General features: G+C 43.3%; 1 protein-coding gene across 1 annotated transcript; it reads right to left on the bottom strand.

The window, feature by feature from the left end:
- Nucleotides 1-1,637: 1,637 nt before the first annotated feature.
- Nucleotides 1,638-85,407, bottom strand: RASSF3 (Ras association domain family member 3). The gene is made up of 5 exons (XM_050748430.1): nt 85,120-85,407; nt 13,882-13,989; nt 10,329-10,566; nt 7,520-7,629; nt 1,638-4,419 (listed from the first exon to the last, which is right to left on the bottom strand). The coding sequence occupies exons 1-5, from the start codon at nt 85,228-85,230 to the stop codon at nt 4,270-4,272; spliced, it is 717 nt and encodes a 238-aa protein (XP_050604387.1). The 5' UTR covers nt 85,231-85,407; the 3' UTR covers nt 1,638-4,269.
- Nucleotides 85,408-113,094: the final 27,687 nt, after the last annotated feature.

The raw sequence follows: 113,094 nt of genomic DNA, 5'->3' as shown, positions 1-113,094 counted from the left end.
TACAGGCACACGCCACCACGCCCGGCTAATTTTTGTATTTTTAGTAGAAACAGGGTTTCACCATGTTTGGTCAGGCTGGTCTCAAATTCCTGACCTCATGATCTGCCCACCTCAGCCTCCCAAAGTGCTGGGATTACAGGCATGAGCCACCGCGCCCGGCCCCCTTCTTTCAATAAAACAAAACACCTAATTAGGGTTATCTGACAGTGTCTCTGAATTTGTCACCAATTGATAACTGTTGCTTCAATAAATATTCATGTGAGCCGGGCATGGTGGCTCATGCCTGTAATCCCAGTTACTCAGGGGGGCTGAGGCAGGACAATCGCTTGAACCTAGGAGGTGGAGGTTGTAGTGAGCCCAGATCATGCCACTGCACTCCAGCCTGGGAGACAAGAGTGAAACTCTATCTTAAAGAAAAAAAAAAAAAAAAAAAAAAAAAGGTTTTTTAGTAATAAAAATTGACTTAAGAAAAAAAAAAAAAAAAAGTCCTACCTGTAATCCCAGCACTTTGGGAAGCCAAGGTGGGTGGGTCACTTGAGGTCAGGAGTTTGAGACCAGCCTAGCCAACATGGAGAAACACCATCACTACTAAAAAATACAAAAAAAACAGTTAGTCGGGTGTGGTGGCAGGCACCTGTAATCCCAGCTACTAGGGAGGCTGAGGCAGGAGAATTGCTTGAACCTGGGAAGTGGAGGTTACAGCAAGCCAAGATCATGCCACTGCACTGCAGCCTGGGCGACAGAGTGAGACTCCATCTCCAAAAATAAAAGGGGAGGATAAAAATATAAAAATTCCCAAACATTCCCCACACACCTTGGGTAGTAACCCAAGTAGAACCCCCCAAACCTGATTCCTCTGAATGTTTCAGTAGTAAGCAGAATTATACAAAGCCATAATTTTCTATCACAGTATTTTTATTTAGAGAGCAGCTATGGCACGTGAAAGGCCTCTACCACCCGGTGCCAGCCTTGCTCCTATTTCATCAGCCCCTCCAGGGGGCAGTGTAGTAGTAAAAACACTCCCAACAGCAGGCATGGAAGCTGAACACCATGGGACAAAGACGAGGTGCAGGTGCGCACAGGGCGGAACCCCATCATCCCTGCGGGTTCCCTAAACACTCTCCATCCCATCTGTGTAAGGCAGTCACGGTGACCAAAAAATTACAAATACTCACTTTATGTTGAAATGGTGTGTTTCAGGGGTAGGAGACCTCAGGGCAACAACAGGGGTGGAGGGAGATTTCTAAAGAACTGACAAGGTTCTATTTTGGTAATGGCCATGGGGTGTCCATTTTATATAATAATCCTGTAAACTGTTTGCAGGCTTTTTTATTTTTATTTTTTCACTCTCGGCCTCCCTCTTATGCATACTTTATATACTTTTAAATGTGTATATTTCAAAAATTAAAACAATTGTTTTAAATAAAATAGGAATATGCGGTGTGAGCTTAAGGTTATTTTTCCTCAGAGGATAAGGCAAAGAGAAAATGACATCTGGGAGAACAAATATGACCCACCCAAACTTAGTAAAGTTGTTGCATTCCAGCATGTGTCCCTGTGTATCTGCAAAAGCAGCTCAGCCCACTCCTGTGACCTTTTTAAATCTAGCATATCATAAATAAACACACACAAACATCAACTAATAACTTCAATTTTTAATAATGGAAACAATTTTGCCATTCTATAAACAATTCTAGGGAGGAAAAATCTTCCCTACAAAAATAAGCTTAAACCCATCAAAATTATAAATATTATAACTTTTTACTTCTGCCATTTAAAATGCTCTCCTGCAATACTACCCCCCTTCATTTAACATCTTTCCTGTACCATCACATATTGAAGAGAAAACAGTATTACAGCAAAGCTTAGATAGTTTAACATAATGATTTGCACAATGGTTCTTAAAAAATCTTTGGCCTTAGTGGCCTTTTTTCTTCACTTACACATTAAAAATGCTGCTGCAGTAACCAGTGTTTGGGAAAGGACATCAGTCTTCAAGAACCATGAACTGACAGAATTTCAATACAGTAAGTTTCCAAATTGCAACCTGTAGTGCACATGACAGTGAGCGAGGTTCTGGATAAATACAGATGAGGATGCCTATTCAGACAATCTACTTCAAGTAAAAAAAAAAAAAAAAATTCACAGATACCCATAAGCTACTACTTTAGGTTCTAACAGTGTCTTAATCTGAGAAACAAATGCTTCACAAAATATAAGTTAACTGGGATGAATAATTAAAAAATCAGGTGGTGATAACAATATACTCAAACCCAGGCCATAGTCTGAATAGTAAAACCAGTAAAAAAAAAAATCACGAAGGCATTCCCTGAACAATAAAGGTAAAGTGTTGGATGATAATGTCACTAAAACCTCATCAATGTACTAAAGAGAAGTTACATGCAAAATTAAACAAGATGTGCCATACATATTTGATAGCTGCTAATTCTATTTTTTTCAACTTTCCTTAAATGCTTAGGAAGATCTGATTGTCTCAGTAGATTGTGTGGCACAGCGTAACAACTTAGGTCTGCCTCCAACAAGATGGGTGTTCTCCAAAAAGTCAGAAGAGCCACCAAGAGAGGAACAGAAATGCAATAAAAGGCACAGTTCACTTAGGCAAAGAACTGAAGCACCTTGGAATTTCAAAAAGAATCCATTAGGTGTCACCAAAGTGTTAACAATTCCTTGGGAATTTATAAACAAAAAATATCTAGACTAAAAATAGAATATAAGGCCCCTCTGGAACCACTGCACACCTTTCCCTCTGTTCTCAGATTAAACTGCTGCATAAAATGAGGTTACTTAGCCTGTTTTAAGGAAGGCTTCTATTGCACATGCATTTCTTTGGTTGGTAATAACATGTACTTTTGTTAAAATATTTCCATAATGAAGCCCTGTTGTGTGGTTAGCTGGGTGTGGACTTTCCTCCCTTTCTTGGGGGCCTCCTACTCACAGTCAAGTTGCCCTTTAGAACTAAAGATCTGGTAGGATTGGGTCCTCATTCAATTGCCCTGTTCTATATTATGTAAGAACAGATTTCAATGTAGAAAAGAAAGCGGGGGGGGGGGGGGGGGGTAGAGAAGGAGGGAAGGAACAAGGTAGGGTGGGAAAGAGAAGGGAAGGAAAGAAAAAAGGGAAGAAAGGAAAAGGGAAGGAGGAATAAAAGGGAAGGCGGTGATTGTCACAAAAGTTTACTTGATAAATATCCTAGCTACCAATCAAGGGAAAAACAGCTGCCCCTACCCGAATTCCATCTCAACTTCGAAAACCACCTGGGGGAGGAAAATTATATACTGTATGTAACTTAACAAGAGTTAGTGAATGGTCACTGTCCTGCCAATGCACAGCAGCTACACCAATTAGACCTTCCACTCCAAACGGGCAGAATGAAGAGGGTCAGGTCCAGTGTGAGGCCTACCTCTGCCCAGGTCAGCAGGCTCCACCGGCCTGATTTTCTGGTCGGTTGGCTGCAGAGTTCATGGGGCCCTCCTTTTGGTTTAGCTCCTGCCTCTGGCTCTGTTCCCACATTTTACCCACCAGGAAACCAAGCGATCCTAAAATGAGCTTAACATCTCCACACTGAATGCTTTTAACTCATTTACAAGCAACTACCCCTTTCTCCACTACCCCTAACTGAAAAGCCAAGTCACCTTCCACAGCCCGCTGGCCACCACCCCGCATGCCTTCTTCCAAACTTACACTTTCCTTTCTGTGTCAACCCCTAACAAAATCCTTCACAATAAATTCCTCAGAGTTCCTAGATTCCTGTGCCTTTCGATTCACATGGATAGATTCCTCTGACATTAAAAAAAGAAAAGAAAACAAAAAACCAGACAGGTAGTTTCAAAATAGGACAAGTATTCAGAAAGATTCCTAGTTAAGCTTTTTAAAACATCAACAGCATATCCGTAAGCTTAACAGCATCATCACATAATTAAAACAACCAAAAAAAAAAAAAAAAAAAAAAAAAACACACCCCCAGAGTTCATGCTTCCAAGCACCCTCGAATGCTCCTGACGACGCTACAGGTTCACAGCTTGCCAAGAGGTAACACTGCGGTGCTGAACAACAAGCTTGCAGCGCCCCTTACATGGGACGCTAAGGTGCAGGATGCTGTGTGACCAGGTTTGGGGAACAAAATCTACAGATAGAAAGGGGAAGACCCTAGCATAGAGGGGCAAGACAGCAGCCCTCTGAGAAGAGAGGCACTTGCTGTTGTTTTCTACATCGGTCCCCGCACCGGGCCTGGCAGGCAGAGAGCCCCCTTTAATCAGGCTTCCAGACCTCGCGGAGGGCTTCTTCCAGCTTGTGTCTGTAGGCTGCGTAGCGCCCCCGCAGGTTCTGCAGCTGCTCATCTTCTTCCTTGTCCAAGATACGCAAGAAATTCTGTAGTTCTGGAAGGCTGAAGGCTTCCCACTGTCAGGAAACAAAGAAAGAAGAACGCCAGGTGTTTCATGCTCAGTCAGACTTAGGAATGCCGACGGGGAGCTCCCGGAGGCGCGGCTGCCCTCCCCTCCCAGCCCCAGGCCGCAGAAGGTGTGGTCTGCAAGAGCTGGGGTGTTGCCAGCCTAAGGACTCCCTCTACTCCCACTCCCACCTCAGCTCACACCAATCACCTTCCTACCCTCTCCTCCCACTGTTGTTCAAGACTATCTCCCTAAAAGCCAGGGACCTCCGTATCCCTAAGTCTATTAGACACTTTCTGTCCTTACCTGATTTGACCCCCAGCAGCATTAAAAACTCGACACTCCTTCCATCTTAACCTCGAGTCCTCATTGTAACTGACTGCTTTCTTACCTCGCATAATCAATCTTATCACTCCCAAACAGTTCTCCACTCAGCCTTTTCTCCCTCGGTACGGCCCCTTGGTGCTAGCTACCATCATCTATCCCTCCATCGCTGGGACAGCTTCCTACCTGGCCTCCTCACTTGGCTCTTATGCTCCCCAATCTGTTCCCCAAACAGAACATCCTTTGTAAAATGCACGCTGGCCAAGACTCTCTCCTGCGTAGAACCATCCGATGACTTCCCGTAGTTGCTGAGGCTAAGTCTGAAAGACTCTAAACTCTCCTGCCCCATCTCTCTCTCACTGAGCTTCACTTTCTACCCAAGTGGCACGCATTCTCCCCTCCTCCACTTTACCTGGCTATGAACTACTCATCCTCCCCATCTCAGCTTAAATGCTACTTTCTCTAAGCAGCTTTCCACATCTTCCTCCCCTCTCTTCCCACCCGGGACTAAGTGTATCAAAAGCCTTCACAGAGCCCTCATCACAACCAAGATTTTAAAATTACAATTATTTGCTTAGTATCTATCTCACCTGTACCTTACCTACACCACAGCTGCCGTACTTCTCCTATTTGGAGTTTATCTCTTGCCTTGAGGCTCTGAGCCTTGTTTCCTTAACAGCTCCTAGAACTTATTTAGCAGGCACAAAATAAGTTTTTAGGCTGGGCATGGTGGCTCATGCCTATAATCCCAGCACTTTGGAATGCTGAGGCAGGAGATCACTTGAGCCCAGAAGTTCAAGACCAGAAGTTTGAGACCAGCCTGGGCAATATAGTGACACCCTGTCTCTACAAAAAATTTAAAAATTATCTGGTTGTGATGGTACCTTCCTGTAGTCTCAGCTACTCGGGAGGCTGAGGTGGGAGGACTGCTTGAGCCCAGGAGTTTGAGGCTGCAGTGAGCCATGATTGCACCACTGCACTCCAGCCTGGGTGACAGTGCAAGACCCAGTCTCTTTAAGAAGAAAAAAAAAACAATTAAAACAAATTTTAAAAAATAGAAGCAGTGAATGTCAAGGAGGGTATCTAGCATCATCTAGGAGGTTTTTTCCAAACACATCCCCCTCTCCCAAAGGGAGGCCTGGATCCTGGTGGAGAATTGCTATCTGATGGTGTAGAGAAAAGGTTCAAAATAATCAAATACAAACAAATAGAGAAAAATAAGTAAATCCACCAAGTGGGCTCAGTGGTAGAAGAATTCCTGGAGATAAGTTTAGGCTGGTTATTAAAAAAAAAAATGAGCAACATGGAGGAGGAGAGCAAAATTCCACGTTAGAATATTCTGTTAATTTTTAAAATTTCAACAGATTATCTTTCACCTATGTTGAAGTCTCCAAAATAAAGACATCATATAAATATCCCTCCCACCCCCTAACAGCTATGGAAATTTCTTCCTTCAGTTCAGTTTTCCTCAGATAACTGAGAAACAAGAACACCATACAGAAGTCCAGTACAGCAGTCCGGAACAATAAAACCCAATGTCAAGTCAATTTCACACCTGTAATCTCAGCACTTTGGGAGGCTGAGGTGGGAGGATCGTTTGAGCCCAGGAGTTTGAGACCAGCTTGGGCAATGTAGCGAGACCCCATCTCTAATTAGAATTAAAATAAAATAAAATAACTGAGTTAATAAAATTCTTGCCCAGTGTAGTTCTAGTTGCTACTTAAAACACTAAGTACAAGAAAAATAAAACACTGACTAGACTATGCTCATGTGTCTGGCTTAAGCTGGCAGAAGGAATGCTGTCTAACTGCAAAGCCAAGTCAGACTCTGCACCCTGCCTTCTCCCCAAAATGAGTCTGAATGTCTTGAAAAGCTTCAAAACACCAGAATCAAAACAAACTTCAAAAACATCTAAAACCACTGTCTTCCTAAAACTCCCTTCACTTCCATGTATACATTTCTAATTGTGACCCAAAGCCACCTTGTAAAGTGTTTAGTCCCACTTAACAGATTTTAAAACTGAAGGCTAAAAGATGAGATTTACCTGAGGTCATGCTACTAATCTAACCAACAGTCGGAAACAGAGTGTTTCCCAACTTTTAACCTAGAAACCCTATTCTCAACTGCACCATGTAGGACATTTCATACCATTTCCTGTTTCCAGACAGAAGACTAGGACAGGAGCTTGGGATTTGCTCAAGTGTCATTTAAAGCTGACACTTGATCTAGAGGGCAGGCTCAAGTACTTTTTTTCTTCTACTGAACTGGCTAAATACAATCCTCCCTGGAGACAACATGGCAAATGATGCACATGGAAACATAATTTCTTAATCAGTTGACTGGGCAAAGGGGAAAAAAAAGATTCTAGAAAGCTAAATGTCTTCCATGGTAAAGAGATCAAATTTCCTTTTATTTCCCTTTAGAAGGGAATTAGCCTGGAGACTTTTGTTAGCAGCAAACACATGGTGAGTGTCAACTTTCAAAGTTCAGCTGGACTGGAGTATTTTGGAGGTGGGAAGGGGGGAAAATGACTCTCTGGATGGAGATCAAGTAAAAAATTTTATTTTCTCCCATCTCTGACAGACTAATAACATAAGGTTATAAGAGAACAACACTGTAGGCTAACTTTGGGTTCATTTCTGACAATTCAAAATCTCTCTCCCTCTCCCTGCCCTCCAACTCTCCTCTCTTCCCATCCCCCATCAATAGCCAAGTCGCTAGGCTACTGCAATTAAATAGGGCCAGCTGTTCTGTACAGTGTAAAGCAATAGTGAACAATAACTTACCTCTCCAATTTCATGTTCACGAAGAACAAAACTAAGCGTGTCTGTTCTGGGCCCTGCTACCAAACGCAGGTAGAGTGGATGTTCCCGGTCTGAGAGCTTGCAGGCGTAGACTGGGTAAGGAAACAAGCAGCATGTTACAGAGTATTCAGCCATTCCTGAGACCACTTCCCCATTGTGATCCCCTCCTCCAGATCAAGGTAACCATTCAAGTTACCCCAGTCTCCAAGTCGCCAATTGGCTCATCTTATTATTTAATACCAGTAGCCCACAGTGGAATAAAATCTATTCTGTTTCTGTTCAAATATAAACTGTGCCTTGATTAAGGAGGAAATTATTTTCAAGAATAAATTTTAATAGGTATTAGTCCCAAAATATGCTTATAGTTAACTCTGCTCTTCCTTTTAGAAAACAAAGATAAGAGCCGGGCATGGTGGCTCACGCCTGTAATCCCAATACTTTGGGAGGCCGAGGTGGGCAGATCACCTGAGGCCAGGAGTTTGAGACCAGCCTGGCCAACATGGCGAAACCCTGTCTCTACCAAAAATGCAAAAAATTAGCTGGGCGTGGTGGCGGGCACCTGTAATTCCAGCTACTTGGGAGGCTGAGGCAGGAGAATCGCTCAAACCTGGGAGGTGGAGGTTGCAGCAAGCTGAGATAGTGCCATTGCACTCCTGCCTGGGCAACAAGAGTGAAACTGTGTCTCAAAAAATAAATAATTTTTTTTTTAAATGGAAAAAAAAAGAAAAAAGAAAACAATCAACCTAAAAACGGGTCTACAACTCCTTTAAAAACAATAAAAATAGGCCAGTCATGCTGGCTTACACCTGTAATCCCAACACTTTGAAAGGCTGAGGCAGGAGGATCACTTGAGGCCAGGAGTTCAAGACCAGCCAGGGCAACATAGCAAAGCCCTGGTCTCCAAAAATATATATATATATTTTTTTCTAATTAGCCAGGCATAATGGTGCCCACCTACAGTCCTAGCTACTCAGGAGACTGAGGATCACTTGAGCCCAGGAGTTCAAGGTTACAATGAGCTATGATCGTGCCATGGTACTCCAGCCTAGCCGACAGAGTAAGACGCTGTCTCAAAAACCAAGGCCAGGGGCTTGCGCCTGTAATCCCAGTACTTTGGGAGGCCGAGACAGGCGGATTGCCTGAAGTCAGGAGTTTGAGACCAGTCTGGCCACCAACATGGTGAAACCCCGTCTCTACTAAAAATACAAAAGTTAGCTGGGCATGGTGGTGGGCACTTGTAATTGCAGCTACTTGGGAGGCTGAGGCAGGAGAATCACTGGAACCCGGGAGGCGGAGATTGCAGTGAGCCGAGATTGTGCCACTGCACTCTAGCCTGGGCAACAGAGCAAGACTGTCTCAAACAAACAAAAGACAAATTTTAAAAAATGTATATACCATCCAAAGAACATAAAAACAAAGAGTTCTAGAAGCAAATCTCTCTACAGATTAATTAAGAATTAGCAGCTACAAACCAAGCAATCAGAATATAAGCTCTGGTAGCTTCAAGCACAGCTATGTCTCATGCTAGACACACCCATACAGTGACATTGCCAATCATGTTAAAGGATTTGCCAGCCATGGGGGTAATATTTCAACAAGTCACTATTACTTTCAGATTGTACAGCTGAAGTCCAGGTGAGCAGGCAAAGAAACTGGCAGATAAAAATGCCATCGAGCTTCTCTACATTATTGTGGCACTTCCAGATGCACTGCCTTGCCAATTTCCCTGTAGATATAAACTTCCCCCACAATACTAAGCTTGTGACCTCTGGAGGTAGGAACCCTGGTCTGCTCATCTTTGTATTCCACAGGGTCTAGCCCCATGGTATGTTTTTAAAAAGATGTATGCATACTCAGCAATGGGCTGGGTTTCATCCTATGTAACTGAAGAACATTACTATCATGTCAAGGTTAATATATTTTCTTCTATAGCTACATGAGGCTTTACCCAGAAAAACTAAAGAAAGCTTCAGTAGTTTATTGTACACACACACACACACACACACACACACACACACACACACCCCAATTTCAAATCACATGTAGTTAATCACTGAATCACTACTGTCCACCACTGGTATCAATTTCTGGTCACTGCCTGACCTGGAATATCTCATTCCGTTTCATATAGTAATTTAATATTTAATATTCTCTTTCTATCCCCTGAATGTGGATATGAAGTTTAGTCAGACCCTAGATCAAAATGTTATTCACTCATCTTATAAGCCTCTGGGGGGCAGAGTACCAAAATGTCCCGGTGTAACACCAAGTGAGACAAGCTAAGGAATCAGGAGAGCCCAGGGCTGGGCCATTTCCATCAGTACGCTGAAATGTGCTGTGATGCACATGTGCCTCCCCAGTCGCAAGGTCTCAGCACAGGTCCACCAAACCACTCCATGTACCGATGCACAACAAATGTGGAATGTGCTATTGAAAACTTTAAACACAGAGGCACTCTTTTGTGTCCTAAAGAAAATTAAAATCAAAGCCACTCCTAACAATAACAAAAAACAGCCCCCGCCCCATCCCCCCAACAACAACACAAAATAGTCCATAACTGCCCATTGCATATGGATGCTTCCAAGCTCCTCAGACCCACAACTGTCCAACTCAAAAATGTGGACAGCCAGGAAGCACTAAGTGCATGCTAAGATCACCAAGGCTTCCAGCATCGGACTCCAGGCTCTGACACAATTGACATGGATGAGACCCACCAGTCTTCCCTCTGCTAATGAGAACAGCAGATGTAAGTAGAAGCACAGACCATTTTCCTTTTAAGCTGGCAGCGTACCTTGGTCTTCCCTGTGACAACGCTTATAAAGTGCAAACTTGGCAGGGCTCTCAGTCACGAGAAACTTTTTGAGCAGGGCCTCGATCACTTCCCCGACAGTGTTTGTGCTGCTGATATGAAGTGTATTCATACAGCCATTGCTACTGGGAGAGAGTTTTCCAGAATTTGGAGAAGTCTGTGGAGGTCTGCAGAGTTCCATCTGTACTTTAATGAAGCCAGTGTAAATCCCATTTGAATTCTGAAGCAGGGAGAGAAGCACACACTTAGCTGGGTGGATGGTGGCACTTTAGGGAAGGAGCATATCAAAACAAAATGGGAAGGTGAAACACTCCTTTGTTCTCTTCTCTTGGAGGTTTGTGGCAAAACTTCACTAAAGATTGCCCCCAAGGGAATGACCTCAGAGGGCGGTTAACACACCAGGCAAAGTGCTTCCAGAGGCAAGGTCTGCAGGGCAGATGTGGCAACTGAAGAAGCCTCCTGATGCTGTGGCTGACTGCTGGCCCCAGACTCATGCCTCTGAAGCTACTGGCAAAAGGTCAGGGCCCATTTGCAAGGTTACAATCCAATGAAGCAGATGCTAGCCAAACCACAAAACTTATTAAAGCTTGGGGGATATGTCTAGGCTACAGGCTCAAAGGAAACAACATCCTCAACTGGTGACTATTATATGCAAAAGGAAGGTCACAATTAGGGCTCTGAAATACCAAAGTCAATAATGAGGAGACAGTAAGAAAATAGGCTATTTTCATTCCTAGTGGCTATATTCATATGCACTGAATTACCAACTTTGCTTAAACTTTTTAACACAGCATATATGCCATACAGCATAGGATGCATTTCAGGTCTCTTAAGCAGCATTTTAAAAACAAATTCAATCGCTTGAGGTTGCAGCAAGCCAAGATCACGCCATTGCTCTCCAGCCTGGGCAACAGAGCAAGACTCTGTCTCAAAAAAAAAAACAAAAAAAAAAAAACAAATTCAAGCCACTATACTTCACAGTACAGATCTTAAAAACAACTATCTTCGCTGATGGCAGAATTACTATTTCTTAGTTGACAAAAACAGTAATAACAGTTTGGTCTTCGCTTTTTATTTTTATTTTTCTATTCAGTATATTTGGGGCCAGGCGCAGTGGCTCATGTCTATAATCCCAGCACTTTGGGAGGCCGAGGCAAGCAGATCACTGGAAGTCAGGAGTTTGAGACCAGCCTGGCCAACAGGGTGAAATCCTATCTCTACTGAAAACACACACAAAAAATTAGCTGAGTGTGGTGGCGGGCGCCTGTAATCCCAGCTACTCAAAAGGCTGAGGCAGGAGAATCTCTTGAACCCAGAGGCGAGGTTGCAGTGAGCCGAGATTATACCATTACACTTCAGCCTGGGCGAAAGAGTGAGACTCCATCTCAAAAACAAACAAACAAAAACAGTATATTTAGAAAAGATTTACTGTAATGTTTTATTAAAACAAACTGTCAAGTGTTACATATAAATGCCACAGTTAAAGTAGAACATTTAAAACTACCTTTATGGTGTGTTATTTTTCTTCCTTCCTGCAAGATCAATTTCCAATCCCAACTGATTGAAATCCCAATTGAAAACTGTTTTGTTTTGTTTTGTTTTTTTCTGTTTTTGAGACAGGGTCTCACTCTCTCACCCAGGCTAGAGTGCAGTGGCACGAACACAGCTCACTGCAGCCTCAACTTCCTGAGTTCAAGTGATCCTCCTGAGTAGTGGGGGCTGCAGGCACCCGCCACTATGCCTGGTTAATTTTTCTATTTTTAGTAGAGATCGGGTTTTGCCATGTTGACTAGGCTGGTCTCGAACTTTTTTTTTTTTTTTTTGAGACGGAGTCTTGCTCTGTCGCTCAGGCTGGAGTGCAGTGGTGCAATCGCGGCTCACCGCAAGCTCCGCCTCCCAGGTTCATGCCATTCTCCTGCCTCAGCCTCCTGAGTAGCTAGGACTACAGGCGCCTGCCACCACGCCCGGCTAATTTTTGTATTTTTAGTAGAGACCGGGTTTCACTGTATTAGCCAGGATGGTCTCCATCTCCTGACCTCGTGATCTGCCGGCCTCGGCCTCCCAAAAGTGCTGGGATTACAGGTGTGAGCCACCATCGAACTCTTGACTTCAAGTGATCCACCTGCCTCGGCCTCTCAAAATGCTGGGATTACAGATGTGAGCCACTGTGCCCAGCCTAAAATTTTTATCTTTAAAATGATATGGATAATTTGTATCTGTTTTAGTCTCTATGGGGAAAGAAAAAAAAAAAAAAAAGTAAGTAGAATTCTCCTTTGATGAAAAAATGTGTTTGAAAAAGAAATCTTGCTGCTGGAACGATGAAGAGGTTACCTTGGGATTTTTCCTCTCCCCTCTTTTTGGAGGAGTTCTACCAGGGAGGGGTTCTTTACCACAAGGGTTTCTATTGAAAGCTCCTCCCCAAGAATCACCGGATTCGGTAGGGCCTGTTTTAAACCAATCACCCTGTCCTTTACCAAACTCTGTCAGTTCACAGTAAACAGACTGAAAGACAGGGGTCCAAGTGCCCTGGAAACTGGTATCAAGGGCTGACAAGTGCCGTGAGGAAGGCAGGCCACTCAATGGGTAGGCGAGACCTAGATGCCAGCTAAGTTTAGAGGAACATGAATACTCTAGTTCTGCTGTCAGCTCTTGTTTCCCTGTCACCAGGCCCTGAGCTTTCTCCCTCCTGTACACCGACTCTGCATGCTTCAAACAGTGTGGTGCAATGCTGTGGAAGCCTGTGACGGCGACGTGGAAGACACTGAGTATTAAGTACCTTGTCTTACACTAATGACCGGCAAAGAAAACTATCCTATTATATACCTCTATATTCCAATCCATGGGCTCAAAATCCTCTCCCTGACACTTCCATACTTATTTTGTACAAGACAAAAACTTAGGGGCTTCTGATACCTGTAATCCCAGCACTTTGGGAGGCCAAGGTGGGCAGATCCCTTGAGCTAAGGAATTTGAAATACGCCTGGGTGACATGGCAAAACCCCGTCTCTACAAAAAACTACAAAAATTAGCTGGGCATCGTGGCAAGCGCCTGTGGTCCCAGCTACTCTGGAGGCTGAGGTGGGAGGATTACTTGAGCCCAGAGGTCGAGGCTGCAGTGAGCAGTGATCGTGCCACTGCACTCCAGCCCGGGTGACAGAGCAAAACCTTGTTTCAACAAAAAAAAACCCTTACCTGAGGTCTTCTTAGAATCTGAGTCACTATTTCTGTATGTTAGGCAATGATGCTAAAAATCCTTTGAGGAAGGAGGGGTGGGTCACAAAATCCTTTAAAATAAAATTATAAGTGTTTCCCTTTTTTAAGGTTAACCCAGCAACCGATTTTTGAGACAAAGCCACTTCACAATACAGATTTAAATTGAAAGCCACAGAAATATTGCATTTTCCTGTTCTGTATACCGTGACTACTACCCTTCTACAAATGTTATTCAGATATTTAGAACTATAGATTGTAGTACCAACAATTTATATTTGTTTTTTTCACAGGTGTCAACCCAAATAGTATTGTGGGTACTTACCAAGGTCATCTTCAACTTGTCTGTGACTGCCAAGTTGTATTTATGAACTTTCTCTTTGATCTCCTCTTTGCTGAGGTAACTGTGGGTTTCCTTCTCTTTCTCAACATCCTAGAAGAAAAACAAGCCATGTCACATGTGAGCAATCATAGAAAAAACTGCGGATAGGCCGGGTGCGGTGGCTCACGCCTGTAATCTCAGCACTTTGGGACGCTGAGGTGGGTGGATCACCTGAGGTTGGGAGTCTGAGACCACCCTGACCAAAATGGAGAAACCCTGTCTCTACTAAAAATATGAAATTAGCTGGGCATGGTGGTGCATGCCTGTAAACCCAGCTACTCAGGAGGCTGAGGCAGGAGAATCACTTTGAGAGGCAGAGGTTGCGGTGAGCTGAGATCACGCCATTGCACCTCAGCCTGGGCAACAAGAGAAAACCTCTGTCTCAAAAATAAAAGGGGATAAGTCAGGATTTTAAAAAAATTCCACACAAGGGCTGGGCACGGTGGCACAAGCCTACAATCCCAGGACTTTGAGAGGCCAAGGAGGGCAGAGCTTGAGCCCTGGAGATTGTGACCAGGCTGGGCAACATGAGGAAACTCTATCTCTACAAAAAATATAAAAATGAGCTGGGCGCAGTGGTGCGCACCTGTAGTCCCACCTACTTGGAAGGCTGAGGTTGGAGGATCACCTCAGCCCAGAAGTCGAGGCTGTAGTGAGCCATAATTGTGCCACTGTGCTCTAGCCTGGGTGACAGAGTGCGACTCTGTCTCAAAAAAAAAAAAAAAAAAAAAAAATTACAACCCATACAAGAACCGTGTTGTTTTTGCACATCACCTTGAAACACACACACACACACACTCTCTCCCTCTGTCTCTCCCCCTCCCCGCCCCAGCTCCCTCAATGCTTCCCTTTCTCTCTTACTTTCAAACTCTCCAGGCTTATCCACCAATTACGGTTCTCATTCTTTCAGACTACAGTCTTCCTAGGGGATATATTTTTTTAAAAACTAATTTGTCAGCAGCTAGAAATATCCCTGATCTGTAAACTGTACACAACTACCAGAGGGTAATTCATCTTCCAAACAAATCCCCAGGCCAAGATACAAGTAGCCAGACTTCTCCTTCCTACCCTTCCAGTCTCACCCACTTCTCTACCTCCCCACACTCTAGAGGGAGAAACATCGGTTAAATCCTCTTCTCACTGTGAAGAATTTATCAATAATTAGCTGTCTAACTAGTTCCACCAGTGCATGACATTATGCAGCAGTAGACGTGATCACAAATGACCAAATTACAGCGTTTTGTCACCCTGACGAAGTATACCAGGCACCTAACTTGTACTGCCTTTACTTCTCCCAACGACCTAATCAAGGAGGCATTATCACTCCAGTTTCAGCAAATTAAACTGCTGGAAAAAAATGTAACTGTTCAGTGGAAGCAAATGAAAGCCTGCTAACCCTCCCTAACTCCAAACTTTACTGGGAGCTCTAAGAGCTTCCACAGGGGTGTTCTCATTTAATCCTCCCAACAATGAGCTAATGCTAATTAGCACCCCTATGCTACAGATAAGGACAAGATTTACAGAGGCCAAGCAGTTTGTCCAAGGACAACCCAACTAGTTGAGAGACCAAAGTTCTACTTTAATCCAGGTCTTCTAGGGTGTTCCCACTAAATCCAATCGGTCCCCAAGGGTCTGGTGTGGGTAAACATTTAAAAACTTACAGAAAGGCTGCATAATCAGACTCAACACAAGGAGAGGAAGAACAGTTAAAATCTAATGATTTACGCCTGCAAAATAAAGCCTTTGTAAACACGTCTCTTTCTGCCAGACACATCACACCATTCTCACAGCTGGATAGTCTCCAGGCAGGCACTGGTTTCCATCTGCCCACTGGAAGCTAGTGTCGTAAATACACCAGGAGGGGCTACTACAGAACTTGCATCAATATCACGTTGAGTAAGAAAAGGCTCTCGATCCATTCAAACCTCAAGATCTTTGACTTGAGACCCTAAGAGGAGTGTGCTGACTACAAATTATCACGGTGACTTTTCAATGTCAGCACCAACCTGGTGAAGTCTAATGGGTCAGTATACTGGGTAATACTGGATAAATACCAGCCCAAGATAATGTGTTCACTCCCTAGCTTTAGGGGTAGGCTTCAAAGTCCCTTGGGAGCATCCTATTTGCCAATGTAAAACCCCAAAGTAATCTTATTTTTGGTATTAGTGTTTGGTGGGGGAAAAGCTGTGGATTAAAATAAGCTTTCAAAAGCTCCAGTGACTACTTCCAAGAAAGTGTTTTGTTTTGTTTAAGACAGGTCTCACTTTATCACCCAGGCTGGTGTGCAGGGGCATAATCACAGCTCACTGCAGCCTTGACCTCCTGAGTTCAAGCGATCCTCCCACCTCAGTCTCCTGAATAGCTGGGACTACAGGCAAGCACTACTGCACCTAGCTAATTTTTTGTATAGATGAGGTCTGGCTATGTTGCCCAGGCTGCTCTTGAACTCCTGGGTCCAAGCAATCCTCCCACCTTAGTCTCCTAAAGTGCTGGGATTACAGGTATGAGCCACTGCACTGAGCCCCAAGGAAGTTTTAAACATGTATCGCATCTCTGTCTTGCTCTTACCAATCCACAATTAGCTGGGCACCAGTCATAGCTGAAGAAGAAAATGAAGTAGTCTTGGATTGTGCATTGTTTTAACTGTCCAAAGACTCTTCAAAGCATATACTAAAAAGTGTACAATAAAGGACTTAAAATCTCATGGATGTGGGATGGGAAGCTGGCAGGGCAAAGGGGTGTTGCAGCAAGTGCACCACACCTGCAAGACTTGGGCTCCAGTCCTGAGTCTGTCACCAGCTAACTCTGTGCCTTGGGCTTCACTTCTCTGAGCCTGTTCCCTCATTTTCTACCAAACAAGGAACTAGAGTCAATCACCTCCTCTAAGGTGCTTTCTGGCCTAGGCTGATCTGATTGCAAAGATGTGGGGGCGCTTTCACAGGTGTGAGCAGGCCTAGAATAATCTGATTGAAAAGATCTGGTGCTGCTTTCACAGGTATGACCAAGGGCAAAAGAGTTCCATGTGAGGAATCACCAAAGGCTCACCATTAAAAACACAGGAAATGGCAAAGCACATACACAGCAGCATACATACATCCTAGGAGCTTACCACCACTCACATGAGAATTCTAAGAACGAGGAGAAGGAAAAGGGGTAATGGGAGTGATTAAGAGCAAAGAACAGGGTTAAGTAAAGCTGGTTAACCCTAAATTACAGGTTTTGCTGATGCTACGGGACTTAACACCCAGCCTTAGGCCCCTTCGCACAGGCAGACCCAGAAGCTTGAGGAAAATCCAAAGAGTAAGCCAGTCTGGAAAGAGGTATTTTCCCTGGATCATCCACACACAGATAACTGAGACATCCTTATGTAACAATTATCTTTCCTTCTCAGAGATTAAAAACTAAGGAAACTGGCTGGGCGTGGTGGCTCACACCTGTAATCCCAGCACTTTGGGAGGCTGAGGTGGACGGATAACCTGAGGTCAGGGGTTGGAGACCAGCCTGGCCAATGTGGCAAAACCCTGTCTCTACTAAAAATACAAAAATTCAGGCATGGTGGCAAGCACCTGTAGTCCCAGCTACTTGGGAGGCTGAGGTAAGAGAATCGCTTGAACCCGGGAGGCAGAGGTTGCAGTAAGCAGAGATCATGCCATTGCACTCCAGCCTGGGAGACAGAGCTAAACTCCATCTAAAAAAAAAAAAAAAATGGATCAACTGGAAAGAAAAGTATATCCCAGAAAAGTAGGTAAAACCCAAAGGGCCCTGATGCTGTACTTTTAAAGCCAAAAATGTAGCAATCATACACGCAAGCCTCATCATTCGGCAAGTATTTGCTGAGCTTCTGCCATGTGCCAGGCACCTGCCTAAGTGTGGGGCAGTCAGGCTCAGCAGCAGACACCACGCCCGTCCTCACAGGGCTTGGTGTCTGCGCAAGTGGAGTGGGGAAGGTCAAAGGACAAACTGCTTCCAAAGTGGCCACCAAACACTGTTTCTCTGGGTCTGGTAGCAAAGAAGTCATAAGCTCAGGCCTTGGAACAGAGGACGGTGGTTTCATTTAGCATCAGAGGAAAACCCTTAACTCTACAAACTTCCCAATTGTTTACCCCTTTAAAACAGACGCTCCTGTCCGCTCACAGAGCAGAATCGTCCCCCTTCCTCCGCATACACTGATTATGAATCAGAACCACAATCTCTAGGAATGCAGCTGTATGCCCAGGAAAAACGAAGAGAAGAAAATGAAACCCAGGAGGGGCACAGTAGGTCTCACAGGTAAAGGGGTGGGAGCAAGAAGGGTTAAAAGAAAACAGTGCAGCAGACGTGGGATAGATACAACACCACGTGTCAACCCTGGCCTTTCATTGTGATGGCAGGAGAGGAAACGGCATGGGGCGCAGTTGTCTGTGGATAATGTGTCAGTTATTGTTCTTGGCAGGCAGTGAGGGCATCATGCCACGCCTGAGAGTGTCTGCTTGGTGAGTTACAAGTCATCTTTTCATAAGTCAGTTTTGTTTTGTATTCCCCAAACCCTCCAGCAGTTTCTCAGAGGAAGAGTTCTTCCACAAAAAAATATTTCGTAAATCCTAGACTCTTCTTCCCTCATTGTTTCCAGCCAGCAAGCCCTGGAGAGCTGATCTTAGGCTCGCTTCAGTTCCTGGGTGGGGTTACGTCACTGTTTTTCAGCAGCGAACTTTCTCAGATGGGACACACCCAACCTCACAGGCACCCAGGAGTTCTTGCGTAGCATGGCCCAGGCTCTACTCAAGAAATGCAGCCCAATCCCGCAGGCTCACAACTCAGACTTTCGAAGAATATGCCCCAACAAATCTGGGTAAAGGGTCTGAAAATTGTTTATACTCTTTTGGTTAATTTTTCTATAACTATGAAATTATATCAAAATTAAAAACATAACAAAATGCCCAATAAACATAGTGCAATTCAGAGTGACTATTCGGGCCGGGCACGGTGACTCACGCCTGTAATCCCAACACTTTGGGAGGCCAAGGTGGGTGGATCATGAGGTCAGGAGTTCGAGACCAGCCTAGCAAACATGGTGAAACCCCATCTACAAAAATACAAAAATTAGCTGGGTGTGGTGGCGCACCTGTAATCCTAGCTACTCAGCAGGCTGCGGCAGGAGAATCACTTGAACCTGGGAGGCAGATGTTGCAGTGAGCTGAGACTGTGCCACTGCACTCCAGCCTGGACAACATAGCAAGACTCTGTCCCCACCACCCCTCAAAAAAATAGTGACTGTCCAAAAGAGAGTGAAAAGGTGAATGTGGCCCTATCATTTCCTCTATTTTAGCTTAGTGACAGCCTGTGGACTATGATTTAGACATACTTAGGTCTAAAATCACACAGCTCTGCCACATTCTAGCTGTGTGACCAGAGGCAAGTTACTTAACCTCTCTGGGCCTCAGTTTTCTCATCACTGTAAAATGTGCGAAAGAATACCTACTTTATATAACTGTTATGAAGATATATAATACAAGCCATTATTCAACAACTATTTATTGATTGCCCATTGGTGCCAAGCTCCATGCCAAGCACTCAAAGCTGTGGACCCTGCCTTTCTGCCTTTGCTTGCCTGACAGCCTAGGAAAGTTTACCTCACTCCCCACCCCAGCCCCACAAGAGGTTTTTGGGTGTTTTTTTTTATTTTTTACTTTTTTTTAGTATTACAGATCTCTTTAAAAAAATAAAGACCTTTTACCAAAAACAAACAAAAAAGAGCAAACATTAATAGCACAGATGCTCTGATTGAGTGGGGGACAATATATGCACAGTGCCTGATGCCAGTGGCATGACACTCAGTAACTGGTACTACCCTGCCACTGGGAGGTCCCACAGCTCTCACAGGTGCTCTGACACCTGGTCAGGTTTGGGGTCCAGCCTGGGTCTGCAGAGAAGGGTGAACTTCCCAGGCCAACAGGTACTTTCTCCAAGTAAGGCTAGATTCCAAAATCATGAATTCCTACTTTTCATCTCATCATCTGTTTTGGCAATAGGCAGTCACCTGCTGATGACCAACAGACTGGGATACCCAGTGTAATAACAGACAGAACAAGTTCTAGCCTAGGAATTGCACACAGAAAAACATCAAGCACCTTTCACACAGAAAATGGCACATTTATTGGAGCAGTGGGCCCATCCCATGTTGCAAATGGAATTCAAGGCTAGCTCAAACTGAACTGAACCTAGGTCTTGACTCCTCTAGATGTCTTCTAGTAAGGACATCAAATAAAGTACCATGGACCAGACCGAAAGAGAAAAACATTCTCTGGGAGAGACATTTCCACTGAATTCATGGAGGGACTTATAAGCAAACCAAAGCAGGTTCGCACTGAAGCATGGTATGAAGTAAACAAGTGATTTCCAGAGAGCACTGTGGGGGTTTCAAAGGAAATTTCAAAAGAAAATTTCAGCATGTGAAGTTAGGTGCTCCTAAACTAGATTTTAAAGTATGATTAATAGGGAAAAATACTGTTCTCAGAAGTCTTTTAGGTATACAAAGTGGAGGCCATGTGATGAATACAAAGAGAACTGTCACACAGAGCTACAAAGCCCCAGGAGGGTCTTCCAGGTGGGGAGCACGTCTTGCTCAACCCTAGTGAAACGTATGAGAAGAGCCACCTGGGACAGTTTTGCATTTACATTTGATGTCTGTCCAATGTTCTTTACTTTCGGCAGCAAAACCTCTAAGATATTAAAGTAGGCAGAGTTATCAAGCATGGTGTCTCACGCCTATAATCCCAGCACTTTGGGAAACTGAGGCGGGAGGGTCACCTGAGCCCAGGAGTTCAAGGCCAGCCTGGACAACATAGCACACCCTGTCTCTAAAAAAAACAAACAAAGAAATAGCTGGGCATGGTGGTATGCACCTACAAAAACTTGTTTAAAATAATAAAGTAAGCAGAGGTGTTGAGGGAGCCCAGAAAGTTTTCTCAAATAATGATCAGCATTGTTGATATAATGAGGGCTCTCCAGCAGTGTTTTCTGCAGTGGAGGAAATGTCCTGTAACTGTGCTGTCCATCAGAGCAGCCATGAGCAACATGTGGCTTCTGAGCCCTGGAAATGAAAACTGAATTTTAAGCTTCATCTAATTACTGTAGTAAACATTGCAAATACAGACTATAATAGACAGAGATGTAAATGAAGAACGACGAAGGAAAAGATCCACAATAAAACAGTGTAAAACAGGATGTTCTAGAGCAATACTGCAGACCAGGCACAGTGGCTCATTCCTGTAATCACAGCACTTTGGGAGGTCAAGGCAGGTGGATCCTTGGAGCCCAGGAGTTCAATACCAGCCTGGGCAACACGGGGAGACCTCGTCTCTACTAAAATTAGAAAAATTAGCTGGGTGTGGTAGTGTGCGCCTGTAGTCCCGGCTACTCTGGAGGCTGAGGCAGGAGGATCACTTGACCCCAGGAGGCGGAGGTTGCAATGAGCCAAAATCGTGCCACTGCACTCAAGCCTGGGCGAGAGCAAGACTCCGTCTTTAAAAAAAAAAAAAAAAAAAAAAAAAAAGCCAGGCACAGTGGCTCACACCTGTAATCCCAGCACTTTGGGAGGCCGAGGCAGGTGGATCACCTGAGGTCAAGAGTTCAAGACCAGCCTGACCAACATGGAGAAACCCTGTCTCTACTAAAAATACAAAAAATTAGCTGGGTGTGGTGGCGCATGCCTGTAATCCCAGCTACTCGGGAGGCTGAGGCAGGAGAATCACCTGAACCCTGGAGGCGGAGGTTAAGCCACTGCACTCCAGCCTGGGCAACAAGAGTGAAACTCTGCCTCAAAAAAAAAAAAAAAATTCTACCCCTGAAGGAAAGAATCAGAACAGCTGTTTCTGGGGTGTCTGGCGCTGCTGTTCTTGTCCTTAAAAGTACAGTGTGCTGCTTGCTGCAGTGTTCTCACGGCACCAGTGTTGATAATCTGCCATGGTGCCACATCGAGAGACTCAATGCTTATCTTGGTGTATGGCCCTGGCATGCTGATTCATCCTGGCCACTCCAGGGCTGGGATTTTTCCCCCCTGCCAGATGACAGGATTTTTTTTTTTTTTTTAATGGCAGGATACAGGGTGGGGCTCTATTTCCACTTATGTGAGGATTCAGGAGTTCATCTTGCCTGAATTCAGCTTGTAAGCAGGCAACTTTTTTAGTGCAGCTACATAAGATGGTCACTTTTTTCATGTTTCCAACAGCAAGGAAAAGGTTAGAGAGGGACTTAACAGCCTCTCCCCATCCCCCAATCCTCCTTGTAGCACTAGATGCATCACTGTCATCTCAGGGCAGGAAAAATAAGTGAAAAAACAGAGGGCAACTGGAATGAACAAGGGCAATGCACACAACATTGCAGAACAGCAGGGGGCCATGCTCCCCAAAGAGTGTTCCATGGAACACCAATCCTCCAAAATGTGCTGTGGACAGAAAAGGCCCTCCTGTTCTTCCTCCTCCTTCACTCCTCTTAGAGATTCCCAGTGTTCCTTAGAATGTTCAAGGCTCTAAGAAATCCTGCAGTTAAGAAACCAGGCCGGGCACCGTGGCTCATGCCTGTAATCCTAGCACTTTGGGAGGCCGAGATGGGAGGATCGCTTGAGCCCAGGAGTTCGACACCAACTTGGGCAACATTGCAAAACCCCCATCTCTATTTAAAATTTAAAAAATTAAAAAATAAACCAGTTAAAAGACATAACAAGAAAACCTTAAGAAACTTTTAATGTTATGAATGTGACATTCCTTAACTATAAGCAAATGAGTACATTATAAAGGAACAAATATTTCTTTTTTCTTATTATTCACTGAAGTGAGCAGATTCTATTCATTAGAGGATTATCAGCACACACAATCCCCATCTGTTGAACTTGAAATTTTAAACAACCTCTTTCTTGGTCCTTAAGGTTACTTGTTAAGCAAGAAGCCAGGGGGTGGGGAGTCTAGGTGGGTATTTTAGACAACTTCTAACACATGGTCTACAAAAATAAAACGAAGCAGCAACCTTATAAGGCTGGAGTACTATACTAGCCTTCCTTAATTACACTTGTATGGAAGAAAAACAAGAGAGCAAGAGTGCACACAGAAAACCAAAGCATACCATCCGCTGCTGCTATACTCCAACTTTACCTCTCACTACGTCCTGCCCTACCAGTCAGTGCAAGCTAAGAGCGCCACTTGCACCGCACCCTGCTCCTCACCTGGTGATCCTCTGCGTTCAAGGCCCACCCCACCCAGGAAGCCATCCTAACCACAACAGCCCTCAGTTACCTCCCTGTCCTCAGAACCCCCATGCTACCCTCATCAGTTCAGGTTTAGGATCCACAACACCTTCTACGCCTTGTTGCTTCCTGTGCATACTTTTGTTTCCCAAATACACAACAATGCTTTTACACTTTCGTTTGCTTGAGACAGGGTCTCACTCTGTCGCCCAGGCTGAAGTGCGGTGGGGCCACATCAGCTCACTGCAACCTCCGCCTCCCAGGCTCAAGCAATCCTCCTACCTTGGCCTCCCAAAGTTTTGGGATTACAGGCATAAGCCACTGTGCCTGGCTGTTTTTTTTTTTTTTTTTTTTTTTCATCTTTCACTCCCAGAATACTATACTAGAACTACCTCAGTGCTGGATATAGAAGAGGACTCCATTCCTGTTCAGCTGATTCTGATCTGGTCATAGAGCTCACTGTTGCAAGACTGCATTTGCAAGCCACTCTCTTTCATACATCTTATCAATTGGCATGAAGCTTTTTGCTCTTCTCAAAACTGAATGAATCTATAGAGGCATACAAAAGGCCTTTATAATGCCAGATACAAAGTTTGATGTACTTCTGTTATCCATGTGCATCATCAAAGAACAAGAATCCTTCAAAGCATGCCCCCTAAATACTCTCGCACACCCGGGGCAGCAAAAGCAGGAACAGGCCCAGCATGTTAATAAGATTAATTGCAGTTGTGATACACATTAAAAGAGCTTCATCTGGGCCTTCCATGACCTCACTTTTTAAACCCCCTGGTTACCAGCCCTCCATACCCTATATGGTTGTACTTTTAAAACCGGGTAGTGTGCCAACAGTCAAACAGCTACTCATTTGTTTGGAGCCAGAAAACAAACTTGGAGGTGGACCAGTCTCCTCTGAGTGCCCCAGCATGAGGTCCCAACCTCAAGGCATACCAGATTACACTCAGAAATCCCAATTTGACGTGTTTTCAAAGAGAATCAATTAAGATGCTGTTCATTTCTGAAAGGTGATATATTTCACAACTGGCTTAATTTTCTTCAAATTCTAGGTGAGCTATGTAAGAAAGGAAAGATTATTAGAGGCCTCTGAGCCACGCACATCCAAATCCACTAATCAGCTTTGACAATTAGAAAAGGAATGTGGCTGCACGGGAGTCAGCACTCCTGCTGCAGCCGTCCTCTCGGAGATCTCTGTGGGCTCCGTCTCAATGGAAAAAGCAGTGGATTCTTAGGTTTTCAAAGGCAGGCGTGCCCTCATGGACTCAGTTTTCCCTGGTTATTAAAAGAAGCCACTGGACTACAGTCCTTTTCAACAGTAAGCTTTCAAATATTAATACCATCTACAACACTATCCCAAACAATAAATACAAAGTAAGTTCACTGGATAGTAAGAAAATTAACTGAAAACATTAATAGAAGAGGATCGCCAAGAAGCCAGGAGGGAAGTGAGACTGACAAGGTAATTCCGAGTGGTAACACAAGCACCACCCAAATTCAAGATTACATATAACACCTCACTGTTCAAGGTGTCACCCAGCAGCCATACATCTCCTTCAGCTAACAGCAATTAAAAGCCATAGTCCACTCATTCAGGTTAACTGGGTTTAAAAAACCAGCTTTTATTAAGGTCAAAGTTTGGAGGTCAAGTCTCAAAACTGCCATATCCTTTATGGAACTTTCGAACCTCCGTGATAAGGACAGTTTCCGGAGAAAGGAAATGAACAGACTCATTTGGAGGCGAGCCAGACAGGAAGCACGAAGCAATGAATGCTGCAGCAACCGAAGAGGAGGCAGGCGGAGCCCATCTGGGAAACTCAGCCGGCTCCACCAGCAGCAGGAATCTGAACATCAAGGGCAGAGGCTTGCAAACAAATGGAGTAGCCACTCTGCCAGATGAAACCTAATTTGAAGGGAGAAGAAAGTCTGAAGAAAATTAGACATTTCTGTAGACCAGGCTAGCCACAGTGGCTCATACCTGTAATCCCAGCACTTTGGAAGGCGGAGGCAGGAGGATTGCTTGAGCCCAGGAGTTTGAGATCAGCCTGGGCAACATAGCAAGAGCCTCCCCACCGTCTGAACAAAACATAAAAATATTAGCCAGGAGTGGTGGTTGTGCACCTGTGGTTCCAGCTACTTGGGAAGCTGAGGTGGGAGGACTGCCTGAGCCCTGAAGGTAGAGGATACAGTGAGCATGACTCAGCCTGGGCAACAGAACAAGATCCTCTCTCTCAAAAATAAATAATAGGCCAGGTGCGATAGCTCACGCCTGTAATCCCAGCACTTTGGGAGGCCGAGGTGGGTGGATCATCTGAGATCAGGAGTTCAAAGACCAGCCTGGCCAACACGGTGAAACCCCATCTCTACTAAAAATACAATAAATAGCTGGGCAAGTAGCACGGGCCTGTAATCCCAGCTACACAGAAGGCTGAGGCAGCAGGATCACCCCAGGAGGTGGGGCTTGCAGTGAGCTGAGATCCGGCCACTGCACTTCAGCCCGGGCGACAGAGCGAGACTCCGTCTCAAAATAAATAAATAAATAAAATAATACAATAAAGTAACTAAAAGAATATATATGGATTGTTTGTAATACAAATGATGAATGCTTGAGGTGATGAATACCGCATTTACTCTGATATGATTATTACACATTATATGCCTGTATCAAAAAATCTTATGTACCCCATAAATATATACACCTATGTACCCACAAAAGTTAAAAATTTTTAAATAAATAAAAATAGACAAATGTAAAAGTCTGAAGAGGGCCACAGGGGGTTAAACTGTTTTATATCACTCTTGTTCCCATTAATTCCATCCACTTTCTTGTCCTGTATTCTCCTTCCGCCCTACAGGCCTCTCAAGATGGCTCTTTGATAAATCTGTTCACAGTCCTTAAAAGGCATAGCTGAGATCCCAAGTATACAAGTATTTGTTTTGCCTCAGGCAATACATGATGAAGAACGAAGAAAGATTACCCCCTGCTGCCATCAATTCAGGACATTGGTAGAGGCACAGCATGGGCCCATGGAGAACACCTACACATCCAGTTCTACCTGAGCAGCAATTTCCTTCAGAAGCGCAGCTCTAAGTTTTAGTTTTATCTGAGGCATCACCTTCCTCCTCTTGCCAAGGAAGTAAAAAGTCCTCTGGAGTTATTAAATGATGAGTCAGAGCAATTCAAATAAAAGGTGATTAGCACCTCAAAGAACCTCACAAAAGCAATTTCCAGAGGTACTCTTTGCTGTAGAAATCCTCTCCGTCCTCCTGCTTGGTTGCAGATAGGGTATGAAACACTTACATCATCAAAAGAATGCCAGGAACACAGGTTGGTCAGAGTCAGAAGGCTCAGAGTGAGTAAGGAATGAACATGCACAGAAGACCACAAGAGGTGAGGCCAGGGAGGCAGATCCCCCTGCAGGGAGAAAGCCGAGGGTCTGGTGTCCCTGGCCCACTTCACTGAATCCTGCTGGGGTGACCCAGGACCAGCCCCCATCAGTCTTTGAGGGTTCAGGTGCTGCCTGAAACAAATACTTGAAGAGGGAAAAAGGTTTTTCTCAGCGACACCTCCCCTATCCTGCCTCCCTTTCTTTCCTGGTCCCTCATCCAAAACCAGACAGGGCAGGATTAGCCAACCCTAATTCTTGGGATGGTGCAGAGTCAGAATCCCCAGCGCAGAGGTGGCAGCAGCTCCCCTTAGGGAATTGTATCATCACCCATTCCAGACACCATGCCACACCCTTCATAACTTGCCTCTGAATTCTTACAATAACCCTGGAATTGGGTAATACTATCATCCCTATTTTGCAAATAAGAAATAGAGGCTTAGGGAGATTTATTTTGCCGGAGGACACAGAGTTAATGGAGGGGCTAGGTGAGGTTCCTACCCAGGTATGTCTGATTCAAAGCCAATGAAGGCATGCAAGTGAAAGAAAGGAGGAAAGCCCTGCGGAGAAGACACCCAAAGCATGCTGAGACCCTAATGCTGGCCCACTGCTGGTTTCTGACGACTTAGCCATTTTGATACAGAAGGTCAATATGGATTTTGGAGGGCAGGGTACTAGCACAACTGGCAACTTAGCAGGGAATCGGTAATCTGGCCAGGGCCACTGACAATTTTAAAAAAAAACTAGATGTGCAGCACTCCAGAAATGACAAAACACCTTCATCTCCTAAGGATCATACGAGTGCTGTTAACGTGAAGCCTACAGAAGAGTTTTTTAATGAAAAGACCCCCCTCTCTTTAATGAAAAGAGAGAGAGAGAGAAACCGCATCCAGTATGAGAAATAGTTTCTGCCTGATTGGTGAGATTTAGGATGGGCCCCCCCACTTTGTTTCTCTTTCCATACAAAAATTTCAACATCTTTACAAAATTTTCAAAAACTTCTCAGACTGTACATCTTTGTTAATCAGAAAAAAAAGAGTAAAATCTAGGAGAGGAAAAGGCTTTCATGTGTAAAAAATAAAATAACCTCGGAAATAAAAATAAAAACAATGCAATTCAGCCCTTGGCCAGCATAACCGAACACCACTTTGATGTGCCGCTCATGGGGCTGTCACCCCCAAATAAATAGCTTTAGACACAGAACAGAGGCACCAACACCACAAGGCTGTCCGGCCTCCTTAATGCAGACACCAACTGCACATACAGAGATGACATGTGGAAGCTGCTAGATAGTGCGAACCTGAGCTCCCTCAGGTAAAGATATGCAGTTGTAATCTGTGAAATAAAAAAGCTTCTCTATCCATTAAAAACAAAAACAAGCTGACCAATGTATAAATAAAAGCTACCCTCCATCTGCTCTGGAAAGCAGATTGCCAGCAATTTTTTTTTTTTTTTTTTTTTGTAATTTACAGCAATTTACATTTTCTTTGTTGCACAAAAGTATTGCTTATATAACCTGAGGGTTCACACGTGCTCCAGCTCCTTTTCCTCCTTGGTGGCGTGCACAGGAAGCCGGAGGCCAGGAGGAAGGGGCCTCCAGCTCCACCTTTCCTCAGCACTGGGGTCAGTGGCCCAGCCGCCTCCCAACCCTGGCCGTGGTCTGCTGCTTGCAAAGGGACGGGTCAAGGAGAGCGGCAGTCCAGCTACCAAAGCTGGACTGGAAACCTGCTAAAGGCTGATGTGAAGCAGAGAAAAGAAAAAGAGAAACTGAATTTAACATAATGAACACATTAGCATTACAAGTCTAGGAGTTCACAGTTGTCCTTCACTCAAAACTAAAGATCTAGGCAGGAAACCAGTGGCAGACACCGTAAGAGAAGAGTCAACACAGTCTTAAACACAGGATATGCCCTGCCTAGAGCCACATCCTTATCTCCACGTGTGGCAGGGGGAACTGTTTCATCCAGAACATCTAAGGAAAAAACGAAGACAAGGACTACATCAAATTTCACACATTCTGGGCCAATCCCTTACACAATAATGTGAAGGTTTCACCTTTTTCACCCTTTCATCTAAGTCACCCATTTCTTCCTCTAGGAACTTGTTCATATAGAGTCCTCTAACATGCATAACAAAACAGAACACTTAAGCACCTAAAGAATGTCCCAGAGAAGAAATGAGAATGTTTAGAATGGAAAGCCATTTGCTCGTCGAGGTTAAACAGGACACATAGTTCAATGCTCTACTTCAAAATAAATCCCAAGTGTAACCCAACTTTTTCTAGGGTGTGTGTAACATATAAAAGTCTTTCAATTTAGAACTTGACTTCCTTAGGAACAATTTTTTTCCTCCTAAAAAATCAAAGTTAAACAGTCAACATCCAAGTCCCACCCTGCTGAGAGCTAAACTCCAATCACCGTGTTTTCTGAGGTGCCAACGCAGGGTGATTAAAAAGAAAGAACAACAAGGCTGGACATGGTGGCTCACACCTGTAATCCCAGCATTTTCGAAGCCCAAGGCAGGCAGATGGCTTTGAGCTCAGGAGGTTTGCGACCAGCCTAGGCAACATGGTGAAAACCTGTCTCTACGAAAAATACAAAAACTAGCCGGGTGTGATGGCACGTGCCTATAGTCCCAGCTACTTGGAGGCTGAGGCGGGAGAATCGATTGAGCCTGTGAAGTGGAGGCTACAGTGAATGGAGATTGTGCCACACTCCACCCCAGCCTGGGCAAGACAGTGAGACCCTGCCTCAGTTTAAAAAAAAAAAAAAAAAGGGTTGGTAAGGTTTGATAGAGGAAAGTGCCCCAGGCTGGCTGAGTGATATTTACATTGCTGATTCTGAGTGTCAAGCACTGGTTCCGGCCATTCAACAGTTATACCTTATGTAACCCTCCCAGGAATCCCGAGGGTAGAAATTTTAACCCCATGGTATAGATGCACAAACCAAAGCTAAGAGCACAGAAGCAGAATGTGGTGAACACAAGGCCTGGCCAAGCCCATAACCATGCCCTTTGTACTCAGACCAAAGGCCTCTAGAGCCCAGGAGAAAAAACTGTTGTCAGCTATCTGTGTGACCTTGGGAAAGTACATCTTTCCAGGTGTCACTTTCTTACCTCTTAATACGGAAGGAAAACAGGCTCAGTGAATCTGGAAGGAGGGAGTGAGCATGCATGCATAGCCAGTCCCACCCTCTCTCCTCGCTTGAGGGCAACATTATGCTGCACAGCCCTGGAGATGAGCCTCAGGAAGGCCACTTGCCCACAGAGATAAGCCATGTTCTGCACAGCAGATCTAACCCTGATCAGCATAAAGGTAAATTTTGGTCTCCAACAATTGAAGACTGGCTGAATTGAAGACCATCTTACTCCTGTCTTTCTTCTTAACTGATTCCAGGACACAGGCAGGGAACGAAGATGAAATTTTGTCCTCTTTGAATACCTGTAAAATGGGAAAATTTCTAAGACAGAACTTCTATTCATTTAGAATAGGAGTGACGACCCTCCTTCCCACAAGGGACTTGTAATAGAAAGGAAATAGACCAGGCGCAGTGGCTCACACCTGTAATCCTAGTACTTTGGGAGGCTGAGGCGGGAGAATCGCTTGAACCTGGGAGGGGGGAGACTGCAGTGAGCCAAGATGGCACCACTACACTCCAGCCTGGACGACAGAGCGAGACTCTGTCTCCAAAAAAAAAAAAAAAAAGACAGAAAAGAAAATACACACACACATTCCAAGTAACCAAAACACAATTCCAGAAAATTAATAAATGGAAACTGTTAACTAGGTACACCTACTTTCACAAAATAAATGTGTTTCCCTTGCAGCAGATAAACCATATTTTTGAAAGTACAGATATTGTTTTAAAAACAAAAACACACCTTAGAAATTCCCAATGCAGAGAAAAACTCTGGTAACGGCTGGTAACCTTCTCCACACACCCCCATTTCCCAAAGACCTGCCCCCAGCCCAGCTGAGCCTCCGTATCTGACTCCCCTACCCAGTAACCAGCTTCTACCACACCCTGCACCGGTCAACACTCCTGAGCCACTATGGATCTCAATTACTTTTGCTCCTACTTTCTTGCTTTTCTGTCCCCACTTTTCAATTTTCATGTGAAATGACAAATCTCCTTGCAGACACCACCAACAAAAAATATTTTCCTTTCTTTCTGCTTAGTAAATGAACCAATTTTGGCATTCAATAAATATTTGTTCAGCACCTAAATACTGTGCAAATAGTTGTGTGAGGCACTGGAATACAACAGTGAACAGAGCACAGGTTCTGCCCTTCAGAGCCCAGGTGGGACACGGACAGTGGCGGGATAAAGAAGGGAGCACTGCAAGGAACACCTTGGGAAGGTTCCCTGCAGGAGGAAGTATCTAAGCTGGAAACTGCTTTGTAAAGTATTCTGTTAGAAAGTAAAGCCATTCTTAGCTTTACCTTTTAACACCCATCAAAGGTGTTATCCAGAAAGATAACAAAGTTACACCAGAATAAGAAGTCACCTAATGGAAGTCTTTGGAAAACCAGAGTATACAGTTGAAATCTGCTAATTTTAGACAAACAGAAAATACTTCAGTGAGCATGGTACTAAAGGGTATTTTTAGAGTCTGTTTCAGTTAACCACTCTGAACTCCTCAGTTCAAAAAAAAAAAGCAAGCAAAAGAAAGAAAACTATTTCAAATCTATAGCAAGTAAAAAATTATCTTCCTTCTTCATGCCTAATTTCTTTCATCCTACAACAGAAAATAAACAATCAGCATTCCATAGCTAATTCCATTCTATGCCTAACCACCTTATTTACTTAGTACTTGGGGAAGAAAGCTGACTACAGCTGTTACTTCTCATTGCTTATCTTGAGAAAACACTGAACAATGTAAAGCACATATGAGCAATAGGCAATAAATTAAGCACAAAAAAGCATGGCTCCACAAAAAAGTGATCATTTAACATAACTTTTTCTTTTCGTTACTTTCTAAATCTCAGTCTCACTAAGCCTCAGTTTCTTGTCAGCAAAATGAACATAAAAATACCTGCCCTTTGAGGGCCCTTGTTCAGAGTAACTGAGATAACACACATAGAACACTTCACTGTATCTGGCTGGCTACCATCATCATTACTATTACTACTACTATTGATGAAGGGCAGGCAAACTCCCAAATTGGGGCTTCGCCCACGAAGATTCTTGACTGCACTGCGGAAAGAGTTGAAGAGTGAGCCTGCGGTAGAAGGAAACTGCTTTACTGATGCGGCAGTGTCACAGCTCCGTGACTGCTCCAGAACAGCAGCTCAAGGGCAGTTCTGCAGTCATATTTATGCCCACTTTTAATTACATGCAAATTAAGGGGCAGGTTAATAAGAAACTTCTAGAAAAAAGGTGGTAACTTCCAGGTTGTTGCCATGGAAAGGCGTGGTAATTTCCCGGTGTTGCCATGGCAATAGTAAACTGACACGGCACTGGTGGGCATGACATGGAGAGGTGCTTTCACCTCTTCCCTGTTTCAGCCAGTCTTTAATCTGGTCTGGAGTCAAGTTCCACCTCCTACCTCACTAATAGTATTTATTATCAAACTTGGTGTTTAATAATAAGTTAAAAATCTAACAGTAAAAATTAATGTGTATCAATTAAGCAATCTGACCGGAGACTTTCAAAATCAATATTAAAAGTGAACAAACCTAACTGGTGCCAAATGAATCATTTAAGTTTAGCATCTACATTATGCTAGACACACATACTAATCCATTTTGTCACACAAACCTTGCAAAATAATAACAATTATTTCACAAAAGAGAAAATGGAAATGGAGAGACTAATCTGCCCACATTTGAAACAACTGGTTGCGAGAGGCATTGAGATTCTAACCCAGATCCACGCAACTCCTAGAACCTTCCACTACCTTGTCTTTCTGATTTTGGACAATGATTTAGCCCACAAAATACTATGACCAACAGAGAACGTCATACCTTTTCATCCTGGACCTCTGACTTTTTAGAGGTGGAGGGGTACAATTCTAATATTTTTCAACAGAGACCTATTATTTAAATGACTTACTAAGCACTGTTAAACTGAAGTACAAATACTATATAGAGAACTGAAATAATTAGTAATAGCCTTCAATAGTTTTAGAAGTATAATTTTTAATACCAATAATAGGATCCACATTCCTTAAACTAAAGAGCAAGGCTAACAGCCAAAGACCAATAATGCTTGTGCTGAGGCAACCAGAGATGACCCCCCAAAATCAGAGCTGTCTTCTGTAACTACGGAGTAATTTGTGATTTGGCTTCATTTTTGTTTTTTGGAAAGTGCCTGTGCTTGGACTTACACATTTAAATTTAATTTAATTTTTTAAACAACAAAAGCCAGGCAGTGGGGGAAGGGTTGAGACTGGGAAAGAATTTCCCTTTTTACTTTCTGAGCCCTGAAACTGATTTTATTTTTCGTAACTGAGAGATTGCTTCTGTAAGTACACAATAACATGATGTTGAAACAGAAACTATGAGACTTAAGGAGAACTGGTTGACTTAAAACATATACCAGGGCCAGGCATAGTGGCTCATGCCTGTAATCCTAGCACTTTGGGAGGTCGAGATGGGCGGATCACCTGAGGTCGGGAGTTTGAGACCAGCCTGACCAACATGGAGAAACCCCATCTCTACTAAAAATACAAAATTAGCTGGGCATGGTGGCGCATGCCTGTAATCCCAGCTACTTGGGAGGCTGAGGCAGGAGAATCACTTGAACCCAGGAAGCAGAGGTTGCACTGAGATAAGATCGTGCCACTGCACTCCAGCCTGGGCAACAAGAGTCTCAAAAAAAAAAAAAAAAAAAACCATATACCAGTTTCTTCTTCCATTGTTAAAAGCAGGCTAACAACAGATCATTAGAGAGGAAATCGGATGATTACTGACCTTCTTGAGATGAAAGAGTACACGAGAAACTAATTACTGAACAGTTTGACAAATGGCCTGAGTAGATACTGCTGTACACAGGACATTGTATAATATTTTGTAAAGCCTATTGTTTTTGGAAGTATTTATGGTAAGCTTTCTTCAAAATTATTAGGGTAACTACTTCTGAAATGCAGCATTTTTTTTAAAGCTTTGTTATTTCTATTACGATTCTTCATGGTGAAATTTTGGTACTGAGATGGGCATTCTCTGTACCTTGATAGTACCACTCCAAAGGCAGAGAACCATGATTGACAACAGTCAAGTTGTGGATGAAATGACCAAGAACAAAGAATTAAGTATGTAAATCCCAGCTTCACAGGAACTCTTCTCATATTGCTTTTCTGACTAAAATTGCTGCTTATCAGGTCTCTGAATGTTAATGTCTGACTAATTAAGTCATTGCCCAAATCAGGTTTCCCTTTGCCCCATCAATATGATCTCTCGCATATACTGGCATGCTGCCATATAAAGTAAAAATCTGGAGATAGTTTATATTTTATATATAGGTTTATGTATTGTTGAGGATGCTTTTGTTGTGTTCTTTTGGACATAATAAAGAATTCTCTGTTGAAGAAAAAAAAAAAAAAGCAAGGCTAAAACGTAGTAAGAAATTGCAGGATGGCCAGGGGCGGTGGCTCACACCTGTAATCCCAGCACTTTGAGAGGCCAAGGTGGGTAGATCACCTGAGGTCAGGAGTTCGAGGCCAGCTGGGCTAACATGGTGAAAACCCATCTCTAGTAAAAATACAAAAATTAGCTGGGCATGGTGGCATGTGCCTGTAGTCCCAGCTACTCAGAAGGCTGAGGTGGGAGGATCACTGGAACCCAGGAAGCAGAGATTATACCACTGCACTCCAGCCTAGGCGACAGAGCGAGACTCCATCTCAAAAATAATAATAATAACAATTGCAGGTGTAAACCACATAGAACAAGCTTGCATCCCTGATATGTATATTTTCCCAAACTCAAATTTAGTCACTAACCTAGATATGGTCAGTGTTTGGGAAATCATTAAATTCTTCTTTTTTTGTTTTCCCCATCAATCAGCATATACCACACCTTTACTAGATTTCTTACCCTTTTCCCCCTTATCCAAGTACATTTTAAGGAATCTGACCATGCTTTGAGAATGAGAATTATCCCTTTTGCCTATTGATCCACTAGATAGTAACACAAGAAGGCCTTTGTTAGGTACGCATCCGAGGTTCCTGCCTTAAAAATCTATTCCTCCAAAATGGCCTAAGGGAATGAAAGGGTGAGGGGGAGAGAGAAATCGACATTATGTGTGTGCTCTAAATTTGGCACTTACATAATTATTAATACATAATTACTGCTTCTAACACTGAGCACTTTTTCCAAGAACGTGGCCCTTCTAGTTTCTATTTAAAGCTCTGAGTTTCATAACAAAAGGCACAATACATTATATGTGTTAATAGCTAAAATTTATTGAATGCTTAGCATTATTCTAAGCACTCTTCATGTATATCCGAAGACATCTCCCCCCAACCCCCCTTACACACACACACTCTTTCCCCATCAAACCTGAAGCCTTGTTGCTAGAGCCCTCACTCCCAGCCAGGTAAGATCAAGAATCTACCTTCTTCCACAGACACCGTACCCCAGAAACAACCAGGGAGTCCCATTTCAGCACGGGATGGGGTCTGGCCCCCAGCAGCAGCTTAAAGACACATTTCACACAGAAACAAGATGCAGCTGCAATCACTCATTATTCCCAATATTCCTTCTCAACAAACACACACACACAGACCATGGAAGCTTTATTTGCTTCTTGACACTGACCACTAATCTAACATATATCTAGGTATCTATCTTGTTTTTGTTTCTTTATTTGAGACAGGGTCTCACTCTGTCAGCCAGGCTGGAGTGCAATGGTGCAATCACAGCTCACAGCAGCCTCAACTTCCCAGGCTCAAATGATCCTCCCACCTCAGCCTCATGAGTAGCTGGGACTACAGGCAAGCGCCACCATGCCTGGCTAATTTTTGTATTATTATTATTTTTTTGTTGGTAGACATGGGGTTTCACTATGTTGCCCAGGCTGATCTCAAATTCCTAGACTCAAGAAATCTACCTGCCTCCGCCTCCCAAAGTGCCAGGATTACAAGTGTGAGGCACCACACCCAGCATTTATCTTATTACCTACTTTCCCCACAAGAATCTGAGCACCACAAAGGCAGGGATTTTTTTTTTCTCTCTCTCCATTTTTGTCTCCAGCATCTAGAGCAAAGCTTGGCACACAGCTGGTGCTTAATACACTTTTTTTAAAAAGAAGAAGAAGAAGAAGGAGACTGGGCACAGTGGCTCATGCCTGTAATTTCAGCACTTTGGGAGGCCGAGGTGGGCGGATCACTTGAGGTCAAGAGTGCGAGACCAGCCTGGCCAACAGGGTGAAGCCCCATCTCTACTAAAAACATAAAAATTAGCCAGGCATGGTGTGGGCACCTGTAATCCCAGCTACTCAGCAGGGCTGAGGCAGGAAAATTGCTTGAACCAGGAGGTGGAGGTTGCAGTAGGCCGAGATCAAGCCACTGCACTCCAGCCTGAGCAACACGTAAGACCCTGTCTCAAAAAAAAAAACAAGAAAAAGAAAAAGAGAGATGGGGTCTTGTTATATTACCCAGGTTGCACTCAAACACCTGGGTTCAAATGATCCTTCCATCCCAGCCTCCCGGGCAGCTAGCTAGGACTTCAATACACATTTTTGAATGAAAGGAACAAACAGGGTTGTGTGGGCATCACATCCATAGAAAGAATCCCCTGCACCCCTTTTTTTTAGAGACAGGGCCTCACTTTGTTGCCCAAGCTGGAGTGCAGTGGCAATCAAAGCTTACAGCCACCTCAAATTCCTAGGCCCAAGCGATCCTCCCATCTCGGCCTCCTAAACAGCTAGGACTACAGGCCACACTGTGCCCAGCTAGTTTTTTAATTTTTTGTAGAGACAGCCTGGTCTCAAACTTTTGGGCTCGAGTGATCCTCCTGCCTTAGCCTCCCAAAGTGCTGGGATTACAGGCATCAGCCACCATGCCTAGGCCAAGAACCTGCTATGTACCAGGTACATCAGATCATTGTATCTAAGCATTGTTATTACCACTTACATACGAGCAAGCCGAGTTTAACTTACTCATGGCTACGGCTACCATTCGACTGAGGCCAGGATCTGAACCCAATGCCTCCGGCACTAGGGCTCTTTCCTTCCACAAAACACCTTCTGACGTGTCAAGCCTCAGCTTGGAAACACACCCTGAGAGCACACATTCACAAGAAAGGGGTGTTCTATTATACTAATGGGAACCACTGAGCTCAAGTCTCACGGACTCAGAGGAAAGCTCGTGTGGTCCAGTGGGAAGACGGGAAGTTGATGGGGAGAGAGGGCCATGTGACTCCCGCCAAATCCTCCAAATTCAAGGGATCACAAGAGGAGGCAGGAAAGGACTACTAAGCGTGAGACAAAAGTCAGCAGAACAAAGCTTGCTTCTGACTCAAAGCAAAACCAATAGTCATCCTGAAAGAAATGTTTTTTCAAAAGCTCCTCCATTTTTTCCAATTTCCAAGTCTTCTGCATTGAGTATACATTATTTTAGCCATTGGGAAAAAATATGTTAAAAAGAAATCTCCCTGCTTTTACAGGGAAAAAGCAAATGATAGTCACTACCTTTAAAAAAAAAAAAAAAAAAGATTTTGTGGCCTTCTCCTTAAAGGCCAAGAAATTAGAATTATGTCAAAGTATTAATCTTCCTTACGAAACACAAAGTTGTATTTGTCCCTCATAGCACCAAGCCAGGTGCAAGCAGCAGCTTTCTCATAATACTGGGCAATACAGACTTCTGAGTGTACACACCCTTACATACAATGAGACAGCTCTTTCAAGATGCCTTTAGACTCACCTAGTATAGTGGCTCCAGAATATAAATGGTTAATGATGATGGAATTGTAAGAAAGTAAAAAGAAATACCACTTTCAGTACCATTATTGTCTACTTTTTCTCTTCTTGAAAAAACAAATAATTTGTTTCCAGCACATTAGGTTAATAATTACTAGCATTTCAGGATGGGCACAGTGGTTCACACTTATAATCCTAACACTTTTTGAGGCAGAGGCAGGCGGGTCACTTGAGCCCATGAGTTTGAGACCAGCCTGGGCAACATGGTGCGTGCCATATATACATATATATGCATTTTTTTTCTTTTTTTTTTTTTTAGATGAAGTCTTGCTCTGTCACCCAGGCTAGAGTGCAGTGGCACAATCTCAGCTCACTGCAACCTCCGCTTCCCAGGTTCAAGTGATTCTCCTGCCTCAGCCTCCTAAGCAGCTAGGATTATAGGCATGCACCACCACATCCAGCTAATTTTTGTATTATTAGGAGAGATGGGGTTTCGCCATGTTGGCCAGGATGGTCTCAAACTCCTGATCTCAAGAGATCTGCCCGCCTTGGCCTCCCAAAGTGCTGGGATTACAGGCATGAGCTACCATGCCCAGCAATATCATTATTATTATTGGCATTTGATTTTTCTACATTTCCTTTCAAATTATGCTATATTCTATTAATAGACTGTTGCAAACCTCTCCCTCCCCTCCCTCAGCAACAGGAAAACAAAGACTCTGATTTATTGTAAAATTCACAGACAACCCTTGAACCAAAATAAAGCAGTCCACAAAAATGGACCCCTCTGTATCCTAAAGCCAACTTTTTGGAGTATGCTCCAAAATTCCGCCTTGGAATTCACCACCGGGCTAAGATCCCTGTTCTTCCATGTTTGTCGGTTTGCTCTGACCTTGTCATTAGTAAGAGAATGAGGGCAGTACAGGTTCCATTTAGGAGAATAATCTTATCAGGAAATTACTTTATATCTCACACTGTGCTAAAAATATCACATCCTTATCCCCACACTTCACCTCTGACTCCACCTCTCTCTCACCTCCTCCCACCAAGTAAAGAATTTATTTAACAGATGAAGGCTGCCTCTGAGAATGATCCGTCTAAAAACACAGGCAGGACCATGGAATGTGTTTGAAACTAGAGTCTCTGGGCTCTTGGTCACTGACCCACAGGACTTAATGTCTCTTCCACAGTTTGTTCTTTTTTCTGTTGCTCAGGCTGGAGTGCAGTGGCGCAATCATGGTTCACTGCAGCCTTAAACTCTTGGGCCCAACATATCCTCCTGCTTCTGCTTCCTGAGCAGCTGGGACTACAGGTGTGCATCACCATGCCTGGCTAATTTTTTATTTTCTGTAGAGACAGGGGTCTCGCTATATTGCCCAGCCTGGTCTTAAACTCCTTGAGCTCAAGTGATCCTCCTGCCTCAGCCTCTCAAAGTGTTGGGATTACAGGCGTGAGCCATCATGCCCAGCATAATTCATTCTTTTTTTTGAGACAGAGTTTCCCTCTCAGCTCACTGCAACCTCCACCTCCCAGGTTCAAGCAAATTCTCATGCTTCAGCTTCACAAGTGGCTAGGGCTACAGGTGTACGCCACCACACCTGGATAATTTTTTATGTTTAGTAGAGACAGGGTTTCACTATGTTGTCCAGGCTGGTCTCGAACTCAGCCTCAAGCAATCCGCCCGCCTCAGCCTTCCAAAGTGCTGGGGTTACAGGCATGAGCCACTGTGCCTGCCGAAATTCCTTCTTATTAAATTTACTTTCACTAGTTTAGACAGTGCTCTGTAAGCATGCTTCGTTTTGTGTTTGTATTTGAGTCTCCTCCATGGCTGGCCCATCAATTCCTTAAGGCCCTGGCTATGTCTTTTATGTTGCCTTGGGAAACTTTAGTCAGCGGAAAACCTCATGCTGATGGGTTCCTCACTAAAAGCACACAGTTCCTTTGGCACCACGAGGATCTTTGTTCCATGAAGAATTTTTAGGCTATAAACAAGTCTTGTTCTTTTAGAGACATTCTGGCTTAAAAAAAAAAAAAAAAAAAAAAAGTATGTCTGCGGGTATCAAGTCTCACCCACATGTTGATTTTACTACTTTAAATTAGGTTTCCAGACATCTGACAGGCACTCTCCAAGTACTACCTAAATAACACCACCCACACTTCTACCACAGGGGAGCACAATGCAACCTGACTATTTATCTTTTGGAGACAGAGTCTCGCTCTGTCACCCAGGCTGGTGTGCAGTGGCACAATCAACGCTCACTGCAGCCTTGACTTCCCAGGCTAAAGTGATCCTCCCACCTCAGCCTGCACCACCATGTCTGGCTAACTTTTTTTGAAGTTTTGTAGAAATGAGGTCTCGCCCAGGCTGGTCTTGAACTCCTTGAGCACAAGTGATCCTCCTGTCTCAGCCTCCCAAAGCACTGGGAAGTGCTGGAATTACACGTGTGAACCACCACACCCGGCCCTGACAATATTTTTCAAGCAAATGTATCTTTGCCAACCTCCCTCTGGATTAAAAGTGCCTTGGGGGCACAGTTTTATCTTGCTTCTGTGCCAAGGCACTGGCATTTCTGAAACACAGGAGATGCTCCATGGGTGACTGGTGGAAGGACCGGAATGAAGGGAGCAGGCAGAGACCTGCCCTGGGCATCCTCAGAAGGCAGGCACAGAGGCAAGAAGACCACTGAAAAGGGTGCCTGGCCTGGTAGACAATCCAAATACCCTGGTCCCACCCTCTCTTTTCATCAAAGTGATTTTACTACTCTTACTTTTAAAAAATTTACTTTGTTGTGGTTAAACACAACATAAAATTTACCATTTGAATCATTTTTAATTATATAGTTCTTTGACACTGAGTTCATTCACAATATTGTGGAACCATCACTACCATCCATCTCCAGAACTTTTTCACCTTCCCCAGCTGAAACTCTGTATCACCCAGCGCAGTGGCTCACACCTGTAATCCCAGCACTTTGGGGGCGGGCAGATCACCTGAGGTCAGGAATTCAAGACCATCCTGGCCCACATGGCGAAACCCCATCTCTACTAAAAATACAAAAATTAGCCAGATGTGGTGGTGTGCACCTGTAGTCCCAGCTACAAGGGAGGTTGAGGCAGGAGAAAAGTGCTTAAACCTGGGAGACGGAGGCTGTAGTGAGGCGAGATAGCACCACTGCACTCCAGCCTGGGCAACAGACCAAGACTCCATCCGAAAAAAAAAAAAAAGAATAAACTATACTATTAAACACTGACTCCCTATTTCCCTGTGACTAGAATTCTACTTTGTCTCTATGAATGTGGCTACTCTAGGCACTTCACATAATTGTAATCATATAGTATTTGTCCTTTTAGTGACTGGCTTATTTCATGTAATGTCCTCAAGATTCATCCACATTGTTACATGTCAGAATTTTTCTCTTAGGCTACTACTTTACTGACAGCCTAAAATGGTCCACAAATTAAGGGACCAACATCAGGAAATCCCAGATATTCCATCAGTCAGGCAGGCCCATTTCTCTGGTAGGTTTTTGCCTGAGTGGGCCTTCGGCCTGGTGTGATTTTTTTAATCTCTGAGTTTATAGACTCAGGCTTGTGTAAACAACTTTCACTGCACAAAGTCAGGGCCACTCAGCATTTCCCCACCACCAGAAGAGAAGAGTGTTTGATGTTCTTTATCTTTCACTGCAACTGCATTGGGGGACTGGGATAATGGAAAAAGGTAGAGAATCACAACTTTGGAATCTTTTCAGCACTGCAAATTCATTAACAGCATTTTTTAAGCATCACGGAGATGTAACTCACATAAAATTCACGCATACGTATACAATTAAATGGTTTTTACTATATTCACAAAGTTACACAACCATCTCTATTTTCATCAACCCACAAAGAAACCCCAGATCCATTAGTAGTCACAGCCCCATATCCCACTCCTGCCCATTAATATGATTTTAAGCTTTATAATCTAGCTGACAAATATTCTTATACTCCTACATGTCCCACAGTACATAGCAAGTACTTAAGAGTCCAATGAACACATCTATTACTATCAAATGCATATATACATACATCACAAATAACCTAAAAAATAATCCTTTCTAGTAAACCTTATGTTCAGAAATTTTGTTATTAGACATATCCCAATTAACCTGAGATCCAAGTTAGGGGGTTAAAAAAAAAGGATTTATGATTTTTTTTCTTTTTTTTTCCCCTGAGACGAAGTCTCACTCTGTCGCCCAAGCTGGAGTGCAGTGGTACTGTGTCGGCTCACTGGAACCTCTGTCTACTGGGTTCAAGCAATTCTCCTGCCTCAGCCTCCTGAGTAGCCGGGATTATAGGCACCCACCACCACACCTGGCTAATTTTCATATTTTTAGTAGAGACAGGGTTTCACCATGTTAGCCAGACTGGTCGTGAACTCCTGACCTCAGGTGATCTGCCCGCTTCGGCTTCCCAAAGTGCTGGGATTACAGGTGTGAGCTACCGCACCCAGCCCAGATTTATGATATTTTTAAGACTAGATGTATATTCCTAAAATGGTAGCATTTTGGCCAGGCATGGTGGCTCACACCTGTAATCCCAGCACTTTGGGAGGCCCGAGGCAGGTGGGTCACAAGGTCAGGAGATTGAGACCATCCTGGCTAACATGGTGAAAACCCCGTCTCTACTGAAAATACAAAAAATTAGCCGGGCGCGGTGGCAGGCGCCTGTAGTCCCAGCTACTCGGGAGGCTGAGGCAGGAGAATGGCGTGAACCCGGGAGGCGGAGCTTGCAGTGAGCCGAGATAGCGCCACTGCACTCCAGCCTGGGCGACAGAGCAAAACTCTGTCTCAAAAAAAAAAGAAAAAAAGGTAGCATTTTTTTGTTTGTTTTGGTTTATACAATTAAAACAATTTAAAAGAAGTAAGAGTGACTAAGATATGCATTTCAAGACCAGGCATGGTGGTTCACACCCGTAATCCCAATAATTTGGGAGGCGAGGCAAGAGGATCACTTAAGGCCAGGAGTTTGAGACATCCTGGGCAACATACTGAGACCGTCTCTATTTTTTGAAAAAAAAGAAAGAAAAAAATATATAATATATGCATTTCAAGAGAGGGCTCTCCTTTAGTTCATCAGGGCTCTCCTTGCTGTCTCATGGGCGAACTGTATCTGTACACCTACTCTGTGCAGATTCCTGCCTCTCTCTTATCAAAGAAACCACGTACAGACGACTACACAACACTTCGTTATGTGTATTTTCGAAAATCCTGATGTTGCATCCTCTCAAATGAAGCAATGAACAGGATATCACAAGCCTTCAAAAAGGTAAATTATTTACTTATCATCACAGACAGCTACATACTAAACTAAAAACTGATGAGCATTACATGGATTTGAAAACTCTACAGATCTGTAACAGTGCAGCTTAGAGGCCTGTACTTCCTCCATAAAGCAGTTTTGAATCAAAGTTCTCCCCTTGCACTCACTCCACTTTGGAGCTGATTTGTCTCAGGGTACATACTGGTGTAATGAGTTTTTAACAGTCAGTAAATCACAGCATATATGCAAGGAACAAAGGAGAAAATAAAATCATTTACTTGGAGATGAGAGAAGGCAATCTTATCAGTGAATTCATTCTATTTTATTTTATTTTACTATTTATTTTATTTTATTTTGAGAGAGTCTCATTCTGTCAACCCAGGATGGGGTGCAGTGGTGTGATCTCGGCTCATTGCAACTTCTGCCTCCCGGATTCAAGGGATCCTCATGCCAAGGCCTCCTGAGTAGCTGAGATTACAGGTGTGTGCCACCACAAGTGGCTACTTGTTGTATTTTTAGTAGAGATGAGGTTTCACCATGTTGGACAGGCTGGCTTTTTTTTTTTCCAAAGAGATAGTGTCTCACTGTGTTGCCCAAGCTGGTCTCAAACCCCTGGGCTCAAGCGATCCACCCACCTCAGCCTCCCAAAATGCTGGGGTTATAGGCAGAAGCCGCCGTGCCCAGCCACAGTGAATTAGTTCTAAGTGGAATACAGAGTTTTAACTAAAAATTTGTCAGATTATGGGGCCGGGGCAGTGGCTCACGCCTGTAATGCCAGCACTCTGGGAGGCCAAGGCGGGCGGATCACTTGAGGCCAGGAGTTAGAGACCAGCCTGGCCAACATGGCGAAACCCCGTCTCTACTAAAAATACAAAAATTAGTCAGGCGTGGTGGCAGGCACCTGTAATCCCAGCTACATGGGAAGCTGAGGCAAGAGAATCGCTTGAACCCGGGAGGTTAGAGGTTGCAGTGAGCCAAGATCAGACCACTGCACTCCAGCCTGGGTGACAGAGTGAGACTTCATCTCAAAAACAAAAACAAAAACAAAAACATTAAGTGGGCAACCTTAAAAATAACTTCTTAACATATGTTAATATATGTATCTCCAGGCACCATGGTCATTATCATTTTTATTGTCTCTCCACATATGTTGGACCTTAAACTAGGTAAGCTACAAAATTTCCTGACATTTAGTTGTAACTAACTTTTTTTGGTTTTTTTTTTTTAAAGAGGGACATGAGAGAGGCACAGCCCATTAAGACACTGATTTTTCTATTACTAGATGTGTCTGAAATGCAGTAACATTTCCTTAATAAGTTCGCTCTGTATATGGTCATATGGCACTTTCAAACACTAATCTCAAATCTATTTATATCAAATGCAGCAAAGCACACACAGCAAACACATCTTGGAAACCACTTTACAAGCCTGTAAGAAATCAGTGTTAGTCACAATAGAGGCAAAAGGCAAAGAACCAGCCATACAATCGCGCATGCACAAGTCATAAAGTTTACAGGAAAGTATGACTAAAAGTAAATAGTGCAGGGGTTTTCCAATGAGGATGATATACCTTAGGCAAAAATGTGTAAGAATCAATATGAAACATCTAAGACAGCAATTCCCTTTAGTGAAACCATTCTTTAAGACATAGGAAAAGACTTTTTAAGACTCCTAAAAATCCTTTAGAAATAAACACCTCAGCCAGGCACGGTGGCTCATGCCTGTAATCCCAGCACTTTGGAAGGGCTGAGGTGGGTAGATCACGAGGTCAGGAGTTCGAGACCAGTCTGGCCAACACAGTGAAACCCCATCTCTACTAAAAATACAAAAAATTAGCTGGGTGTGGTGGTGCGTGCCCGTAATCCCAGCTACTCAGGAGGCTGAGGCAGAAGAATCCCGTGAACCTGGGAGGCAGAGGTTGCAGTGACCCCAGATTTGCACCACTGCACTCCAGCCCGGGTAACAGTGCAAGACTGTATCTCCAAAAAAAAAAAAAAAAAAAAAGGAAAAAAAAAAAAATAAACACCTCCTAGCTGAGGACAACTATCACTAAGTCATCACTGGGCACAGCACAGAGATCCTATCAAGGTCCTGTCATGGCAGCGCTGCTTCAGGCTTGCTTTGAGGCACTGCTTCCTCTTTGGCAGGGAGATGATCAAATTTGTTTATCAAATTGCCAGTGACATCTGGAGGGGTAAGCCAGATCACAGGCTCAAACAGGGTGAATCCAAGATAGAATTAAAGGTACACTTAAGGTTTACACTGGGAATCCCCTGTCCCTGCCCCTTCAAATGCATGCATATATCATCTACATAACAAGAGAGAAATAAATGATCCCACTAAACTGTGCTAGTGCATAAATTTGGTGGTGTCTTATTTGAAAATCAGTACTAGCAAAGAGCAACACTTCAGAGGGAATCATAACAAAGGCTCTGAAAACTACACAAGAGCCTACTGGGGATGTTAGTGTGGGGAAAAGGAAAACTGGGAGAAATAGTAAAAAGTGTCTTTATAATCTAAAGAATCATGTACAGGGTGGGCTGGCCTTGTGCTCCCTGCAAGGCCCATACTATGAAAGCTATTCAGGGAGACCATTTAGCTTATTTCACCAAAGAGCTTTTCTGATCCTCAAAACTGCCCAAAAATGGCTGCCCTGGAAGTTGGCAAACTCTTTGTTCTGGAAGTGTTAAGCATGACCACTTTGGAAACAAGATCTTTTCGAGACATTTAACACTGATAACTCGGCTATCAAGATGGCAGGATTTTTCCTGAGTTCCCTGAGAACTCAGAGATATGACTATGTCCTAACTGGGTACCGTAGGACCATTTTCCTCACTGCTTCTTACCTGCAGAGTGGGCAAAGAATATGCACTAGAAGTCAAAGTGCTTTTAAAAATCCAGATGGCTGGCCGGGCGTGGTGGTTCACGCCTGTAATCCCAGCACTCTGGGAAGTCGAGGCGAGAGGATTACGAGGTCAGGAGATTGAGACCATCCTGGCTAACACAGTGAAATCCCATCTCTACTAAAAATACAAAAAATTAGCAGGGCGTGGTGGTGGGCGCCTATAGTCCCAGCTACTCAGGAGGCTGAGGCAGGAGAATGGTGTGAACCCGGGAGGCGGAGCTTGCAGTGAGCCGAGATCACGCCACTGCACTCCAGCCTGGATGACAGAGTGAGACTCCATCTCGAAAAAAAAACAAAAAACAAAAACAAAAACAAAAAAATCCAGATGGCTGCTGAGACCCCAAGAACACCAATTAGACTCTCCAAGGTCAGACCAAGCCAGACGGTTTTCAAGAGCTGTATGAGTAGCTGGGCTCATTCCTTTACTGTAATCCCAGCACCCCGAGAGGCCAAGGCAGGAGGATCACTTGAGGCCATGAGTTTGAGACCAGCTGGGCAACATAATGAGACCCTGTCTCTACAAAACATTTTTTAAATCATTAGTCGAGCGTGGTGGCACACACCTATAGTCCTAGCTACTCAGTAAGCTGAGGGGTGAGGATCACCTGAGTCCAGAAGTTGGAGGTTACAGTAAGCCAATACTGTACTACTGCACTCCAGCCTGGGTAACAGAGCGAGACTCTGTCTCTAAAAAAATTGTTTTCAATTTGAAAACAAGAAGCTTGGCCGGGTGTGGTGGGTCACGCCTGTAATCCCAGCGCTTTGGGAGGCCGAGGCAGGTGGATCACGAGGTCAAGAGATAGAGACCATCCTGGCTAACATGGTGAAACCCCGTCTCTACTAAAAATACAAAAATTAGCTGGGCATGGTGGCGCGTGCCTGTAGTCCCAGCTACTCAGGAGGCTTAGGCAGGAGAATCGCTTGAACCTGGGAGGTGGAGGTTGCAGTGAGCCAGGATCACACCTCTGCACTACAGCCTGGCGACAGCAAGACTCCATCTCAAAGGAAAAAAAAAAAAAAAAAAAAAAAAGCTTTATGAGTGATTCTGACACCACACCCACCATTGGCTAACCCACTACACCCTAGAGCTCTAGCCGGGAGCCTCTATCTACTCCCGTGGCTCCTACAACCAGTTTTGTAACTCCCACGTCCATTTTCTCCAGCCCAGATCTACCTCCCAACTAGCCTTCAGTCCCACATGATGGACATCCTACTGCAAGCTCTCCACCAGCCTCTCCACCTCCACGTGCTGCCATACCACTGCCCAACGACTCATCCAGCGGGAAATGCTTCAAAAGGCCGCAAGGCCTGACATTCAAGAGTCTTCCTGACCTGGTCCAAATCTGGGGCCACCTACTCACTCAGTTTATGCCTGTCACACATGCACCCACCAAACAGAAGTATCTGCAATTTGAGGCACAAATTTTATCTCCACCTGCTGGCCCAACTCCTAGTGTTCACATGTCTATGATCCAGACACTTTTCAAAGTACAGTTCAAATACCTTCTCCTACACAAAGCCTGGTACCACCGACAGCCCCAGCACTTCCTCGGGACCTGTCCTCTGTACTTTCCATAGACGTCATGGCTGAACATATGCATTTCTAATCTTGGGTGCTATACGCAGTGCCCTTGAAAGTTGGACCTATTTCTCATTTGTTCTGTTTTATACTCCTAAAGGGTCTAAAAACAACCTTGGGAGGCTGGGGACAGTGGCTCATGCCTGTAACCCCAGCACTTTGGGAGGAGTGCTTGAGCCCAGGAGTTGGAGATCATCCTGGGCAACAGGGCAAAACCATGTCTCTATTAAAAAAACACAAGGCCAGGGCCAGGCATGGTGGCTTATACCTGTAATCCCAGCACTTTGGGAGGCCGAGGCGGGCAAATCATGAGGTCAGGAGTCGACCAGCCTGGCCAACATGGTGAAACCCCATCTCTACTAAAAATACAAAAATTCGCTGGGCGTAGTGGCAGGCGCCTGTAATCCCAGCTACTCAGGAGGCTGAGACAGGAGAATCACTTGAACCTGGGAGGCGGAGGTTGCAGTGAGCCGAGATCGCACCATTGCACTCCAGCCTGGGCAACAAGAGCGAAACTCTGTCTCAAAAAAAAAAAAGAAAAGAAAAAAAACCCAAAAACCAAAACAAACAAACAAAAAAAAAAAAAAAACAAGGCCAGGCGCGGTGGCTCACACCTGTAATCCCAGCACTTTGGGAGGCCGAGGTGGGCGGCTCACGAGGTCAGGAGATTGAGACCAGACTGGCCAACATAGTAAAACCCCGTCTCTACTAAAAAATACAAAAAATTAGCTGGGCGTAGTGGCAGGCGCCTGTAATCCCAGCTACTCAGGAGGCTGAGACAGGAGAATTGCTTGAAACCGGCAGGCGGAGGTTGCAGTGAGCCACGATCATGCCATTGCACTCCAGCCTGGGCAACAGTGCAAGACCCCGTCTCAAAAAAAAAAAAAAAAATTAGCCAAGCATGGTGGTGTGTGCCTGCAGTGCCAGCTGCTCGGGAAGATCACTTGAGTCTGGGAGGTTGAGCGTGCAGTGAGCCATGATCATGCCACAGCACTCCAGTCTTGGTGACAGAGTGAGACTCTGTCTTAAAGAAAAAAAATAAAACAAAGGAAAAAAAAAAAAAAAAAAAAAACCTTGCTGAATAAAACAACTATGGCTTTCATTTATGTTTTACCAGAATTGGAGTACCGGGGTTGGGGGGGTTCTCAGCTTAAAAGATAAAAGGAATTGGGTTAGTAAATCCTAACTATATAGAGATCATTTTTATTAATAATCATAAGAAAGGGGCCTAATTCCATCCTTTGTAGTTAGACAGACCTAGATTAAAATTTCAGCTTCTGCATTTACTAGCTAAACTTGGGCAAATTACTTAACCTCTCAAAGCTTTAGCTTCTTCATCTATAAAATGGGGATGGCAAACATACATATACTTCATTGGGTCGTGATAAAAAGTAAACGAACTAAGGAATACAAATCACTTCGCACAGAGCCTGACCCAGAGGAGGCCCTCAGTAAACGCTACGGTTGTTATTGTTACTGGATCTGCAAAATGTACACACAGGCATATTCTCCCTGGCTCTTTCACTCTATTTCAACAGGAAAAAAAAAAATGGAGAGTAGAGAAACCAAACACTGATCCCTTTTGAAGTATGAGGTTTCCCATAGGAATATGCAGTGATTTTTTAAATATTTCAGCATGAATATAAGAGGGGAGAAGAAGAACATAAGCATAATTAGACTAGAATTTTGACAATGCTGACTTATAGTAGATGGGTAGGGTGGGTCTAATCAGAAATTCTTTTTGGTTGTCATTGAAATAAATGCTACATCTGAATAAGATGCTGAGCAAAGCTTTAGGCTATGCGTTGGTTATTCATCTTCATCCCACCTAACTTGCACTAATCAGAAACTTCCTTGAGAGTTCCTTTCTCCTGTGAGGGTGGTTCCTACTTGAAGACACAATTAAAAATGGAACAACTAAAGAGACTGTTAGCAAGGATGTGGAGGAAACAGAACTCTCATCCATTGTTAGTGGGCATGTACGTCAGTCTAACACAGTTAGAAAACTGGTAATATCTACTAAAGCCAAGGATACACCTACTCTACAATGCAGTAATTCCACTCTTAGGTATATATATCCAAGAAAAATGAAGGGTATGTCCACCAAACAACACGTCCTACAAGAATGTTCAAAGCAGCTGATTGACAATCTAAATGTTCATCAAGAGAACGGATAATGATATATTCGAAAAATGTAATATTGTACCACAATGAAGAATTGCTGATACATGCAATAACATGGATGAATCTCAAGGTGTGGCACTGACTTGGGCAAAAGATGTCAGCTGCAAAACAGTGCACACTGCACAGATATGAAGTTCCAGATACGGCAACATTAACTTAGCGTGATAAAAGTCAGACTAGTGGTTCTAGCCGAGGGCTGGGGAGATTACTGATTGTGAACAGTCACATAGGAACTTTCCTGGATAACAGAAATGAACCACATTTCTACATCTGGGTGGTAGTTAAACATAGAGACTCATTAGATTGTACAATTAAGATTTGTGCATTTTATTGTGTATAAGTGATACCCCAATTTTCAAAAATTCAAATAAATATCTACACAAATAAACATTCTGTGAAGATACAACATGCCCCATTCTTAATCTCGGGAGTAAAACTATTTTTCTTTTTCTCTTTTTTTGGTAAGGATGGGAAGGCAGGATAGAAGGCTAGTAATACAAAGTCTGGCTTAATGAAACAGAATATACACCTAAAGCACACAAACTTCTCAAAATAAAAAAAATTATTTTTAAAATTTTGTAATTTAAAAAGATAGAGACGGGGTCTCACTATGTTGCCCAGGCTGGTCTCAAACTCATGGCCTCAAACCGTCCTCCCACCTCAGCCTCCCAAAGCACCATGCCTCACCAAAGTGAAAATATTTCTTAAGAAAGGACAATCTCTCATGTACTTTATCCTATAAATGAGGGTGATAAAAGAACCCTCCTCACGGAGTTACTGTGATGATATACATATTCAATACATACTCATTACTTAATACATTAATTAATGAACACAATACATATTCATTACAACAATGGTTTGCCAAAATTATTTGCTCATTTCCTTCAGCCCTTTTGATCCATTCCACAAAAATTCACAACCTGAATTGAAAAAATTCAGAAAATCTGAATTTGTTGAAAAAATTCAGAAAATCTCTCTCAGCATGCAAACCATAAATAGTTCCCACCTTAATCCATAAGAAAGTCCTCAGGCTGTCACCAAAGCTGGAGTGCAGTGGCGTGATCATGACTCACTGCAGCCTCAACCTCCCAGGCTCAAGTGATTCTCCAGAGTAGCTGTCTACTGGCACACAGCACCATGCTCAGCTAATTTTTTAATTTTTTTGTAGAGACAGGTTTCGCCATCTCTACACAAAAATGTGTTAGGTTTCTCACACTAACATAGACACAAACCTCTGGGTATTCCCAGATATCCTGGAGGTAACAGGATAAACATGGCATATGTATCTGAGGAGATCCTACTTAAAAATTTACAGGAACACCACATGTATACATACATATTATATATATTTTGGTTTGTTTGTTTTTGGTTGGAGACAGGGTCTCTGCTGCCCAGGCTGGAGGGGAGTGATGCAATCCCAGCTCACTGCAGCCTCAACCTCCTGGGCTCAGGTGATCTTCCCACCTTAGCCTCCTGGGTAGCTGGAACTATAGGCATGTGTAACCACGCCCAGCTAATTTTTTGTATTTTTTTTGTAGAGATGGGGTTTCTCCATGTTGCCCAGGCTGGTCTCCAACTCCTGGGCGTAAGTGATCTGCCCGCCTCGGCCTCCTAAAGTTCTGGGATTATGGGCATGAGCCACCTCGCCTGGCCAGAAAACATATTCATCTGTAAACAGATCTTATTAAGAAGATTACAAATTTGGCTAAGATAACACAAGACACTCCAGAGAAACCTCTGCTGCTCAATTCAAGCTATGCTCTAGGCCATCACTCTTCCTGAGCCCCTCAGGTACTCTTTCCCTCTCTCTGTATTTCAGCAACAGTTTTGACAGGTTAGGCATAGGATATTTAGAATATTTCTGGCTCTCTACCTTAAACAACTCTAATCAATGTGCTTCAGGCTTTTTAATGCAATTTAAACCGATGACAGAGTTTAAGCCATTTCCTCAAATTATAAATACCATTCCATCTGGCTTACTAGCCCTGCAGAGCAAAATATTTATTTTCAGCAATGTTGACATGCAAAAGCAAAAGAACAGGAAACTGTGTTTAAGAAAAACAAAATACCACAATAAGATTAACAAACTACATACAATTTTATAGTTACCTTTAAGGAAGTTGTCTTTGTATGAAAAGTATATTTTCGATTCAACTGCATACATACAACAATGAAGCTTTACATTGTTAAAATAATTAGTCAATCACTGGGAAACAAATGAAACTCTGAGATAAAGTGAAAAAACAAATTGCCCTTTTTAGAATTCACCTGCCAGTAATCTCTGGGTGCTTTTACCCAAAGACTCCAGTCTAAAATTCACATGCAAAACATTTTTTTCGGTTATAAAACAGAAGAGTTGCAAGAGAGAAAAAACACAGAAGCCAAAAGAGATTGTCCTATCATCCAGAGTAGATCTTTTTTCTTTTCCTATTTTTATATTTAATGAAACATTATACATGCTGTTTTGTTGGGGTTTTTGGTTTATCTCTGTTTTGGGGTTTTATTTTTTTTTTAAGAGATGGGGTCTCACTACATTGCCCAGGCTGAAATGCAGTGGCTATTCACAAGCACAATCATCCCATACTACAGCCCTGAACTCCTTCCCCGGCTCAAATAGTCATTCTGCCTTAGTCTCCCATGCAGCTGGGACTACAGGTGGTTGCCACCTCACTGGGCTCTACACATGCTGTTTTAAGATTCTTTTCCATTTGAAAAATGTTGTGAATATCTGTGCATCTAACACTTTTAGCAGTAACAATAGCTAAATCTTTATGGAGCATTTACTATGGACCAGACATGTTCTAAGCATTTTACAAGGTATTAATAACTTTTTTGATATTCAAAATAATCCAAGGACAGCTGTTAAGCTACAGTTAACAATTGCATTAAGAAACTTGCCCAGGCCAGGCGTGGTGGCTCACACCTGTAATCCCAGCACTTTGGGAGGGCGAGGCAGGGGGATCACCTGAGCTCAGGAGTTCGAGACCACCCTGAGCAACATGGTGAAGCCCTGTCTCTACTAAAATACATTAGCCAGGTATGGTGCCACGTGCCTGTAGTCCCAGCTAAGGCACGAGAATTGCTTAAACCCCAGAGTGAGACGGAGAGGAGAGGAGAGGAGAGGAGAGGAGAGGGGAGGAGAGGGGAGGGGAGGGGAGGGGAGGGGAGGGGAGGGGAGGGGAGGGGAGGGGGAGGGGAGGGGAGGGGAGGGGAGGAGAGAGAAAAGAGAAAGAGGAAAGGAAGGAAGGAAGGAAGGAAGGAAGGAAGGAAGGGAGGGAGGGAGGGAGGGAGGGAAAAGAAAAGAAAAGAAAAGAAACTTGCCCAAAGTCACCAAGTTCTAAGTGACAGCACAACTATCAGAATCCACTTAGTCTGAATCCAGAAGCTATACTTTTAAACCACTGCACTCTACAAATAATTTTAAATAATTGAGTATCTACTGTTTCCAAACTTCTCACTATTACAAAGTTCTGATGAACCTTCTTTTTTTTGAGATGGAGTCTTGCTCTGTCGCCCAAGCTGTAATGCAGTGGTACGATCTCGGCTTACTGCAACCTCCGCCTCCAGGATTCAAGCAATTCTCCTGCCTCAGCCTCCCGAGTAGCTGAGACTACAGGCACCCGCCACCATGCCCAGCTAATTTTTGTATTTTTAGTAGAGACAGGGTTTCACCATGTTGGCCAGGGTTGTTTTGAACTCCTGACCTGAGGTGATCCGCCTGCCTCAGTCTCCCAAAGTGCTGGGATTACAGGCGTGAGCCACCGAGCCCAGCCCTTGATGAACCTGTTATAAGAAATCTTTTCATACATCCTTGACTTTTTTCCTTAAGATAAATTTTTAGAAGTACAATTGCTAAGCCAGAAGATAAAGGAAATAATTTAAATAACCAGGTGAGCTGTCAACCAGAACACATTTTAATCAGCTCATAAGGAAACTTAATGCAGTAGAAAAGATAATTTGCAACAAATAATTATAATTAGATGGCTCCACATATAGAAATAAGAATCACAGGCCGAGCACGGTGGCTCATGCCTGTAATCCGAGCACTTTGGGAGGCCAAGATGAGGTCAGGAGTTCAAGACCAGCCTGACCAATATGGAGAAGCCCCATCTCCACTAAAAATACAAAATTAGCCGGGCTTGGTGGCACATGCCTGTAATCCCAGCTACTTGGGAGGCTGAGACAGAAGAATCGCTTGAACCCGGGAGGTGGAAGTTGCTGTGTGCCAAGATCATACCATTGCACGCCAGACTGAGCAACAACGGCAAAACTCCATCAAAAAAAAAAAAAGAATCACAAAAAAAAAAAAAAAAAAAGAAAAGAATCACTAGGTACTTTAAAGTCACAAGGGAGGCTATTTAGCTATTTCTTAGCTAAATAGCTAAAGAAATGCTGGTATTCAACTGCTTAAACGCCCCCTTGGAGTCAGTAACTTAAAAAAAAAAGAGAGAGAGAGAGATGGGGGTCTCACCATATTGCCCTGGCTGGTCTCAAACTCCTGAGCTCAAGGGATCTGCCTCCCTCGGCCTCCCAAAGTGCTGGGATTACAGGCCTTTATTTTCAACTTTAACATCACCTGTTTTAAAGCTCTAAGTCACATGGAAACAACCCAAATGATGACTGACATTAAATAAGTATATCTTATTTAATATCATGAAATAAGATTAATAAAAATGCAACGTATATATACATCAGAATATTATTTCACCTTTAAAAAGAAAATCCTAGGCTGGGTGAGGTGGCTCATGCCTGTAATCCCAGCACTTTGGGAGGCTGAGGCAGTAGGATTGCTTGAACCCAGGAGTTCGAGACCAGCCTGAGCAACATAGTGAGATCCTGTCTCTGCAAATAATAATAATAATAATTAGCTGGGAATAGTGGCACGTGTCTCTAGTCCCAGCTACTCAGGAGGCTGAGGTGGGAGGATCGCTTGGGTCCAGGAGGTTGAGGCTGCAGTGAGCCATGACACCACTACACTCCAGCCTGGGTAACAGAGTGAGACCCTGTCTCAAAAAATAAAGTAAAATGAAAAGGAAATCCTACCATTTGCAACAACATGAATGAACCTTGAGGACAATATTCTAAGTGAAATAAAATCAGTCACAGAAGGACAAATTCTGCATAATTCCACTTATATGTGGTTTATATAAAATAATCCAACTTATAAAAGCTGAAAATAGAAACGTAGTTGCCAGGGGATAGGTAGAGAGGGAAATGAGAAGTTGTTCAATGGGAATAAAGTTATAGTTATATAAGATGTATAAGCCCTCAAGATCTGTGTGCAACATAATGTCTATAGTTAATGATATGGAACTGTACACTTTTGTGTTGAGAGGGTCAAACTCATGTTAAGTGTTCTTACCACAAAAAAAAGTGACACAGAAAAATTTGGAGGCAATAGATGTTTATGACCTTGAGTGTGGTGATAGCACTGGTGTGTACATATGTCCAAACTCATCAAATTGTATACATTAAATATGTACAGGTTTTTGGTATAGCAATTATACTCAATAAAGCCGTAAAAAAAAAAAAAATCAATTGATTAAAATAAAAGTAACGTGGTCCACTGGGGAGAAAAGGTTTGACTTAGGTCAAACTAGCTGGAAAGTAGAGAATATAAGACCCTCTGAGGCCTCACATGAATTAAACAGGTCAGTTATCTTCCTACATTAAATCTGCATAAATGCAGTTTACCTTTCATTTCTTCATCATAGAATGGCAAGGAGATCTTTCATGTTGCATTTCCTCAAAAGATCTATGCAATATAATGACACATCACAGACCTTGTGGCCAAGATTCACCAGAAGTGGCTCTCTTATTGATTCCTCCCAGTAGGTAGTAAGTGTTAGGGGAAGCAACTATACCATAATAGGAAAAGTGTTTTAGAACCTTATTGAAGAATGCAGTTACATAAAATTTATAAAAACAATGTGAAAAAAGTATGAAGGAACCGATATTATCAGCCTAAAGCCAGTCCAACAGGTATCTTGGAAACCACAAACTACACCTGGGCAACTTGAGCAGGAAGAATACGATAAGAAAACAGAACCCTCTTTCACCCAAAGGGAGCATTCCAGGTGACTTCAAAAAGACCTTGTCATGATTTATGCCATTCTTCATAATTAAGGCACCTGATCATTTCTACTTGATCACTTTGAGACGTGATGGCTTAAAAAGAGTTTCAAATAAATTATAGAAATTGTAAAGGCCACACAAAAACGTTATCACCTGTTCAAAAGTCTCCCCTGCCCAACTAAGCCACATTCACTGTAAGTCAAATTACAGGTGGGCACAGATACACAAAACAAAAATATGTTTAGGAATTTCTTTTTTACAGAGTCTCTCACTGTGGTCCTAGGCATTATTATGCAGCCAGTATTACTGTTTATTATTAAATTAGATGGAACTTTACATAAGTCACAAGTTATGAACCATTAACACAACAAATATTTCCTATTGTGTATATTCCATTTACCTCCTAAACCACAAGTATGCAAAGCTCCATTACAGCTTCAAAATAAATCAGCATACAGGTTTAAAAAAAATAATTTCTTAATCCTCAGAGCTTCCCATTTCAAAGAGAGAACTGAAGAATTTGCCTATGGCAGTAGCCTATGAACATGAAGACACAGCCCCTTCCCTATGACTAAGCAGCTCCAGGCCTTGGATTATAACTACACAATGTCTCTCACACCTGCAAAGGGAGATCCATAAAGATGTTTATTGTAGTACCATTTGCAATAGAGAAAAATGGGAGAAAATAATAATTAAATGTCCATCAACAGTCAAATGGGCACACTATGGCATGTTCAGCAGCTCAGAAGGAACTAGAACAAAGGTCAATCTCAAAACCAAGGTTCAACAACAGAAACAACCTATAGGAGAAACACACAATACGACACCACATATCCATAATAAAAATATAAAGCAGATGGATGGCAATGATCAAAATGAACTGGGGGAAACGATAGGTTAAGAACAAATGGGGCCAGAAATTGAGACCCAAGGGCTTCAACTATGATGCAATGTTTTCTTTTAAACTGAATGGTGACTAAAAGGTATTCATACGACTTTTTTTTTTTTTTTTTTTTTTTTTTTGAGACGGAGTCTCACTCTGTAGCCCAGGCTGGAGAGCAGTGGCCGGATCTCAGCTCACTGCAAGCTCCCAAGCTCTGCCTTCCAGGTTCACGCCATTCTCCTGCCTCAGTCTCCCGAGTAGCTGGGACTACAAGTGCCCACCACCACGCCCGGCTAATTTTTTGTATTTTTTAGTAGAGACGGGGTTTCACCATGTTGGCCAGGATGGTCTCAATCTCCTGACCTTGTGATCTGCCCGCGTCGGCCTCCCAAAGTGCTGTGATTACAGGCATGAGCCACCGTGTCCGGCCCATACTACTTTTATAGAATTACTATAAAAGTAGTAATTATGCCTGAATTACTTTAATAGTAAAAATAATCCTTTCCTAGCAATTGACCTACTTCAATAAATTAACATTTATAATAGTTCAAAAATAATTCCTTTCTATTATAATCTTGCATTATTCAGTAGAAATATATGATAACTAGGACAGGCGTGGAGGCTCATGGCTGTAATCCCAACACTTTGGGAGGCCGAGGTGGGCGAATCACGAGGTCAAGAGATCGAGACCATCCTGGCCAACATGGTGAAACCCCATCTCTACTAAAAATACAAAAATTAGCTTGGCGTGGTGGCACACGCCTGTAATCCCAGCTACTCGGGAGGCTGAGGCAGGAGAATCACTTGAACCCAGGAGGTGGAGATTGCAGTCAGCCGAGATTGCGCCACTGCACTCCAGCCTGGTGACAGAGGGAGACTCCGTCTTTTAAAAAAAAAAAAAAAAGGGAAAATCTGGTAACTACAGGAAAAGGGCACAAAGGAACATCCTAATTTTAGAACTAGCCCAGTCACAAATACACACTTTGGAGTGTTTCTAGAAAGGAACTACTCGAGGGACTGGGCATGGTGGCTCATGTCTGTAATCCCAGCAGTTTAGGAGGCTGAGGTGGGTGGATTGCTTGAGGCCAGCAGCTCAAGACCAGCCTGGCCAACATGGTGAAACCCTGTCTCTACTAAAAATACAAAAATTAGGCAGGCATGGTGGCACATGCCTGCCGTCCCAGCTACTCGGGAGGCTGAGGCATAAGAATTGCTGGAACCCGGCAGTCAAAGGTTGCAGTGAGTCGAGATCATGCCACTGCACTCCAGCCTGGGCCTGGGCAACAGAGCAAGAATCTGTCTCAAAAAAAAAAAAAGAAAGAAAGAAAAGAAAAGAAAGAAACTACTCATACTACCCACCTATCTCTGGAGACAATCCCTAGAAGTCTATAAAACTCATTATGCTTTTGAGACAATCTAAACTTTTCAAACACACACCAATGCTTTTTCTACAGAAAAATAAAAGACACCCACTCAGTCAGTTTGAACTTCTATCCTTCCAAAACCCAAATCCAAGCTTCTCCCACTTTCCGGAGGTATGCCCTTTTCTATGCAGCCCCCAAGGCGCCCGCTGCTCAACAACAGTTGCACAAAAGAAGAAATCAGGCTATCACTGTGGGCCTCCTTAAATGGATTTATTTTAACCTCTTCTGGATTGCTCTATACTCATTTACACAGCTGTTACTGTTTGCAAATTGCATCATATTATATTGGTCTCCCCATATAAACAGGAATATATGTAGGGAGGAAGCAAGTCTCTCATGGAATAACCTAATTGTATCTAGTACAAAGTTCTATGCATTGTCCATGCTCAACAATACTGTAAACATTTAAGGAATCCCAGTATGCCAGTAAGGGTGTGTGTGACTTAATTTTTTTTTTTTTTTTGAGATGGAGTTTTGCTCTTGTTGCCCAGGCTGGAGTGCAATGGCGCGATCTCGCTCACTGCAACCTCTGCCTCCCAGGTTCAAACGATTCTCCTGCCTCAGCCTCCCAAGTGGCTGGGATTACAGGGATGCGCCACCATGCCTGGCTAATTTTGTATTTTTAGTAGAGACGAGGTTTCGCCATGTTGGCCAGGATGGTTTTGAACCCCTGACCTCAGGTGATCCACTCGCCTCGGTCTCCCAAAGTGCCGGGATTACAGGTGTGAGCCACCGCGCCCAGCTACTTTAATTTTTGGAACTCACCCAGGTCCTTTACATTTTTCCTGATCTGAGAGGAAAACAAGCATGCAGCAATATACAACCACTTTCTAGAACTCCTTCCTTACTACTCCCTGAAACAAATTTCCAAAGCCTACCAATAACAGACTGCTTTTTAAATTACAATAAACCGGCCAGGTGCAGTGGCTCATGCCTATAATCCCAGCACTTTGGGAGGCCAAGGCGGGCGGATAGCCTGAGGTAAGGAATCCAAGACCAGCCTGGCAACATGGCAAAACTCTGTCTCTAATAGAAATATAAAAATTAGCCAGGTGTGGTGGTGCATGCTTGTAATGGGAGCCTTGGGAGGCTGAGGCGGGAGGGAGGATCGCTTGAACCTGGGAGGCGGGGGTTGAAGTGAGTCAAGATTGTGCCACTGCACTCCAACCTGGGCAACACAGCAAGACTCCATCTCAGAAAAAAAAAAAAAAAAACATAAGTTATAATAAACCACAGAGAAACCCCCAACTTCTTTGGAGTTGTGAGCGACTCCTATTACAATCATTATCATTTCCACCCATATTGTACATGCATATTTTTAAATAACAATGAATGTAATCAGTATGTTCATAAGAAATATAGTTTAGGAATTTCAGGGTAACCTTTGACATAAAAAGGAGATACTGCCTATTTTCAGAATCTGGTTCCCATCCCCGTCTCTATCCTCACCTTCTACTACCTGACTTCAAACTAGTCCGTCTAGGCTTAATTTAACCATAACCTTTTAATGTCCCTTCCCATTGTCCCTTGACCCCCACAGTCCAGGCTCCACACACATGCACAAAGTCCTCATCCCCTTATCTTCAATAATACAACAGTCACCCTAACTAGGCTGCAGCTTCCCTTCTTCTTACCGCTTGTTTTTTCTTTACGGTATTTATTTATTTATTTTTTTTATTTATTTATTATACTTTATGTTCTAGGGTACATGTGCACAACGTGCAGGTTTGTTACATATGTATACATGTGCCATGTTGGTGTGCTGCACCCATTAACTCATCATTTATATTAGGTAAATCTCCTAATCCTATCCCTCCCCTCTCCCCCAACCCTTCTTACCGCTTTTGAAAAGTATGTGCTCTCGCACCAGACCACCCAGTTTCTAATGCTGGTTAATTTAATTACCAGCTACTATTCAACCTCTCTGTGCCTCTTCTAATAACTGTACCACATCACAGAGGTGGTGTGAGAATGGGATGAATCAGTATGTGTAAAAGGTATTGTAAGTGCACCACAAGTGTGAGCCATCCTTATCAACAGCAGCGTGCTCTTCACTGCCCTTACACAGACATTGACAGTGGTCATTAAATGGCTCTTTATGACTTTATGACTTTCCACTAGCCCATGTGCTCCACTAGCTTACTCCTCTTTGAATTCCCAGAGAAAACCACAGCAATGGGTATTAGGCAGGGAAGTAATAAATGTGTGATACTATAAAACAGGAATACAGATACAAGCAGTCATCAAAAATTTCAAGGAAAATGAGTATTATGAAAACACTATGGCCAGGCACGGTGGCTCATGCCTGTAATCCAAGCATTTGGTGAGGCTGAAGCAGACGGATCACTTGAACTCAGGAGCTCGAGACCAGCCTTGGAAACATGTCAAACCCTGTCTCTCCAAAAACTGCAAAAATTAGCCAGATGTGGTGGCATGTACCTGTAGTCCTAGCTACTCAGGAGGCTGAGGAGGGAAAAGGGTGACAGAGGTTGCAGTGAGCCAAGACCGCACCACTGTATTCCAACCTAGATGACAGAGATAGACCTTGTCTCAAAAAAAAAAAAAAAAGAAAAAGAAGAAACTTGCATGGATTTGAAAAACTTTTTGCACCAAAATAAACTTGTACTAACTTGTCATAACGTGTCTGAGCAAAACCTAGTTTGAGGCACTAAGAAGGACAAACATCAGTTTGAAAAGAGCCCCTATCTGAGCAACATAAATAATTCTGCAAATTTTTGTTTTTTATGAGACGGAGTCTCGCTCTGTCGCCCAGGCTGGAGTGTAGTGGTGCCATCTCGGCTCACTGCAACCTTCGTCTGCCAAATCCAAGCGATTCTCATGCTTCAGTCACCGGAGTAGCTGAGATTACAGGTGTCTGTCACCACGCAGGGCTAGAATTCTGCTAAAATTTAAGCAAAAATAAACATCAAATTTATGGTGAAGCTTAGGCAGAATGGTGAAATCACTGTTGCTTTTTGAAAAGTTTATGGGGACAATGCCCCCCAAAAATCAGTTTAAGTGGATAACCCTTCAAGAATTGTCGGGCGCAGTGGCTCACACGTATAATCCCAGTTGGGAGGCTGAGGAGGGCCACTTGAGCTCAGGAGTTCAAGACTAGGCTGGACAACATAGTAAGAACTCATTTCTGTGAAAACATGAATTTTTTTTTCAAAGTAGGAAAAAAAAAAAAAAGACGACGTTGAAGATAAAGCTCACAGCAGCAGACCCTCTGTGTCAATTTGCAAGAAAAAAGTTAACCTTGTTCATGTCCTAGTTTAAGAGGACTAATGATTAACAGCAGAAACAATAGCCAACACCACAGACATCTGAACTAGTTCAGCTTACACAATTCTTGCTTGTCTGTTTGATACAGGGTCTGGCTGTCACCCAGGCTGGAGTGCAGTGACTCAATACTGGCGCACTGCAAACTCTGCCTCCCAGGCTCAAGCCATCTTTTCACCTCAGCATCCCCAGTAGCTGGGACTACAGGCACGTGTCACCATGCCTGGCTAATTTTTGTATTTTTTGTAGAGATACAGTTTTGCCACATTGTCCAGGGTGGTCTCAAATTCCTGAGCTCAAGCAATCTGCCCACCTCAGCCTCCCAAAGTGCTGATTACAGGCGTGAGCCACCCCACTTGGTCCATATTTCTATCAGCATTTTGGTCAAATTTAATCAGTCTCTAAGAAGTTCCAAAACTTTCCCTCATCTTCCTGTCTTCTTCTGACCTCTCCAAACTCTTCCAATCTCTGCCTATTACCCAGTTCCAAAGCCAGTTCCACATTTTCAGGTATCTTTATTGGGATGCCCCTCTCCTGGTACCAATTTTCTGTGTTAGTCTTTTCTTCATTGCTATAAAGGAATATCTGAGACTAGGTAATTTATAAAGAAAAGAGGTTCATTTTGGCTCACAGTTCTGTCGGCTGCACAGGAAACATGGCACCAGGATCTGCTCCTGGTGAGGACCTCAGGAGGCTTCCAGTCATGGTGAAAGGAAAAGGGGAAGCAGGTGTGTCACATGGCAAGAGAGGGAACAAGAGAGGAGGAGGTGCCAGGCTCTTTTTAAACAACCAGCTCCCACATGAACAGAGTAAGAACTCACTTATCACCAAGGAGGTGGTACTAAGCCATTCATGAGGCATCCATCCCCATAATCCAATACCTCCCACTAAGCCCCAACTCCAACATTGTGGATCACGTTTCAACATAAGACTTGGAGGCAACACACATCCAAACCACATCAGTATCAGTATCCACTGGTGTCAAAACCAGGGCATAATTAATGCAATGGCACCACACTCAAAATATATGTTTCATCTTCAAAGACTTTTCAAAAACATAACCAGCTAGTCCCTGTCAGTCCTCTGAAGTCTCTTATCAAAAGGAATAAACAAAATGATTGAAGAAACAGATTTTAACTTGATAGGAAAAAAACAAATAGAGCCAGATCAAGATAACAGCATTTCTATTGAAACTTCTTAGATTTATTTTCTAGCTTATTCTAGATGTGCTAATTTTGAGCTATTTGTGGAGCACCACCACATTCTGGTCATCACAGACTTTTTTTCTAAGAAAGTTAAAAATATACTCAAATGGTCTGTGAAGTTTACTCTTCCAGTCCATATCCACATCAAGATTTATTTTTCTCTTGTTATTTCAAATAAATCTTAACCACTTCCAATTCAAGGATGATGATCTTATGCTTCCATGAGATCTGAGCATGAGATCTGAGGTCTGTTCTGAGCTGCAGACCCCTAATTCTGGCTGCCAGCTGGATGCTACACAAATGTTGTGTATAGGCCCTAAAACCGAGCTGTTCTCCTACCTCACTAAACCTGTTCCCTTTCCTCCCAGTGTACTCCCCGTACCACAGTGGCGTGGCCATCCTCCCACCCAGCCACCTTCCATACCTCCTTCTTTTCCCTGGTCTCCTTCCTTGCCTCCCCTCACCCTGGTCGATAGGGTGCCAACATGACACCTCAACTTCTGGAGTCCTTCTCTCTCCCACTGCAACTGCCCTATTTCTAGCCCTAATTACCTTCACCCAGCTTACTGCAATCGCCTTCCAAACAATATCCCTACCTCTCTTGCCCTCTAAACTCTGCCATAAACTGTTGTCAGTTTTAAAATCATAGGTCTGACCACTTTATTTCTCCCTAAGTGGCTCCTCCTTACTCACAAAATATTCAATCTTCAGGCTGGTAAGCACAGCCCTTCAGAGCCTGCCAACCCTCCCTCCTTTCCAGCCTAGTTTCTCACCAACCCTTGGGGTGGCAACCTTTGCTGCAGCCATACCACCAGTTGGTCCCAAATACCCCAGCACTCCCCTCTTCTGCCCGGTGGCTGCCTGTGTGGGTTTCTCTTCATGCACCACTCCCACATGTGCATACCCACCTCCTCCATCAATATCCACCTGCCACCAACTGAAAGGCCTAGTCACCCCCTCTTGTATTCTAAACACATTTCCAGATTGAACTCCTCCTCCACTCAACCACGGGAGAGTCCAAATACAATCCTTTCCAGTGAGAAGGCAGGCATCTCCTTCAATGATCCTCACTCCCCTGACACTCGGCCTTACTTTCCATTCAAGTCCTCTAATCTAAAAATAAATAAAAAACAGGCCGGGTACGGTGGCTCAACCCTGGAATCCCAGAACTTTGGGAGGCCGAGGTGGACGGATAACCTGAGGTCAGGAGGTTGAGATCAGCCTGGCCAACAAGGCGAAACTCCATCTCTACTAAAAATACAAAAATGAGCCAGGTGTGGTGGCTGGCGCCTGTAATCCCAGCTACTTGGGAGGCTGAGGCAGGAGAATCTTGAACCCAGGAGACAGAGGTTGCAGTGAGCCGGTATTGCACCACTGCACTCCAGTCTGGGTGACAGAGCGAGACTATATCTCAAAATATATACATACATACATATATAAATACATACATTCATTCATACATACATACATACATTACATACGGTGACAACACCCTTACCACTTCCTTTGCCCTTGTGGGTTCATTTTACTACACCATCCTCTCCTTGCCAGACAAGCCTCATGGAAGAGCACCTCCACTCACTCTCCCGCTTCCTCTGCACTACTCACTCGCCACCCACTGCAGTGTGACTGTGCGCCTCCAGTTCACTGAAGTGGCTGCCCTCAAGGTCTCCAGAGACTGCCTCACGGTTCCACCCCAGGCCTTCTTGGCTTTTCTGCAGCACTTGTCCCATGACCAAGCCCTTGTTCTTGAGGTGGTCCCGACCTCAGATCCCAGGACAACCACGCTCTTCTTTTTCTCCAGCCTCTCTGACCACTCCTTGGTTCCTCCATGGACATGCCCTTCTCTGCCCACTTCTTACCTTCTGGTGCCCCCACGCTTCTGTGATATCCTCCATGCTTCTGTCTGAAGACCTTTTTTGCTTTACACATACAGTTCAGGTGACTGCATCTAAGCCCATGACTTCAACAAATTCCAAAGCTCTCTCTGCAGACCATGCCTACCTTCTTGATAAGAAACCCAAGAAACTTGGATAGCCCACAGACATCTCAAAACACACATGTCCAGATTTACTCACTCAAAATTTATTGACTGCCTAGTGTATGCCATACATTCATTGCCTGAATGTGTCCTCCCTCCTAAACCTGATCTTTCTTCTTGATTTCTTGGTGAGTGGCAGCTTGCTAGCACCATCTTCCAAAGCACCCAAACCAGAAACCTACAACTCATCCTCGACTCCTCTTTCTCACCACCTGTATGCCCACATTCAGTGTTACTAACACCTCCCAATTAACCAGTATCTCCAACCCAGCCCCTCCTCCACTTCATCCCCACATTCATGCCTTCATTCAATTTTAACAACTTGAACATTTACTGAGAACTGGGTACAACTTACTCCTGTGTAGACATATGATCACATGTCCTGAGAGTAAAAAGAACAGTTCAGGATTTCTAAGCACCCTTTTTTTTCTTTGTTTGTTTCGTTTCGTTTTGTTTTTGAGATAGGGTCTCCCTCTGCCACTCAGGCTACAGTGCAGTGGTGTGACCATAGCTCACTGCAGCCTGAAACTGCTGGGCTCAAGAAATCCTCCTGCCTCAGCCTCCCAAATAGCTGGGACTACAGGCACAAACCACCACATTTGGATAATTTCTCTTTTTTCAGTAAAGACAATGTCTCGGTCTGTTGCCCAGGCTGGTCTCAAACTCCTGGACTTAAGCAATCCTCCTGCCTCAGCCTCCCAAAGTGCTGGGATTACAGGCATGACCCACCATGGCCTAATTTTTAACTTTATATCTCTTTTTTGGATGACAAAAATTATACATATGGCAGCCCACATTTTCCCTTTTGATGAATGAAACACCTTAAAATCAATGAGTGCCTACATGAGTGGAATGCCTACGTGTAAATTCAGAGGTACTTCAAATATTTCATAACTGAAACATTTAGGATCTGGGAATTTGGTGCTTTTATTTGCCACAAAATGCAAACAACCTTTTAGTTCACATAAACCATTTTTCTTTCTTTTCCTTTTTTTTTTTTGAGACGGAGTCTTGCTCATCACCCAGCTGGAGTACAGTGGCACAATCTCAGCTCACTGCAACCTCTGCCTCCCAGGTTCAAGCGATTCTCCTGCCTCAGTCTCCCGAGTAGCTGGGATTACAGGTGCACACACCACGCCCAGCTAATTTTTGTATTTTTAGTAGAGATAGGGTTTCATCATGTTGGTCAGGCTGGTCTCAAACTCCTGACCTCAGGTGATCCACCCACCTCGCCCTCCCAAAGTGCTGGGATTACAGGCATGAGCCACTGCGCCCAGCTGACACAAACTATTTTTATATAATACTCATTTTCATAGGCCAACTTTTCCAATTAAAACAAACATAATATGTGAGCAGCTACCTAAATCAGCTATTTCTTCATATTATCACATTAAACATACAAAATCCACCAAAGAATTTCAGGAATACTAAGATCTGTTTAATGAAAAGGGCAGGAGTTGCTAGAAAAATAATTTTTTATGATTTTCATAACTAAAATCACAAGTTTATGTAACTATGCATTTAAATATAGTCCTTCTGGCTAGAAGAATAGCAGGGGGATGGGCACAGTGGCTCATGCCTGTAATCCCAGCACTTTGGGAGGCCAAGGCAGGCAGATGGCTTGAGCCCAGGAGTTGAGACCAGCCTGGGCAACGCTGTGAAACCCCGTCTCTACAAAAAAACAAAAATACGAAAAATTAGCTCGGTGTGGTGGCAAGTACCTGTAGGCCCAGCTACTCGGGAGGCTGAGGTGGGAGGATTGCTTGAACCCACAGGCAGAGGTTGCAGTGAGCCAATATCGCGCCACTGTACTCCAGCCTGGACGACAGAGTGAGACCTTATCTTAAAAAAACAAAAAATGAAAATTAGCCGGGTGTGGTAGTCTGCACCTGTGGTCCCAGCTACTAAGGAGGTTGAACTGGAAGGATCACTTGAGCCTGGGAGGTGAAGGCTGTGGTGAGTTGTGTTCATGCCACTGCACTCCAGCCTGGGTGACAAAGCAAGATCCTGTCTCAAAAAAATAATAATAATAAAATAAAATAAAAATTAGACAACTGACTCTGGCATTTTATAATAGGATTTAACTTGCTGAAAGTTTTCTAGGAATATTTACCTATATGTGTAGGCTGGAATAAAGGAGACACTTGAAGCAAGTGAAAGAAATTAATCAGGCCGGGCACAGTGGCTCACACCTGTAATCCCAGCACTTTGAGAGGCCAAGGCAGGCAGATCATCTGAGGTCACAAGTTCAAGACCAGCCTGGCCAACATGGCGACACCTCATCGTTACTAATAATACAAAAATTAGGTGGGCGTGGTGGTGCATGCCTGTAATCCCAGCTACTCGGGAGGCTGAGGGAGAAAGAATTGCTTGAACCTGGGAGGCAGAGGTTGCAGTGAGCCAAGATTGTGCCACTGCACTCCAGCCTGGGCGACCGAGCAAGACTCTGTCTCAAAAAAAAAAAAGAAAAAAATTAATCTTCCAAAAGAAATGAACACACTCCCTCAATCCCAAAAAGCTGCACCAACCCTCAAGTACTGACTCTTCCAGGAAGTACAGTGGCTAACCAATCCCTTCTGTCCTACCATTCTCAGTAAGAAGATGATTCTCATACATTCATCCTGTCCTGGTTTTGAGGAACGTGGAACTGCTAGTGGGCTCTTATTAAATAGTTCTTGATAGTGTATTTATAACTCCTGCAATATATAGAAGTTCAAAACAATCAAGTGTTCTTTTGGCTTACATGAAATCCATTCTTAAAAAAAGAAAAAGAAAGAAAGAAACCTGTTCTTGTTGGCACTAGATAGGGGATGAATCAAAGATATCACCCAGGTCCCCCTTGATTTCTTTCCCAAGACATTCCCTCTTTTGGAAAAGAAATAATTCTATATATTCTATTTATTTCTCAAACACCCATGACTAATCAGCTCACTTGGGTTTTCCCCATCCAAGTAGATATGACCTAATATAGCTGTTTCTAAACTAATTCATCTGGCATCTCAATACATTTGTGAAGCCCTCTCAGGTCCTATTGCTGTTACTTTCCCTCCAATCAGTAATTCTGTTCCAGGATAAACTAACCATTTGCCACACAGCTGGACAGGGCCTTTGAGGAAGAAACTGAAGCCAAAAATGGTTAAGTAACTCTCCCAAAGTTATCTCTGCTATTTAATAAAGGACCAGTCCTAGGAGCTGGGTATCCATACCCTTGGCCCAACATACTTTTCACCTAAATATCCTACCTCCACATGAATATATAAGCTATTACTGTTGTTTTATTATTATTCCCTCTGAAACCAAAAGAAACACATTTTAGTGCCTTTGCCCAACTTCTCCTTGATTATAATTCTGACACAAGTCTGATCAGATGAAAAGGAGGTGGTCAATTAACAAATATCACTGGGACTCCCTCTGTCCTCCGTGCCAGGCACCAAAATAGCACTGAAAATATCATGATGAACTAGAGATGTGGTCTGCCCTTGTGAAGCTCATAGGCAGGATAATCTGGAAGGCTTAAAGCTAAATTAACTCAAGTCCCCTGATGCATCCAACAATAAGCTAAAATGTCATCTTCCCCCAAATTACCAGTGCTTCATAAACATAATCATCAATTCATAAAGTAATTTAAATTTGATGTTTAGCTATCAATTGTTCAGGTCCCCAAACACAAATCACCACTTTGCAGATAAAAACAGACATAGAAGAGATGGGGAATAAATTCATTTTCAAAAACTGTTTATCAAGTGTCAATAGTACAGTCAGGTGAGAATGTATCATCAATTTACATGAGACAAGGTTAAAATTAGGAGAAAATCATTTTTAGTAGTCTCTAAACATACCTGTGATTGCTACCACACTTACAATTACATAATAATCTATAATCTAGGAATACTTTCCACATACATTATCTGATTTAACCCCTCTATAATATGTTTTAAAGATCAAGAAACTGTTGCTCAAGGAAGTTAACTAAGGAACCTGCTCAAGCTCCCAGAGCTAGTAAATAACAGATCCAAAATTAAAATAGTCTCCCAATTCTAGATCCCCAGACCTTTCTACTGAACCACACTGCCTTCATAAAATCTCCTACCAAATTATTTCAATTAAGAATGCTGGATGAGCATGGTGGCATACACCTGTAATCCTAACACTGTGGAAGGCTAAGGCAGGAGGATCACTTGAGCCCAGGAGTTCAAGACCAGCCTGGGCAACACAGCAAGACCCCATTTCTGCAAAAACATTTTTTAAAATTAGTCAGTCATGGTAGAATGCACCTGTAGTCCCAGCCACTCAGGAGGCTGAGGTAGGAGGATCACTTGAGCCCAAGAGTTCAAAGCTAGCTACAGTGAGGCATGATCACACCACTGTACTCCAGCATGGGTGACACAGCAAGACTCTGTCTCGAAAATAAAAAATAAAATAAAATAAAACAATTCTAATACCATTAGAAATAATAAGTTAATCTTTTTCTTTTTGCTTTTTTTTTTTTTGAGACAAGAGTCTCGCTGTGTTGCCCGGGCTGGAGTGCTATGGCACAATCTCGGCTCACTGCAACCTCTGCCTCCTAAGTTCAAGCAAGCGCGTCAGCATAATTTTTGTATTTTTAGTAAAGACAGGGTTTCCCCATGTTGGCCCAGGTTGGTCTCGAACTCCTGACCTCAAGTGATCTGCCCACCTCGGCCTCCCAAAGTGTTAGGATTGCAGGCGTGAGCCACCACACCCGGCAGAAGTAATAGGTTAATCTTTATTAAACATGTACTTATATGCCAGGTATAGTTTCAAGCCTTTTATATGAATTAACTTGTTAATAACATATATAAAAAAATATATCAATAACATTACAGCTCAGCCAATTAAAAAATTTAAAGGCTATTAAAAATCTTCACAATGGCATTTGGAATTACTACAAAGCCAGTTTCCAACAACCAATTCATTGTGAAAAACATACAACCAAAAGAAGGGGAGGTTGGGGATGGAGAGAGAATATGAAAACCCAGAAGGCGCATCCGGCCTGTAGGACCAGGAAGAGGTTTCCCACTGGGTTCCAAGACTCATACCAATTTTACAGAGTACAAACGAACTCTGAACAGTTGGCCAAGTAGATCACATGACTCATTGAGCTTTAATGCCTGTACTGGAGCATAAGCAGGCCTGTTTCCTAAATGTGGAAGCATCCAGCATCGCTGAAACCCTCAAAGCTGAGACAGTCACTCTGTGGAGAGAGAACAGAGGGCTAGGAACCCAGCCACGGCCAGGGAACTGAACTCTAAGGACAGCAGCAGGGCCTGCCTTTGCAGTACGTTATACAGTTTGCATGTATTACCTTATTTGATTTGATCTCATGAAAACCAGAAAGACGACAGTGACTAAGTTCCTAAACCATGAGCACAAGACCTTCTGGAGGAAAAAAGAAAGCCCCAGGAAGCAGCAGAATTCGTCACCAGGTCAAGCGAGCTGCCCTGAGCAAAACTAGCCAGGATCCCGTGATCAGAGGCAGATAAGAGAGAAAGAGGAAGTTAAAAAAAAAAAAAAAATGTGTACACTCTGTTAACTGTACATAAACTCTTGGGCAAAAAAACACACATTTTCATATGTCCAATCATTCTCTTTCAACGGGAGTGGCTTGCTTTAAAGGAAAAAGAGGTTGGTAAAGACTTGTGATTAGGTGCCCCCAGGCTTGGTCAGCAGGCCACAGCTCCTTTCCAAAAACAAAGGCACCACAGTGATATGGCATGCAGTTAAAAATAAAAAGTAAAAAAATAAAATTAATCCTCCAGGAATGACTAGAGCTCCTTGCTGATCAGTTACATTGAGATTCCCAATTCATTTTGGTTAATAAAGCCAATGAGACAGGCCTAATTTCCTGCCATTTTTCGCTCTTTGGCTGGACTATCTATTAGTTCACTTCAAATCTTTCAACCACTGTCAGTTCTCCATATGGTCTACTACCCTCAAATGAAAAGGGGTATATAATCGCATGTAGGAGGATCTTTTAAAAATAACTGTTGCTGGCCAGGCACAGTGGCTCACGCCTGTAATCCCAGCACTTTGGGAGGCCAAGGCGGGCAGATCACGAGGTCAGGAGATCGAGACCATCCTGGTTAACACGGTCAAACCTCGTCTCTACTAAAAAAAAAAAAAAAAAGCTGGGCATGGTGACAGGCACTTGTAGTTCCAGCTACTGGGGATGCCTAGGCAGGAGAATGGTGTGAACCCCAAGAGGCAGAGCTTACAGTGAGCTGAGATCGCGCCACTGCACTCCAGCCTGGGCGACAGAGCACGACTCCGTCTCAAAAAATAATAGTAATAACTATTGCTAACATTTATTAATGCTTATGAACTTCCAGGCATCCTACTATTTACAAATGAGGAAACTAAGACTCAAAGAGGTAGAATGATTTGCCAGGTGTGGTGGCCCATGCCTGTAATCCCAGCACTTTGGGAAGCCAAGGCAAGAGGATCACTTGAGCCCAGGAGTTCAAGACCAACCTGAGCAACAATGAGATCCTGTCTCATAAAAAAGAAAAAAATAAAAATAAATTTAAAAAACAAAGAAGTACAATGACTTGCCCAAGATAATACAGCTAGTGATTTAAACACAGGGTGCCCTACATAGCTGCCTGCAATTAATCAATTAAGAACACACACCCTTTTAGCCTATAGTTCTCCCTCTTTTTCATTACTGAGTTTTAAGCCCTCACCTCAAACAAGCAAGATCCATTGTAACGCTAATTTTAAAACTGTAACAGAACTTCCTCCTTTAGGAATGGATTTTGTAAGTGGATTTGCTGATATCAGCGCTAGGTTTGCCTTTATGAAAAGTACTCCTTCTGCTATACAATAAGTCCACGTTCTCTTCCCCCAAATTTCATGAATACTTATTTGGATACAGAGACCACCAATATGACAGCCAAGGATCAAACCCCTGCATGGCAGCAGCCCCTCAAAAATGCTAATTGACACTTTCACATGACCAAATCTGGGCAGAGGAAAGGCAAGAAAGCAATTTTAAAACAAACGTGGCCGGGCATGGTGGCTCATGCCTGTAATCCCAGCACTTTGGGAGGCAGAGGCGGGCAGATCACTTGAGGCCCGGAGTTCGAGACCAGCTTGGCCAACATGGTGAAACCCTGTCTCTACTAAAAAAAATACGAAAATTAGCCAGGCGTGGTGGTGGGTGCTGGCAATCCCAGCTACTTAGGAAGCTGAGGCACGAGAATCTCTTGAACCTGGAAGTGGAAGCTGCAGTGAGCTGAGATCGAAAGCTGCAGTGAGCCGAGATCATGCCACTGCACTCCAGTCCTGGTGACAGAGTGAGACTCCATCTCAAAAAAGAAAAGAAAAGAAAATGCCGAAATATCTGAAAGGGCTGTACCTTCCTCCTAAAGGAACACTGGCAAGAAAAGCAATCCACAAGCCTGTCTGAACAAACAGAAACAGACCTTAAATGGACAAACGTAATATTGTTTCTTTATACCATCTACATAATATTTACATTTTCCCATAGCTGAGAAATTACTCACTACAGTCAAGTACCCCTGAATTTACCTCTGGCATGTCATGAAACCTGCATCTGCTTAAGGCCTAAACGGATAAACGTGCTAGTTAAATTTCTCATCTCAGAGTTCCTCTGAAATTAAAGTTCAATAAAATCAACTGAATTTTAATTCCCCTGGAATGCTCTGTTAACTATAAAACACTAAGGAATGCTAAAGTTAATTTTAGTACTGGTACTTTTCCTCCTACATAATACATTTAACTTTGTTGTTTTCTAAGCTCTTTTTAAAAAATTTTGTTCCTATGACTTTGCTGGCAAAATATCAAAAAAGATTCCTCGAAACAAGCATTTGTAGAAAATTTTCACAGTAGCCAGACGCGGTGGCTCATGCCTGTAATCCCAACACTTTGGGAGGCCACGGCAGGCAGATGACCTGAGGTCAGGAGTTCGAGACCAGCCTGGCCAACATGGCGAAACCCCGTCTCTACTAAAAATACAAAAATTAGCTGGGCATGGTGGTATGTGCCTGCATTCCCAGCTACTGGGGAGGCTGAGACAGAAGAATCACTTGAACCCAGGAGGTGGAGGTTGCAGTGAACCAAGATCATGCCACTGTACTCCAGCCTGGGCAACAGAGCAAGACTCCATCTCAAAAAAAAAAAGAAAGAGAAAAAAGAAAAATTTCACAGTAAGCTTGTTTGAGTTAAGAAATTGGGAATTAAGGAGGGCTCATAAACTATCAATCATAAAGTCAGAAATAACTCTTCACATATTTTAAAAAGATTCATTTGATAAAAAGATTCTGAAAGAAGAAAAAATATAAAGTAGGAGTTAATCAGAATAAAAGGGATTAAGCAACAATTTTCTACAAAGGCATCAACAAGGCTAAAAGTATTAAGTTGGTACAAAAGTAATTGAGATTTTTGCTACTGAAAGTAATGGCAAAAACTGCAATTAGTTTTGTACCAACCTAATAGATGCCAATGCCGATTCCTTTCTCATCACAATTTTTCAACAAAAGACAATAAGCCTATAAGTAAACAGTATAAATTATCTTTGGTGGGTAAGGTTTCCAGCAGTTTGTCCTACCATCCTTTTTTCAATACCTAGTATATTTACAAAATAAGTTAGGCTTGGCCAGGCACGGTGGCTCACACCTGTAATCCCAACACTTTGGGAGGCTGAAGAGGGCGGATAACAAGGTCAGGAGTTTGAGACCAGCCTGACCAACATGGTGAAACCCCGACTCTACTAAAAACGCAAAAAAAAAAAAAAAAAATTAGCTGGGCATGGTGGGGCATGCCTGTAGTCCCAGCTACTCAGGAGGCTGAGGACGGACAGTAGCTTGAATCTGGGAGGTGGAGGTTGCAGTGAGCCGAGATCACGCCACTGCGCTCCAGCCTGGTGACAAAGTGAGACTGTCAAAAACATAAAAATAAAAAATAACTTAGGTTCTTCTAAATTCTACCAGAGTGGTTGGAAAACAAGCACGAAATTTATTGAAATTCAAAGATAAACAGGAACTTCCTAGTCACCCTTTTTCAAAAAAAACATGGTTAGTAGGAAACACATCACCCAACTCCCCACCTTCTGAATCCCACGGATTTATTTATGGTGATGCTTTCTTAGCAATGCCTTCCCCATGTTGTAACTACAGTATTTTTCTGAGTTTCAGTGATATCAGCCTGAAACACATTCTTAAGTATTTCAAAATGCCTGGGCTGGGCGCGGGGGCTCACATCTGTAATCCCAGCACTTTGGGAGGCCCAGGTGGGTGGATCACCTGAGATCAGGAGTTCAAGACCATCCAGTCTGATCAATCCCATCTCTACTAAAAATACAAAAATTAGCTGGGCATAGTGGCGCATGCCCGTAATCCCAGCTACTTGGGAAGATGAGGCAGGAGAATTGCTTGAACTGGGAGGCGGAGGCTGTGGTGAACCGAGATCGTGCCACTGCACTCCAGCCTGGGCAACATGAGCAAAACTCCCTCTTAAAAAAAAAAAAAAAAAAAAAGCCTAAATATGTATTATCCCTTTGGTACAAACAGTGTAAGTCAAAAAAAACCCTGAAGTTCAGCTGACCTCAAAAAAGGAGAACCATCTACCCAACTAAAAATGCACAGACTCGAGCAGTGCTCTCAAGATTTTGCCTACCTAATAGACAAATGCGCAAAGGTCATGCATGGACAATTCTCACACGGGGGAGATTTACTCAGAAGTATTAAAAAAGTATTAAATTCACAGTTAATTAAAGGAATGCACCGGGTGCAGTGCCTCATGCTTGTAATCTCAGCCCTTTGGTAGGCCGAGGCGGGTGGATTACCTGAGGTCAAGAGTTTGAGACCAGCCTGGACAACATGGTGAAACACTATCTCTATTAAAAATACAAAAATTAGCAGGGTGTAGTGGCGGGCACTTGTAATCCCAGCTACTCAGGAGACTGAGGCAGGAGAATCGCTTGGTTCTCCTGTTGCAGTGAGGCGGAGGCGGAGGTTGCAGTGAGCCGAGATCGTGCCATACATTCCAGCCTGGGTGGCGAGCAAAACTCCATCTCAAAAAATAATAATAAATAATTTAAAAAATAATAAAGGAAGGCAAATTAAATAGCAATAAGGTGCCTTTAGTTATTGAAGTTTTCTTTCTCTGTTTTAATGACTATATCCAATGGAGGTAAGGATGTAATGAAACTTAAAAATAGACAAATATTGGCAATATATAACTACCGTCATAAAAAGTCACACCCTCATAATCAGTAAAATTCCATTTTTGTACAACTATCCTATAAAATTAATCCATAATGGAAAAGGTTTCATGTTCAAGGTATTTATTAGTGCTATTTACAGTAGCAAAAATTAGAAACCTCCACATTTTCCAATATTTGGGGAATAATGCCAATTCAATAAAATACAATGTAGACAACCAAATGACAGTTGAAATCAAGCAGCAGTATTCCATAATCATGGATTTAAATAAGGACTCAAATTTGTCAGTATAGTAGCCCTCAAAAAATTAAAAACAGAATTACCATATGATTCTAGAGTTCTAGAGCAATTGTTACTTATGGGTATATATCGCAAAAAGTTTTAAGAAGGGTCTTTAAGAGATATTTGTACACTCATGTTCATAGCAGCATTATTCACAAAAGCCAAAAGGTGGAAGCAATCCAAATGTCTATGGAAGGATGAATGGATCAACAAAAAGTGATACATACATACAATGGATATATTATTCGGCCTTTAAAAGGAAGGAAATTCTGACACATACTCCAACATGAATAAATCTTGAGGACATCAAGCTAAGTAAACTAAGCCAGTCACAAAAAGACAATTACTGTACAAATTCACTTATAAGAAGTATCTAGACTAGTCAAATTCAGACGAACCTATATAGGCCCCCCATAAAGGCAGGTTTCAATCTGTTTTGTTCACCACCGAATCTCTAGCACTTAAGTCTAGCATCACTGTGAATATTCAATACTTGGAAAATGAATTTAGAAAACTACACACACACACAACACACACACACTTGGTCAACCTACACTAATTTCTTTTGTTTGTTTGTTTGTTTTTTGATATGAAGTCTCACTCTGTGGCCGAAGCTGGAGTGCAGTGGTGCGATCTCGGCTCACCACAACCTCCACCTCCCGGGTTCAAGCGATTCTCCTGCGTCAGCCTCCTGAGTAACTGGGAGTACAGGCATGCGCCACCATGCCCGCCTAATTTTTGTATTTTTAGTAGAAATGGGGTTTCACTATATTGGCCAGGCTGGTCTTGAACTCCTGACCTCGTGATCCACTCACCTCGGCCTCCCAATGTGCTAGGATTACAGGCGTGAGCCACCATGCCTGGCAACCTGCACTAATTTTAAGTGAACCCTTTGCTGATTATATTCTAAGTCTGTTAACTCCAAGATCTTCTAAATCTATCCTTCTGGTCTCTAATTCCCAAACTCACCCTTTTTCCTCCTCTAATTATCTCACTTTGTTTAGCATCTGGAAAAAGAACCGAGTGCTGCAATATATAATTAGTAAATTATTCTTAGCTGACTGAATCATGTAGCAGCAGTTAGCAATTACAGTCCATAAAATGCAAAATATTAAGCTTGCTGCTTTAATACTCTATGAAACATGAGCCCTCTTCTCTCCGTAAACTGAAGGCAGAGTTGCACTGAGAATGTCATTAGGTCAGTTTTATCTTATTGGCTCATGTGAAAAAAAAAGGGGAAGTTCCTCACACAAAAGTTTCACAACCCCAAAATGCTGGTGTGTCCCTGGATAGGCTGAGAAGAAACTATCCCCAACAGTAAAGGGCAAGTTCCCCTTCACAAAGAAAAATCTTTCCAACACACCAGGCTGGTACCCCCACATCCATCCATCTGCAGCCACCAAAACAATGGAGATTCAAACCTCCGGCAAGGGCTGCCAGCTCTGCTTTAGCAAACAGCATTGTTCAACAAAAATATAATGCGAGCCACATGCATCATTTTCAGTTTTCCAGTAGCCATGCAAAAAATAAGTAACATTAAACTTACTTAACTCAAATATTATCATTTCAACATGTAATTGCAATTTTTCAATTATGATAATATATTTTACATTACTTCTTTCTAGTCTTCAAAATCCAGTGTGTATTTTTCACAGCAATCTCAATTCAGACTAGCCACCTCTTGAGTGCTCAAAAACTACATGTGGCTAGTGACTGCTGTATTGTACAGCACAGTTTTAGAATGGTCACTTCTATCTCAGAATATATTTTCTGATTTGTTACATAGGTTTTTACATATATTTCACACACTCATCATTTTTTATGGGTTCTGACATCCTTCCTAGAGCATTATCTGGCCCTCTCCATTAAAAAAAAAAAAAAAAGGCCAGGCACGGTGACTGACACCTGTAATCCCAGCACTTTGGGAGGCCGAGGCGGGAGAATCATGAGGTCAGGAGTTTGAGACCAGTCTGGCCAACGTGGTAAAACCTTGTCCCTACTTAAAAAATACAAAAATTAGCTGGGGATGGTGGCATGCCCCTGTAATCCCAGCTGAGGCAGGAGAATTGCTTGAACCCAGGAGGCGGAGGTTGCAGTGAGCCGAGATCACGCCACTGCACTCCAGCCTGGGCAACAGATCAACACTCATCTCAAAAAAAAACAAAAACATTAAGCAAACAAAACTTATTTAACAACACTACTGATAGCCAAACCAGAACTATCTGTTTAAACTATTAAGAAAAACCAGGAATACTCAGGAGGCTGAGGCAGGAGGATCATGTGGGCCCAGGAGTTCCAGGCTAGAGGGCACTATTTTCATGCCTGTGAATAACAACTGCAGGTTAGCTTGGGCAACATAGAATGATCCCATCTCTTTAAAAACGAAAAAAGAAAAAAAAAAAAGAGCTGGAAAATAAACCAAATTTGGTTGATTTCTTTGGTTAATTTTGGTTAACATTTTGGTGAATTAACCAGTTCAGTTAACTCTGGTTGAAGTTACTAAAAAACCATTTTCTAACCTTGAAGATGATTATGTTTCTGTTGGAAGACAGTCATCAATAAGGAAATGCAATTGTTTTACACAGGGATGTAAAACAGGAAGGGATACATTTCCACGTCAACATTCCCATCTAAATAGATGTATAGGGTCAGGCGCAGTAGCTCTTTCCTGTAATCCCAACACTTTGGGAGGCCAAGGCGGGTGGATCACAAGGTCAGGAGTTCAAGACCAGCCTGGCCAACATGGTGAAACCCCATCTCTACTAAAAATACAAAAAATTAGCTGCACGTGGTGGCGCGCGCCTGTAATCTCAGCTACTGGGGAGGCTGAGGCAGGGGAATCGCTGGAACCCAGGAGGCGGAGGTTGCGGTGAGGAGAGATCGCACCATCGCACTCCAGCCTGAGCGGCAGAGCAAGACTGCGTATCACTCAATCAATCAATCAATGTATAGCTTTACCGCACTACAAAATAGGTGTGTTCCTGAAAAACTACATTTCAAAGTTTCCTCAAATACACTAAAGGAGCAAGCTCTTTAGGGAAAAATTAAGAGAGACATTTTCATTTGCCTATTGGGTAAGCTTTTTATTTTATTTATTTATTTATTTATTTTTGAGACGGAGTCTCGCGCTGTCGCCCAGGCTGGAGTGCAGTGGCAGGATCTCAGCTCACTGCAAGCTCCGCCTCCCAGGTTCACGCCATTCTCCTGCCTCAGCCTCCCGAGTAGCTGGGACTACAGGCGCCCGCCAACTCGCCCGGCTAGTTTTTTTGTATTTTTTAGTAGAGACGGGGTTTCACCGTGTTAGCCAGGATGGTCTCGATCTCCTGACCTCATGATCCGCCCGTCTCGGCCTCCCAAAGTGCTGGGATTACAGGCTTGAGCCACCGCGCCCGGCCACGGGTAAGCTTTTTAAAAACATTGCCAAAAGAGGCTAGGGACTGTATATTGTTCACCACCCTAACCCCGGAGCCTAGAACAGTATCTGGCACATAGTAGGCACTCAATAAATTGTCAACTAAATAGATTAACAAATACATGATGAGTTTTCTTAAAACAAGGGGAAAGTATATAAAGTGAATTTTGACTAACCAGTAATCACAGGTATCACCAATACCATACCATTTTAAATCACTACTACCAGTAAGATACTGTGAAGGCTTATGGTCTAGTTTGGAAAGGGGGAGACACTGTGTACATTCGTGTATAAAGGAAAACTAACAGTACCAAATACTGGGACATCCATCCAAAATGAGCAGGCTTTCATTTTTTCAAGCACCTTAACTGCTAAGAATTTATTTTATGTAGTAGGTAAAAAATGCTAATCTCGGTCCTCATTAAACAAAATATAATGACAAATTGTAATTTTTGCTATGAAGGGAAAGAACAGAGGGCTTTTAGACTTTTTTGAGTAGACATGTTAAGGAGAATGGAGGGCGGCAACTCCTGGCCATGGTTCCAAGATGGGGATGGGGCCTGAAAGGAATTAAAGAGAAGGCTAACATGGCTAAAGTCCTCAAAGTTATTACATCACAGAGTGAACAATAAACGGGGGTCTTGTAATAGAGGCCTGCTTGCGATGAGAATAAAAACTTCCTACAAGGCAAATGTGTGTAGCGCTTCAAAGAAAGGAAGATATAAAGAGGCTAAGTTAGCCAAGATTTGTCATATAGAAGAGAAGCTCCTTTGCATGCATTTATCATATATCCTACTGTCTTTTCACCATCCCCTCTGAAGAGGGACTGCTAGCCAATGGCCTTTGGCCAAATTAGGAGTGAAATGCATGTTTCAAACTGGGGCCTTTATTTAAAGACAGCTACTTCTGCTTGGAGACTGGGGGTGGAAAATGCAAGGGCTAATGCCCAGGGCTAAGAGCTGGTAATCAGGCCACACTAGAAAGCATTTGGTCAGCCTCAGTCTTTTTTTCTCCCAGAAAAAGAATGTTAACAGTATGACAGGCACTGACTGCCAAAGGAAGTCTAAAAAGAAAAACCACATTATTGGATATTTTTAGCCTTTCTTTTCAAAAATGTTTTGTGTCACTGCTTTCCAAATAATTCCAAATCTTGCGAGTTAGCCAGAAGAAGAAATGGGATAAGGAGTATATTGCTCAAATATGAGGCTTTATAAGACTAGAAACTAATTTTCTTGAAATTCATTTAAAGGAATATGCCTTTGTGAATCTTGCTCACACAAACACAAAATTCCAATGGATTAATATCATGTAAGAACAGAACACATCAGACATGCAGACAAGATGTGTAAATCACGTTGCGCTAGGCAAAATGTCTAGTGAAAATGTTTATGCTCCATAATACGGGAATTAAAAATTAGCATTTAAAAAGCTAGTATATGCCAGGAGCAGTGGCTCACGTCTGTAATCCTAGCACTTTGGGAGGCCGAGGTGGGTGGATCACCTGAGATCGGGAGTTCAAGACCAGCTTGCCCAACATGGCAAAAGCCTGTCTCTACTAAAAATACAAAAAATTAGCTGGGCATTGTGACGGGCACCTGTAATCCCAGCTACTCGGGAGGCTGAGGCAGGAGAATCACTTGAACCCAGGAGGCACAGGGTGCAGAGAGCCGAGATTACACCACTGCACTCCAGCCTGGACGACAAGAGCGAAGCTCCATCTCAAAAAAAAAAAAAAAAACGGCTAGTATAGTCAAAATACCTATAATGTCATAAACCACGATCCTTTTACCCCAGTGATCTAGCTCTGAAACTTCTAATGGAAACACTAATAAAAGAGTGCAGCTCATTACTATTGATTCTAGCAGTAAGACACAACCAAATAACTGAGGCACAAAAGTATTTGAATAAGAAAGAGAAAACCAAAAGGGTGAAGATGAGGCCTGCTATGTGGAGTCTCATAGGCTTACTTACTGAAAAATTCTTTAGCACAATTTTTTTTAAGTGTGGGTTGTTCAGAAGACAATTTCACGTTTCTCAAGACTTCTTGACTATCCTGCTTCTAAAGCAAACTGTCTCATTTCCTTATTCCCATGAACTACCAAAGGCTCAGGAGAGGGAGCTTAGCTAAGAGGTAAGACACACTCCAACAGATTATAATTTTAGACCATTTCTACTCTTTGGAAATTTGAATGTGTCCTCTATTTACAGGCAGTTTGATTTTGGTGGGAAATCAAGAAGGCATATAATAAATTACAGAACTGTCCACATTTTTGATTCTGCTGAAAACAATGATTAGGTGGATCCTTTGAAACACAAGGAATCCACAAATACAAATTATAAACACTGTCATGACAATATGTGCACGTCAGGGAGTTGAAATTTTAAGAAACGGCCAGGAGCAGTAGCTCATGCCTGTAATCCCAGCACTTTGGGAGGCCAAGGAGGACAGATCACTTAAGGTCAGAAGTTCAAGACCAGCCTGGCCAACATGGCAAAACCCTGTCTCGACTAAAATACAAAAAAAAAAAAAAAAGCCAGGCCTGGCAGCAGATGCCTGTAATCCCAGCTACTCAGGAGGCTGAGGTATGAGAATCATTTGATCCTGGGAGGCAGAGGCTGCAGTGAGCCAAGATCCCGCCACTGCACTCCAGTCTGGGGAACATAGTGAGAATCTATCTCAAAAAAAAAAAAATTTTTTTTAAGAAACTCTTAAATTTTAGGTGTCCTTATTTGCAAAGGGAATATGGGGCCGTAAAATTATTTTTATAGCTAAAAAGCAACAAAATGGAGAGTGTAATTTGAGTCAGAAAACCTGAGTTCCAGCCTTCTTGCTATCTAGGTGTGGGCCTTACACAATCACTAAATAATACCTCCCCCTTTCATTAAGTTAATGTTTCATACAGTTTTTGGGAGAACCATAAGATAGAGTACATTTGAAAATGGTAAAGATCAGGGGCCAGGCGCAGTGGCTCACACCTGTAATCCCAGCACTTTGGGAGGCCGAAGTGGGTGGATCACCTGCAGTCAGGAGTTCAAGACCAGCCTGGCCAACACGGTGAGACCCCGTCTCTACTACAAAATTTAGCTGGGCATGGTGGCAGGCGCCTGTAATCCCAGCTACTTGGGAGGCTGAGGCAGGAGAATCGTTTGCACCCGGGAGGCAGAGGTTGCAGTAAGCCGAGATCGCGCCATTGCCCTCCAGCCTGGGCAACAAGAGCAAAACTCCGTCTCAAAAAAATTTTAAAAAATCCAGTTATTATCAAATCAGAAAAACATTCATTCATTCAGTTTGCATTCACTGAGCAACTACTGTATATCAGGTACTGATCCAGACCCTGGGGATACAATAAACATGACATTCAAACTGCCACAAAAAGTTTTATGTTCATTCCCTTTATATCTTTTAGACAGTTTTGTTTTTGAGACAGGGTCTCGCTCTGTTGCCCAGGCTGGAGTGCAGTGGTGCAATCACAGCTCACTGCAACCTCTGCCTCCCAGCCTTAAGCAATACTCCCACCTCAGTCTGCCAAGCAGCTGGGACTACAGGCGGGTGCCACCATGCCTAGCTAATTTTTGCATTTTTTTGTAGAGACGGGGTTTTGCCATGTTGTCCAGGCTGTTCTCGAACTCCTGGGCTTAAGCAATCCTCCCATCTCAGCCTCCCAAAGTGCTGGGATTACAGGTATGAGCTATCACACCTGGCCTAGACAGGTTTTTAACCCTTTTCCATTTTGTTGTTGTTGTTGTTGTTCTTGTTGTTGTTAAGAATGGGGTTTAAAATAAGGAAAAAAAAATGATAATTTTTTTTTTTTTTTTTTGAGACAGAGTCTCGCTCTGTTACCCAGGCTGGAGTACAGTGGCCGGATCTCAGCTCACTGCAAGCTCCGCCTCCCGGGTTTATGCCATTCTCCTGCCTCAGCCTCCCGAGTAGCTGGGACTGCAGGCGCCCGCCACCTTGCCCGGCTAGTTTTTTGTATTTTTTAGTAGAGACAGGGTTTCACGGGGTTAGCCAGGATGGTCTCCATCTCCTGACCTCGTGATCCGCCCGTCTCGGCCTCCCAAAGTGCTGGGATTACAGGCTTGAGCCACCACGCCCGGCCATATTTTCTTTATATCTATAAGGTTTTGTTACTGTTGGGGATAGAAAGAAGTTAGGCTATGTTCCCTTGCCTGGCAAGAGAAGAAAGAAATTTCTAGTCCACCCGCTCCCTCACCCCTTTCTCCCCACTCTGCATTTACCACAAACATCTTGTTTTCTCGGCATATTTTCAAGAATTCTAGAAACCTAATTTTTCTCACTTTTCCACTAGGTGGTACAACATCCAAAAAAAAATCACTGTATCTCTAATAGATCCTTCTAGCAACACCTCTCTTTCCATCTCTCTAGAGAAAGGATAAATTTCACTACTATGCTATATGTCAGAAGTGCTTATCTTATTCTTATAATCATCAGCATGAAAATGAAGAAAAAAGCTTATCTAACCTTAGAGAAAAGAAACGTTCTACATTAAGAGTGCTTTGCTTTAAATTTATGATGTTTTACTTCCCTAATTCACCAATCTTACCAGGAATTTTAAAACATTCGTATCACCTCTTTAAATAAACCACAATGCCCACTAAAATTCAGTTTAGAACACTTCGCCTGGCAAATAACTCCTACAACTCAGCACCTTACATGTCTTATATTAGAAGGGAAAAATATGCAGGCAATAAAACTTCAGATACACATATGAAGCTCTTCAAGCACGGAACTATGTTTTCCTGTCCTGATTTCCAACACATTATTTCAAAATACATATTAACGTTAGACTAATTCTAAATGCTAAATACTACTACCCTGAGTATATATGCTAGATGAATATTACATAAATTAATGCATACAACATAGAAACAATAAATGCGCCAGGGGCGGTGGCTCACACCTGTAATCCTTGCACTTTGGGAGGCCGAGGCTGGCAGATTACCTGAGGCCAGGAGTTGGAGACCAGCCTGGCCAACATGGTGAAATCCCATCTCTACTAAAAATACAAAAATTAGCCAGATGTGGTGGTGCATGCCTGTAATCTCAGCTACTTGGGAGGCTGAGGCAAGGAAATCGCTTGCACCAGGGAAGCAGAGGTTGCAGTGAGCTGAGATCACACGACTGCACTCCAGCCTGGGTAATGCAGTGAGACTCCATCTCAAAAAAAAAAAAAAAAAAAATGCTAAATGCATATAAACCTGGAAAAGAAATCTGATGTCTTTACTCTTTAAAGCACTAAAGGATTGTCATACAATTCCAATCTGAATACTTTGGCCCTTGTGGCATCTCACCCCTGGAGAATCCAAGAACCAGCTAGTTTTCAGATTAGCAGACACCTCTGGAATAAACTTCAAACTAGCATGAGTTCCTTTTCATGTCAAGTGATGAAAGCAACATAAACGAAAGGAGAAAATGCAAAACGGACAAGGGGAAGAGAGAGCCAAGAAAGAGAAAAGCAAAATGAAAAAAGCATAAGCAAATGCAATTTTTCTATAACCCAGGGAGGGTAGGCGTGGGGAGGGGAGGGCATTTCCAACTTCCAAACTTCACGGCAAAATCTCATGCTTTTAGAACACACTCTGCGGAAAGTAAGAGATCCCACTCAAAGTGACTCGTAAATAGTGGGGCCTTAAGTCTTAGAAACAATACAAGACGGACAACTATGGCACTGGGACTTGACTGGAGATTAACTGTGGTTACTGAATAAGGGCACTTGACTTTAGCTTACCCTTCACCGTCTCCTCTCCTCCTCCTGGTTTGAGACTTAAGAGCCTGAAAAGACTAGAACTTCCGAATTCTAGAAAGAATTTTACTTCAGCAAGTGGCTAAACTCAAGAGGTCTGGCAAGACCACCCTGACAGATTGCACCCTCCCACACCCACCAGAAAAAGTTATCATCCGGCCCCTGAACGATTCTTCTTGCTTCTAGTCTCTAGGTCTCAGTCTGGTATTAATAGAAATGTCTGGCAAACGCCTATTTTCTAAAAGCAACAAATTTGTTCCATTACGATCTTCTGTAATCTGATGTGAGCGGGTTGGCCCGGCTCCCTGGTGCGGCTCCCAGTGCCAGGAGGCCGCGGGTTCTAGCACCGGGGTCCTCAGTCCAGCCGACGTGCCCCGTTTCGGGAAGGCCTCCCTAAGAAACACGGCTACGGCTGGCGAAACTGGCACAAGTTCCCTTCCCATCTTTTCCCAAGTCGTGCTTCCCACGGCGTGCTGCCTCCAAAAAAGGAAGAAACCGGCCAAAAGGTTAGCTGTCGCTGGCTAGTATTTAGCATCGGAGCTTGTTTGCAAAACATCTGGGCACCAAAAAACCTAGCGTTACAGGAAACGCACAACCCTGAGTTCCGCAACCGAGATTTAGTTAGCGCCTACGGTAGCGAGGCCCGCGGTACCCCTGGACCCCCACCCCACCGCGGCGCCCGGCCCAGGAAGAGGGGAGGCCAGGTCACCTGGCCACCCCTAGCTATTACACGTTGACCCCAAGCCACTCCGGGGGCCACAGATGAGTGAGCAGACTAACAGGAAGGACAGGCGCGCGAACCCGACCGTCGACCCAGCGGGGACGCTAAGGGGAAACATGGGGGAGAGGCCCGGGGACGCCTGCTGGCTCCGGGACTGCTCCCCGCAGGCGGCGGCCCGAGATGGAGCTGCAGAGGCCATCTGGCGCGGAAGGCAGAAGCCGGCCCTCAGCCTCCCCGCCCTTCCTCCGCCTTCTCTCGCCCACATGCACAAGCTCCAGGCACGTTCCCGGGACCCGAAAAGGCAGAAGCCACTTCTTGGCCCGTTCCTCCTTCCCGGCGAGCATCCCCCGAGCGCCCCGCAGAGTCACGTGGAGTCAGGGGGTGCGGGCTGGCGGGTTCCCTGGAGCTCCGGGACGCAGACTGCAGCGCCCGCCGCTCGCACTCACTTGCTGGCCGGAGCGGGGCTTGCCCTGAGGCGCTCTCCTGAAGAAGGAGGTCCTGGCGGTGAAGAAGAAGTCCTCGGCGTCCTCCTCCAGGCTGCTGTAGCCGCTGCTCATGCTGCCGGTCCCGTGGCGCCCGGGCGGCCTCCCGGGGGCGCAGGCGGCCAGGGAGGGGGTGCGGCGCCCGCCAGCCCCGCGAGGTTCCCGGCGCGCGGCCCCGGGCCGTCCTGCTGCAGCTGCGGCCGCCGCTCAATCAGGCGTCCCGGCCCCTCCCGTCGCCTCCCCGCCCGGCTCCAGGCGCGGCTCGGCCCCGGTGCGCCCTCGACCCCGCCTCCCTGGGCTCCGCCCCGGACGGGCAACCGGCCGAGCCCCACCCGGCGCGGTCCCGACCCTCCTCGCCCGCCCGCAGGTGGGGGGAGCCCGGCCCGGCCCGCCCCTTCCAGGCGCGCGGGTTTCTCTCGGCAGCGTCGCGGAACCCGGAAAGCCGGGCACTAGGGCTGCATCTGGTGGAGCTGTGCTCGGGTCGCTTCCTCAACCTCCCGGAAACTGCAAATTCCTCTGCGAGCCGTCCGCCCGCCCCCAGCCTTGCTGGCTCGAGTTTCGGAGAGGGCGGGGGCAGAGCGGGGAACTTTCTCTGCTGTCCACACCCTGCTCGTCCCCCTCCCAGGGTCCTGTGGGGGTGGGTGGTGGTTGCCCGGCCCTGTGGAAGGGCCCCCCACGTCCCACGGCTTCCTGCAGCCGTCCTGAACCCCAGCAGCTCGCCCCGCCTGGAGGATTTCAAGTTGGCAGAGATGGGTGCGGAGGTCAACAACTGGGTTGAGTTTATTCGAATGAAAACATCCTTTCTGGTCATTCATTTGAGCTTCGGTCTTATCCTTTTCCCCTTCTTTCTAGCGAGGGCTCACTTCCAGATAAGATCGTTATCTTAGGCGCACTCAGTGCAACTGAAGGGTGAACTAGTTCTATAGTTACAGAACAATCGAGTGCTTATTAATTAAATGTGCTTTGTAAATGTCCCCGCCACAATCAGCCTTCCACGGTCACCCACAGGCATGGTTTAAGTGGTGGGGATAAGGAGATCAGGGAATTCTATTCATCCACGTACAAAAAAAAAGTTTCCATGTTTTCTAAAATTCTTCCAGTCAGCTAATCCTCTTTTAAAGCCACCTGTGGGTAACAGTCTTTTACACCTTAGTGTTACTGCACTGATTTAAATCATACTAATTTCTTTTTTTTTGTTTTTTTGTTTTTTGAGATGGAGTCTCGCTCTGTCGCCCAGGCTGGAGTGCAGTGGCCGGATCTCAGCTCACTGCAAGCTCCGCCTCCCCAGTTCATGCCATTCTCCTGCCTCAGCCTCCCCAGTAGCTGGGACTATAGGCGCCCGCCACCTCGCCCGGCTAGTTTTTTGTATTTCTTAGCAGAGACGGGGTTTCACCGTGTTAGCCAGGATGGTCTCGATCTCCTGACCTCGTGATCCACCCGTCTCGGCCTCCCAAAGTGCTGGGATTACAGGCTTGAGCCACCGCGCCCTGCCCCAAATCATACTAATTTCAAGATCTTGACTGAAAGGTTCTTTTGAAGCTGCAAGCCCTGCTATGGTTAGCGAGCTTCAGAGGAGGTTTCATTAGGAGGGGAAGAGAGACTTTAGAAAAGAGAAAATGTCCAGCATAGCCAAACTAGCCAAACTCTCTTACATTATCTCCTTCAATCCTCCGAGCAACTCTGTAAGGTAGGTAGTACTATTTTATGCCGGTTTTACACCTAGAGCAGCAGCTGAGGCTTAAAGAGAGGAAAGTGGCTGTAGGCGGCAGTACTCGGACCGTTCTGCTCTGCGTTCTGCTGATCTGAACGTGGTCACAAACCCTACTGGGTTCTCTGCTTGGTCTCGGTCAGCCGGTCAGCCGTGCTCTTTTGTGGACTACAGGAGGAAGAGTTGGACCCGAAATGACGGGAAGGAGAGAAGAATTGGCTCATGAGTCATCCTACTGTCCCCAGGCTGAAAGAAGGCTTGCAAATCTGCTCCACCTTCAGGGCTTACACATCCATCTTGTAAAATAGTATATTACCCCACGTGATTCACAACAACTCCAGAAGAAGGGCCTTTGAGTTACAGCCCATTTTAAAGGTCCTACAACATTAAAGTCTTCTTAGCCACACAGCCACTGAATGATAGGAAGCCAGGAATTCTAACTCCATGTAAGTTTCACCCAGTTTAAGCTGATCCCTGTGTGTGCCATGCACATAATCTAATGTAGGAGAATAGGGCTTTATGACAAATTTTTCTTTTTTGGTTTCTCTTATTTCATTATTCAGATATAATATTAGCGCAGCTCTTATTAAATATACCAATGTAAGAATAATGTGTAGGTTAAGGACTTAAATTACTCATTTTATTGTGGGTAGAAAGGGGGAAATAATTTTACCCAAAACAAGTTGAAGTTTATCAATACTTTGAGGAAAAATGCATTAAAATGCTTCATTGGGCGGGAGCTGTGACTCACGCCTGTAGGAGGCCAAGGAGGGTGGATCACCTGAGGTCAGGAGCTGGAAACCAGCCTGGCCAACGTGTTGAAACCCCGCCTCTACTAAAACTACAAAAATTAGTTGGGCGTGGTAGCGCGCGCCTGTAATCCCACCTACTCGGGAGGCTGAGGCTGGAGAATCGCTTGAACCGGGAGGGGCGTAGGTTGCAATGAGCCGAGATGGCGTCATTGCCCTCCAGCCTGGGCGACAAGAGCAAAACTTATCTCAATAAATAAATAAATAAATAGCTTTATGATGCACCACACCACAAAAATGATTTTTTTCATTGTATTATTTTTAAGTTCCAAAGGACTGGATTAATTTATATATCTGTCAGCATACCATCAGAATCAGTTATAATAAAAAGACATGATTGAGTGGGGTACAGGGGGAAGCTGAGGATAAGGATCACTTGAACTCAGGAGTTCCTGTCCAGCCTGACCAACATAGTGAGACCTGTTCTCTAAAAAAAATGATTTTTTTATAAAGGCATGATTAGGCCAGGCACAGTGGTTTACACCTGTAATCCCAGCAATTTGGAAGTCCGAGGTGGGAGGATTGCTTGAAGCCAGGAGTTCAAGACCAGCCTGGGCAACAAAATGAGACCCTGTCTCTACAAAAACAAAAACAAAAAACAAAAAACAATTAGCCAATGTGGTGTCACATGCCAGTGGTCCCAGCTACTCAGGAGGCTAGGTGGGTGGATCACTTGAGCCCAGAAGTTTGAGGCTGTAATGAACTATGATCTTATCACTGCACTCTAGCCTGGGTAATAGAGTAAGAGTCTGTCTCTTAAAAAAATAAATAAATAAAATAATTTAAAAAGCAATGATCAAATAATGAAATGGAAGCACTGCTTCTAAGCAACAAAAAACAAACAAACAAACATAAATAAAGGAAAGGGCTGAGTGAGGTGGCTCACAACTGTAACCCCAGCATTTTGGGAGGCCGAGGCCGGCGGATCACTTGAGGTCAGGAGTTCAAAACCAGCCTGACCAACATGGTGAAACCCCATCTCTACTAAAAATATAAAAAAATTAGCCGGGCATGGTGGCACATGCCTGTAGTCCCAGCTATCCGGGAGGCTGAGGTAGGAGAGTCACTTGAACCCTGGAGGCAGAGGTGGCAGTGAGCTGAGATCATGCCACTGCACTCCATCCTAGGTGACAGAGGGAGACTCTGCCTCAAAAAAAAAAACAATAAATAAATAAATAAAGGAAGGAAGGAACGAAGAATTGTGATTTTGTTTCCTAAAAGCAGCGTAATGATATTTGTATATTTTTCTGGTAACTTTTTTTTTTTTTTTTTTTTTTTTTGAGACAGGGTCTCACTTCGTTGCTGGAGTGCAGTGGTGCCATGTTGGCTCACTGCAGCCTGGACCTCCCAAGCTCAAGCAGTTCTCCCACCTTGGGCTCCCCAGTAGCTGGGACTACAGGCATATGCCACCAGGCCTGGCTAATTTTTATATATATATATATATATTTGTAGAGACAAGATCTCACTATGTTGCCCAGGCTGGTCTTGATGAACTCCTGGGCTCAAGTGATCCTCCCACCTTGGCCTCCAAAAGGGCTGGGATTACAGGTGTGAGCCACCGTGCCTAGCTTAGTAGCATTTTAAATTAAAATACTGTGAATTTAAAATTTAGTTCATGAAAATTGTATCTGTAAAAATTCAAAATGTCATGTTAAACAACCAGACATTTTTAACATTTCATGTATGCAACGAAGTTCAAGTTTCGTTTTTTTTTTTGAGATGCAGTCTCACTCTGTCGCCCAGGCTGGAGTGCAGTGCTATGATCTCAGCTCACTGCAACCTCTGCCTCCTGGGTTCAAGCGATTCTCCCACCTCAGCCTCCTGAGTAGCTAGGATTACAGGCGCGCACCGCCACACCCAGCCAAGTTTTGTATTTTTGGTAGAGACAGGGTTTCACCATGTTGGCCAGGCTGGTCTCAAACTCCTGACCTCAGGTAATCCGCCTGCCTTGGCTTCCTAAAGTGCTGGGATTACAGGTGTGAGCCACCATGCACAGCTCAAGTTCAGTTTTGAAAGGACTTATCATCAAACACACAATTGAATTTGTATGTAGACTGTATCATCATTACTATTTCAGTGATATAAGATCCTAATGATTACATTTATAGCCTAATACGCCTTTGTTTCTACGTTAAATGAAGAATCGATTTAAAACTTTATTTGGGCAGGGCGCGGTGGCTCACGCCTGTAATCCCAGCACTTTGGGAGGCCGAGGCAGGCGGATCACAAGGTCAGGAGATCGAGACCATCCCGGCTAACACAGTGAAACCCCGTCTCTACTAAAAATACAAAAAAAAAAGAAAAAATTAGCCGGGCATGGTAGCAGGCGCCTGTAGTCCCAGCTACTCCAGAGGCTGAGGCAGGAGAATGTCATGAACCTGGGAGGCAGAGCTTGCAGTGAGCCGAGATCACACCACTGCACTCCAGCCTGGGCAACAGAGCAAGACTCCATCTCAAAGTTCGTGTCCTTTGTAGCGACATAGATGCAGCTGGAAACCATCATTCTCAGCAAACTATTGCAAGAACAGAAAACCAAATACCTCATGTTCTCACTCATAGGTGAGACTTGAACAATGAGATCACTTGGACACAGGAAGGGGAACATCACACACCAGGTCCTATTGTGGGGGGTGGGGGAAGGGATAGCATTAGGAGATATACCTAATGTAAATGACGAGTTAATGGGTGCAGCACACCAACATGGCACATGTATACATATGCAACAAACCTGCACGTTGTGCACATGTACCCTAGAACTTAAACTATAATTTAAAAAAAAAAGATGTGAAGTATTATAAACACACAAATGTTTTATAATTTTAATAATCCTGTATATCAAATCATTTCCCTTAATATAAAAGGGGAGACTTTAGTTACAGTTTTAACCTTTCTTGCTCAACAGATAAATCGTCATGAAAATAACAATTCTATATAAATGTGATTATCAATCAAAAAGTTTAAATCATATTCCGGCTAAGTACCCACTGCCACGAATAATAGAAACACAGATGTAATAAGTGCAGAAAAAATTTCAAACACAACTCACCCTTTGACTAAATATATTTAGAAGTAAAATATTTCTTTTGCTAATTTGTCCTAATAAAGATAACACGGTATTACAGAGGAAAAGTTTTGTGGATTTGATTATGTAAAAATTTAAATATTTTAAACACACACACACATTCACACACATACATACAATATTAAAAGACAAGGAAAAAATGGGGGGAATGTTTGCAATATAAACAACACAGGACTGATATACTTAAAATATAGGGAGCTCATGCAAATCAATAAAAATGTTGAACACCCAATAGAAAAATAAGTAAAAGACAGAACAAGCAGTTCATAAAAGAAGAAATATGAATAATTTATCAGTCATTTATATGTTAAAACATTCACTCAGCCAACAAATATTTATTGAGCATATACTATCTGCTAGACACTGATCTTAGCACAAAGGATACATCACTGGACAAAACAAACACAAATGCTTATTCTAATGGAGCTAGTATGTTAGAAGGAAATAAGTACTTTCACAAAAATTGTGGAAGAAAGATAAAGAATGTTGTACATGGACTGGTTACTGAAGGTCTCAATGAAGTCACATTTGAGCAAAGATGTATAGGAGGTGAGAGAGCTGGCCATACAGATATCTGTGGGAAAAACATTTCCAGGTGGGAGAACAGCATGTGCAAAGGCCCTGAGGCAGAAGGATGCTTGGCATGTTTAAATAAGAGCCAAGAAGCCAGTGTTTCTAAGTGGGCAAGTGGAGAGCAGAATAGTAGGAAGAATTTTGATGGAAAAGTAACTGATGCAGTGAGTCAAGATCGTGCCACTGCACTCCAGCCTGGGTGACAGAGTGAGACGCTATCTCAAAAAAAAAAAAAAAGAAAGAGAGAAAAAGAAAAGAAGAGAAGAAAAGATGACAGAGACAGAGGGGTTACTGTTTCTGTGTTTCTGTAATACCTGGAAAGCAATGGTATGGACTTCAGTTTTGGCTTTTACTCTGAGATGAGAAACCACCAGAGATTTTGAGCAGAGGAATGACAATATTTGACTTACCTTCTTAATGGACCCCTTTGTTTGCTGGGTGGGGAATAGACTGCTGAAGCTTATGAAAACTAAAGCAAATGAAAACAAAGTCTATTTTTTTTCACTCATGAGGTTGGCAAATATTTTTTAAAGCACATCACGAAACTACATGCATAATAAGATTTACATGTGTGTAATTATAATCATAGGTAATACTCTTACAATGTGCTGGGAACTAAGATGCTTCATCCAAAGATTTATAAAAGGTTCACACACATACTGACAAATAAGTATTACCTTGATACCTGTGTGATATGGAAAAAGCATGTCCTTGGAGGTCGAGCAGACCCAAATTTGAATGATAACTCTATCACTGACTCTTATGTGACCTTTAACAATTTAATTAACTTCTCTATGCCTCAGGTTCATCAGCAGCAAAATGGGGATGACAGTGTCCTCATATTATTTTCTTTGGTTTACTGTAAGGATTAAGTAAAAGAATCCAGGCAAAGTCCTTGGCGTAGAATAGGGTCAAGCAAATATTCATCTCTCTTGCCCCAAATATTAGACCTTATGGCATACTTAACATTCATCACTCACTTCTTTCTTGTTAACTAAACAAGGACTTTAATTCAAGAATCCCCTCAGGAAAAGAAGTCCAATCTCAGTTCAGGGTAAGGCCTGACGTGCAGAGTCAGTCGTGGTGGTCCCATTCCCCTTGCCAAGGATAGCTTTAGGCATGGACGGGTCTCACAGACCTGACCACTGGAACCAGAGGGAAAGTCAGCTTGGTGCCTTTTGGGAAGATATTTCTCACTTTTAAAAGAAACCTACAAAAAGGCTATCTTTTCTTCCTCTGGACCTTGCATGCTTGCATATGGTACCAAGGAATTCTGTAGCCATGCTGTGGACAAAACAGACACCATGAAGACATGGCAAAGCAGAACGATACAAAGACTTCATAGCTCTTTGATTAACCAGGTTTGTTCTGACAGCGCCCTTAGGACTTCTTGTTATGTGACATAAGATATTGTCTCGTTGCTTTTTTTTTTGAGACGAAGTTTCGCTATTTTTGCCCAGGCTGGAGTGCAATGGTGCTATCTCGGCTCACCACAACCTCGCCTCCTGGGTTCGAGCGATTCTCCTGCCTCAGTCTCCCAAGTAGCTGGGATTACAGGCATGCGCCACCACCCTGGCTAATTTTGTATTTTTAGTAGAGATGGGGTTTCTCCATGTTGATCAGGCTGGTCTTGAACTCCTGACCTCATGTGATCTACCCACCTCGGCCTCCCAAAGTGCTGGGATTATAGGTGTGAGCCACCACGCCCGGCCCAGATATTGTCTTATTTAAGCCAGTTGAGTTGACCTGTTATCATCCTATAGTCCCATTGTTTTGTTCCTGCTGGAATAGTCATATCTCTCATAATATTTCTGCCAAGTTCTGTTCTCCTGCATTGACGTTGGTAGAATCAGTAGAGACAGATAGAAAAAGAAGTAAGAGTTTTTAAATGATTACTAAGTTGTTCCCCCAAAAATAATTTTAAAAGTTCATTTTCTCACATTAAAAAAAAAAAAAAAAAACCCATAACAGAGGTATTTAAATTGACTTTAAAAAGGAAAAAAATATGTTCTAAAATTTCTCTGAAAAATTCTGACAGGCCGGGTGTGGTGGCTCATACCTGTAATCCCAGCACTTTGGGAGGCTGAGGCAGGCAGATCACCTGAGGTCAGGAGTTCAAGACCAACCCGGCCAACATGGTGAAGCCCCATCTCTACTAAAAAAAAAAAAAAATTAGCTGGGTATGGTGGGTGCCTGTGATCCCAGCTACTCAGGAGGCTGAGGCAAAAGAATCACTTGAACAGGGAGGTGGAGGTTGCAGTGAGCCAAGATGGCACCACTGTACTCCAGCCTGGGCAACAGAGCAAGACTCTGTCTAAACAAACAAACAAACAAAAAAAATTCTATGACAAACTCAAAGATGATAAGAGTTGATTACATCAGGCTGGTAGCTGGAGGACAGGCTCTGTAGTAGCTGAACCAATACAATCAGCGATCAGCGGCTCTTCTCTTTGGTCAGTGCCTATTGGCTACAACTATCACCCTGGTTGCTTCCATTTTGTTCATGGCAATGACAAGAATAAATGGTATAATAACTGAAAGGCAATGTGTTTGGTTGTTAAGTATGCAGGGTGAGAAATCAGCCTGGGTTCGGCACAGGTGGCTCACACCTGTAATCCTAGCATTTGGAGAGGCCGAGGCAGGCAGATAGGTTGAACCCAGGAGTTGGAGACCAGCCTGGACAACATGATGAAATCCTGTCTCCACAAAAGATACAAAAATTAGCCGGGCATGGTAGTGCGTGCCTGTAGTCCCAGCTACTCAAGAGGCTGAGATGAGAGGATTGCTTGAGCCTGGGAGGTCAAGGCTACAGTGAGCCATGATCAGGCCACTGCACTCCAGCCTGGGCAACGGAATGAAACCCTGTCTAAGAAAAAAGAAAACCCGTAGTCCCAGCACTTTGGGAGGCTGAGGTGGAAGGATCATGAGGTTAGAAAATCAAGACCATCCTGGCCAACATGGTGAAATCCCGTCTCTACTAAAAATACAAAAATTAGCTGGGCATGGTGGCACACGCCTGTAGTCCCAGCTATTCGGGAGGCTGAGGCAGGAGAATCGCTTGAACCCAGGAGGTGGACATTGCAGTGAGCCAAGATCGTGCAACTGCACTCCAGCCTAGCGACAGAGCAAGACTCTGTCTCAAAAAAAAAAAAAAAAAAAAAAAAAAAGAAATCAGACTGTCTGTGTTCAAATGTGGGCTCAGATGGTGTGACTCACTGCACATTATCTAACCTGGTTAAACCACAGTTCTACATCTGGAAAGGGAGGGTAATAGTATGCACTTACCTTGTAGGATTCTTAAAGGGATTAAGTAAACTAAGACATGCAAAACATTGTGCCTGGCACATAATAAAAGGTCATGATGTTAGCTAATATGATTACATATAAGGATAGTATTTCCATGTTTGGGCACATCCTTAATCAAAGAAAGGATGTGTTACCTGTGGGCCTGGAGGTAACCCCGGTTTATAGGACAAGGTGGAGGAAAAGCAAATGGCTTTTCCATCACTAGATTTGTCCATCCAACATATCTAGGACCTAATGGAATGAGCTGAAATATTTTGGGCAAAGGGCACTACCTGGTACGAGGACTGCAAGATAAAGCCCATAGTTTGATATCTGTGTCCAAGTGAATTTCATCATAGGCTTCTGCATTTCCTCATTACTGTGATAAGAACTGGCCAAGGGAAAGCACGTATCTGATGAAAAAATCCTTGATCATCATAATCATGTTACCTTGTATCTCAGACCCTCAAAGTCCTTGACATTAATGTTTACTCTGACCAAGTCATAATTACCTGTCTCCTTTAAAAGATAAACAAACAACAAAACAAAAGAAAAAGAAACCAGACAGATAAATGGAAGAGCTACACCCCCAATTTTTTTTTTTTTTTTGAGACAGAGTCTTGCTCTGTCACCCAGACTGGAGTGCAGTGGCATGATCTCAGTCCACTGCAACATCCGCCTCCCGGTTTCAAACGATTCTCCTGCCTCAGCCTCCTGAGTAGCTGGGATTACAGGTGCCCGCCCCCATGCCAAGCTAATTTTTGTATTTTTAGTAGAGATGTGGTTTCACCATGTTGGCCAGGCTGGTCTCAAACTCCTGACCTTGTGATCTGCCCGCCTTGGGATCCCAAGTGCTGAGATTACAGGCGTGAGCCACTGTGCCCGGCCTATACTCCAAATCTGGGAGAGAGAGAAATCCTTCTTTAGTTGTGAGGCTTTCTGTTTTCTCTCTCTCTCTCTCTCTCTCCTTCCTTCCTTCCTTCCTTCCTTCCTTCCTTCCTTCCTTCCTTCCTTCCTTCCTTCCTTCCTTCCTTTCCTCCCTCCCTCCCTCCCTCTCTCTCTCTCTCTTTCTTTCTTTCTTTTCATTTTTAGAGATTGAATCTCACTGTGCTGCCCAGGCTGGCCTCGAACTCCTGGGCTCAGAGTGGTGTATAGCTGGAACTACAGGTCGTGTGTGCCACTGCTCCAAGCTCCTCAGCCTCCTGAGTAGCTGGGACTACAGGCGCATGCTGCCACACCTGGCTAATTTTTTTTTTTTTTTTTTTTTTTTTTTTTGTATTTTAGTACAGATGGGGTTTCACCATGTTGCCCAGGCTGGTCTCGAACTCCTGAGTTCAGGCAATCCACCCGCCTCCACTTCCCAGAGTGCTAGGATTACAGGCGTGAGCCACTGCACCTGGCTCTAGCTGACATTTTATTTCTTTAAAAAGAAAAGGGTTTCTTGGCCAGGCGCAGTGGCTCATGCCTGTAATCCTAGCACTCTGGGAGGCCGAGACAGGTATATCATCTGAGGTCAGGAGTTCGAGACCAGCCTGGGCAACATGGTGAAACCCATCTCTATTAAAATACAAAAAAAAAAAAAAAAAATTAGCCAGGTGTGGCAGCATGCGCCTGTAGTCCCAGCTACTCGGGAGGCTGAGGAGCTCAGAGCCTGACCAACATGGAGAAACCCCACCTCTACTGAAAATACAAACATTAGCTGGGCATGGTAGTGCATGCCTATAATCCCAGCTACTCCGGAGGCTGAGACAGGAGAATCGCTTGAACCTGGGAGGTGGAGGTTGCAGTGAGCCAAGATCGGGCCATTGCTCTCCAGCTTGGGCAACAAGAGCAAAACTCTGTCTCAAAATAAATAAATAAATAAATAAATAAATAAATAAATAAATAAATAAAGGGTTTCTCCTCTACTCCCACTCTACTCCCACTGCTTCACTTCACTAGTCTTAAAAAAAAAAAAAAGCAAAGAAAGAAAAAGAAAAAAGAAAAAGAAAGAAATGAGAAATAGGCCAGGCATGGTGACTCCTGCCTGCCTGTAATCCCAGCACTTTGGGAGGCCAAAGCGGTGGATCACTTGAGGTCAGGAGTTCGAGACCAGCCTGACCAACATGGCAAAACATCATTTCTACTAAAAATTCAAAATTAGCCAGGTGTGGTGGTGGCGCCTGTAATCCCAGCTACTTGAGAGGCTGAGGCAGGAGAATTGCTTGAGCCTGGGAGGCAGAGGTTGCAGTGAGCTGAAGTTGCACCATTATACTCCAGCATCCTGGGCAACAAGAGCAAAACTCCATCGAAAGAAAGAAAGAAAGAAAGAAAGAAAGAAAGAAAGAAAAAAAGAAAAAGAAAGAAAGAAAGAAAGAGAGAGAGAGAGAGAGAGAGAGAGAGAGAGGAGGGAGGGAGGGAGGGAGGGAGGAGGGAGGGAGGGAGGGAGGGGGGGAAAGAAAGAAAGAAAGAAAGAAAAAGAAAAGAAAGAAAGAAAGAAAGAAAGAAAGAAAGAAAGAAAGAAAGAAAGAAAGAAGGAAGGAAGGAAGGAAGGAAGGAAGGAAGGAAGGAAGGAAGGAAGGAAGGAAGGGAAGGGAAGGGGAAAGAGAAAGAGAAAGAAAGGAGGGAGGGAGGGAGGGAAGGAAGGAAGGAAGGAAGGAAGGAAGGAAGGCAAGCAAATATGGCAAAATGTTAATGTGTATTTTATCTGAGTATTGAAAATACAGATTTTTAAAATAGTTTCATATGTATTTTTTTATGTGTGAACTATTTCTTTCTTTGGTTATAATTTTTTTTTTTTTTTTGAGACTGAGTCTCGCTCTGTTGCCTGGGCTAGAGTGCAGTGGCACAATCTCAGCTCACTGCAACCTCTACCTCCCGGGTTCAAGCAATTCTTCTACCTTCACCTCCTGAGCAGCAGGGATTACAGGCATGCACCATCACACCTGGCTAATTTTTGTATTTTTAGAAGAGACGGGGTGTCACCATATTGATCAGGCTGGTCTCAAACTCCTGACCTCATGATCCATCCACCTCGGCCTCCCAAAGTGCTGGGATTACAGGCGTGAGCCACAGCGCCCGGCCTTGTTATATTTGTTTGTTTGTTTATTTTTGTTTTTGTTTTTGCTTTTGTTTGAGATGTAGTCTCCCTCTGTCGCCAGGCTGGAGTGCAGTGGTGCGATCTCAGCTCACTGCAACCTCCGCCTCCGTCTCGAACTCCTGGGCTCTAGCAATCCACCCACCTCAGCCTCCCATAATGCTGGGGTTACAGGCCATACCCGGTCATATTCTTAATTTTATGGTAAAATAAACTGAAAGGCAGATGGTAATTGAAATTTTTTAAACAACTACATTTTAATACTGTGACAACCTTCATCCATAAATGATGGCATTAGAGCAGGGCCTCAGACCTAAAGCTTCTGAAAACTTAAGTCATGGTAATAAAGCAGACTCTCACCAACAATTTTGTGGAAAATATTTTGTTTTGAAATAGCAATAACTACTAGAATGGTTCATATTTTTTAAATTTTTATTACATATTTTTTAAGACAAGGTCTCACTCTGTCACCTAGGCTGAGTGCAGTGGCAGGATCACAGCTGGCTACAGCTTCAACCTCTGGGTTCAATTGATCCTTCTGCCTCAGCCTCCCGAGTAGCTGGGACTACAGGCGTGTGCTGCTATGCCCACCTGATTTATTTATTTATTTATTTATTGAGACATGGTCTCCCTTTGTTGCCAAGGCTGGTCTCAAGCTCCTGAGCTCAAGCAGTCCTCCTACTGTGGCCTCCCAAGGTGTTGGGAGTACAGACATGAGCCACTGCACCTAGTCTAAAATAGTTTAAGTAAGGCCCGGGTGTATAAAAATAGAATATGACCCTGTTTTGGGCACTGTGGAAGGTTACAATGGCATTAAGAGAAGATCGAAGAAAGGAGAAAGCAATATAGCACCTCTACATCTAAATATTGATTTCCCATAGTAATCGAAACAGAAAAAGACAGAAATCAATTTAAGCCAGAGAAACCAAATATAGTAACAATGTTTTAAAACTGTAAGTTATAGCTTCATAAATAAAAAATTCTAAAACCACACAAAACCACTGGGGTCTAAGATGTTTGTTGGTAATTTCCACTTACTATTATTACTTACATATAGGTCACAGTTAAAAATTCATTGTTAGTTATTTCAGTCACGCTACAAAGATGATGCATATATGGTGAATGGAAGCAGTGGAGAATTCTAGCTTCCCTCAAATGAGAAAGAACAAAAACAAAATCCAAACTTCGACATTTGGATCTTTTTGGCAAAGATATAGGACTCCCAAAGGGCATTTGAAACTAAAAATTAATTAGGCAGGTTGTTCCTCAAATAGTTGGGAAATTTACCGAGTAAACACACATACTGTTTGCTCAGTATGTTTAATGAGTTTGCTCATTAAAGTACTAGTTCATTCATGTCCAGTGAAAGAAAGCCTATGGGGGGGAAAACCCGAAGAGCAGTTGGTGGTGATGTGTGTGCGTATCTGTGTGTGTGTTTTGAGATGGGTTTCCCATACTGGCCAGTCTGGTCTGGAACTCCTGGACTTAAGCGATCCTGCCTCTACCTCCAAAGGTGCTGAGATTATAGATGCATGCCACTGTGCCTGGCTAGTTTTTTTGTTTTTGTTTTTGTTTTTTTTTAACTTCTGAGATATTTTTTCTGGAAAAGACTCCTCAGATAAGGAAAAAAGATTAACTCATTGAATATTTATTGAGCTCTTACTATGTATCAGGCACTATTTATTTTTCTTTTCTTTTTTTTTTTTTTTTTTTTTTTTTGAGACGGAGTCTTCGCTCTGTCGCCCAGGCTGAAGTGCAGTGGTGCGATCTTGGCTCACTGCAAGCTCCGCCTCCCGGGTTCACGCCATTCTCCTGCCTCAGCCTCCAGAGTAGCTGGGACTACCAGCGCCCGCCACCATGCCTGGCTAATTTTTTGTATTTTTAGTAGAGAGGGGGTTTCACTGTGTTAGCCAGGATGGTCTCGATCTCCTGACCTCGTGATCTGCCCGCCTCCGCCTCCCAAAGTGCCGGGATTACAGGCATGAGCCACCGTGCCCAGCGTATCACTATTCTGAGCGCTACTAAACTCATTTAATCCTCCTAACACTTCTCATCTTCCCCTGGAAGCGTGGTATAGACTTTACAACGGCAAGTGGCAAGGCAGCCTGAGCTCCCACGTTCACTCTCCTGATCACTACTGCACTACACAGCCTTCAGGCTCAACTAACCTAGGGTGAGAGGAGTGTCAGGTGGCTTCAGAGGAAACCACAAGGGTTTCCAGTCACAAATGATTTGCAGTGAATTGATTTGAAATGTGTTATTAGAGAGTGTCTTTGTGTGACAGATATCGTATTCGAGGTTTTTAATGAGAGAAAATATTATTTTTATTCAATTGGCTGGGACATTGAACTTTCCAACATTGATTTTGATCAGTCCTTGCAATTAATTCGTGTTCCCTACCCCCATGCTTCTGCTAAGGTCTTTTAACTATCTATCCCTTAGTTTGAATACAGGTAGGGAGAACCTGAACTTTTTTTGCCATGATTATGAGCCATCCACAGTGACATTATGTCTTATAGGGGCTTCCAGAAGCAGAGCTGAGGCTGGGAGATTAATGCTGTCCTCAAAGTGAAGAGTCACCACTATTGGTCAAGTCATGTCATCTCTGCAGCCATGTGCATTTTGTAAACTGGGAAGAATAAACAGACATTTCTGACATTTTTGCTTGAGATTTAACTAACCTCAGCGCGTCAAGAGATAGAGAGGGGAACAGAAATAAATAAAATATGGCTAAATAGGGACCATTTATCACAAACACAAGGCAGAGATCTGGTGACCATATCTGACTTTGAAATCTGTGTCTCATGATGACAGCTTTAGGAAAATAGAAATGCTTTTTTGTTCAAGAAAGGCATTCCAGGGAGAAATTGAGCCTTCTCTTTTTTTTTTTTTTTTTTTTTTTTGAGACGGAGTCTCGCTCTGTCGCCCGGGCTGGAGTGCAGTGGCCGGATCTCAGCTCACTGCAAGCTCCGCCTCCCAGGTTTACGCCATTCTCCTGCCTCAGCCTCCCGAGTAGCTGGGACTACAGGCGCCCGCCACCTCGCCCGGCTATTTTTTTGTATTTTTTAGTAGAGACGGGGTTTCACGGTGTTAGCCAGGATGGTCTCGATCTCCTGACCTCGTGATCCGCCCGTCTCGGCCTCCCAAAGTGCTGGGATTACAGGCTTGAGCCACCGCGCCCGGCCAAGCCTTCTTAATAAATACAAATAAGAGACCTAACAGTGCCGTCAGAATTTCTATGGAGGCCTTAGTGGTAGCCTAAGCTGGGCTGCATAAATTGTCCATATCAAAGGAGAATTGCTGATGGAGATAGTTCAGCAATTGTTCGCCCTTGTTCTCTGCTTTGCTATATCCATGCCATAGCTATAGCTACATCCGCTCTTTCACTACCTTGAGTACTGAGATCTTATTATATGCATAGCACCATGGAAACTGGGTAAGACATAAAAGAAGAGTTAGATAGATTTCTGCCCTTCAAAACCTTATAAACTAGTTAATGAAAGAAATATTCCACATAGAACAATTATGTAATGATAACAGACTGTGATTAGCCAATCAATAAACCTGTGAAGAATGTGTCAAAATATAAGACAAAGGTCAGAAGAATGTGATAAGATTTGGTCAAGGGCCGGGCGAGGTGGCTCAAGCCTGTAATCCCAGCACTTTGAGAGGCCAAAGTGGGCAGGTCACTTGAGGTCAGGAGTTCTAGGTCAGCTTGGCTAACATGGTGAAACCCCATCTCTACTAAAAATACAAAAAAATTAGCTGGGTATGGTGGCTTGTGCCTGTAATCCCAGATACTCAGGAGGCTATGGAAGGAGAGTCACTTGAACCCGGGAGGCGGAGGTTGCAGTAAACTGAGATTGCACCACTGCACTCCAGCCTGGGTGACAGAGTGAGACTCTGTCTCAAAACAAAATAAATAAAGGATTTGGTCAGGAAGCCTTCAAAGGAGGTGGGATTTAGTTTGATTCTTAAAGGAGAAAGATAGGTGAGAGGAAGAGAATAGAAAGTTCAGGGAGAAGACAGGTCACTGGCAAAAACTTAAGCACAATCTATTTGTCTGCTGAATCAAACACTTAAATAGGCTAGGTGTGGTTGGCACATGCCTGTAATCCCAGCACTTTGGGAGGCTGAGGTGGGTGGATCACCTGAGGTCAGGAGTTCGAGACCAGCCTGGGCCACATGGTGAAACCCCATCTCTACAAAAAATACAAAAATCAGCCAGGCGTGGTGGTGCACACCTGTAAACCCCAGCTACTAGGAAGGCTGAGGCAGGAGAATCGCTTGAACCCGGGAGGGGAAGGTTGCAGTGAGCTGAGATTGTGCCACTGCACTCCAGCCTGGGCAATAGAGTGAGACTCTGTCTCAAAATAAAAATAAAAATACAAATAAAATAAATAAGTAAAATAAAAAAATAAAATAGGCCAGGTGCCAGGCTCATGCCTGTAATCCCAACACTTTGGGAGGCCAAGGAGGGTGGATCACAAGGTCAGGAAATCAAGAGCAGCCTGGCCAACATGGTGAAACCCTGTCTCTACTAAAACTACAAAAATTAGCTGGGTATGGTGGCGCATGCCTGCAATCCCAGCTACTTGGGGGGCTGAGGAAGGAGAATTGCTTAAACCCAGGAGGTGGAGGTTGCAGAGAGTGAAGATCGAACTACTGCAATCCAGTCTGGGCAACAGACCGAGGCTCTGTCTTGGGAAAAAAATTAAAAAATAAAATAAAATGGAGAAAAATTGACCAGATATGTGAAGGCCAATGTGCTAAAAAAAAAAAAAAAAAAAAAGTACACTGAGGCCAGGCGCGGTGGCTCACACCTGTAATCTTAGCACTGTAGGAGGCCGAGGTGGGTGGATCACCTGAGGTCAGGAGTTTGAGATCAGCCTGACCAACATGGAGAAACCCCATCTCTACTAAAAATACAAAATTAGTCGGGTGTGGTGGCACATGCCTGTAATCCCAGCTACTCGGGAGGCTGAGGTAGGAGAATCACTTGAGCCTGGGAGGCAGAGTTTGCGGTGAGCCGAGATTGCACCATTGCACTCCAGCCTGGGCAACAAGAACTAAACTCCGTCTCAAAAAAAAAAAAAAAAAAATGTACACTGAAGAGTTAAGACTTTATCTGCAGGGAATTTGAGAACCAGCGGAGTCAGGGCATGACATGAAGAAAAGAGTGTTGCAGCATGGGGTGAGGGTGGAGGGCTGTGTTGTAACACCAACTTGGGAAGGATCAGACAAACAAGCTCTGACCATAGTTTGTGAAACTTCCTGTCATTTAGCAAGGGACACATGCAGTGCACAGGATGAGCACTTGTTGGGCACTGGGAAATTTAACTCCAAATCCTTGAACATCACTGGTGCCATGCTTGTACAGCCTGCAGAACTGTGAGCCAAATAAACCTCTTTTCTTTACAAATTTTGCAATCTCGGGTTTCCCTTGTAGCAACACAAAACAGACTAACACAGGAGCCGAGGGAGAGCTTTCCCCTTGTCCCTCTGAAGGTTTGCTGAAAAATCAACTAGCATAAGGTAGATTAACTGAAGAAAAGACAAACAAATTTATTTATTTAATTTTTTTTTTTTTTTTTTTTTTTGAGACGTAGTCTCGCTCTGTCGCCCAGGCTGGAGTGCAGTGGTGCGATCTCGGCTCACTGCAAGCTCCGCCTCCCGGGTTCACGCCATTCTCCTGCCTCAGCCTCCCGAGTAACTGGGACTACAGGCGCCCGCGGCCACGCCCGGCTAGTGTTTCGTATTTTTTAGTAGAGACGGGGTTTCACCGTGTTAGCCAGGATGGTCTGGATCTCCTGACCTCGTGATCCGCCCACCACGGCCTCCCAAAGTGCTGGGATTACAGGCTTGAGCCACCGCGCCCGGCCCAAACAAATTTATTTAACGTATATACACGAGAGCCTTCAGAATGAAGACTCAAAGGTACAGGGGAAAATGTCCATTTTATGTTTGTGTTCAACAAAGCACAGAGAGCCGTGTAAAAATACAATTGGAGAAAAAGGGTCTGATCAAATGCTAATAGACTGAGTAGGGAAACCCAGCAAGGCCTGTCTGCCTAGATTCTTCCTGGCCTCTCTGAGCATGCATTCCTTCCTTCTGGGTTTGGAGCAGGACCCTTGTTGACCTACAGTCAAACAAGGTAGGTCAGGTGATTTCTTTATGGACAGCTTTTACAAAGAAAGGGAGAGGAAAAGTCTGAGTAATATTTTGAGGTTCTATGGCTGGCTTTGGAGAAAAGGGGTTCTGGTTTCTATGACCTGCCTTGGGGAAGACAGATTCTAGTTTCTATGGCTAGCCTTGAGGGAGAATGGGATTGAGAGAAAGGAGGACAGGAAAAGGTCAGAGAAAAACTTTTGCTTCTTAGGCTGCTTCTGACACCCTCATTTTGGGGTATTGTTTTATGAGCCCTAGTAGTTTAAAAACAATCAAACAAAATTCAGTCTTCCACTAAGCTTGCGAGGTTCATGTGATGTGACTAGTGTAGGAGAAGAAGAAACTTTGCCCTGCACTCTCTTAGGTTCTGTACATGGAGGCCTACAAATTAGACTGACAAAAGACAGATTAACAGGAGAAAAAAGATATATTACATATGCATGTGGGAACCTCACAGAAAAGGAATGAAAGCACAAAGATGCAAATATTCCCCAGGTTTTATACATCATGTAATAAGTCCTGGAGGAGGTGGTTTTGGACTTCCAGGTGCAGGGGGCAGTAGGTTTTGGGAAGATGACTAGGAAATGTGTGGTGCATAAGGGTTGATTTGTAAGATTTGTTATGAAGACGCTAGGTGTAGTGACTCAGGCCTGTAATCCCAGCACTTTGGGAGGCTGAGGCAAGCTGATCACTTGAGGTCAGGACTTCGAGACCAGCGTGGCCAACATGGTGAAACCCCTTCTCTACTAAAAACACAAAAATTAGCCAGGTACGGTAGCACACAACTGTAGTCCCAGCTACTCAGGAGGCTGAGGGGGGAGAATTGCTTGAAATGGGGAGGCAGAGGTTGCTGTGAGCCAAGATTGCACCACTGCATCGCAGCCTGGGTGACAGTGAGACACTGTCTCAAAAAAAAAAAAAAAAAAAAAAAAATTTCTTATGAAAAGTCATCTCAGATGGTCAGATGGTAAGAGCTGTGTTTGTGTGTATGTAGTGTGTGTGTGTGTGTGTGTGTGTGTGTGTCTGTGTCTTTGGAGTCATTCTCCTCTTCCTGGTATAGAAGAGGACACCTTCACAAAGAAATTTCTGCCAAACACAGTCGTACCTGCCTATAGTCCCAGCTAATTGGGAGGCTAAGGTGGGACAATCATTTGAGCCCAGGAGTTCAAGACCAGAAGACCAGCTTAGCAAAACCCATCTCCCTACCACCTCCAGCCCAAAAAAAGAAAGAAATTTCCTTTACAAATGTAAATTTTCTTTGCAAAAGGAAAGGGTATGCTGTGTTTCTAGAGTTTTCCCTGAATCTGCTGTTTCTCAGTTGCCTTCAGCGCAAAATAATTGCTATACCAAAGTGGCATTTTTTTGAATGGTGTATTTTGATTCTCTTATAGCAGCATGTTGGAAATAGCAAGAGTACCAAAATTCTTTTGAGGCTACCACATTATTTTTGCTTCCTTAACCTACTGCTTGCCCCATGAACCCTCAAATAAAAAGGAGCAATCCTATTCAGCTTTGCGACAGGATTTCAAAATTTTATCTTAGAGCTTCCTTTAACAGAAAGAAGTTAATTTATACTAGTTATAATAATGTGTCCTCATCTCCCTAGCTAGAATATACATTAGGCCTATATAATCTATTTGTTTAAAACACAGAAAGAGAATTATGAGATATTTGTTGAAAGAACCTGTTTACATTAAGTCATGGATGTAGCAACTAAAAAAACACAACTTCAGTCAGGCGTGGCTCATGCCTGTAATCCCAGCGCTTTGGGAGGCTGAGACGGGCAGATAATTTGAGGTCAGGAGTTCAAGACCAGCCGGACAACATGACAAAACCCTGTCTCTACTAAAAATACAAAAATTAGCCAGGCATGGTGTTATGCATCTATAGTCTCTGCTACTTGGGAGGCTGAGGCAGGAGAATTGCTTGAACCCCAGAGGCGGAGGTTGCGGTGAGCTGAGATAGCTCCATTGCACTCCAATCTGGGTAACAGAGTATGAACTCTGTCTCCAAAACAAAATACAACTTCATGGCAAAATAGAATGCAATAAGCAGAGTCCAAAGGCAAATGACAGGAACTAATCTTGATTGTGGTCATGGTGGGTTACACAATTATATACATTTGTCAAAACTTCTTGCACTGTGCTCTAAAAAGGGTGAATGTGATGTGTTTGTAAATTATACTTCTACCTTAATTTTTTTAATGAGGTAATTGTAATTAACAAATGAGGAAAAGGTACTTGCACATTTTTTCATAAAGAGCAAATATCTATAATCTGCAGAACATTCCCAAACATCAAGAAGAGCAAACACCAGCTGTGCGCAGTGGCTTATGCCTGTAATCTCACTACTTTGGGAGAAGGAGGAAGGAGGCTCACTTGAAGCCAGGCATTCAAGACCAGCAAAACCTTGTCTCTACAAAAAAATAAAAATAAAATAAAATAAAATAAAAATTAGTCAGGCATCTTGGCATGTACCTGTAGTCCTAGTTATTTGAAAGGCAAAGGTAGGAGAATCCCCTGAGCCCAGGAATTCAAGGCTGCAGTGAGCTATGATTGTACCACTGCACTTCAGCCTGGGCAACAGAGCAAGACCCTATCTCAATACAGAAAAAACTTGTTAAAAATATGAAAGTTAGACAGCTTTCTTACTGAGGTTCCAGAAAAACAGGCATTCTCACATACGGTTGTTTGGAATGCAGAATGGTACAATTCCAAGACAGGCTAATCCCGTAGTATCCAGCAAAATTACATATGCATTTCCTCTTGTAGGAAACAGTATCAAAGACACAGTGAAAAAAATATAAAGGCTTCATAGTCAAAGTGAAGACTGTACCATTATTTGTAGTAACAAAAAAAGGAAACAACCTAAATATCTATCAATTAGGCAAACTGGCTAATGGAATATTATGTAGCCATTAAAAAGAAATCAGGACCCTCTCAGTACACTGATATGGAATAACCTCCAGAATAAATCATTTAAAAAGAATAGTGCAGAATAGTGTTCATAGTATGCTGGCTATTTAGAAAAAAAAAATTTTTAAAGAAGCAACAGAATAACTGACGTGGTGACTCATACCTGTAATCTCAGCACTTTGGGAAACTGAGGTGGGCAGATCACTTGAGCCCAGAAGTTCAAGACCAGCCTGGGCAACATGGTGAAACCTCCTCTTTACAAAAATTACAAAAATTAGCCAGGCATGTGGCATACGCCTGTAGTCCCAGCTACTCAGGAGGCTGAGGTGGGAGGGAGGATCACTTGGGTCTGGGAAGCAGAGGTTGCAGTGAGCCAAGATGGTGCCACTGCACTCTAGCCTAGGGGACATAGTCTCAGAAAAAAAAAAAAAAAAAAAAAAAAAAAAAAAAGCAACCGAAGGAATAATAAAAATTAGTTCTTTGTAGGGGGATAGAGCGAAACAGATGAGAACACCTAATGGAAGCACAACTGATGTGACTATGTCTAGGTTTATAGTTTTGATTGTGAAACTCTATGAATGTTTACATAACTAAAAATCTAAGTTTAACCAAAAGTGGGAAAGAGCAACTCCTAAATTGAAAACAAAATAAATGAACCTCCTGAATATTTAGAGGCACACACAAAAAAATGCTCAAAAATAAAAAAGGAAATATATCTTGAAATATGTATTGATGAAATGACATGATGTCTGGGGTTTGCTTGAGTTAAAGGAAGAAAAAAAGAGTGGACAAAACAAATGTGGCAAAATCTTGACAACTGCTAAATGAACATGATTTGTTTGTGGGGATTTGTTACATCATTCTCTCTCAGGTTGCCTTTTTTTGTTTTAGATGGAGTCTCATATTGTCACCCAGGCCTGGAGTGCAGTGGCGGAATCTCGGCTCACTGCAACCTCCGCCTCCCAGGTTCATGCGATTCTCCTGACTCAGCCTCCTGAGTAGCTGGGATTACTGGTGCACACCACCACTCCCGGCTAATTTTTTGTATTTTTAGTATAGATGGGGTTTCACTATGTTGGCCAGATTGGTCTCGAACTCCTGACCTCGTGGTCTGCCAGCCTTGGCCTCCCGAAGTGCTGAGATTACAGGCGTGAACCACCGTGCCCGGCCAGGTTGACTTCTATAATAAGAGGTTTTAAAAGAAGCAGCTGCCCACTTTTATTAACTCCACCAGAACACAATCACCACCCCTCATGTTGTTTAACACAAAATCAGGTGGGACCAGAATTAATGTGAAGAAACTTCTTAGCATCCTTTCATCTTCAAAGCTCTTCAAAAACTCCTAAAGATAAGGTTTCACTGTGTCATTGAGAGGTATTTCAGTTAATAGCTGTATTTCTACATGGAGAAATTAGATAACTGGAGTACAATAATAATAGCTTGCTGTGTTTGGTTGATGCTCTTTTAAATGCTCACAGCACTTTCTCACCTAGTTATCTCACTGTTACCTAAAGGGTCTGTAATTACTGCCACTTCACAGAGGAGAAACTGAGTCTTGGCGAAGGTAAGTGATGGGTCCATGCTCACAGCTGACCTGCTACTGAGACCCGGGTTTCCTGTCAGCCAACTGGCTATCAGGTACTAGTGGAGAGTTGGTAGTCAGCTACCAACTATCATATACAGACCACAGAGTAAGTTAACATCAAGAGAGGAGATTCAAATTTGTATTTTAGCTTTTACACAAGCACTCTGGTTAAATAGTATACATATTAGAAAGATCACCTTTAAACCCTAAATTTCACATATAATAAGTAGTCTAAAACTACTTAAAAATGTTTGCGTTCACATATGTGTGTTGTGTGTGTATGTGTTCATTTCTCTCCCTTGTCAACACTACAATAAATTGAGGAGTGTCTCTCCCCCTTTTTTTGAAAGTCAGGTTCATGGGCTCATGTCTACAAAGTAAGCATGGTAGAACACAATGGTTGTTGAATGTTTTTACTGTTTACTGTCTTGGCCTCATTCCTTCCTATAGAGAAGGATTGAGCTTTGTAAGTTAATGTTCATTTAATAGTTACAGAACACATTGTTACAGGGCAAGCCTAAGTCTTGAACACCTTTTTTTTTTTTTTTTTTTTTTTTTTTGACAGGGTCATTTGTCACCTGGGCCGGAGTGCAGTGGCTCCATCTCAGCTCATTACAGCCTTGACCTCCCACCCTCAAGCAATCCTCCCACCTGAACCTGCAGAATAGCTGGGACTACAGGTGCACACCACCATACCTGGCTAATTTTTTTTTTTTTTTTTTTAGATAAGAGTTTTGCCATGTTGCTCATGCTAGTCTCGGACTCCTTTTTTTTTTTTTTTTTTTTTTTTTTTTTCTGAGACACAGTCTTGCTCTGTTGCCCAGGCTGGAGTGCAGTGGCATGATCTTGGCTCACTGCAACCTCCGTCTTCTGGGTTCACGCAATTCTCCTGCCTCAGCCTCCCCAGTAGCTGGGGTTACAGGCACACGCCACCATGCCCAGCTAATTTTAGTATTTTAGTAGAGATGGGGTTTTCACCATGTTTGCCAGGCTGGTCTCAAACTCCTGACCTCAAGTGATCCACTCGTCTTGGCCTCCCAAAGTGCTAGGATTACAGGCATGAGCTATCACACCCAGCCATGTCTCAAACTCAAGCGGAAGTTGTCCTCCTGCCTTGGCCTCAAAAGTACTGGGATTACAGGCGTGAGCCATTGCACTTGGCCAAACACCTTTTGTTTATGGAAAAAAAAAAAAAAGTTGTTGATTTGAACAGCACAGCTAAGTGTTTTAAAATTATTCTCAAGCTTGTGGAAGCAATACTGGCATGTGGAAGGCTATCTTTAGTTTTTAATTGTGGAGTGCCATCTTTAACTATTTGATTATGCTGACATTTTTATTTTATTTTATTTTATTTTTTGAGACAGGGTCTCACTCTATTGCCCAGGCTGGAGTGTAGTGGCACAATCTTGGCTCACTGCAGCCTCTGCCTCTGAATTTCAAGCAATTCTCCTACCTCAACCTCCCCAGTAGCTGGGATTACAGGCATGTGCCACCACACCCGGCTAATTTTCATATTTTTAGTAGAGACTGGGTTTCACCATGTTGGCCAGGCTGGTCTCGAACTCCTGACCTCAAATGATCTACCCACCTCGGCCTCCCAAAGTGCTGGGATTACAGGCATGAGCTACTGCTCCTGGCCTATGCTGACTTTTTTTTTTCTTATGCTGACATTTTCAATGTGAAAAAGAGAGTTGGCTTCCACCTTAAATTCCCAGGTGGCTCTTAGTTCTTTGATTTACATAGCATATTTGGTGTTATTTGAATATTCTGTTTTATTTTTCAAAAGGCAGTGTTTCCTTCAGGTTTTCTTATAATTTGGGTCACGACAGCTTTTGCAAATTAGAAACAAAAAGAAGTCATGTGAAAAATTATAGGAATTAGAAGATATGCATTTTGACTCCATTAAAAAGATTCAATCACATTAAAAGTTACATAAAGAGGGTCTTTATGTGTTTATATTATATAGACATTAAAGTAATCTTTTAAAAAAATTCCACTCAAGTAGATAGAAAAAGTCATCTTATTTAAAACCATTTAATACCATGGAGAAATGTTCATTATTTAGTATTAAGTCAAAAATAGAATATAAAACTAAATATCCAGTGTGATTCCAATTTTATTTAATGATAACTAATGCATAGAAAAAAAGCCAGATGGAAATATACCATATTGTTTATGAATATAATTTTAGCCTAGTGGAAGTATGTGTTGTTTAAACATTTTAAAAATGCTTTCCTACATTTAACGAATTTTTCATAATAGATATATTTTATTTATTATATACATTTATCATAAGAAAAAAGATATCTTTTTTTTCCCCTTTTTGTGTAGAACAGAGTCTTGCTATATTGCCCAGGTGGGTCTGGCTTAAGCTATCCTCCCACCTATGCCTCCGTAAGTGCTGGGATTACAGGTGTGAGCCACTGTGCCCGGCAGAAAATAAAAGGTATTTAAAGGCTTCTATGCCAGTTTTTAATCTATAATAATTAATATTATTAATAATGTTTTTTATAGCTCTCAGCAATTCTGTATCATGCAGAAATGGCCTACAAAATGTACAGTTGATTAGACAATTCAAGAATTCACTTTTCTAATCTTTCATTCATCACCACAGCAAAAGGCAAAATGTATTACTCAGGAGGTTGAGGTGGGAGGATCGCTTGAGCGGAGTAGGTGGAGGTTGCAGTGAGCTGAGATGGTGCCACTGCACTCCGGCCTGGGTGACAGACTGAGACCCTGTCTCAAAAAAAGGGGGGGTGGGGATGTAAAGAATGATTCCCTATGATATTATTCCTTCTTATTCTCAGTAACCATTTGAGCAAAACTTGGAATAACTTGCTCTTTCCTGATAAACTAATTTAGTACATAAATGTACTTTGATAAATATAGAAACCCAAAGATGCAGCTAGGGGGTGGTGTTCATTTAGTTAATACCAGGAAACTACCAAATAGTATAATCTTGGAAAAAATTGTGGGTTGAGATATCATTGTCTATGTTGCAGTATTTTAAACTAGGTCAAAAATAGAAGTCCTACAGTTTCTATTTTCTTCAAACAGTTACTTGCTGGAAGTGGTGGGAATCATAAAAAACAACCAGGACCTTGCATCCTAGTATAGAAGCCACAACTGTGGACGCTCAACAGCTGGGCAAATGCCTACAAAACACTACCATCTGCATTGGACGCATATGTCCCCCACCTCACAAGTGAAAAGGAGAGGAAGACTGCGACACCTCCAGGCTTCAGACACATTAATCCTGTGAATGGTGACCCACTCTTAAAACCAAGGTCTTTTAAATTAAATGTGGTATTTTACATTCCACTTGGAAATACTCTGGCCAGGCAGCGTAACAGTCTTGTAGATGAAACAGCCAAACTAGGTTGTTCTCAAACTCTTAGCCATTTTTTTCTTAGGAAAAAGAAAAATTTAAGAACTACATACACATGTAACTACTACTACTTCACAAATTAAAAAGTGAAGAGAGGAGGCCGGTCACAGTGGCTGATGCCTATAATCCCAGCACTTTGGGAGGCTGAGGTAGCTGGATTGCCTGAGGTTGGGAGTTCAAGACCGGCCTGACCAACATGGAGAAACCCTGTCTCTATTTTAAAAAATAAAAAAATTAGCCAGGCATGGTGGTGCATGCCTGTAATCCCAGCTACTTGGGAGGCTGAGGCAGAAGAATCACTTGAACCCAGGAGGTGGAGGTTGCAGCGAGCCGAGATTGCACCATTGCACTTCAGCCTGGGCGACAACAGCAAAACACCGTCTCAAAAAAAAAAAAAAAAAAAAAAAATGAGGAGAGGAATATGGAAAATAGATTTTAAAGAACATATCAACTTGGAGACAGAGCATTTGACTTATTGGCTGAGTGGTTTGGGGTAAATTATTTTACTTTTCTTTTTTCTTTTTTTTGAAATAGAGTTTTGCTCTGTCGCCCACGCTGGAGTACAGTGCCACAATCTCCGCTCACTGCAATCTCTACCTCCCGGGTTCAAGCAATTCTCCTGCCTCAGACTCCCTAGTAGCTGGGATTACAGGAACATGCCACCACGTCTGGCTAATTTTTGTATTTTTAGTAGGGAAGGGGCATGAGCTACCATGCATGGCCCACCATGCATGGTCTCCTTTCTAGTTTTTTAAGAGAACGAAAATGCTTAGTTCAGGAGATTCTAAAGAGAACCAAGTGACACTATGAATGTAGATGTTTTTGTAGAGACTCTCTACTACAACAATTGTTAAAGACTTGGCCAGTTGCACCGGCTCATGCCTATAAATCCCAGTACTTTGGGAGGCTGATGCATGAGGATCGCTTGAGCCCAGGAGTTTGATACCAGCCTGGACAACATGGTGAGACCTTGTCTCTACAAAAAAATTAAGCAATTAACCAGGCTTGCTGGCACATGCCTATAGTCCCAGCAACTTGGAAAGCTGAGGTAGGAGGATTGCGTGAGCCTGGGAGATCAAGGCTGTGATGAGCCGTGATTATGCCACTGCACTGCAGCCTGGATGACAGAACAAGACCCTGTCTCGAAAAAAAAAAAAAAAAGGACTTGTCTAGCAAAATGCAGTAAGAGTATGTAGATGAACCAGTGGGGAAAGAAACTTCTCATTTTTCCCCCTCTTCACTCATTGGCATCTGAGTTAGGAGCTGTTGTGTCAAATCATAGTGCTGAAAACAATATACTGTATTCCCAAAGTTCTCTCCCTAGACTGGGCACCAATCTTTATGGTCTTG

The sequence above is a fragment of the Macaca thibetana genome, chromosome 11 (genome assembly GCF_024542745.1).
Source record: "Macaca thibetana thibetana isolate TM-01 chromosome 11, ASM2454274v1, whole genome shotgun sequence".
Taxonomy (NCBI): Eukaryota; Metazoa; Chordata; class Mammalia; order Primates; family Cercopithecidae; genus Macaca; species Macaca thibetana.
The sequence above is the reverse complement of the archived record's forward strand: the minus strand, read 5'-3'. Positions and strand labels throughout refer to the sequence as shown.

Bases quoted from the DNA above. Each gene is read 5' to 3' on its own strand.
- RASSF3 (XM_050748430.1), bottom strand. From the start codon at position 85,230: ATGAGCAGCGGCTACAGCAGCCTGGAGGAGGACGCCGAGGACTTCTTC. The intron at 13,990-85,119 runs GTGAGTGCGAGC...TTTTTCTTCTAG, and splicing joins AGCCCCGCTCCGGCCAGCAA to GATGTTGAGAAAGAGAAGGA. The intron at 10,567-13,881 runs GTAAGTACCCAC...TCCCTGCTTCAG, and splicing joins ACAAGTTGAAGATGACCTTG to AATTCAAATGGGATTTACAC.